Consider the following 116,671-nt stretch of genomic DNA (forward strand, 5'->3'; position numbering starts at 1 on the left):
AGAAAACAGGGAAGGGAAAACAATCTTGCAAGGAATATCATATTCATATTTGCTCGCCAACAAGGCAGTTTAGCATTTGAGGTGTCAGGAACCACTTTATGGGTTTTAAATCACAGACCATAATAACAGCATGTGGGCAGGAGGACACAATATCAGAGAACTTCAAGCACACTGCAAGAATTCTTCTATAATATGAAATTACTGCCTACTAGAACAGGAACTCCAGTGGTCCAGCTGGAGTTTGAGCAGAGCTAAATTCAGACAGATGGAATTATTTGTCAAAAGCTTCAGCATGTCCTCAAATACCTCTTGTTCATCCATATAAGACAGATGATCTCTCACTATGCATTTTTCCTTGCATCTAAGCCAAATGGCATCAGGATCTAAGCAGGAAAAGATGTCCTAATTGCCATTCCTGTGACCCTAAAAATATGTATGTTGAAAACATAGAGGGTCTACAGGACACTTTCTTTGGTGCTGATTATGAAATGACACCAATCTGCTCCTGTAAATTTCTTTTTAAGTCCAGTGGTAAAAGAGCATCCAACCCTGTATAGGAAGTACATAAGTGCTCTGTATGAGGGCTCTTTAACAAAACCCAAGGAAATAGTTCCATTATTGACCAATAGACTTAATTTAATGGGGCATCGGCTTTTTAGTTGTACTTCCTCCCACAAAAGGTAATTGCTCTTAGTAACCTCACCCTGCCACTAAACAGCAAATGACCTCATGCCAGTTGCTTCTTCGTGACTTTTCTTGTGTTTTATAGACCTGACTTGCTTCTTCATGACTTTTCTTGTGTTTTACAGACCTGACTTGCTTCTTCATGACTTTTCTTGTGTTTTACAGACCTGACCCCAACACACATCAGCTGGCAGCCATCAGTGAATGCAGCCAACCACCACACTGACAGATATGCCAACACTGAGCTGACCGTGAGGCGAGGACAGCCCTTCAATATCACCCTGTACTTCAACAGGCCAAGGCAGAATGGGGAGAGCCTGGGCTTTGTCACTGAAATAGGTAACACTCCCATAGCTGATCCATGTTCTCAGAGAGCTGTGATCTTTACTCCTTGTAGTTCTGTCCTTATTTTATTTAGACATACGATTTTTCTGCCTGTATTTTTAGTGCTTCCTGGACCCCAATGTGCTCAATTTCAAGTGTGAGGTTAATGTTTGTCACAGACATATTTTATGAAAAATCCTTTTGTTAGTATATTTTCTCCTGAGAAGCTGGGAAGCTTCAGCTTCTTCATGTTTTGCTGCTTTGGAATTGTTTACCCAACAAGTGAAATTGTTTTTACTTGATGACCAATGACAGCCACCTGTGTTGAGGCTGTGAGCAGTCACAAGATTTTACTATTATTCCATTCTTTGCTAGCCTACTGATGAAATCCTTTCTTCTATTCTTTTAGTATAGTTTTAATATAAATTTTTCTTTTAATATAATATATATCATAAAATAATAAATCAGCCTTCTGAAACATGGAGTCAAGATTCTCATCTCTTCCCTCATCCCGGCACCCCTGCGAACACCACCACAAATGTTGAAACCACGCTCTGGGATGCAAACCAGTGACTCCTTCTCTCTGGCAGGGCCGTCCCCCTCGGAGTCCCATCGCACCAGGGCAGCATTCAGCCTCTCTGAGGCGGGGGCCAGTGGCTGGAGCGCTGCCCAGGGACCCAGTGACTCTGCAGCCATGAACTTCACCATTTCCAGCCCGGCCAACGCCGTCATCGGGCGCTACAACCTCACCCTCCGCGTCACCGCAGGCAACAAGATCTTCTCCAGATACCTGGGCCAGTTTGTGCTACTCTTCAACCCCTGGTGCCCAGGTAGGTGCCAATGCCTTCCCTCTTGGACAGAGCTGGCTGTGTTGCTTTCCTGCCTGCACAGAGCTGCTCCCTCAGGCTGTCTCTCTTTGGGTCACCAGAGGCTGCAATCGCAGCTCTGTGCTCAGAGGTCTGGTTTCACTGCATTAAAAATCTGCTGCCACCCCCTTGGTACCCTAACACAATGTGCTATATGGAGTTGTATCACAGGCTCTTCAGAACTGAGCAGATCACTTTTTCTGGAGACAAGGCCTTCTCTGGGCAAATTCTTCCAGTGCATCACTGCCCTCTGGTAAAGAATTTCTTCCTAACAGCTAATCTGAATTTCTCCCTTTTTCGGTTATAACAGCTCCCCCTTGTCCTATCACTCTCAGTCCATGTAAAGCATTGCTCTCCCTCCTTTTTATAAGCCCTTAAGGCACTGGAAGGCCACAATGAGCTCTTCCTGGAGCCTTCCCTTCCCCAGGATGAACACCCCCAGCTCTCCCAGCCCCGCTCCAGAGCAGAGGGCTCCAGACCTCAGAGCAGCTCTGTGGCCTCCTCTGGAGGCTCTAACAGCTCCACATCTCCCCTGTGCTGAGAAGCCCAGAACTGGATGCAGTGTTCCAGGTGGTGTCTCACAAAGGCAGAGTCAAGGGGGAGAATCCGCTCCCTCAGCCTGCTGCCCACCCCTGTTGGTGCAGCCCAGGATGTGGTTGGCATTGTGGGTGACAAGCACACACTGCTGCCTCCTGTCCAATTCCCATGCTCTTCTTTTGGGTTGAAAATGGACATCTCTTGTTTCTCCAGCTTTTCTTTTCTGCATTTCTCCTGCAACATGCTGAGGCTGCAAATTTCTCACCTCATATTTTGCAACTATGCAATACTCTAGAAACCTGGATTAGCCTGAAAATGTGACAACCTGGTGCTAAGAGAACTCCTAGCCCTCCCAGTGAGTAAACAGCTCATAAGAGAAAAGTAGCCACAATCATCCACTATTTTTTTCCATGACCATATGTTAGTCAAGAGCCACTAAGAAATGCGTCAATAGCCAAGATGAAAAAAGCTGCTAATTAGCTCAGCAAGTCCTGGAAGACAGAAATAATTACACAAATATGTTCAGGAAACTCAGACCATCTCTGCACAGTCCTGAGGGGAAAAAACCTCCCCAGAAACCTCTGAAAAATAATTTGTGTGTGAGTTGTAATTAATGGAAACCACACTGCAGGGACAGCAATATGTGACAGCTCCTGAGCTGGAACACCAGCGTGGCTGTGGTGCACAAGAGACCAAAATCTTCTCAGATGAAAACAGACAAATTAAGCTGTGCCCATTGCAATTTTAAACTAATGATTTTGTGGAAGAGTCCTCCAGATTTACCAGATGATGCATGGGCTACTGACAGATAAAAGGGAGTATCCTTAATGCTGAATGAAGGATGCTGCTGAATAAGTTCTGCAGAGTGTGATAGCTCCCTGATCCTGAAAAACAGGAACAGGTTCAGTTTGAGGGTATGTTACCACTATTGTAAGTGCCATAGCAGAAGGGAAATGGGAAATTTATTTTCTTGGCAAAGGATAAATGGCAAATCTGGTCTCTAGATAATGTTCCAGGTGGGAGATTAGTCCTTAAGCTGAGGAATACAGAAATTAATTCATTAACTGTAATATCAATAAAAAACTACTTATAAGAAAACAGTCAGGACTAGAGATGAAAGAAAAAATATTGGATTGGAGCAAAGCTACTAGAGAATGGATCCTTAAGTGTCATCTGAAAAAACACACAGATGAAATAATTCATCACTGACTTTGGCACAGTGACATTAAAGAGCATTGCCCATGACCAGATGGGCTGGGGCAACACACAGAAATAACTGGCTGACCTTAGAGAGTGGAGAAGGTGAGAAGAAATAAGATATTATAATAGGAAATAAAAGACCACACCTCTAGGGAGAAATAACAATGATTTCAGTGACAGACTTATCACCTGGAAATCATGAAGAATGTGAAAGCCCTTGTTAATCAAAGAACAAAAAGTGAACACAGTGAACACATTTCAACAAAGTGAAATGGCCCTGAAAAAGGAAATGCAATCTTAAGCTGTATAAGAGAAAATAGTTGTACAGATTTAAATGTTAATGGCATTGGATGAGATGACAAGAATTAAACCATGTTCAGTGAAGGGTTACTAGGATAAATTAATACATGAAAAATCTTCTGGACAAAAAAAAATCTAGTTTAGTAAGCTATAAAGGTTTATTGAGAGCACATAAACTTTAGGAAAAAAAATGTTCTTCAAGTGATTATACAAGGACATTTAGATTGCTCAGAATAATTAAATCACAGAGGTAGAAGGATCTTAGAAAGTCATCTAGTCCCCCACCAGGTCTCTAAGAGAGGCTCAGTTCAGCACTTAGGTCATTCCTGAGAGGTCTTGAATTCCTTCTCAATGACCAGACATTAGGGAACCTCCAGCACCTCCCCTGGCAATTCCCTCCAATAAAGCACAAGCCTTTCTATTAGATCTTTATCCTATTAACTAACCAAATCTTTCTTGCTTTGACTTCAGTATATAATTTCTCATCCTACGTATGATAGACACCAAGAATAGATTTTATTTCCCCCTGCCCCATCCTCTTCACAAGAATTTCTGGAATTAATTACAATGTTTGCCCCATTCCTTGCCCCCATTTATATCCTACCTTAAATAATTCTGAGTTAATTCATACTTCAGATTTTCAGGAATGCTGAGCATTCTTAGTGCTCCTCCCACTTTTTCCAACTGGTCCACACCTGGAAGTGCAGCACCTGAAACTGCACACAGGTCTCCATGTCCATGCTACCCCAAAACTTCAGGAATCAACAGTGATGATATAACTTTTAAAAAGTGTGGACAACAACCACAAAAATAGATTTCTATCACATGATACAATTTTTAAAATAAACTGCAATTTTTTTATTTGCAGGAAGGGAAGGATGGGAGTTCCTATAGGAAGGTAAAGAAGTTGATTCAATAAAATAGAAAAGCTGATCTCTTTGTATGTATTTCCTGCAATCCTGAACCTTTCAGAAAATATCTTTAGACATTATGGAATTAAAAGCAGAGCTAAGCAGATATTGCTACCTAAAGAGTAACCAAAACAAACTAAACCTCTGTGGGAACCAATGCTGTCATAGCAGCTAAATACTGTGCCATAAACTTGGAAAAACAATGAGGAACAATGAAGTCAAAATGAATGGCTGAGCAGGTTATCCTAACAACATTCATGACAGGACTTTGGATCAGGCAAGCAAAGGTCTTCATTTAAGAATCTTAAAACAAGAAAAATGCGTCTGGAAAAAAGAGAAAAATATCATTTGTGTGGTTCTTTTCAAATCTTTTTCAATCTGTTCCATTTCTAACTACCTTCAGAAGACAGAAAAATGTGGTGAGCTAGCATGGACTTTTGTCTATCTTCCTCACAAAAACACAATGTGCAGACAGGGGACATTTAGGTAATATACAAGGCTACACTAAAAGTAAGGGAAAAAAGTTAAGTAATATAATATGGATCCTTCTTTCACCTCCCACACCTTCCCTGACCATATATAATAACAGACATTACCACTGAATTGCACCTCTTTATGGAGCTGTAACAATTCTATTTTGCAAATAGAGGTTTTCTCCCTGCTAAATCAGGACAGAAATGTTTCTGAAAGGTTGCTGGTATTCTCAGCTTTAAGCCTGCCCAACTTGGTTTTCAGGTGATGATGTCTACATGTCCAATGAAAACGAGAGACAAGAATATGTTCTAAATGAAAATGGAATAATCTTTGTGGGCAATGCAAGGTACATTGAAGCAAGAGGGTGGTATTATGGACAGGTAAGTCACAAGGAATTTGTTTGAACTCTCATTCTGTCTCCAACAGCATTTATCTTATCATTATTTGCTGTTTATATAATAATAACTGCACCAACTGGGTAGCCTTACTTGTGGTTTGCTCACAGTGTGCCACACTGTCCCTATCACCTTTGGGCTGGGATATCTCAGAAGGGAGGAACTGCAATAAAATCTCCTTTCATTCTGCTTGTGAAACCTTCCATTTTCTTAAAAATGCATCTTATCTGATCACAGTTTCAAGACCTCCTAAACATCTGTCTCACCATGCTTGATCTGAGCCTGTACTACCGTCAGGACCCAGCCATGGATGTGTCCCGAAGAGGAGATCCCAAATACTTGGGCAGAGTCATCAGTTCCATGGTAAGGAATGGAAAATTAACCCCAACCCCACAGGAGTGAGCAGAAAGCACCACTGAGGCTCAGCCATGCGCAGTAAATGAGCTAGATACAGTGCAGTGCAGACAATTCACTTTGTGCATTCTGCCCACTGTTAGATCAATGGAAATGATAATGACAATGGAGTTCTCCTGGGGAAGTGGCAAGGGAGTTTCCACTCGCATGAGAACCCGTCCAGGTGGGATGGCAGCGTGGTGATCCTCAAGAAATGGCGCCAGGACAATTACAGACCTGTGCAGTACGGCCAGTGCTGGGTCTTTGCAGGTGTCATGTGCACAGGTAAGCTGTCAGGATAGAGGGCTGGCCTGAAATGTTGGGACCTCTGGTTTTATCAAAACTACAAAGCAATAATTTCTACAAAAGGAGCAACACTGTGAAGACCATGAATGCTGAAGAATCACAAATGATTTAGATACTTCGTTTCTCAGATATTTGTAATCATTGAAGTTTGTAATTTGTAATCACAAAGCTGTGTGGGTTCTGTTGCATTTCTTGCTCGTTTGTTTTTTTTATAAAATGTATTTCAGTTTTGAGGTGCTTGGGGATTCCAACTCGCTTGGTTTCAAATTTTAACTCTGCCCATGACGTGGATAGAAACCTGAGTATCGATAAGTACTATGACAGCTCTGGAAGGAATCTTAATATCAGCAAGGATTCCACATGGTAAATATAATTTCTTCCATCTCATCAACAACAATAGAGAGAATCTAGGAAAACTAAAAACACTAGTAGTACAAAAGCAACTGAGTGAGCAAAATGTAATATAACCATCTACATTAATACTGCAGACATCCATTTGGAAAACAAACAAACAACAGACTTTATTATTTTCTCCCTCCCTGCCCTGAGGTCTATACCTCAAAAGCAGGCAGTAAATCTGTCCTTTGAAAGAGGTACTGTAACTTGACACTTTGTGCCTCAGTTCAGAGTTTAGAATTTTTTAAAAAGAATTCACTACTCATCTCCAATTGGAAGTTTGCATGACTACTCTATATTACTGTTCTTTTTAGACATTGTTCTTTGTCTCCAGGGATTATCATGTCTGGAATGAAAGCTGGTTCATTCGCCCAGACCTGGGAAGGGCATACAATGGGTGGCAGGTTTTAGACGCAACTCCACAAGAACAAAGCAGAGGTAACAGCCTAAGCTCCCAACCTGACTTAAGAGTCCTTCTCCAAACTGAGCACAACTAATAGAGTTTAACCTAATTTTTTTTTTTTTTTTTACATTTTAGGAATTTTTCAGTGTGGCCCCGCATCTGTGTTAGCCATCAAAGAGGGTGAAGTCAACCTGGATTACGACACCTTGTTTGTGTACTCAGAGGTGAACGCCGACTGCAACAGATGGATTGTGTACAATGATGGAAGCAAGAAAAGAGTTTATTGTGATACTGAAATCATTGGCAGGTCCATCAGCACCAAAGCTGTGGGCAGCAATGGCCGTGTGGATGTCACTGCTAACTACAAATATCCAGAAGGTAGAGGAATTAGCACAAATTATCTCCTTTTATTGCCTTCTGAATCCTTGGTGCTGGGAAGCTGCCATAGATAAATAACCTGCTTGCTTTAAACATCTCTCCCCTGCCATCAGAAAATATTTCTGCCAGTGTGCTCAGATTACTTTCTTAATACAATGGGTGTTATATTTCTGGGTTTGTGCATTCAGTAGCTTCCTTATTATGGGACAATACAAAATATACTTAAGTCCCTGCCACAGAAGTGAAAAATTTAGTGCATACACAAAACAGGGCTATAAAATACCTTTTACTACCCAAGGCAAACAAACCCTCAGGGTTTCACTCCTCAGCGTTTTAATGCAACCATATTAATACAGAGGCTGGCTGCCGTCAGATCAGCAGAGTATCCCTTACCACATTACTGCATGTTCTGACCAGAGAAAAAAAAATCTCACTTCTAAATAAATACAAATGCATCATATTTCATTTTAGTGATTTATTCACCTTGTCATGGTATATCCCCTGTGAAAAACCTGAATGGAGGCTTAATGAAGATACAGGGAGCTTCTAGGTATTGCATATTTCTGAGTGATGCTGATACCCTGTATTGGTCTGAAAACCTTTACAGAGAGGAAGTGCATTTGCAACAAAAGTAGAATTTTACTTTGCTCTCTGCTTCCACCAGGTTCTTCTGAGGAAAGACGAGTCTATCGAAAGGCCTTGAGTAAGATATTGGGAATAAGTGTCACAGAAGGACACACAGACTCTCCGGGGGGAAGATCTTCAGAGACAATGAGAAACCCTGGCATTGCTGGGAAATTCAAGCTGGCTGAACCTCCAGTTTTTGGCAAGGACATTAACCTGGTCCTGGTCCTCAACAACCTCTCCTCCGACCGCAAGAGCATCAGGGTGGACATGAGCGCCTCCACCATCCTGTACACAAGGAGAGCAGTGGCAGAGATCCTGAAGGCAGCCACTGCTGTGGAGCTTGGTCCTAAACAAGGTAACTTTTCATGTCCCTAAAGAGCCAGTATCGCTCTGCTTCCAGCCACAGGAAGGCAACTAGAAGGAAGAAGCATCCTTACCATACCAGTATCAGCTTTTAGTGCAGCTACTCATTGTTTATGAGTACTTTTTACATTATTTTTTTTCCTCTGAAAATTTTCACTACTTCAAGCATTAAGTGGATGTCTCGTGAAATGTTACATAGGAGGCTACACTTATGTTATAGCTCCAGAAGCAGCACTATGTGTGTGTGTCATGGTTTCTGTATGTATATATACGTGCATGTGTGTGTGTGCTGATTATTACATAGGAATACATCTTACTCTTAACCAGTAAAAAAAGCCTGATGTGTGCCTTCTGGCACCCAACAGGCAACACATGAAAAGAGATCAACTAGGAAAGAGATTAAAAGTTACAGTGAAACTCTGTCTCTCCTTTGAAGAGTAAAGACTATTGGAATTATTATAGAGATCTTTTTCATCCCCAGGAGCTACAAAGATAAACATTTTTCCCATACACAGCAGAAAAGTTGTAGGACTACAGTGAGCAGCTGACCAGGTCACTTGAAAAGGATCTCTGTGAAACTTGACCCAAACTTTCTTCTTGACTGAGGTAAAATAAAAAGGATTTAAGGAGGGAATAGATTAAAATAGTTATACCTCTAATCATAAGCAATACAAAGGGTCAGGAATCCAGTGAAATGCAGATAAGAAGACTCCCTCAGTTTCAGGCCAATATCCTCTATTCAAAAGTGTAAGGGTCAAATGAGTTAAAGTAGGCAAGGATCACCAGAAGAGGGAAATACACAATCAGTCTCACAAGAAGGAAATATAAACAAACTCCACTGCCATATTTTTTCTCTTCAGTAATTAAGAAAACCCCTCACTATCTCTTTTCTCTTTAGCTTGCTTTGAAAATGTAATGGTTCCTAAATATATGTCTGAATTCTAGGGAAGCATATCCGGGTAAAGATCCCTTATACTCATTATGGAAAATATCTGACCACTGACAAAAGGATCCAAGTGACTGCTTTGTGTGAAGTCCTGCGCTCGCAAGGGCTGAAGCTGCTAGTGGAGAAGACAATCATTTTGGAGGACACAAACATCATCATTAAGGTGAACAATTTTCTCCCTGATGTTCTGAACAGATGCTAAAAGGTCTTTCTGGAGCTCAGATCTTAAGATGAGAATCTGGGGATAAATGTATTGCATTTAGGCTGCCATTTCAAATGTTGTTCCAAAATTCTGCCTGCTTGAATTGAGAATGCAAGGATGTGAGAGGCCAGTTCTGAACCTTGGCCAGAATCTGCCTTGTTTTTCAGAACAGTTCTGTTACCTTCTTTTTTCCCAGTCACAAGCCACTGCCTTATGTTCCACAGTCCTTGTCTTCATTCCATGTATTGGCAAGTGCTTGTATTGTCCTTGAAGAACATTGCCAAAATTCAGATTTAAACCCTAAGTTCTAACCAGTGCTAGAGCCAGTTCATTTTGTTTTAGCACTTTAATCCTAATCAATTATGAGCCAAAAAAGAAAAAAAGCCATTCAGCAACCAAAATATCAGACAGGTTTCATGGGACACGTCTGTGTAGAGCCAGGGCTCTATTTCACTGAAATGATGAACAAAATATTGCAGACAGCTGGACAGCCCTGTTGAGCTGAGCCACATCCAGCTTCAAACGTGAGGAAAGATAATGTTTGTCACATCCAGCTTCAAACATGAGGAAAGATAATGTTTGTCACATCCAGCTTCAAACGTGAGGAAAGATAATGTTTGTCACATCCAGCTTCAAACGTGAGGAAAGATAATGTTTGTCACCTAAGTGCCACTTGCAGCTCCCCTGAACCCTGACTCCAGGCAGCAGAAACATAACCCAGGGAGTGACCAGAAAGGTGTTCTGTGCTTCAGGTGCCCCGCAGGGTTGTGGTGAACAGAGCTGTGTCCCTGGAGATCTCCTACGCCAACCCCCTCCCGGAGCCCGTCAGCCGCTGCGTGCTGCTCGTCACCCTGATGAACCAGCAGGTCAAGATCAAGTAAGTGCAACCTGCAGCAATCCCTCACTGCCCCCAGCATCACCCACAGCACATCTGACTTCTCAAACAGAAGGGAAAAAAACACACTTGATTTGTCTTTTTTATATTTTCTATTTCTGAAAACAAAAGTGACACCATATAATTTCTTGATCATGTGATGTTTTTCCCACATAGAGCTTCCTTAACAACTCAAACCTGCTAACATTATTTTTTCCTGGAAAAGCAAATGCACATGTCAAATTCTTTTGTCTCTCTGCAGCTTATTCTACAGTTTGGCATTCTGTTTTTATTTTCATATACAATACCCTGATACTACAAAGATAATTAGGCTAAAGCAAACAAGTCAGATGCTCCCCTTGGTACAGCCCAAACAAAAAGTAGCTCTGGTCTCCTTTAAAGCAAGAAAAAACTTGCCTTTTCAAAACATAAAAGCAATTGGTGCTTGTTTTTTATTTTCTTTTCCTCTGGACTCTGCTGCTTTATGGATCAGCTCAGTGTTGAGTAATAGTTTGTATTTCTCAAAGCTTCTTCTATTGTAAAACAGCCTGACTTGCTTTGGCTGTGGAACTATTTGGACTTAATAATCCATTAAAAAAAGGAAAACATTGTTCCAGTAAAAGACTAAGCCAATTTAGGCCAAAAGGAGATACAAACCAAAGCACAGTGGCCATTAGAAAAATCATTATTGCCAAAATGGATATGAACCAAGCAGGCATTGAACAGAGCACTGACCTTTGACATCAAAGTTTTTCTATTCTGAGTTTGTGCTGACTATCCAAATTTGCATCCAGCCCTAAGATGAAGCTGTGACATTGCACCTCTCTCTTCCATAATTCCATTTGATAGTAAGATAGTACCATCCTTTCTCATTTCTTAGTCTACACAAAGCCTCAAACCCTAAGTAATTCTCAAAATCCAAGGCTGATTGCAGAACTGCAGTTCTGTTTCTTGGAAATCTCATAAAAGACAATGCAAGCCTGAACTAATTTCTTTTTTCTTTTTCTGTTCTTTTTTTGTTTTGTTTTTTTCAGTTTGGCACGACTGGCACCGAGGGAGAGATCAAAAATTTATTTTGAGTTCACACCTCGGAGGGCTGGGCCCTTACAGCTGCAAGTAGACTTCTCTTGTGACAAATTTTCACACGTTAAGGGATTTGTAACAATTGCAGTAGCCCCTGCATAATGTGATGGAATCAACCTTCCATTTCAGCATTAACACAGCAAGACACTCTCCTCCGTATAGGTACAGTGGTGACAGAAAAGAACTTTGCACAAAAATTGATGACCTCTTACATTGCAATAGAATCAAGTCTGCTTTCATGGTGCTTAACTATTTAGTCTCCAATTGTATTTCTCTTCCCTCCCACCCCTTGAAAAAAGAAAAAAATTCAGCCCCTTCTTTATAGAAATAGTTTCACTATTTTCAAATCTCATTCTGTTAAGCTCCCAGTTTTGACTCTTCCCTCAAATAATTAATACAATCTCTTTTTGACTACATTCTAATTGTCAGCAATAAATAAAAATCATTCTCAACTGTATTGTTTTGTAATGATTTATACATTCTATGGGGGCATTAAAAGAAATCACAAGACTGAGGAAAAGGAATTTTTTTTTCATTTCACAAGCCACTAACCTAGAATAATGGAACATTTTCTCCATTGTTCACCTAATATCTAACATGTATTTTTGACACCTATAGCTCCATGAATGGGGAGGAAAAAAGCCTGGGAAGGATGGGAAAAGTGATGCTTGGCAGTATTTGTGTAGCCTGTGGGCACGGGCCCGTCACAGAGTGGAGAACTCATGTACATATTCATATTCATATACAGTAACTCAATTCTTATGCAGCCTGACAGAGTCCCAGGCTCCACAGAGCACGGGGAGGGTTTGCAATAGTGTGGCAGCCCAGCAGAACCAGGTGAATAACCCCTCCTGCCCACCAGTGTAAGGTCACTGAGGACAAGGAACACATCTGGCTTCAAACCTTCCCTGACCCCACACTTGCCAGTGTCTGCAGACAGAAGCCTCTTTTGTGGGCCCCCAATCCCAGCATCTCCAGGTACCAGGTCTGCCCTGAAAGCCCCCCTTAAGTGGCTGTAAGGATTCCCTGCTCCTGCAGCCTCTCCAGGTAATGACTGAGCAGGTTCAGGAGCTGCCAGGTCACCCTGAGAGCAGGATGTGAGGCAATGGTGGTGTGCAAACAGCTCTGCCAAGCCTGAAGAGTTATATTTGCTGTGTGACTTACAAAAAGTTTAAATCAGAATTAATAAACTGGAAGAGAGCTGTTGGGAGTTATGGGCATGGGCATTTTTGTCTGACAGTTCAGAGTTTGAGGTTTCAGAGTCTGAAGGATCCAGATACAATCACAGATTTTTACAGAAAAAAACCAAAACACACAAGAAACCATAAAAAAAACCCCTTAGATTTCCTTTCTTAAAAATGTGTTTTAACTGCAGGCAATTACTTCACCATTTTTGGTTCCTGGCAATTTGATATGAAAGTGGAAACAAAAGAGAAAGCAGAACTGAAGAAAAGACACAAGGCAGGATGCAGAGGTGAGGAAAACAAGAGCTCACCCCTGCTCCTGACACCCCTTACTCCTCATTACAGTTCACTGGAAGTCCAGAGCAGTCTGCAGCCTACTCTTGGGACAAATTGTCAGGGCATGTGTTCAGATAAGCTGTTCCACAGGAGGAGGGAGGAGAGGGCAGGAGGGAGCTGCAGGAGCAGAGTGCTGTAATTACAGAGGGCAGGGCTCACACCAGAAGAGCAGCTCTGCAGCTTCCTCCAGGGCCCAACCAACCTTGCCATGCCAAACAGCTACAGAGAAACTATGTGCGTGTGTGATGAGCACCAAATTACAAAGAAAAATTATTAGAAGCAGAGGCAGCCATTAAAGACTTCTCTTTACTTAACCAAGTCCCCAGTCCCAGCTGACTGCACAACAATGCCCCCTCCCTGGGAAGTGTTTCTCCTTACAGAAGAAATGCAGATTATATTATGCAGATTATAATCGTGTCAGAAACAGGTAATGAGAAGGAAGCATTATTACAATAATGTGGCAAAGACAGAATGAATTATATGCAGTAATATGGAAGATTTTCAGATTCATGTCTTTTTAAAAAAAAGTGGGGGAAGAAAAGCCATTGGCAGTAACACTAATTATTATAAATCTACTGGATCACTCCATGTCCCACACAGCTGTGCTGTACCATAGGTGTATTAGTCTACACTTGCCCTCTGTACATGCAGTCTCCAAAACCCTAAAATTACACAAAACAAACCATTTAAAATTAAGTTGCTTCTGTCTACTTAAGATAGCATTTCCTTCATTATACCCAATTTTGGATGCTTTCCTCTCTAAAATGCCAGAATACTGATTCTCATCTTTCCTCAGTCCTTCACCAGTTTTACATAAGGATAATTGGATTCAAGATTGTGCAATTAAAGCAGTCATCAGTGGATGCTCACGTAGGATATCACAAAAAAAACAATAGCTACCAACCACAGGTCACACCCAGCTTGTATAAACTCCAGCCTAGGTAGCCAAGTCCAGTCCTGAGCCTTTCATTACTGGTGCTGCTGGAAGAGGATTTAGCATGTTCTTGCACACTGTTGTAACTGTACCCTGAGCTACGCACGAGGCTGGAAAGGAAGAAGGAATCCTTATGGCAGGTAAGTTCATCCAGCCTGATGGCTCCAGACATCCTCTTCCAATCCAGATGAGCAATATTTGCTGAGGAAACAAGATCAATTACATCTTGCTGCTCTCTCAGAAACTTTGCTTTTTTAGGTTAAGTGTATTGGTTTTTCTACTAGAACTGATTTTCTTTTTTCTTTTATTATCATGAGTCTTGAACCTTTTTTTTTCCCAGTAACACAGAAAAGTAGAGTAAGAAAATATTTTTCTATCATATCAATTAACTGCTCTACTCAGTGCTTTTGCAGCCACCTAATTAACTATTGGCTAGTGATTGGGGCATCAAACTGCTACATGGAAGTCCCAGGCTCTAAGATCAAATGGAGTCTGGCCTCAGCCAGGTCCCTTGGGGGTCTCTGGGCTCCCAAGAGGGGCTCTGCCAGCTGAGTGCTGTTTGTCTGTCTGCGATTGCACTCTCTGTGCTCACTCTCATGCTGACTGTAAAGATCTCGAGTCAGACACGTGCACCATGGAATACTCACACACAGACTCCACAGTTTAGCCTAAACATGTTTTCCTGTTAGAGCTTCAGCTTCCAGTCAAAGAGAACCCTGTGTGCACCATGGTCAGCAGCTTCAGCAGTGACCACCAGGCTTTTCCTCCTGAGCACGCTCCCAGTGTCTGTCCATTACAGCATGGACACTCAAACACATTTTTGGCCAATTGTACACTGACAGAATTACAGAAAATAAGTTTTCCTCACAGGCACTGAAAGAAGAAAAAGAAATTATAAGATTGAAATTGACACTGTGAAGATCAAAACAAGGATAAATTTGAGATTCACGTAGAGAAAAGACTGGCATCAAGCTTTACTGTGCTCTTGCCACATATATGGAACTCTTCTTTCTGATCTCTTGCACAAATTGTCTGGAAATGCCTGTGTAGCCATGAACTTCACAAGGCAAATCAAACTATTGATGTAGCAACTTGTTAAAGCCAACCAATGCTAGCCACTGCCGCTTTTATCTTTCCTGCTTCTGTTCACTTCCCCTCTTCCTCTGATGGACATCTTGTCCTTGCCTGTGACATTCCATTGTGACAGTCTTTAGCAGCACTGTTAGGTCCTTTAACATCAGAGCCTCACTAATATCATGGGTTGCCATTAAATCTTCTATGCATGACATTTTTATTTACAAATGTGCAAAATGCTCTGTTTCCTGCATCCCTGCCCAGCCCAACCCGTGGTGCTCCCTGCCCTGCAGAGCCTGGGCACTCAGGACACAAATGGACAAAGTGCAGCAAGGCAAACTGACCCCTTTTCAAACCCTGACTCCAAGTGCCCTTCAGAAACACCTTCTAAGTCACCCTTAAATTAGAGGACTTGATATTAGGAATGATGCTTTCCATAGGTCCCATTCAATTAAACACATTTAAGGCAGGAAAATGAAGTGATGATGCAAGCAACATGCTTTCCAGGCATTTCACACCATGTGACTCAAACATCAGACTCCTGCCAATGGAATTTTTGTCTCCAGGTGATAGATCTGAAGCAAGACCCTTAACTGAAAACAGTCACACACGCTTATGCACACAGACTACAGGAAAGTCACTTGCTCCAGGCCTTTACTGCCTGGAGAATGCCTCAGAAATGCACATTTCTTACAAACAGCAGAAAAATGAGCACAATTGCGCCTTTATCAAGCCTTCACAGAATATAACTCCGTGCTGCAAACACTGGAGAAAACTGAAATCTCACCCTATTATTATAGTAGAAGCCTACAGATTCTCTCAGACATGAGCCCCTTTCTTGGTTGAGTGAAATGATGGAAATGCTCACAGCAGCATTCTTCTGCACAGGGTTAACAGGCTCTACTCAGAGCAGGAGGTTTTCTTCACCTGAAACTCCTCTGGAATATCATACTGGGAAAGGGCACTTTCCAAACACCTATTTTCATAGGGAAATCTGCATTCTTCTGCTTTGTTCTGGTTTGTTGTTGTGGGAATTTTTTAATTTATCGAGGAAAGGGAAAGCTTGAAGCTTTTGTACTCTGAGCTTCAGTGCCCCATTTTCAACATTGGGCAACCTATCATGATACAATAGAGCAACCCATAGCACTGCCTCGAGATATGCCACTCCTCTGCTTGTAATCTTTCTCCAACAGAGTGTGAAATAACACCCAGCTTCAAGCTACAAGACTGTAAATTAATTTAGATACAAGATACGTGAGAAGATAAGAAGCAAGTTCCACACTGAAGATACCAACCTCCTAGCCATCATTGTCAGGCAGTGTTTCAGAACCAGCCTTGCATTTCCTGATGAGAGTTTTAATACTTCTTTCTGTAAATCTGTAAAACATTATGGGAACTAGCTATCACCACAGATAAAGGACAGGAGCATGAGGAATAGAACAGTCTCTTCAGACTTTAACAAAGTCTTATCAAAACACGAAAGATTTTGAGTCTTTATTTAAATCAAAGATGAATTCTCTGAATTTTGGATTTTGGAATGTTTTTTATCTTTCTGAAAGAACCCTACAGAAAAGGGTTCATTTTTTAGCTGTTTGGCTGACTCCCTGGTATTTTTTCAATTTTTAATAACAATGGATTTTTCTTTGTTCCTATAGCACATAATGCCAGCTATATATAAATATAATAAAATTAGTACATTAGACACAATGAAAAAGTGTGCAAGTCTGAAGGAAAATGTTTTTAATTAACATGTCTTGTGTCTTTCCAGCCCTAAAAATAGGAAAAGTCAACTGGCAATCCAAACTAAATAAAGCTGCACACCACACCTCTGATTACAGCAGCACAGAACTCATCTTGAGGAGAGGGCAGCCCTTCAACATCTCTCTGAACCTCAAAACAACAGCACAATCTTGGGACAATTTCACCTTTATTGCAAGCACAGGTAATCTCCCCATGGCAGTCATCTCATATCCAGGTTATTCCAGCTCCAAAATACTTGTGCCTTACAGGTCTACACGGCCCATTCTTGAAACATTAAGGTTTGCTGTTCCACTCAGGATTCTTTGCCCTTTTAGGCTCAGGAGTTCCCATTTTAAAGTTTGACCTACTCCTTAAGGCAAGAGACAGTTAATAATTCAAAGGAAGGCAGGAGCCATCCTCATTTCCACACCAAGGCTGTATCTCTGCTCCTAAGGACATGCCTGCAGCACTGCATGTTATCTTCATAACATAATTCACCTCTACCTCCCACAAACCACCATTCCCTCTGGCAGGACCATCTCCAGAAGAATCCCAGCGGACCAAGGCCATATTTAGCCTTTCTGAGGAGGGTGCCAGCGGCTGGAGTGCAACCCAAGAGTCCAGTGAGCCTCGCTGCCTGAACCTCACCCTCCTCAGCCCAGCCGACGCCGTCATCGGGCGATACAAGCTCCAGCTCCAGGTCCTTGCTGGGAACAAGCTCTCCTCCAAAGTCCTGGGCCAGTTTGTGCTACTCTTCAATCCCTGGTGCCCAGGTATGCTCTGAACCTTCAAATAACTCATTGTCCCAGCCAGGAAACCTGGGTGTCACAGTAAAGTCTGTGCCTGGCAGTCACAGCTACAGAAAGTTGGTTTTTTGCTTAACATCAAGGATTGAGTTTTTGTCCCTTCTTCAGTGTTGAAAGGCATCAAAGACACAGACTCTTGCTTGTAGCATAAGAAATCAAAGGGAGTAAATATTCCAAATATTCATTCTAGAATTTTTTTCCTCCGTTTCTTGCATTCGTTTGTAAAACAAGTAACAAGCACCAGTAAGATACATACTGTGCTTACTGCAGGGACAGGAACACAGTCAGTTAAAGTAATTTTATGCTTATTTTACTCTCTAAATGGTTACAGAGGTGTAGGAGAGAGTCCTAAGCCTGAATGCATGGGCAGTCTCACCTGATCCCTAGAACTGCCCTCTATCTGAGATTTTCAGTTAGAGCAAAGCAATTTCCTTCCAGCCACCATGTCTCATTCTGCTTGCAGATGATGATGTCTACATGGCTAATGAAAAGGAGAGGCAGGAGTATGTCCTGAATGACAGTGGGATCATATTTCAGGGAGTGGAGAAAGATATTCAAGAAGAAGCTTGGAACTATGGACAGGTAAATAGCATCACCTCTTTCAGAACTGTCAAAATAAGAGTAGTGGGTAAATAGGGTCTTGAGGAGAAAAAAATCATTCTCTCATAGTATAAGAGTTCAATATTCCTCACTCACTTATCATTTCCCCTGTGTGGCATGTGCTCATACACAAATAAAAGAAACAAAGCATAATTTTAGTTTTCTTTTGCCTGTTACACAAAGTGGTAAAACTGTACTTGGTTTTTTTGACCCTTGTAGAGAGAAAAAAAAGCCACTGGGTATTGCAAAGCCAGTGCATGTAACTATTTATGCAATGTGTTCAGTAACGGGCAGATACAGCAGAGGTGGCCTTTGAGTCCTAGCAAAATGCATGTATTGTATTTGAATATCTGTACAGAGGCTTTGCTCCAGAGGCCCCGGTTGCCCTTGATGGGCTGCAGCTGCCATGTCCTTAATTGGGCTGCAGCTGTGACCAATGAAGCTAACTGGGATAAAAGGGGGTGGGTTAGCCACTCAGGGAGAGCCTTGGAGGAGCCCTGAACTGGGAGAGAACCGCATGCAGAAGAAGGAGTCTGTGCTGGGAAGATCTGCAGCCATGAGAATGCACCAAGGAGGTATGGACATTAGAAATCTGATAACAACAGTAGTATAGGACTCTAGAAAAGTAGAACAATAGGCAGAAGACCCTAAAAGACACCCCAAACGTACTCAACTGAAACTCATGTTGGAGTTTTTGAAAAGCAGTTTGGCCCTCCAAGTGTAACCACTGCAAACACAGTCAGAACTACAGCCCATCTCCAGTGCTGCAGCCGTCCTGCCACTGCCCAGGCCAGCCAGGACCATCCCTGGCCACTTCATGCCCTCCAACTGCACCAGCATGTGCAGACTGCATTTCTATTGATCCTCCTGACCCCATGGCTGCTTTTGCACTGATAAATGAAACAAGGCTAGAGTTCCTTTCTGTCTCAGAGGCCAAGGGCCATCCTTGCCTGGCCACATCCATCCAGCCAAGCACTGGGGCATTCTCTGGGCCCAAGCAGTGTCTTGGTGGCCCTAATCCACAATAATTATTTTTGTGGGTTTCTTTCAGATCAGATCACCTGATATGAGGTGGAGGCAGCCCCTGAGAGTAAAGCTTTCATAACAGGCAGGTGCCTGGAGGGGCAGGGCAGGATGTGGGAGGGTGTGACCCCTGCTGAGCCCAACCTGCAGTGATCTTGTCTGTGCCACCAGGTACACAATGTCCTTGTGAATGCCAGTGGCCATGGACCCACACTGTGCTCAGACATCTTTAAAATACTATGGGGAGTTGGCAGCTTCATGGTTATGTTTTCTTCTTGCCCCAATTTTCTTTAACAGTACAGAAAACTCTGCTATTCCCATCTTCCTCCCATGCTTGGAGAAGGAAACTAAGTGGGGAGTTTATCCTTGGATTTTCTCATGAAATCAGCCTCAATATATTGCTTGTTTTGATTCCAGTTTGAAGAGGACATCCTGGATATCTCTCTGGCTGTTCTGGACCGGAGCCTGAACCACCGTGAGGACCCAGCTCTGGATGTGTCCAAGAGGAACAGCCCTGTCTACGTGAGCAGGGTCATCAGTGCCACGGTAAAGTCATCCAGCACTTACAGCTACCAACAAAACCCCAACCCACACCGTTCAGCATGAATTCCTCAATGTTTTATAGGTGTAGCCAAGCAAAAAATAGCTACAAAATAGGTAAAATGGAGATTTATTCTTCTGCCCAAAAGTTTGCTCTCAACTGAAGGAATATTTCCAAGAACTTCTGAGGAACATCAAACGCCACATGTATTTTCCTGACAGATTTTCAGCCATTAGATCTTTTGACTAATTTGGAAAGAATTTGTCTATTCTAAAATCACTTGCTAAGTTTTTCAAACACCAAGAGAAGCTCAAAATATTTTGGAAAACAAGTGCTGGTTCGGCTGCATTTAATGCCTGAATTTAGCATTCTTTACTTAAGAGATATTGTTCAGTGAGGTTTTTAACATTTCTTGCAACAAATACTTACAACTCCTCCTCACAAACACATAAATGCACAGCTAGGCAGCTGAAAAGTTTTCTATTTTATAAACAATACCTGCCTCACCACCTCTCTTAGCAAATTCCTCCTTTATAACTGATATTTTTCAGCCTTGTGTACAGCACTCACTTTAGGCATTCTCAGTTTCAACATAAAGTAAAGAACTCTACTCAGATGTACAAAATTACTATAACTACAAATAATTAAGGAAAAAATATTAAAAATAACTTGCTGCATCCTGTACCACCACACTTGATACTTAAACAAGGCTCTACAATGGAAGTGTACAAATATATGCAACCACATCTAACAAGTCTGGGCAAGCTGTAAGTACTATCTGCACATTTGCAACAAATGCACATTCAGAGAAAAGATGGATTTCTCAAGGCTTCCATAAATCACTTGAGAATGTGAAGCAGCATGAATGCACAGTCTAGCAGAGTAATGACATACAAGGAGGTGAGACCAATAGATGAAACAGAGAAAATGTAAACAGGTGACAGTCAGTACATTTGGGACCACTTGTGTTGAAAACAAGGCAGTTTTGAATCACCAGATTCTACAATCTGGTCTGGGTTTGGTCCAGTGGTGGCCTTTGAGCAGACAAAATTCTATCTAAAATTCAAATACTCTGTCCCACCACCCAGTCAACAAGAGCAGTGCTACCCACACAGGGTCACCTCTAACTATTTCCCTCTTTCTTTTCCTGTAAATACTTGAATTCTCTCACGAGGAGGACTCTTTCAGGTTAACAGCAACGATGAGAAGGGAGTGGTGGAAGGGAAGTGGAGCGGGAGGTTCCGCTCAGGGACGAACCCCCTGCGCTGGAGCGGCAGCGTGAGCATCCTGCGCCGCTGGCACCGCGCCCGCTACCGCCCCGTCCGCTACGGCCAGTGCTGGGTCTTTGCAGGAGTCACCTGCACAGGTACGCTGGCACAGCTGGGAGTGACGCCACAGAGGCGGCTGCTCGGGTTTTCTGTGCTTGAAACGGCTCCCGAGGTATTAAAAAGGTTTTTTTTCCCAGCCCCGCAACCGAAGAAGTTGAGATTCCTCGGCTCTGCTTTTCAAGGTTGTTCGTTTTCTCTTATCTATTACATTCTTTCTCTGACCTGCTGAGGTCTGTTGGCAGGTTGGTTTGTGGCACACTGACCGCCCTTGGGGTGGTGTTGGTTTTTTATACTAAGAACTATGTGTACTTTATTTACAAGAATTTTCCAATACCTATCACCTACATTAGACAGTTTGTCTCTACTCTAAACCAATCCAGAAGTGCCACCATCACAGCAGAAGATGGAGGACAAGAAGAAGAAGGAGGACAGGACATGCCCAGATTTCTCCTTGCCTCTTGAACCCCCATTCTAAATCCCCAAAATTCTACTTTTTCACCCTGTGACAAATTAACTATCATTCTACTCAAACTCTTGTGGTTTGTAAATCCTCACACAAAGATGGTATATTTTTTCCATGGGCTAAAACCAAAGGCACAGGTGTTTTTGACTCTGTGCCAAGGTCTCTGAGCCCCTTGCCAGGGTCTTCAGTCATCCAGGGCAGCGTGAGGAATGTCCTGGGTTCCAACAGCAGCTCGCTACGAGTTCTGCAGGCTGAACTTTGTGACAATTCTGTTCAAGCTGTTTCAGCTCTGGCAGGGAGAGTGAGGAAACTCTGCTCTCCATGTGTGAAGAGTTAATCCTTCAGTTTACAGGCTGTAATAATGCATGCCAGCTTTGTGGGTAAACACAAAACTTTGTGAGTAAGCAAAAACCAAAAGGGTTTTCCAGGCTGGGCTGGTGAAAAGAGCAAGGTTTCCTGTTTCAAAGCTAGGATTCAAAGAAAACCAGTACTCTTTTAAGTCCATTTTCTCACACTACCAGTTTTCTACTGCTGTATCTTACCTGCTGGTGACAGAAGAGCAAGTCACAATTCTGAGGACCTGTAAAGGGAGCTGCAAGTCAGGAAAATCATTTCATCCTAGCAGTGTCCAGTCAGAGCTGCTCTGAGACACAAGAATCTCTCTGGGGAAAATACAAAGGAAAATTGAGAGGTGTATCTCCAAAAGTGGAAAAAGAAACAAGGAACAAATGGAGGGAAAATGGGAGAGAGAACAGGATAAAGAATCAAAGATTAAAATAAATGGGTGAACCAAACTCTTATTAAAAAGGACATGACAGCTAAGAATGTCATGTCAGTCAAAGTGTCTTTTAAGCAATTTTGCACAATGAGTGTGGCTTGCATCATAGCTGGAGGGAAATTTTTGAGGGCTTGTTTCACCACTGAAAACATACACTAAACTGTGTGACCAAGAAAAAAAACTTTCTATATGTCTGCAAAATAGGCTTACAGAGCTTTTATGGTATTCTATATTGCAGTACTGAGATGCTTGGGAATACCTACTCGTGTTATTACAAACTTCAACTCTGCCCATGACAAGAACCTAAATCTGAGTATTGATAAGTACATTGATGTGTCTGGAAACAACCTGCACTTGAGTGAAGACAGTGTGTGGTAAATATACATATTTCTTTAATATTTCTTCCATTCTATTCCCCACTAATTAAAATACCTAGAATCATGCTCCTAGTGATATAAAACTCCACTCCAGACCTTTGGCTTTTTGTTCGGGAATGTCCAATATTGAATTATTGACTCTGAAATGAAGTATTTTCCTTTTAATATTTCTTTTTCATAACATCCCAACATTTCTCAGAGGTATAACACAAAAAGCTGGCAAAAAGGGCAAGGAGGTACTAATGTAAGGAGTACAGCAGCTGCTCTCTCCACAAAGTCTTCATTCACTCAATTAGTATTATTTCTTGCATTGTACAAATCTGATATTCTGCATTCTACCTCCCTTGCAGGAATTTCCATGTCTGGAATGAAAGCTGGTTTGTTAGAAGAGACCTCGGCTCTTTTTATGACGGATGGCAGGTTCTGGATGCAACACCCCAGGAAAGAAGCAAAGGTAACACTGTTGTAAATATAAAAACCTGTAGATAATGTTACTCCTAAAGATTACCAGGAGTAAAAAATTGAAATTTGAAATTACCAAAAGGTTCAGGACAATTCTCTTCTATATATTCCCTGTAGATGGAGCATTAATTTGGGTGCACAAGAAAAGCAATACCCACATTAATCTCCAGTAAGGAGCTTTTCTGTCAGCCTCTGGATTGCTGACCAGCATAACAATTTTCTTTTTCATTTCAATTCTCTGCCTCCACAAAAGCCAGCACATCTTAAGTTCACTTATCTCACCCTGGCTTGTCTTAGCTGCTCACATCACACAATCCCATTCCTCACTACCAGGTTTAACAAATTCAGTTTCCTGCCTCTTCTCAATGCACACCCAGCACTATTGATTCCCATCTCTTAAGTCTGACTGTACTTCTGACTCCTCTCCTTTCACCCGACAGCTTTGCATGCAGCCTTTGGTGGGTGAGACCATTTCTCATGGCACCCATCACCAGAAGCTGCAGCTCTCCCCACCAGCCTCCTCTGCAGCCCCACCTTTTGATACAAAGTGCACCTGGAATCTCTGGGGACGCTGTTACCACATCACACAGACATTAAAACAGTGTACTTGACCCAAATGTGTCTTTGGAGTGGCTGCCTCTCCCTCCTGCTGTCAGCATGAGGATTCAGGTTGTTTTACTTCTCCCAAATGTGTCTTTGGAGTGGCTGCCTCTCCCTCCTGCTGTCAGCACGAGGATTTATGTTGTTCAACTTCTCCCTCTGTAATACAGGCATCTATCAATGTGGTCCTGCCTCCACCAGAGCCATTAAGGAAGGGGATGTGGACCTGGATTATGACAGCCCATTTGTGTTTGCAGCAGTGAATGCTGACTGTGTTACTTGGATTCGCTACAGCAAGAAAAGAAAAGAGAGAATTTATTCTGATACCAGGAAGATTGGGAAATTTATCAGCACCAAAGCAGTGGGCACTAATGCCCGTGTGGATGTCACTGCTAATTACAAATATCCAGAAGGTAAATTCTTTATTACAGTAGTTTTGCCACTGATGATCAGATGTGAAAAGAATTAAGGCCTTTGTTGGACTGAGTACTGACTACATTTCTTTACTTCTAGAGCCAAGGAATTGTGAATTTTCAAGGTCTTAGGGCTCCTTACCTGCTAATATTGATTCAATTGAAACAATAGCCATTCTGGAGAGCTGTTTGGGGAGAATTTCTGCAAAAGGGTTTTTTCATCCTTCTCAGTTTCAGAGGAGGTGGCAACTGCTCCACCTTATGCAGAACTGAGCTCTCCCAGAATTACCTTTCTACTGCCCACAGCTTCTAAGGCGTGCCCATGAACAGCCACCTGCAGCTGGTGGGCAGGTTTTACTTTCCAGCCTTCATGGCCACGTACATTCATTTGTTTTTGTGCCAAAATTCACATTAGGGTCAGACCTCACTTTCTCCTCTTGAGTGTCTTTGCCCTTCTCAGCTTCCCTAAAAGTCTGAGATCAGCCATGGCAAAATTACACCACACCCTGTACATGCACGAGATCTCTGACCATCGTACCTTTCAATGCAGGATCCTTGAAAGAAAGGCAGGTGTACAAGAAAGCACTGAAGCTGCTGGGTGTGAAAAGACCTGGCAAAAGAAGCAAAATTCCAAGGTCCAGAAGAGGATTTTCAAGGGCACAGCCTGAACAAACCCCCAGCATCTCAGGGAAGCTGCTCCTTGATGCATCTCCTGTGGTTGGCCAGGACATCCTCCTTACCTTGACACTCAAAAACTTGATCTCAGATTTTAAGACCATAAAGGTTAAACTGAAGGCTTCAGCCATCCTCTACACCAGAAAACCCAAGGCAGAGATTTTGCAGCTGCATAGGTCTGTTAAACTTGGATCTGAAGAAGGTAATTTTGATTTTATTACAGCTTTTATTACTGGACAAGATACAGTTTTGGGTTATGGTCAGATCACATGAAAATAAAGAATGGCTTATGAAGTGTATGACCTGCAAACAGTTGTAGGTCAAGGCTATTCAGGGGAAAAGAAAGACACATATTTTCCCTGTCTTAAGCATTTGCTTCCAGGCACTGACATAAAGGAGACTGAGCAGGGTGACCTTTTCTCTGACCCAGCACAGCCACTGTTGGTGCTACATGATGACCTTTTTTGCTAAGAGAGAACAATTAAGAGACATAGACTGGAGAATAGTGAGATGCTGGCTCCCCCAAGCAAAGCAAAAAGACAGATTAAAGGGGGGAAAACAAGCCTACAACTTTCACAGCATCACAACAGAAAGCACCAACTGCAGGAAGAGCTGTGCCACTTGCAGAGAGGGGTCTCTGCCCTGCTTTTAGAGGGACAGTGCTGAAAAATGAGAGGCAGCACAGATGGACAGAGCTACCCTCTCAAGCTAATACATAACACGTTAGAACTCATTCCAGAGTTCCAACAGGATTCTTTTTCTCACTATACTGAGTTCCATTGCCTTCCTCACTGGCACAGCAACTCTGACTGAGCAAGGCAGAGGCTGAACTGCTGCATCTGCAAGGGCACTTCAACCAAGCCACCTTCTGACCTCTGCCCTCTTTGCAAGGAAGGAGCAATAAACCCCAGCTTCAGAGTAATGAAAAAAACACCAGCAGGTATTGCCACATCCATCCATCCTCAGATCTGCCCAGGTACCAAACTGTACCTGATCATTTAGTGCTTTATGTAAATGTAAGTAGAAGTCACCCATGAGCATCATTCCTGTCTCTTGGTGTCAACACTCACAAATGTGCAGCCCCAGGGTGATAAGAGAATTACTCCTTAAAACACAGGTATCTTACAGATAGCTGATACTCAGAAAAAGAAAAGAGGGAAATTTTGTTTCTGTTTCCATTACAGTGAAAGAGATTTCTTTCAAGATCTCCTACTCCCAGTACAAAAACTCTCTGAGGGATGACAGGAAGATCCTGGTGACTGCTGTGTGCCAGATGAAAGGGGGAGCCTCACTTCTAGTTGAAAAGGATATTGTGCTCCAGGATCCTTTTCTCACCATCAAGGTAAAATCTAATCCCCTCTGTGACCCTTGAGAGAGGTTCTGAGAAGCAGCAACTGGAATTCTTACTCCATCTATTCCTCATGGGAAGGAGTATGGGAAGTGAAATCATGCCTGATCTTGGATCTTGTTGCTGTAGTAATAGGCCATATGATACAAATGAAAGTAAATACACTAAAAAAAAGAAAAATATTTCCATGGCATAGCTGTGCTGGGATATTCTTGCCAGTGTTTTTTAATGTGGCACTGATGAAGTTCTCAGTGTTACAACAGTTACAAGGTAAGTCTACCTAAGGATGGACAGGCAGAATGCAGAGAAAGAAATCTCATCCATATTTAGACCTCCCCTTCTGTTAGAAAAGTCTGATCAGTATCTTCCAGTTTATTTAGGAAGATTTTTTACCAAAGACACCTTCACTGACCAGCTGATAACACCTGGGGCTGTGAGTCTCTCTATTACCAATATTCAAAGAAAGTTCTTTAACTGTATCATGGTAAATGTCACTTTTCACCTTCTGCAACACTTCCCAAGTGATTAATTAGAACTGGAGGCTTTCTCTTTTTTCCACTTTTAACTGACTTTTGACAAATGCAGTACAATGAATAAAAAGCAGTTCTTAGCCTACAGGAAAGATCCTGCACTGTGTTTGCCCAGGGACAGTCCTGCCTTTGCAAGGCCCATCACATCCACATAAACGAGCTGAACTGGTTTTGGACAGCAGCTTTAAATGCTGCATAACTCATGGGATCAAATGTTATCTGCTCATCTTACTGTAAATAATACAGAGGGAATATGGTAATGTGCAGAGCCCTTCAGGGCCTCCAGACTGGATTAGTTGTCCCAAGCCACTGTCAGTAGCATACAAGAAAAGCAAGGTCACACACAGGAGTAAAAAGTGTGGTTTTTTTGCAGGTCTGGCAATATCTAAATACCAAGTTCTAGTGAGACTTTGTAAAAAGTCTCTGTGCTGTGTCATGCAAATAACAAAGCAAATTTATGTAGGGCAGGCACCTGGATTAAATTACTTCAATTCAGTGATTAAGTGTTAGGAAGCATTTATGTTTCTGTTGATTGAAACTTCCCTATAAACTTGCCTATAAAGTAATAAAGAAATGCAATTGGTACCTCTCAGTGATGTTACCTAATATTACATTATTTACAAATATATACCAATTCCACATTATCTCAGCCAAAATAAGGTAATGAATATGCTTACTTGCTAATTTCTTTTTTGCATTCTTTTCCCTGAGACACCACAATTCACCTCTGTCTCACACCTCTCATGTTCTCCAATCCCAAACCTTTCATTTAGCCTAGTTAAAGCTAATTTAAGGTGCCTCCAGTAGTTAACCATGTATGCTAATACTTGTATTCTCACTCTGATGAGTATCATGTTATACATGAAACCATGCACTGACCTAGTTAAAAAAGGGACTAAATGGTAGATTCTACAGCAGTTTGCTGATGCTCAGCCACACTCACTCAAGGCTGAAATCTGTTGCCCAAAACTATGCACATGAGCTAATGCCTGGCTCCTTCCTGCCCAGGTGATCCTGAGGAGAAGTGGTTTGCAAAGGGAATGAAAGGAGAAAAGCATTAGGAAGATAAGAGACTGGTGCAGAATGTTTTCTCTCTGTAGGTCCTTGGTCCAGCTATGGTGCACAGGCCTGTCAGTGTGGAGGTCACATTTACCAACCCTCTGTCTGAGGAGGTGACAGACTGTGTCCTGAGAGCTGAGGGCAGTGGCCTGCTCAAAGAGCAGCTCCGAATCTGGTACGTAAACGCTTCTGGATGGTCATTGTTCACTCTGGTGGGAAATCTGGAGAAAATCTGGGAAATCTGGAGTACCAGTGGGGTTTTTAAAAAGATTCTGTCAACCTCATGACTCATTTGCACCAGCCTTGGACAAACTGCCACCATGTCAGTACTCTCCATACAGCAGATGGAGTTTTTGCACCGCTTTTGCCGATATTTGAATTACAGAATGCTCAGGGAGTGGAGAGATGGCATACAGCCTTATATTTGGGTGCTCAGAAGAATACATAGCAAGAAATTTTCAGCTGCTTTAACTTACAAAGGCATTCTCTCGTTTAGTGTGGAAAGAATGGCCCCCATGGAGACTTCAACAGTGGAATTTGAAATCATTCCCTACAGGAGCGGCACCAGGCAGCTTCAGGTGGACTTGGTTTGCACCCACTTTTCAGACATTAAGGGATTTATGATGCTTCACGTGGCTCCTACTCAGTGATATAACCTGCACAGCAGTTCAGTTTTGCCTGTTTATGAGGCTGGTGCAGTGTTCATGCATTCTTATGACTGGAAGCACAGAAATGCAGATTACTCAGCCAAAATAAAGTGATGCAATGTGAACGGAAACGAATAAAAAGGTACCAGGGACTATACTGTAAAGACAGTGTCACCTTTCTCATTCTCTAGCCTGTTTTATGGGCCTTCACACATACAATTACTAGTGGGAACCATTATATAATTAAACTTGAAGGAGAAGATCAAGTGTGATGGTTTGCAGCATTACAGCCTGTAGCAATAATAGCAGCTGGATTTCCAAGGAACATCATTTAAAATCACTGGTTTTATAAGCTTCATAGAATGCAATTTAATTATCACAGAATAATAAAATGGTCTGAGTTGGAAGGAGTCTTAGAGCTCATCTTGTTCCAGCTGCCTGCCATTGGCAGGGACACCTTCCACTATCCCAGACTGCTCAGAGCCCATAGAACCTGGCCTTGGACACTTCCAGGGATGGAGCAGCCACAGCTTCTCTGGGCACCCTGTGCCAGGGCCTCAGCACCCTCTCAGGGAAGGATTTCTTCCTAATATCCAATCTAAACCTGCCCTTCTCCAGCTTAAGGCCAGTCCCTTGTGTCCAATCTCCCTACACCCTTGTGAAGTCCCTCTCCAGCCTCCTTGTGAGTCCCTTTTAGGCACTGGAAGGAACTACAAGGTGTCCCTGAAACCTTCACTTCTCCAGGCTTACATCCACTAAATATACTTTATTCAGTACTAGCCAAAGTACTATCCAAGCAGCTGACATAATTAAATTCTAGAATTAAATTTATCATTTAATCTTATTGCGAGAAGGAAAATACAGCAATAAGATATGGCAGTGATACAACAGAACTCTCTTCTTATGGCTGGAAAAATGAGAAAATAGAAAAGTAGAAAAAGAAGGACATCAGAAAGGTGTACAAAAATTCACAATTAACAGTCACTCTTCCTCATCCCACAAAGCTGCTTAAAGCAGATCATCATTCATGAGGGAGGCATTGTGCCACCCATCCCTAATGTGTCCATTCACTCCTTGCAAAGTTAACAAACCAATCTAGCAAAGCTCTGAATGTTCCTAAGAGACAATTTGACTTTTTCCTCCTGTCAGTCAGTACTGCCCAGCAATGAAGGACCAGCCTCCCCCATGCACACAAACTGACCCTGGGACACAGATTAAACTGAGAACTCATTTAAATATTTCTTTAATTTAAAGCCAACAAAATCTTCAAAACATGCAAAGTCCTATTTTATTACGTCAATTACAATATTTTGTCACCCACACATAAACTTACAGTGGATGTGGAAGCTTGGTAAAACTAGTCAGCCCAGAGAGACTGGAATGAAGGTTGAAAAGGACACACACACATACACACAGGAATTCAGATTTCTCCAGGCCAGGGAGAGGGGAATTGGTAGCTTTGCACCTATCAATTAAGTCTTGCAGGATCTTGGAGAGTCAGGGTAGACAATCCTCCACTAGCCTCAGAAAAGCCCTTGAGGTAGTGATGGTATTTCAGAAAATCTCATTAAATCTTACAAGAATGCAGACTGATATTATATTTTACGCACAGTACAGCCAAAACATTCAAATTCCTTCAGTATTCCTTCTTAAACACAATCCAGGCAATTATTTCAGACCGTGTTTGTCACAGGAGCTTGGGATGACCTCATCCTAATTAACCACCTGTAAAGGAAGGCTGCAGTTCAAAGGGAAGCCAGGCTGCAGAGCCTGAGCCAAGTTCCAGGCTTCGCAACACTCGCTGGGTTTGCACAGTGTCAGCATTTTCGTCTGCCCTCAGCAACCACACCCAGCTCAGTTTGGGTGTGAAAATGCAGATCCGGCCAGTGCCATGCAGGAGAAACACATTCCTCCTGCATGAGACATCAGACAACTGGTCAATTATGCTAATGATTATTACAGAGAAAAACATGTAAGTGCCCGAGGAAGGATTTAAATTGCTTTTGTTAAACCTGCAATCTTTACACAGCCCTTGGTCAGAAGTCAGTGGGAGTCGGGGGAGTGCAATGGCTAATTGTCAGTATTTTTCTTTATAAATATGCAGTTTAAATAAGAGCATGCCCAAGAGGCTGACCCCAGCCAGCCCTCATTCCAGTCCGACCACTCCAAAAAAAATCCAAGGAGCACTCACCGATATGACACCTTCATAACCATGAATTGGTCTTGAAGCACACTGAAATCAGCCTCCAGGGTAGTGAATGTTTCTCCCCATCATTCTGTTCTTCTAAGTTTCTAGATTCAAATTAAAAAATAAAAAATCAGCCAGAAATAGCTGAAGTTTCTGGTTTGAAATCACATTGTTCTGCCACCAAAGCCTCACTGCTTTACCTCTTGGTCTGTCCCTCTCCTGTACTACATGTGGAGGGCACTGAAAAAGATAAAACCAAAGGCACAGTGTAACTGTTTCTGGTTGCTCTAAAGCAACAAAAAATTCCCCTCAAAATAAAAATTCCTATCTAATTCATGGATATGCCACATCAAAGCTGGAAATGTAGACACAATAAAAGGGTGTATATAATTGTTGATCACTATATTCAGAGAGAGATCCAATTATTAAAGATGCTCACTCAGGAAAGAGTTTAAGCTTCTATTTTTAAAGGTAATAAAGTTTTTATGGATTTATGTTTGGACCTGTAAAACAAGTATTCCTACACACCATAAGATAATAAAGTAATACCCAGGCAGGATGGACACTTTCAAGGATCTTTTGGATTACTTTTCCTCGAGATTTCTAGGAGCACGTCAGGGATGCAGTGGATAGAGAAGTGACAAAACCAACTGAGTTAACAAAGGCAAGTGCTGGATTCTGCACCTGGGATGGGGCAGCCCTGGATGTAGGGACAGCCTGGGGACAGGGGTCATTCTCACCAGATGGAATGCCAGTACAAACACTTCAGTACTACGTGCAGAAGTCTCTTTTGGGTGTTAACCTTCTCCGTGGGCTTTTTTTGCCCATTTTAGTGTCAAGAAAGACACGAAGGGATGATAAGTAGGTCTCTTTTCAGAGTTGAAGTGCAGGAAATGCTACTTGCAGTTGCCAATTTGACCAAGAGATGGTACTGTGTGTATGCACAGTCATTACAAGCCAGTGATGATGGGATAAATACCTCCCTGTATCTAAACCACTGATTTAGAGGTTCAAAACTCATACATTTACTGTAAAGGTGCATTTAAGAACACTGAGCATGCAAAGAAAGTCAGAACTTTGAGCACAGTCGGTTTACAATTTGCATAGACTGAAAGAGCACAAATCAGCCATTGCACACTGTGTTTAGCTCCTTATGTAAGAAACAAGTTCAGGACCTACACAAAAATCATATATAATTGACATTGAGCAGTATAAGCTGACAATAAATAAAGACTTTTCCGGAAGATTTTCCCAATATTCTTCTTAGTGTTCCCAACTTCTGCAAATCTGGTGAGCTCCAGGCTTTGTAATGAAAGTCAGAGCAGTCAAAGCTCACATGAGGCAGGAGCATTCCCTTGTTACAAAGAAGGGAACAATCTCCTGGGCTGCCTCAGGTAAAGAATTGCCAGCAGGTCCAGGGAGCTGATTCCGGCCTTAGGCAGCGCTGCTGAGGCCACACCTGCAGTGCAGTGCCCAGAGCTGGGCTCATCACTGCAAGAGGGGAGCAGCAGCCCTTGGTGACCCTGCTGGAGCAGGAGCTGGGACAAGATGACCTCTGAGGTCCCCTCCAGCCTCAACCACTCTGCAGTTATCCTGTGAATCTATACAGATAAGGCCATGCTGTAAAAAACTAAAACTCAAGAGAGTTTGTTTCTAGCTTAAATGACACATGTAAGCAAACAATTGTAAAATTTAATAAAGGAATACTAGAAAACCACCAAACTCACTGGACTATATTATTGTAATCAACTTCTCAATTTATTTTTGAGTTTGTTGGAGATGATAGGTTTCTGCAAAACTATTGATGACTCACTCCAGAGTGAAAGCTTTTCATTTCTGATATCTTATTTCTTGTCCTTTGACCAATTATTATCAATCCAGTGACATTCTTTTTATATTACAGCAACTTTAGGAACCTATTTAGTCCAAGTCTCCTGCTCAATATTTTTAAATAATCTCCATTAAGCTACACAAATTCAGTTGTTTCTTGTAACATATTTTCTCATTTTAAGTGGTTTCACTTTTCTGAATTAGGCACAAGAGCAATGGATGCACTGAGTGTATTTTTTAACTCCTTGAAGGGTTTAGGATCTAAGTAGCTTGGGGTCAATGTTGGACAGCAGTTGTCCAAAACTGCCATTGGAAGTGCATCTGTGCATTGTTCAGAGCCATATTAAGACCTGCATTTCCTACTCTGGGCTCCTCAGTGCACAGCTCCTTGAAGGAATTGTCACTGGCTGTCTCTAAATGCTTCACAGCCTGCTGTGGAACTTCACCTCATCTGTAGCCTGTCTTCAGTGTGGTCTGAGAGATAAAAGAGTCCTCAACATCTGCACACCAGATAAGCTGGAAAGGTGGCAACACCACGTCCCACCCTGTGCAAAGAAATCAAGCAAACAGCTTTGCAAGAGGACAGTTTTTAACACAGCTGGAGGAAGGAGCCACTGCCCACCAGAGCAAGGAGAAGCTGAATATTTTCATGGTTCCCAGAACCAGCCATGGGACAAGGTAAGCAAAAATCATTTTTGTTAGCTCCAAGCATTTGCCAGCTGTGTGTCAGGAAGAACAACAGTTCGAGCTCCAAGACAGAGTTCATGAGGCTTGGGGAAGGGCTGAGCTTGCAGGGCAGGAGCCAAGTGCTCTAAAGGCTTAGGGAGCTCAGTCTGCATGGCAGACTGCACAAAAAGGCTCAGCAATCAAAAGCCTCTCCTCCTGAGAGGAGGCTGAGGAGCAGTAAGAAGCAGCTAAGGCAGACAGGTGAGGGTTTGGAAGCAAAGGTGATGAATCCTCAGCACAGGGAATGAGGGGGTGGGAGGAATTAAGGAGACAACACGACTGAAACAGAGAGATGCCCAAGTGTTTGAGCCTCTGGAGCAGGGAAACAAGGCTCCAGACAACCTTGAAGAAAGTGACACTAAGATCCATGAAAAGCCGTATGAGGGAGAGGGAGCCAGACTCCACTCACTGATCTACAAGACAGACAGAACAGACATCTTCATCACAGAGAAGAAAACAGATGAGGTCAGAGCTGGCTCCATAAGGCCTGAACTGGTGCAGGGCTCTGGACTGGGACAGCCATGAGGGGATTTGAAAGCCAGACCAGAATCTTTCACTGAAAACATCACATGGGAAAAAAAATTATGTGGGGAAAAGAGAAACAGAGCACACAATCCAGTAAGAGTCCCCAACAAACACAGAAGGGACAACCACAATGGGGGAAGGTATCAATGCAGAGGACGAGACAGGACAAGACATCAGGAGAAAGCAGAGCAGTGAAATCTGCAGAGAGCAGTTATGGCTTCAGCACAGGAGCAATCAGTTTAGACAGCAGAGAAATTATTTATGGACTTAAAAGTTTTTAGCTGCAAGAGAGAGACGAGCATGTGTCACATAAGGGGCAGCAGTTACAACCCACAGGGCCAAGGATCTTAGTGATGGGCTACAAGCCAAAGAGGTAAATAAGGTCAGGATGATCCCAAAGCTGAGACAAAACAGGGAGTAACTGGGTGCTTGAAATTGTGACAATTTTTTTTCTGTCTTCTGGCGCTGGACAGGAGCACATATGATGTGTATAAAGCTTGTGTAGGAGACAGGAGGAGGATCTTTCCTGTCTCCTGCATGGCATTGTCAGCTGATGTGGTACAAAGTAGGAAAACTGGTGTTTGATCCAGGTGTGCATTTGAACCAGCAGTGAAGGTTGCACTTAATGATGTCAGGTGTAAGCAAAGGCAGCTCAACAGTCGCTCAACCCCAGACCAGCCAAGCTCAGAGTGAAGTCCCCACCATTACTGGATAGAAAGTCTCAAAGGCAGGGGGAGAATGGGTGTTTCTCCACTCAATCAGCTGTTTGTCATCCCCAGAATGTGGCTCAGGGCCTGACTACAGCCAGCTCACAGCCCCAAACTCATTCTGTACCTTCTCACACTACAGGTCTGAGCATCCAAAAATGTGATTTCATGATCCCAGAGAATAACAAAAGCCACCACACAGAAGAAATCAGCACTAAAAGGCTCATAGTGAGGCGGGGACAGCCATTCACCATCACTGTGAGCTTCTCAGCTCCAGTACACAACTACCTGAAGCAGATGAAGAGGACCTTCCTCATCGTACAGACAGGTAATGCCAGTACAAACCTACCAGAGCTCTGCTCCTCCGCCCACCTGAGGAACAGAGCTGGGGGCAAAAGCCATCTCCAGAGCTGGGCAGGGGTGCCAAATTTAGATGTGGGGCCAGTGAACTGTTTATGTGAGGCAAAGCAGAGTCTCCTGCAGGATCACAACCAGATCCCTTCCAGAAGAGACACTGCACACAACAACCAACACAGCTTCACTATTCCATGGTTACAAAATGCTCATGGGATCTCTTCTGGCTTTTGGGGTTAGGAATGTTCAAACCTAGCTGGCCTGTCACAGGTTTTTCTGTTAGAGTGTTTTCTAGTGAGAGCCCTGAGAAGGGCAGCAGCTTTCAGCCCCAGCTTGTTTCACCATATTGTGAGCACTGGGCTCTGACTTCTGTTACAAGACACCAAATTCCACAGGAACAGCAGGGCTGCACCATTCTGGCCATTCCTGGTTGCTACAAATCTAGGGAAAGCACATCTTACTGTCAAGCAGGGAGGCCTGAGTGCATTCCTGACCTTAGCAAGGTTCAGTGGGCATTGAGCTGCTAAAGGGTCACGGCCCTCTCACAAGGAGAGCTGTGGCTCCAGAGATAGACAAGGTCCCTGCAGGCTGCACACGTGAGGAATAAACAATGTTTGGAATAAACACAACCAGATTTCTTTGTCTGCAGGACCACATTCTTCCAAAGCAGATGAAATCCAGGCTGAATTTCCCATCTCCAGCCTGGGAGACCAGAAGCAGTGGAGTGCAGCAGTGGAAGAACAGGACCCAAACTTCTGGACCCTGCGTGTGAACACACCTGCCAATGCCCCCATTGGCCAGTACACTCTGCTTTTCCGTGCCTCCAAATCCCCTCAGCTCCTGGGCAACTTCACCCTCCTCTTTAATCCCTGGTGCAGAGGTAGGTGGTCAGAAACAGAAAGGCAGGCTGGGATCAGCCACTTCACAAAAAACACTTTGGAGCTGTGGCACTGCCTCCATGGAGGGAGGCTGGGGCTGACTCACCCAGTGCTCCTTCCACTCCTGCCCTGCTCCCCACAGCACCTCAGGAGAGAGGTAGGGGTTCATAGAGCCCAAATTTTCCTGCCTCAGCACTTCTGCCTCTTCCTGGAGTACTGCACTGCAAGAGCCCTGTCCTTCTGCTAAGGGAAAAAATGTGTTTCCTATAATAGAGATTTTAGGATGAGTCAAGATTATAATTGGTTTGGTTAAGGCCACTGTATCCTTCTTAGTATTAGACCTCATCAGCCAGGAGAGTAGAAGAGCCAGCCAGTGCAACAGCCTGGGTCCAGAGGAGCTTTTTGGACAAGGCAATGGAGATGACAATGAAATTCTTCTTTCCTGTCTGATTTACAGTCTGAGGTATTTTTCAGGGCAGAATGCCAGGGACTGCCAAACCACAGTGGAATCTGCTGATGCATGAGAGATGCTAGTGCATCTGAGACCAGCAATGCTTTCTTCCTGATGCTTTTTTCCTCTAATCCAGATGATGAGGTGTTCCTGGCTAATGAGGCACAGCGGCAGGAGTACATCTTAAACCAAGATGGCATCATCTACCAGGGGACTGAAAATGCAATCCTAGCCCAACCCTGGGACTTCAGTCAGGTAAGCAAGAGGTCCAATATGTCTGTGCTCTCTTCCAATCACCAGCAGAGAAAAGGTGCATAAACCTGGTGTGTACAGGAAACTCTGATGAAAGAGCTCTATTCATCTCCATGTTCTCTGCACCCACTTCCTCCTGTGCAGGAGAACAAGGACCTGTCTATGAAGTCCTATAACCCAGCACATGAAATTTTAGCTTCCCTCTCAGGCTATCCTCTATAAAGGAATGCATTGCTCTGTATCTGAGCTTTGTGTGCCTTCCTTTCATCAACAGGTATAAAAGCATTTAACAGAGCTCAATAATACTGTCTCTATCTTACAGGTAAAGTGAGGACAAGAAGATCTTTCTGTTTGTCTGAGGCCATCTGACATAGCCAGTGATTATTTCACTTTTGTGCCAGCAGATCATAAAAGTGTCTCTGTGCCAGAAAAGTGTTGTCACCTTATCACAGGGGTTCCATACTGTTATCTCCTTATCACAAAAGTTTCATACCTGCTTGGTGTTTCTCATGGGCAGCTCCTCAGAGCACTGACTCTTTCTCCTTCACAAAGCAGCCAACTGACTCCAGTTCCCTTCTCAACCAGCCACCCCCACTCTTTTATAGCATCTTCTTCTCATTGGTCACAGCTGTGGCCTGTTAAAGTCAGGCCTGTTCCTAATCTTTGATAATTGACCCAGCTGCAACTCCTTAGGGGTGAGATTACTTTCTACACCATCTTTATTTTCTTATATTCTATCCCCTTACAGAAAAGCATCAATTTCCCTCAATCAGGGAACACAGTTTCATGCTGATGCATTCCCCACCTTCAATAAAGTTGGAGGTCTGTCCTCAGCTCCCCCTGCAGATCTCTGCCCTCCTTCACAGCCCACTTACCTAAAACCATCAGCAGAAAGGGAGAAACAATCTGCACAGTCACAAACCCTCGTAGGGACTCAAGAGAACAAAAGTTCACGGAGAATTTCCTGCAGTGATGTGCTCTTGTTTCAGTTTGAGGAGGATATGCTTGACATCTGCTTCATCCTGCTGGCTCTGGGGGAGCACTCCCAAAGAGAAAAGGATCCTGCCCAGCGCAGAAGCCCTGTCCATGTCTGCAGAGCAGCTGCTGCCATGGTAAGGAGGGCACAGAGCAGCCCTGACCCGAGCTGGGGGCACCTTCTTACCCCCAAACCATTGACCAAAGAGGAAGCCTGTTCCAAACAACACCTCCTGCCCATCTCCAGCCTGTCCTGATACTCCCTCAGCAGACACGTAGTGCTGCAGGAGGTTCTTAGCAGTGAAAATGCACTTACTGAATAAATCTCAGAGGAGACTGCTGCCCCTGTTCTGCTCAACTATGACACACAAAAAAGTCCTTCTGGTTTCATCTGCTTTGGGAGCAGCTTCCACAAACAGGATCAGGTGGACCTACCAAAGAGAGGCAATTCCTTCCTATATCTTTCTCTCCTCCTTCTCTGCAGCTGAACTGCAGTGAGTTTAGAAGCCTGACAGAATATGAGCCTGGGCAACACCATAATGGGACACCCCCTTCCAAGTGGCTGGGAAGCAGCCCCATCCTCCAGCAGTGGATTGCATCCCAATTCCAGCCCGTGCGCTCCGGGAGGTGCTGGGTGTTTGCTGCAGTCCTGTGCTCAGGTACAGGGGTGCTGGGTGTTTGCTGCAGTCCTGTGCTCAGGTACAGGGGTGCTGGGTGTTTGCTGCAGTCCTGTGCTCAGGTACAGGGGTGCTGGGTGTTTGCTGCAGTCCTGTGCTCAGGTACAGGGGTGCTGGGTGTTTGCTGCAGTCCTGTGCTCAGGTACAGGGGTGCTGGGTGTTTGCTGCAGTCCTGTGCTCAGGTACAGGGGTGCTGGGTGTTTGCTGCAGCCCTGTGCTCAGGTACAGGGGTGCTGGGTGTTTGCTGCAGTCCTGTGCTCAGGTACAGGGGTGCTGGGTGTTTGCTGCAGCCCTGTGCTCAGGTACAGGGGTGCTGGGTGTTTGCTGCAGTCCTGTGCTCAGGTACAGGTGTGTTTGCTGCAGCCCTGTGCTCAGGCCTTTCATCCTCGGGGCTGCTGCAGCCTTTCATCCTCGGGGGAGAGGCACATCTTTAGTGTCCACCACACCCAGCATCACTGCCTTTGAGATGAGAGGATCAGTACATCCATTCACTGAATGCACATGTGAATTTTATTTCCTGAGGGAGGGATGCCTTTTGCAAAGTCCAAACAGCAATCCTGGTGCCATTCCTAACAGGCCTAGCACCAGAAGAGGCTCTACATCTATCAGCAGAGGCACCCTTGGGGCAGGGTGCACAACTGATTCACAGCTCTCTCTTCTGCACAGTTTTGAGGTGCCTGGGAATTCCCACCAGGGTGGTCACTGGCTTTACCTGGGCTCACAACACCAAGAGCAGCCTGAGTGTGGATGAGTACTATGATGAGGATGGGACACTGCTGACACAGGACAAGAGTGCTCGTGTCTGGTAAGAACACATGGCAGGGCCCCAGCAAGAATTTGAGCCAATACTTGGACGTGGGAAATGAAACCCAGGGGAAAGGAAAGAGGTAAAACAGCTGCAAGGAGGTGACAGGAGACAGCTCAGCTGAAATCCTGTCTACAAGACTTGTTCTTGATAAACTGCTGCAACCCAAACTCAAGAGTGCCTTGTTTCTAGAGCCCACAAAGGAAGAATGATAGCCCAGTCCTGCTGCAGAAACTCCACTTGTTTCTCCACACACAACTCTTGCTCTTCTCAATATGAACTGAACTCCTTCAAGGGAGCACTAACAAGCTGTGGTTTGGCAAAAGCTTTACTGTACCTCAGGGCTCAGTCCCTGGATATAAGCTCATGCTGTTGGCTCTTGCAGGACCTTCCACGTTTGGAATGAATGCTGGATGGATCGTTCAGACTTGCTACCAGAGTACAGTGGGTGGCAGGCGCTGGATGCCACCTGCCAGGAAAAAAGCAAGGGTAAGATATCAGAGCAAGGGTAAGATATCAGAGCAAGGGTGGGGGGAAGTGAAGCAGGGGCAAATAAAGCTGTTCAATATTCCTCCTTTCCCATCTTCCAGGGGAAAGATGCAAAAAGACAGGAACTTACCCTGTTGACTTAGGCACAAAACTATCATTTATCTGTTTGGTTTGTGCAGCTCATGTGGTTCTAAGAGCTCTATCACTGCTTCCTAATGGCCTCCTAAACTAGATATTTCACCAGTATAGGTGTAAACTAAGGATGGGTTTAGTTGGGAAGTACATCCATTGGATGTACTTAGTTGGGAAAGCATCTGAATTCTTAACTGGACCACATTTTCTCTTCAGGTCTATCCTTCTGTGGGCCAGCCCCTGTTCATGCCATCAAGGAAGGGGACACACAGGTTGATTATGATGTCTGCTACTTCTTTGCTGCCATCAATGCCAAGTGTCACGTGTGGATACACAAAGCAGATGACACCCTCAAGCCAGCTTTTGGTGGCACAAAATACACTGGTAACAACATCAGCACCAAGAGTGTGGGCAGTGAGCGCTGTGAGGACATCACACAAAACTACAAATATCCTGAAGGTATGGGCAGGCACAGGCTGAGCACATTCCCTGTCACTATCACAAATCAGGAGTAAAAGACCAGAGCAGAGCCAAACCAGAGCACCAGGGTCATCCACTTCTCACTACCTCCCCTTCTTCAGTGGCACTAGAACACCTCATTCTCTCTGTCTACAGAGCCAAAGGAGAGGTCATCACCCAAACTTCACCCTGCTTAATGGCATTAAGGTCTGTGGAACACCAGGTGTTTGTTCACCAAGCACTTTCATGTCTGGAATACCTTTCTGATTTCTGTTATCTCTACACTCTGTACATCCACCTCCCATCACCTCTGTAATATAAATATGGATAGATGTATTTCAGACTCCAGCTTTCTGAAAAGGACTGTTGTGCTCTCAGATACTGCCTAAATCTCTCCCCCAACAAGCAGCTCCCCCCTTCAGAATCTGAGTGCTGTTTCCCTGGCTCAACCATTACACCCCATCTTGACCTGTGGCTTGTCTCCATGGCTCCAGGAGACAACTGCACCTTCTCCACACATGAGAGCAGGAACTGTGCCTTAGCTACAGCAACAAAAAATCAGCTGCTTCCTCTACTCTGAAATGTTTTTTAAAACCAAGGTGTTTTTAAAACTATGACAACTATTGCCAAGTAGAATCTGTCAGGCACATCCATTGAATATCCTGACAGCTGAAGCTGTCCAACTCATCCAACCAGAAGCACAAAAGGCTATCTCTCTATGTTCTTAGAAACAGTTACCTTCAGTACTACCAGGAGAAATCAATGCCATTCTCCTGCTGCTTCTCACTAGTAAACAGGAAACAGAACCAAAGTATGGGCTTCCTTTTTTTTTGTGACAGGTTCTCTCCAGGAAAAAAAAGTACTTGACAAAGCCTGCAGAAACATGAAGGAACTTGAGACAACCACCAGCAGCACACAGTTTATATTCATTCCTACTGCTCTGGAAGAGCCAGTCAACCTTTTCATCCACTTCCAGTCAAGTTCTTTGCAACTGGGACAAGATATGACACTTTCCATTGAAGTGTTTAACCACACTGATAGAGAAAAGGCTACTCATCTGGTAGTTGGGATCCAGGCTCTGCATTATAATGGTGTGCCCATTGCCCAGCTTTGGAAGGAGGAGTTTCATTTTAACCTCCACGGCAATTCAGGTAAGGACTCTCCTGGGTGCATGGCTAGAAAAGTCCTCTAGTGCTCTCATTTCAGAAAAGTTCTCCTAGCCCTAGGTTTACAAAAGGTTGGCTGAATAGTTGATTCTAGGTGATTTCCCAGAGAGATTGTGAAGTCTCCCTAATGGGAGATATTCCAGAATCGACTGGACACAATCCTGTGCCCCGGGGTGATCCTGCTTGGGCAGGGAGGTTGGACCAGATAATCCACTATTGTCCATTCCAACCTCACCCATTCTGTGAAGTAAAACACTTTGGCAACATCACCTTAGAGATTTTCAATCTGCAAATCCACTTGAGGTCACTTTAGCATTTAAATGCTGCAGCTTTTAGTTCAATGTTGGGCACTGAACACCCCTAGGTGTCATGCAGGGAAAGACCAGGCTGCATTCATCACTTCTTGCTTCACCACTCTGTTCCAGTCAATAACTTGAAGGTCTCTGTGCCTTACACATGGTTTGGAAAAGAGCTGGGAGAGAACCAACTGCTCAGGCTGACTGCTGTGCTCAGAGACGAGGACTCCTCCTTCATGTACCTGGCACAGGAAGAAATCAGCATTGGTGATTCCCCTCTCACCATTGAGGTAAGATTGGGCTGCCATTCTGCCACCGCAGTGGGGAGAAAACAGCTTTTACAGTCATAAGCAGCAAAACAATTCTGCTGAGTTCTGGGACTCTCTGAGAAAGCAGAGCAGAAGAAATTAAGCTGGACTTTGCCTCTTCTGGCAAATGGTACCTCAGGCACGGAAAAATCATACAGCTCCCTTTAATCATAGAAGAATATATTTTCTTCTCTCAGTTTCAGCCCATTTGCTTCTTTCAACAGTTCCCAGAAAACATGGTCCAGTATGAGCCCAGCACAGCAAAGATCAGCCTCCAAAACCCCCTCATGGAGCCCCTGGAGCAGTGTGTGATAGCAGTCACAGGGCGAGGGCTCATTTACAGACAAAGGAATTACAGGTAAGGGCAAAGTGATGATCCAAGAACAGCAAATGGAAAAAGAGACACAATACAAGCAAGAGAAACCCTCGCACAGGAAAGGCTGTCCCCAAAAATAACCAGGCAACAACATGGCAGGAAGATATCACTATGGCGTAAAGCCCCGAGCATCCCATCCTTTATTTACAGATAATACAGATGATTTTCATGCTGAAAAGGAGAAAACCCAGCTAAGAGAACTTTCAACAGATGTGCAATACCCAAGTTGAAGCCAATACAGCATCTGTAAAAGCTTCAACATCAAAGACATAGACAGCAAAAGGAAAACCTCCTGCCAACAAAAAGGATAACCAAAGAAATGCCACAAGACTTAGTCAGAAACACACATGAAATAAGACAAAGTTAGAGGGCACTGAAATGAGCTATGAAATTTTGAAATTATTTGCTCTTGAGAAATCAATTACTTTCCAGTGAGCAAGTTGAACATCCTTAAGTGGAGTAAAACTGTACTGTTTATGGCATCTTTCCATCCATTACCCACTGTAAAAAATAAAGACAGTGGTATCTTCCTCTTCTCTGCTGAAGAACCAGGCAAATGTGACTTAGCCAAGAGCCACCAAAGGGGCTGGTACCTTTTTTTCCTTTTGCTGTCTATGCTCCCCTTCACATGACAAACACCCCACATTTGTCTCAAGAAGCTGCATTAGGAGAAAGTCCCCTTAGATATCTCCATGGAGGGCTTCAACTCTCCTGTCCTATCTCCCTCCCAAACTACTGTTAGATGACGATTTCACTGTGGTAGTTCAAGATTTCTTCTATTTCTTTTCATTCCTTTCCTTCTTTTTGGCACCACATTCCTGTCTAGCTAATGCATATCCCAGACACAGGAAACTAAGAACACAAAGAGGGTCATTCCTGTATGATCCTTTCTCTCCTTTCAGGTTGGGCTCTGTGCAAGCTAAAAGCACTCAAGAGCTGGAAATCCCATTCACCCCCACCCGAGCAGGGCCCAGCAGACTCACTGCATGTCTTACCTGCCTCCAGCTCCACAACCTGAAGAGCTACAGAACAACCAACATTGCAGCTGCCTGAGGCCAGCTCAGAACAGGTCCTTACCAAAGAGTGGCTGTGATCTGTGCCCTGATCATGGGCAAACACAGATGTTAACAGTTTAATAAAAGTTATATTTAAAACCATATCTGATTTTGATTATTTGCACAAACTCGACTCTCTCCCATCTGCCACTATGTCCGCTCTGCAGTTTTAGAAGCTGAGCCTCACTGTGACAAACATGGGCTGAATGCTGAAGCAGACAGGGCAGTTCTCACCACACCTGTGCTGAGTCCACCAGTGCTTAAGTCTTCTGCCCTACCTGTGATAAAGTAAAGGGTATCCTGGAATTTTAAAGTGATGATAGACATAGCATGTCTCAAGGGATATATATTTTTATATATATATATATAGGGGGTATCTCCCCCTGTAGATCCTTGACATTGGTAAGGTAGTAAACAATATTTTCTGCTGCTTTCTGAGAAAATAAGAGAAAGCTCATTCACTGGTCTCTAAGACAGTGAACAGGAAATAGAGAGGAAATAGTAGCAGTGCAGAACATTTTATAATTATTCACTGGGCTGCTTGCAAAAGAAGCAAGACCCTTTCATTCTGTATATATCCTTTGCCCTCTGAAGACAGATAAAGCAACTAATGTAAATCTAGCAATGTTTTATTTTTCTCTGAACTCCACAGTAGCTGTAATGTCCAAAGAATGGGGCACGTTCAGAAGCAGAACTGCATCATCCCAAGAATCCAAGCAAAATGACACCTTTGCCATGGCAAAGGGCAACTTCCTGGAGAAGTTCTTCCAAGTAGCAGTGAATTTCTCTCCTCCACTGTTCTCATCATTTTCCAAACAGCCAAAGAACAGCAAAGTTCACTGGAAGTGCAGATGCCAGAGCCAGTGGCAGCAACACGCGGAGGCACAGAAGAGTTAAAGCTGACCCTGTGTGAAGTTCTTGACTTTGTTCATGTTGTGATCTACTGCACCAGTTAGAAACTGCACCCAGCCTTCCTCTGATGGTGGACATACATGGCTTGTCCTGCAAAAGGGGAGGAAATTCATTAGAGAAGCCTCCTGGTGTGTTATGCATCCAAACACGGGGGTATTGTGAAGTTCTGAATAACCACAGCAGTAAAACAGGGCTGCTCTAGCCCCAGAGGGCTTTGAGCAAGAACCCACACTCATGTCTGCAGTCCCAAACCCAAAATAAGGAACCACCATCATCCCTAGCATCTTTTTCCCATCCCTTTGTGACCAGATAACATCATCATTGCTCTGAAATGCCAGCATCTGCTGTCTAGAAATGAGTCATCTTTGACATGAGGCAGAAAGGAATCAACCTTCATAGCAGGGAACACACACTTACAAAACTGTAGCTCATACTCACTTGGCAATCTCTAAGACTTTCGTTAATACTGAGGCCAATTTAGCAGCCTAGAAAGAAACAAAAGGGAAATAAGGTAAGCCAAATGAGAGGAAAAGGAGGGTCTGAACAGTACTGGAAAATAAAAGAGGACTATAGGGATGCACAAAAGCCTAGAATGAATAAAACTGCCATGGATCCTGATGCAGAATGAAGTTATCCATCACTGCCATGCTGGAAGGGCCTCCCAACCTACTCCTGACTGTGACAGGTAAAAAAAAACACCTGTTTTTTAAAGCATACATTATTTTTTTTTTAATAAGCCTATTAGAAATTAGTAACTGATATTAAAGTACAAAGTTGCAAGTGATTGATTTTAATGCAATTTGATATTAAAAATGTTTTTAAATTTCTTTTTTATTAAAAAAAAAAATCAAGCCACTGGCCAAAGGCATGAAACACGATTAAGAATAAAAGAAATCCCAGATACAAGGAGATTTGTACTTGATTTATGATGCTAGGGATGTTTCAAAGTTCAGTCAGGTTGCCAGAGGGTTGCCTAGTCAAGTTTTCAGTGTTGCCAAAGATGCAGACTCCATTGCTTCTCAAACAGCTTGTTTCAGTGCTTAAATACACTCACTGTAAGAGTTTTTCATTTAATGGATAGCTTTATTTGAGCAAGACTGCACTACCCAAGAAAGGAAGTACATCTGCAGTACCTAGGCAGCCTTAGACATCACTTTCCTGAGGCTCTATCACTGCAAATCTCGGTGGATTATAGTTCAGAGCTGAAGCTTTAAGTACCTTGAAGAGGTACAGATGCAGAATGTGTGTCCACCTGAAGGAAGTTAAGTGTGCAAGAATAAATGGCACTCTTCATCCCTAAGAAATTATTACTGGGGCAGTCACTAGTACCCATCTCTCCCTGAAGTCACAGAACCCCTCCAATCTGATTTCTTCCCATTCCCTAGAGCCAGGCCACTGTCCCAGGTGCAGGTGCTCAGACACTGAGCTATCAGGACTGCAGACACTCAGACACTGAGCTATCAGGACTGCAGACACGCAGACACTGAGCTATCAGGACTGCAGATACTCACATTAAGTCGCACAGCCAATGGGTTCACAGGTGGGTACATGCTCAGTGCCAGCTCATCAACACTGGAACACAAAAGAGGGGAGCAAGGAAGGAATGTTCTGATAGCACAACTCACACACCCTGGTCAAAGCCTGCCCCAATCCTGAATTGGTCAGGAACAACAGAGAGATGTCAGCTGTACCTATGGGATGCTTCCCACTGCCTTCTCAGTCATCTGTGTGTCCCTCTCACCATGGAGTGAGACGTGGTCACAGCTCCATCCCCTATGCTTCTCTCCTGACCTACACAACCCTCAACAGCTTAACAGCCTTCCCACCACATCTGTGTCCACCACCTCCTCACAGCTCCAGTATCATAAAGCTTGTTCCTAACTCCTCACTCAAGACCTCAAAGAAAGACGAGGACTGCTCTAGAGGGAAAAGCAGCAAGGGGAGAACCCTGCTTACCTTGGGCTGATCTCATTAGCAATGTCTGCCAGGTCATCCAGCTGTGCAATGTGCTCTGGAGAATCAGCTTTGCCATGGGCCTTCACTGCAGCCAAGACCTTCTTCAGGCAGGCTTTAGAAGCTTTCATCAGTCCCATGCAGGAGCTGAGCAGCTGCCTGTCAGCCTCTGACCAGTACGTGTCCCTGTTGCCCCGAAAGCCCAGCTCTTCATCTTCCATGATGTCCCCATAGGGATCCTGCCCTTCCACCAGTGCCTGAGAACACAGAGGCACTGAAAATCCAGAGCCTAGCATCAATTCCAGTAACACCCAGGAGCAAAGGGAAAGCATAAGCTAGACATTATAAAAACAATTAATGGAGAAATCTCAGTTGGTTAATGCTAAAATGACTGGATTAAGAAAAACCATCAGTCTAACAGTGCAAACAGCAAGAACCTGGTGAACTCTTACATGATTCTAAATTGCCTCCCTCATTCCCAATTCAGGACATGGCTTTATGAAAATCTTATACAACGTAAACCAGGCTTGAGAATAAAAACTCATTAAAATCCATGCATAAAACAATAATCTATGTCATGTCAGAGCAAATTGATATTAAAGCCTGTAAATAAAATAATTGCTGTGTTCCATCACTGAACCACCCTAGAGGGTGGCTGGGCACTGGAACAGGCTCCCCAGAGAAGTGGTCACAGCCCCAAACCTCCCAGAGTTCAAGGAGCATTTGGACAACTCTCAGGCACACGGTGGGATTGTTTGGGTGGTCCTGTGCAGGACCAAGAGCTGGACTTGATGATCCTCGTGTATCCCTTCCAATTCAGAATATTCTGAGTCTATGAACCCACCACTGCATGTCCCTCTAAGGCTTAGGGGCTTCCTTACATGTTCCATCTCCTCCACAGCATCCTTGACCACACCTAGAGATGCAGCCAGAGCCGACACAACTGCTGCCTGGTTATCTGCAAAAGCAAAAGGATGAAAACTGTGGCACCCCACTGTTTCAAATCAGTTTGCAACAACCTCCATCCAGGCTTGCAATCACTGTAGGATCAAACTTCCTGCAGAGCTCAGAGCTGCACTGTTGTCAGACAAAGAATCTGACCTGGTTTCCAAGCTTATACATTTCAAAACCAGTCAAGTTTTTGAGTTATTCTCTATTCAGCTTTTATTGTACCAGCTGGAATGCCCTTGCAAAAGCTGTTGATATTCCAAGACAATGCATCCTGGAGCTGTTGCTCTGCATTTACACCACTCACCTCGTGGCAGGTTAGACACTTGCTCACAGGCCTCCCACACACCTCCAGTTGATATCAGCTGTTCCTGAGACAAGCTGAAACAAAACAAAACCCTCAAGGTCAGAGTCAATAACAGCACTGTGCTAGACTGTGGTTTGTTTCATTTTCTGCAACAACAAAGATGATAAACACCAGCAAAAGTTCTGCTGCAAAGATGTCACCAACCAGCTTGTCACTAGGATGCCAAGTCTGTGTAAAGCCCTCACTGCCTCCTGACAAGTATACTTGTAACATTTTCTTGCCTTTTTTCCCAAAAATTATCACAAAAATCACAGAACTGTGCAATTGAAAATGACAACCTCTCCACTGGGGCATTGAGAATTGTGTCTGTGAGCTGGATCATCCCTTCCACTACTTCAGTGGTAGCATCTCGAACCATCTTCCGAAGGGTAGTACCTGGGTGAGACAGAGAAAGAGCAAGAAAGTTGGCACAAAGACAGCACTGACAGAAAGCAAGTGCCAAAGATGAACACACAGACTGCTCTGTTTGTGTGGATACACTGTATAAATGAAGCTACATGTATTCTGAAGAAAGGAAAACCCTTCCCAGTTCCAAAAGAACTCTGGACAAGGATTTCAACACTTCATAAATTTCAATGCTCAATCAACTACGCAACTTCCTACATCATCACTCTCCCACAGATGGAAACCTGCAGCAGCAGACAGACAAGTATCTCACTCATAAACACGTTCAAAGTCTACAGAACAGCTGATAATGGGATACCATGCTAATAAAAACTTGCTGATACCAGACCTCACTAGGCTCTGAAACACTGGGTTTCTCTATATAGTGGTGGTGAAAGAACCCTCATCCTATACAGTGGTGACTGCCTTGCTTCACTAGCTCACCTTGGCCCTTGGGTAGCCAGTAGTACACTGTGGCAACTGCAAGAATGGCATTTTGGACATCCTCACTCAGCTTCCGGCAGTTCTGAAAACAGAGAGGCAAAAGGATCACCCATGAGTAACACACAGCTGCACCACAGTTAGAAATCCTCCCAAGCAATCACTGGCTTTCAGACTGCTCTGAGTAAACAAATACAGCACAAGAAGAAGTCACCGTAAGCAAGCTGTATGCATCTTAGCCTGCCTCATGATTTAGTAACAAAACACTCCCTGGTGTGGTGGTCATGCATCAGAAAAGAAAAAGTAACTTAGATCATTATTCTGAAATGAAGGTCTTTTTTTTTCCTCTCCTCTGAACACCTGTATGATAAACTTCTCCCAACTGATAGCAAAAATATTGCATATTCTTTGTTAAACCTAAGGTCTGTATTCTCCAAAAATCTGTCTATTAGCAACAAGTTGTAGCTGTAAAAGAATATAAGAACATTTTTATTTAGTATATCTCCCTACCTTAGAGAAATTTGTTCTCTGGGCAGTTTTTGGATTATATTAATACACTCTACAGTACACAGCCCATTTAGTCAAATGACCTGAATCTTGCAAACACACTGCAATTTCATGGTCTGTCAAGGCTTTCTCTCACCTCTGCAGAAGGTAGTGGAGGCCTTGAGAATGCCAGACTCAGCTTTGTAGCTTCCTGTGATGTTACTTGGAATGTCTGACCTAAAAAATAATCCAACAGGAGCAAAAGAAGAGAAAGTAACTCAGGTAAAAGATAAAAGAACAGAGGAGCAGCTCTGATTCTACTGCTTGTTTACCATTTCACCCAAGCCATACAAACATATACACTAAACCCCACTACAAAGAAAAACTCCCTGCTGCATTTGTGCCATGCATTGCTTCTGTCTGCTTTTTCTCACTTGGCTGGTAGTGTACCCCAGTCTGCATCCTGGTTCATGACCTGTTCACCAGGATGTGCCAGGAGGCTTTAACAGGGACCTTTATAAACCTTGTGTGAACGGTTCTATATCGGCCTTTGCTTTGCCACACCTTGGAGCGTTTGGTGACCAGTTAGGGTGGTCAGGCACAGGAACGGGCGGTGGAGGAGCCACTAACCCTGGGGATGTTCAGGAGGCTGGATCTGGCACTGACGTGCTTTATGGTTTACAGCTGAGCAAACGATTAGCGGCTGAACTTGATGATCTTCAAGATCTCTCTCTTCCAAGCTTGCCCATTCCGTGACTCCGTGAGTCCCTCAGCCGGAGACCCGCGGGGATGGCAGCCCTGCCCCGGACAGGCCCTGGCACCCCCGAATCCCGGCCCGGCCCGGCCGCTCCCCGCCCGTACCTAGCGCGTCCCAGAAGCGCGGCAGCTCGAACGGCTCTCGGCCCTCGCTCGGCTCTCCCTCTGCAACGGCACAGACACAGCTCAGCCCGCGGGGAGCCGGCCCGGCTCGGCCCGACCCCCGCCCGGCCCCGGCCCCGGCCCCGGTCCGCACCTCGCAGCCGCGCCAGCACCGCCCGCAGCGCCCCGCGCACGTCCCGCAGCGGCTCCCGCGCCTCCATCGCTGCGGGGCGGCCCCGGAGCGCCTCAGAGGCGCGTCACGTCCGCTCCGAGAGCGGCCCCGCCCCATGGACACGGCCCCGTAAAGACAGCCCCACCCCATAGAGACAGCCCCATAGAGACAGCCCCGCCCCATAGAGACAGCCCCGCCCCATAGAGACAGCCCCGCCCGGTTGGAAGCAATACACACTTTATTAGTATAGAGTAAGCAAAGGGGGAAATCAGTGGGGCTGTGCCCCTGCGTGCGTGCCTGTGGGAAGGAGCGAGGTTCACACACCCTACATCAGCCGGCGCAGCTCCTCGAAGTTGAGCATGTTGTTGGCCACGTCGGACCAGGCCGCGTGGGTTGCTCCGTCCATCTCCGGGGCCAGGCGGTTGCTGCTCTCCAGGGTGTGGTTGGTGCCGCCGATGACTTCGTGGCACTCAGGGCATGTACTCTTCTCCATTGCCCCCCCACACTCCCCAATTACGTAGATGTGCCCATTTTTGCACTTGAACCAGTGGCCACGGGGACAGCCAATGGCACTGACAATCTGCACCCGCTCAGCTTCAGAAATCCCCAGCCCTGACGTGGGCAAGCTAGCATTGATCTTCTTCAGGTGAGCCTTCACTGCAGCCTCATCCTCCTCTGTGAATTTCTTTGTCCCTTCCAGGATCTCACGTGCACTGTTAATCTCTGCTGCGATGTCTGCGGGCATCACCCTACTTGTTGCTTTGCACCTTGCCAAGAGGCTCAGCAAGTAAGTCAGCCTCTGGATCTCAGACTGCAGGTCAGTGAGCTCCTGTTCTGTAAAACTGATGCGTGGCTTATCCAACCACTGCTGCACTTCATCCAGCCTCTTCATCAGCCCCTTCTTTTCTTTCTCATCAATTTTGTTCACAGAATTATTTAGGTCTGCTATACGTTTGTAGAAATTAAGCAGGTTCTCAATTAGTCCGATACTCTTTGTGGAGAGAGGAGAAGCTTCTAGTTTCCTTTCCAGCATGGCATACTTAGAGGATAGATCATGCCTCAGAAAAAGATTCCGTGCCAGTACAGCCTGCAGTCTCTTTCTGTTAGACTCAATTTCCTCTGCCGGGCCTTGGATTTTCTGTTTCACCTGTTCTATCTCCTCCACCTGCCTTTTCACACTGCTGCCATATCTCAGGTTCTTTCTGATGGGTGTCTGACACAGAGGGCACACCTTCAGCTTGACAACATCATCATCTTCATCCATATAGTGGTCAAGGCCTTGTGACTCAAAGACATGGCCACAGTCTTCAAGCTGTACAAATCGAGCATCTGGGTCATCCTCAAAGCCAAAGAAGATCTGAGTAAGTTCCTCATGGTCACAAACAAGGCACTTCTTTGGGCAGGGCTCTCCACACAATCCAATACAGGGATGACCACAGGGCAGCATCTTAGCACAGGGAACATTGCAGCGAGGCCTGTTGCACGGCTCAGAGCAAAGCTTGGTACACTGGTAGTGCTGGCACTGCCACTCACATGGCTCAGCACAAGGAACACAGCTTTCCCAACATTTCTTTTTGCACTTACTGTGAATACAGTAGTTCTGACATTCCTTCTGACATGGAGGACATTCTGTAGTACAAGGCTCTTGACACTTGTGGGAACAGATCAAGACACGCTTGCATGGGCTGCCACATGCCTTATGAAATCTTCCTCCAAAGCAAGTATGACAGGAACCTGAACACACATGACCACATGCCAGTGTGACAGAACACTTACTCTCACATCTCACAGCCTCCTCATGTCCCACCCTAGTCATCCAGCAAGAAACTTTCTGCTCGTGGCCACATTTCAGTGTGGCTGTAACCCGTTGAGGACACTTCATTGTGCACTGCTCCCCACAGGAACGCATGCATGTGTGTCCACAGTTTAACTTCTTCTGGCAAGGTTCTAGGCACTGAAATTTACATTCTGGAATATGGCATGGCACCATCTGTATGTGGCCACACTTAGAAATAGTTTTCTTTACCTTCACCATACAGTTTCCACAGGGCTCATAACATGACTTTTGGCAGTGGTGCCCATCTTCACAAAGTACCTTTTGACAAGGCTTCAGGCACTGGTACTCTTTGTGCTCAGGGTCATACGGGTGACATGCCCTTGCGCAAGCATGTCCACAACTCAACCTAAACTCACAGGGACGAGTACAGCCTCCCTCCGGGACACTGTTGAAGTCTTCACCTGCAGATACCTTCGTCTTGGTTCCAGGGTGATTTTGACAGCAAAGCTCTAATGACTGGCCAATGTGACCATTTTTCCCAAGGGTTTCAATGATCTTGTTCCAGAGAGGAACCTTGCCAAGCATTCTCATGTTTCCAATACAATAGAGGCCTTTCTTAGCTCTGGATAATGCCACACATATCCGATTAGGGATCTGCAAGAACCCAGGTCTCCCCTCTTTGTTGCTCCTCACCAATGACAGCAGAATAATATCATTCTCCTCTCCCTGGTACTTATCCACCACATGAACCTTCACACCTTCAAAGATCTTTGCCGGCATGAGCCTACGCAGACAGAAGAGCTGTCCAGTGTAAGTAGTGAGAATGGTGATCTGAGAAGGTTCATAGCCCTGACACAAGAAATATTTGCACAGTTCCACTACAAAGTGGGCCTCGTGTGGGTTCTGGTGGCTTTTCCCTTCCTGGATCTCTTGTTCAGGAACCTCATGTTCCACAAAGAAGACATTAGTTGAGACACCCTGAAACAAGAGGAAGGATGTCAGAGAGATAATTCTAGTTTCTGTCACCCCACAGTGTTTCCATGCTCCTGATTATCCACTGACAGGAGGACTTTTAAGGAGTTGACTACAGTATGCAGTTACTGTGTACTTCGGTGATTTTGTCTTAGATTTCCATAGGTTATTAATCAAATTCCCATTTCAGCTTATTGGTAATATTTTAGTACCCTAACATGAAATCAGTTTCTGATTTTATTCCCTATCTTTGCAGAAATGTTTTTACTGTACATTTCCAGGTTATACAAAAGAAAACATGAAGTGTTAGTAACTTCTCAAAGCATACTCATGGTGTGAACAATGTCTTGTTTTGGCCCTGTAGAAGAAAGATACTAAGTTACCAGTGCACAGGGTTGAGCACTTGCCTAAAACACACTTCCTCTGTTGCTGCAAAAAAACAAAGCAGCAAGGAAAATTTCTTCTTCAACAGAAAAAACTAGGAATGCTAGGACTCCAGTAGTCACTCACCATCTCATGGTGTGCAGAGTTGACTGCTCACCTGTTCAAAAACTCTATTGGCCTTGAGTTAGCAGGGGCTTTTAATTTTTTAACTATTAACTGGAATTATTCTACCCATAAGAAATTATTGCTCTGCCTGCCAAAATCCAGAGACTGATTTTAACAGGAAAGAACAGCTTTTGTAGGTCAAACACAGATCTCTGGTTGTCCAAGGTAAGATTACAGAGAGATGACTGTTAATAGTTCAAAGATGCAAGAAAAGCACCAACCTAGAGATACATGAAGCCCTGGTTCAGGCTTCCTCATTTGTATTTCCTCATTTCATTGAGGAAATTTAAATCAGAAAAGAGGGAGTGAGTGTTAAGATGGAACCTCTCAGTACCATTAAGGAAGAAGCAAAGACTGACACTTCTGACTGATACCCAAGGCAAGCATTCTAATCACTTACTAAATTCTGGCTGTTTATTGAGCGTGTTAGATAAAAAAATGATGATTTTATACTTGTAAGCTGCATAGATCTTCCTTGCAATGTTGTGCATTGGTAGAATGCCCAAACGGAGAGACTAAGGAAAGAGTTCCAGTAATCCTGTCACCTATTTTATGTTGGAGTTTCAATATTATGCTTTAAGTCTTTCATTTAAGATTTCTTCCTAGCTTTCAAACTCCTACAATTCATTTGTTCCCCCTCCTATTTTTTACTGTTCTTTTAAAGTCATTGGTATTGGATCTATTTCCACTGTCCACCATCACTAATGCCAGAACTACAAATTACTTATGTAATTCTATATTGCACAATTCCTTGATTCAAGTATAAATTTCAATAAGTGAATTTGACCTAAGAATTTGAAATCCTTGAACACTGTAGTTTACAGAAACTCATTTAGCCAGTAACAGGGCACAAAAGCAACCACTTGGACTGCTGAAAACTCACTTTTATATTCTCGTATTCCAGGACAGAGGGATGGTTCTCCAGCTTCTGGTATATATGAGGACTGATAAGCTGGGCAATTTCAGGGCGCATGCGGTGCTGAAACACAAAACAGTTTTATCAGTCTTGAGAAAGGAGCATCATATTTCCTGTCAATATTCTTTGCTCCACTGTACAGACAGTGGCTGAATACAAGACAAGGATGACTTTTCAATAAGAGACAAGAAGGAAGCACTTCCCAATCCCTGCTCTCCCTCACCCCATTGCTGACACCAGCAACAACTGCAGGAGTGAGAGTAGCAGAGCATCTTCAAGAAAATCTCTTGATAAGGTTGTTGCACAATAGTGCTGGTTTCGGTGCAAATTTAAGCACACTTATAGATAACAAAAGCCAGCACCTCACCCTAACTACTAAATGAGCTCTTTCAGGTACCTTTAACACAGGACTGCTGGTGGTAGAATTAACTTCCCCAGGACCCAAGATAGATGATTATAGCAATTTAGCAGGAAGCATCCTGAGAAGAATTGTGCTATCTCACTCTGCAAAGTTGTGGAAGTTTCAGTTGCCACAATAAACCGTGTTCTTCACAAAAAAACATGAGAACCACAGTGCTGTGGACAATATCACTAAAACTGAAAATATTTTGGAACTCCATATCAGTTTGACAGCTCCTACCATCCTACCACTCTTTTCAGAAGCTAGATAGAACATTCTTTTCTTCTAGGCTGCTCTTACAGTAGAAATATAAACTTAAGTGTATTACAAACTTAACCTAAATACAAATGCCATGAAGTTTTTTATAGCTCTTTCTTACTTGGTACTTCAGACAGACAAAGGGGAAATCCACTTTGATCAGACGTTCAAAGAGAGAGACTTCGAGGTTGAAGTTTTTGGCCAGGTCATATACATTTGCACTAGGCTGCAACTGAAAGAGAAGGGATAGGAGGTCCATGTTTTGGCACTTTTCCTATGTCTAAGTAGGATTTTTCACTCTCATTTTTTTGTGACTGGTCTCCCACTGAAAGGCCAGAGACTGGATTCTTGCAGAAGTGCTTAACATCAAAGCTAGATATAGTCACAATCAAAGCACATCTAAAATTGTATCAGTCAACTAAAACACCAGTCCCACAGGAGCTCTAAAACTACAGGACAGAGGACCTGTGGTGTCGCAGACACCTTTTTGTGAAAATCTTTTCTTTAGGATTTTCCTCCTGAAGCTGAGAACTTTCAGCAACAAATGTAAACAATTATTATCTGCTGCTGCGGAATGCAACAGGTCCACCTGTGATTGGCCCCTCTTGGATGTTTATAATTAATGGCCAATCAAGACAGAGCTATCTCGGACAGAGTCTGAGAGAGCTGCCTTTGTTATCATTCCTTTCTTTTCTATTCTTAGCTTAGCCTTCTGAGGAAACCTTTTCCTTTCTTTTCTTTTTAGTATAGTTATAGTGTAATATATATATATATATATCACAAAATAATAAATCAAGCCTTCTGATCATGGAGTCAACATTCTCGTCTCTTCCCTCATCCAAGAACCCCTGTGAACTCGGTCACACTGTGGTATCTGTAGAAGGTGGGGAGCAACAAGCCTTGGCAATTTTCCCACACAGTGCTGTGTTAGACAGTTCTTGTTCATTAACCCAGCAGATAGAGCTGTTAGCCATGAAAGTTACCTGCTGGTGATCTCCAATGAGGATGAGGTGCTGGCATTCTTTACTCAGAGTAGTAATGGTGTGAGCCTCAAGCACCTCTGCTGCCTCTTCTACAATGACAATTCGTGGCTCTATGTACTGCAAGATCCGTCGGTATTTTGCAGCACCTGAACAAGGACAGAAGATAAACCTTAGGATATAACTGCATTCAAGCAGTAAGGCAAGACTTTTCACAGAGGGGAGTAGGCTCTGTCTCAGAAAAAACTGAGGTTCTTCTCAAGATTCCCCATTTCAACACTTGGCTTTTTGAATTTTAAAACAGTACCATATCAGGGGCGGCTTCTATATGATGAGTTAAGGAAGACAGGTGGAGATTAGTCCTATGCCTGCCTTGGTCCTTTTTTCAATGCTCTCTTCAGACAGAAGAAACACTCAATACATTGGTCTACATGCATAAATAAGCCTAAATTATCTCTCCAAAGGGACATACTACAACAACCTTGACACTACCATCTCCAGAAGGTGCTGTGGGAATAGCAACACAGGTATTAGCTGGGCCTTACTAAGGCACAAGTGGTGCAGTTCCATTAGAAGAATGCTACTCAAGAGAGGGGGAGTGCAAAACAACAGAAGCTGCTCATGCCATTAATTAACAACACTCACAACAGCCCCATTTGCAAAGGGAGTCAAAGATTAAAAAGGCAGAATCTGACCCAGGCTGTGAAGCAATACATGATACTAATCTTTCAGCAAAAAGGTTCTTTAAACATGATTGTAAGCAATACAATCTGGTTTGTTTCCCAACTGCTCTGCACCTGTAGTTGTCATCCCCACAACTCTGGCTGTACTGAGAATGCAGAGATCTTGCTCCAGCTTCAGTTCTTTCAGTTTTCTGGCTGCTTCCTGATACTGCTCTTCATGGTCCCGAATGTTCTCTCGAATAGAACCCTGGTAAGTCTGCAGCCAAAACCTGGGAAGAAAGCACCATTATCACTCACTGCAAGGAAAACAGGATGGTGATCCACAGGTTCTGAGTGGATTCAGCTCAAAACTGCCATGCCTTTTGGGAAACAGATTATTACCATCTGTACTTAGTCCTGAACATGTACAAATGCAGGGCATGACATTGCTTCCCATGCGGTACAAGGAAGGTAAGAACAAGCATGTTCAAACAAGGAACTGAACATGTACAAACAGAAACATCATGGCTTGACACAGTTTGCACACTGGAATGATCTTAGGAAACACCTGCCTGACAAGCCCTGCAAAATAGCTTTGTCACCTGTAAAGCCTCCAGCGGGAGTCCAGGTCAAGTTGCCACACATCCTGAACAGCATTGGCCTCTAACTCTGTCATTGTGTTCACTTTACGGAGCTCAACCTTCATCTTCCGCATAAGTTTTCTCCTCTGGCCACGAGTTATCTGCAAAAAGAAAAAAAAAAGCACCCCAATAAGCAGTTACAGCACAGAGATTCTTTTGTGTTAGCATCCCCATGTTATTCTTTACACAGTCATGGTAATGCATGCAGTTACCTCCCACTGCATGTTCTCCTGCTGTGGTTGAGCTGTTCCTTCTTCCTGGTCCAGCTTCATAGCCAACATGGAACGGGCTATTTCATGAACACTGTCATCTTCCTTCTCCCTCCTCCAATAGTCTGCTATCTTTTCATCCTCAATCACTCTCTCATCTTCAATCAGGTCAGCCATCTCTGGGATCGCCAAAAGCTCCTCTTCTGCTTCATCTTCGCTCTCCTCCTCTCCCTCCTGCTGTCCATCTGTGAGAGTCACCAGTCACATGAAGTAAGCCACAGCCACTCTAGCAATGCAGCAGTCAGATCACTACATTGAAATGAGGGTTAATCTTCTTAATGCCCTCACAGTATCACACATCATTCAGTGCCTGTTAAGTAGTAGTGTCTCTTTTTTGGCACACATACACTGCTTAGGTATACACACTTGTAGAAAATGTGTGTGGAGTGGGTGTCTTTCTGGTGTCTGTTTTTTTTCTGTTTTGTTTGTTTTACCTGGATTTTCAGCCCATGTATTCTCTGCAGCATTCTGGGTGAAGGCAGATGCAGCAAGTCCCAGCCACTCCAGAATCAGTGAGCGTTGTGAAGAAATGTAGTAAAACTCAGTGTCCTCCTAATATAGAGAAAGTCAAATCAGCCAGGCCTATTGCACTTCAGAGTCTTAGCATGATGCCAAAGCAGCACCTTACAGCAGTGGCAACTAGGACAAGTCCCCCCCAAGACACCCTCCAGAACTAGAAAGTCCAAGCAGCCCTAGATCTTCAGAAAGGGTACCCCTCCTCCCTTCAGTTTAAGAGGCTTTCCTTTAGGTACTTGCATTTTTATGCTGTTAAAGATCACTTAGGATCTCTGCAGTTGAAAGGAGGAAAATTCAGAGCCCCTGCTTGCCTTGCCTGTCTAAACTACTGTCATTTGGCACAGCTTGCTGTTCACTCCTTTACTTTCTCAGTAACCAAATGATGCTAAAAAGATGTATGCTGGTGGAACCTCAGGCCCATTAGCAGAAAGGATGGTAAGCATGCACTGGGACTGCTTGACTCGGAAGAAAGGGACCTACCTCTATTACCAGAGCCTTTCTCAGGCTGGCCCAGTGCTGGGGTGCCATGTGTGGTTTCAAGTAGCGCTCGTGCAGAACTCCGTAGGCCGTGCACTCCAACCGCTTCGCTCCTTCAAGGAGACCCTCCTCAGCCCTCTTCATCTCCCTCGTTATCTACTCATAACAAAGACAAGGGAGGCAGTGTCACACTCAGAGAAACAAAGTTCACTAACAGCAGGACAAAAAACTGACAGAAGAATTAAGAGACCAAATTCAGCGTAAAACAAGGTGAAAGGCCAGGTGTGGGGGAGGTTTATTATCTCCTCCAATGCACAGGCAACCCAGTCCCAGCATCTCCCAGGAGGTCTGTACATACATGTTCAGAGTCTCTGAAGTGGTCCTCTGGGAAATCAAATCTGTTGGTCTGCTTCCTCAGCTCCTTCAAGGTGAATCTGTGCAGGGCTGCACTGCTACTCCTGCCCCCAATACGCACTATCCCATCCAATTCAAATGAGTATATTCCTGTGAATAAAAAAGAAATATTAGAACTAAAGGGCCAAGCTCAGTTTTCAGCAATAGGACAAGAGGATTTGACTGCAAATCCTACAGTGGTTTGCTCTGAGTGAAGTTTTTTTAATCTATGTCAATGGGGCTAGAGTCACTAAAAAGAATCAAACCAAAATGCAGGTTATCATGCCATACAATGAGCAGAGTAAGGGTTATAGTATAGTTTCTAATTACAGGTTCTAACAACAGGTTGACCAGAGAACTGGATGCACTATCACTTGAAGTGTTCAAGGCAGGCTGGACAGAGCTTGGAACAACCTGGTCTGGTGGAAGGTATCCCAGTCCATGGCAGGTGGGCTGGAACTAGATGATCTTTAAGGTCTTTCCAACCCAAACCATTCTATGATGCTATGATTATACCACCATCCTGTTTGCAGGTACTCTTACCTTCTAAGAACTGATCCAGTGCATGGTTGGTGTAGCAGACTATAAGGATGGGACGCCTCCAGTAAGGGTTTTGCCACACCTTATCATTAGTCAAGAGAGCCTGAACAATCTTCAAACCCACATAAGTCTTTCCTGCAAGACAAACTCAGAATCAGAAAAGGGTAATCCACTGTCTATGAGTGACTTGAAACATAGAAATCATCAAAAACAGATATAAGATTTCTTTTCAGGCTGCCAATCTGGTCTGTACCGAGAGAACTGACCCTAGGGGTAACTAACTTACAAAATGTAGACAAAGTAGAGTGACACTGACATTCCAGCCTGTAGCTGAGCAAGGCCACAGTCTGCAAGAATGTTATTTTTTAGATCATAGACCTGGACACAGGGTTTTCTCTCTCACTGCATCCTCCAGCCCACTCTGATACTGGCATCACAGATGACATTTGGCTGCACATGAAACATCCACATACTATTGAAATACAAGCACTGGTGCTTGTTAAATTCAGGTACCATTTAAAACAATTACAGTCCATCTTGTAATACTTTATTCACACAATGGTTCATGGCTGAAGTTCCCAAAGCCCTAACATGCTGTGAAGACAAGTAGGAGAGTGCTGCACAGCAAGAAGGACCAAGTTCTCAAAGGCCACTGTAAACTTCTTCACCCCAATATACAAGCACAGTCAACAGTGCAGTTGGTATCTATTTGCATGTAGGTGGGCAAAGATCAGATGTGGCTATTTGAGAATATTAACTGTCTCCACAGCTCACACTAAATGGGTGACTCAAGCATCAATTATGCACAGGACTAAAGCTTTGGAGACAGTACAGCTGGCTTTCTCTGAAGTTAATCTCCCTAGATGGGGAAGTCAACAAGAACTTCTTAAATTACAGAACTTTTAAGCAAATATGTCTCACCAGTGCCAGGAGGTCCTTGGATGATAGCCAGCTCCTTGGTGAGTGCAAGATTCAATGCCTGCATCTGAGACTCATCTAATTTCAAAGCTTCCATTGAAAGCCATTGACTGGGATCTAGAATGTTTACACTTTTCAAGCTATCAGGGCACTTCTCTTTACGTGAAGTCTTCACCAAGGGTGCCAGGTTGTAGGCAGTATCCCGTGTCAGGTATGCTGGCTCCTTCACCTGTGCATCACATTCCACAATGTACTTCTGGAATGGGATATCTTCATTCCGCATTTTCTGCAACCCTTCTAGCACATGCCTATAGGCCTCAAAGTAGGCAGTTGTCTCTACCATGAGGAAAGAGTCTGAGGGTTCAAACTCTCCCACCAGTGGCTGGCTGTCTGCATCAAAAGACAGCTCCACAATCCCATTGGCAAGTTCTGCAGCATTACGATTAGAAACGGTGGCAAAAAGGAATGTTTCAAAGTGATCTTGGGACATGCAGACTAGTGATCCATACAGCAATCGTTTAGAATTTTGCCATTGTACAAACCTCAGTGGTTTTGTGTCAAACTGGACCTTGTAAGCAATGCCAGTTGGGGTACAAGATGGGGCAATAATCCGTGCATCAAAGTAGATCCTGATGTCATCAAATTTTCTCTTTCTTAAATTTCTGTCCTGGAGGTTCTGCAAAACCTCCATGATACCTTCCCTTAAAGGCCTAACAAAGTCCTCTCTCAAAAGTCGGAAGTGGGTGTCAAGATAAATACTGGTGCTTTCATATTTTCCAGAAACAAAATTGGGCCGTAGAAAAGGTTTCTCATTACCATGTATCTCCTCATATGTCGGATAAATGCTTATGAAACGATAGTTTTCTGCTTGCCCATCTTGAGGCTGCATAAATGTACAATTATCAGCCCTCAGGGTGCCTTCACGTCTCTTCTCCTGCAGATGCTGCATGAGCATCTGGACTTGATTGAGATTCTTCTCTGCCTGTTCTGTGATGTCCACACCAAAACCTCTCAGGGCATCGATGGATGCTGTCAAGACTGTCAAGAGAATGGAGACTTTCTGCACAGAGCTGGCTGGGAAAGTACTTATCAGGTGCTGAAGAAGTAAAATGATGTTGCTGATATGCTCAGGGTACTCGTGGCGTACAGCAGGAACTACTTCTGTTACCATGTCAGACACATACTGTGGCAGACAGACCTTGAGAAAGTTGGACTCCTTCACAACCCCAAGAACGTGTTGGACACTCTGTCTATCCATTTGGGAACTGCACGCCTTCTGAAGCACCTGGCAAATGAGCTGAACAAAATTGCGGTTCATGGTTGTTTGGGAAAGAAGTTCCTTCAACCCTGAACTGGAAGCAAGTGTGTTGACAACTTCTGAGGGGTCTTTGTTGAGGAGACTTTCAAGGAATTTATAGCCAATCCTTCTGGCTTGCCGAGGCTGCTCACTGTGGTGGGCACCACCTGGGGTAGCATTCTGGTAGAAATGAGGATTCTCCCGAGGTTGCATCCTCCATGTGCTACCTTCATTTTCCCACCTACTCCTCAGCCCTCTCCCTCTAGCTCCTCCCTGAGCTTGTCCACCTTGATACCTCCTTCCCCTGCCTCCATTTTCTTGCTCATTCCAGGGTCCTCTGGTCCTCTCACGGGCTTGTCCAAGCGGACACCTTCCTCCTCTAAATGCATTTTCTTGCTCATTCCAGGGTCCTCTGCCCCTCTCATGTGTTTGTCCACCTTGATACCTCATTCTCCTTCCCTCATTCTCCTGTTTTGTCCAGAATCCTGTGGCTTCACTGTTGGGCTGTTCACCTTGGATTCTTGGATTTCTACTTGATTGAGGAACCTTTGAAATCCAGCCACCAAACCCCTCTTCTCTTTGCCCATGTGGAAGGGTATAATTACTGTCTTGGATCTTTTCCTCTAACTTAGGGGCTTGGCCTGGTACATTATTTGTTCTGTGTCTGCCTCTTCCTGTAAAGCCAGTGTCCAAACGAAGCACACGTCCTTTAAAAAGGCAGGAAAAATGACACTCCTTAATTATAAACCAACCAAATTAACATGCCTCCCAACAAAGACAAATGAGTATATTGACCTGACAGTCAGCATTGAACATTTGACATCAAATTAAAAAATTATTACATTTGCACATAGATTTTCAAATTAGTGTCTCATTTGTACCCTTCTATCCAACTGCTAAAGAGAGTGCTGTACTTAGAGTTCACTTGAGCTACGAAGACACCAAAAAAGAAAACCTCTTCCCACAGAACTGAAAGCAGAAGTAAGAAGGTGAAAGTTTAAGTTTTCTGCACAGGACAGCATTTCCTCGGGAGTTAATCATCAGTGAAATAATGATAGAGGGCGGCACAGCTGACTTGAACCGTACATAGCATGCACAAAACATGGAGTGTTTGCCTTTCGGAGTAGGAGGAAGCGCAGCCCACGGGGCCTTTGTCAGACTCCCCACAGCATGTTTAGCGAAAAATTGACTACTAGCAGGAACAAATAGCAAGAGGCTGCTGCAACACATCGCCGCATCATGGCCCCAAACAGACTCCAAGGGCAAATAACGAAGTGTTGAAACTCAGCCTTGAGAGAAAATTTCGCTGTACATAGGTGGGGGAGTAGCGGATCCCCCTGTACCAGCACCACACCCAGCCCTCCTGCCCTGCATTCCCCAGGGGACCCTCACCTCTCGCTCCACCTCGGGATGGTCGGGCGTGAGGCTCCTGCCCAGGACTCTCCATCGCCCGGCCGGGACTGCTCCGGCTCTGTTCCAGCTCTCCGGGCCGAGGGCAGCGCTGGGCGCTGGGGACCGTGGCTCTCCTGCGGCCGAACACGGGCGATGCTGCGCCGCGTCTGCCCCGAGACCCAGCAGCGCTTCCCTTTCCAATTCCCCCCAAAGTTTCACTTTCCAGTTCCCCGCAAGTCCCGCCCGGTGAGCAGAGCCCCCGCCCCTGTCAGCGGCAGGCAGCGCTCCCGAAACGGAGCTTCTCCTTCTCTCCCCGGCTCCCGCGGCAAGGGGAAGCGAAGAGAAGGAGAGGCGAAGCAGAGGGGAAGCTCAAAGGATGAGAAAACACCGCACGGCCACCTATCCGGCTACGGCACGGCCGCTTTCGGTTTCCTTTCCCGGCACTGCGGGGCGGAGGCAGCCGCGGCTCTGCCCACCCGGCCCGGCCCGGCCCCCGGCCCGGCCCCCGGCCCGGCCCAGCGCACGCGTGTCCCGCGGGGTTCCGGCTCACAGCCATGGCCACGCTGGAGAGCCTGGGCCTTGTGGGCACCATCGCCGAGGGGGACGTGGTGCCCGTGGACTCCGAATCCGGCGACTCCGAGGATGAGGAGGTGGGGCCGGGCGGGCGGGGGGGCGCGGGCCGGGCCGGTGCGGCGGGGCCCGGCCGCGGTCCGTGCTCACGGCTGTTTCCGCAGGAGCTGCCCCGGGCCCCGGGCCCCAGGCGGCGGGGACCCTCCCGCGGAGACTTCAGCGCCGACTTCGTGTTCGGGGAGGCGGAGGCCGGCGGGGACGATGCCTGGACGGCGGCGCTGCGGCAGCTCCGCGGCAAGGTGAGGCCTGAGGCCGGGATGGAGCTGCGGTGCCAGAGGCCACAGCGCCCACTGCTCCCCTGGGCTCCTCTTACAGCTCTCCTGTTGTGATTTTCTGTCTAGAAAGCAGCTACGACGCTGGATGAGAAGATTGAGAAAGTGAGACAGAAAAGGAAGCTCCAGGTCAGGATCTTTCTAATTGCTGAAAAGACTGGTATGTGTTTGGCCATTCCCTCAGCCACGGTGCTCTGGCTGCAGCTCATCACTTCAGCTCCCTTTGCTGCCACATGTGATGTGCTGCTGAATGGGTGAGGTTGCAGAATTATTAGTGTTTAAAGTTATGCAAAACCGTGGATTTGTGAATGAGCTCATAATAACAAACCTATACTCACAAAGGATTGAAGTTTCTTTTTCATCCTTTCTTTTTAAAACATTTTCTTTTTTTTTTTCTTTTTTTAGGAAAGGGAAGCTAAACAAGCCAAAGTGAAAGATGAGGATGCAGAGGCTGAAGATGATCAAATCAAAAAGGAGCATGAGGATTGCAGTAGGGATGAAGAAGATGTGGAGTCTGAGTATTCAGTGGATGATGAAAGTATCTTCACAAAAGCAGGTATCAGCAGTACACAATGAAATGGCCAAGAATCTGACACACAGTTGGCTCACTGGAGAAAAGTCTGAAGTGAAGCCTTGCTGGGAGTGGGCAAGGAGCACCTTTTATATTTTGTTTGCCTTCTGCAACATTCCTTCTGATTTTAATCAAGTTTATTTTGAATGGTAGCCATAATTGAACTCATCCCTGAACAAGGATGTTTACTGGGCAATTTTATTCCATTACATGCCTCTACTGGTTTCTGAGGTCTCTCACTCAACATCTGAATTGAGAGCAAAAAGTATGAGGTTACAAGGTGAAGATAGTTCATCTTGTTATAGGTTTAGCTGTGCTTCCTAATTCCAGTCACATTTCTCCTTCTCTGCAGATAAGGTCAAAGTGAAGGAAAAGAAGAGATCAAAAAAGGGAGAAGTGGTAAGTGTTAAAAACTAGTCAAATTCCTCCAGTATTTCTTATTGAGGAATTTGCTTTGGTTAGAAACCAGCCCAGAGCCCTTTGATAGCATGTTGTGTTGCTGCATGTGTTGTTCCAGTTTTGTTGTTCCTGTTTCTAGGAAGCAGAGAGCTTTTTTGAAGATGCCTCTCAATATGATGATAACTTGTCATTCCAGGACATGAATCTTTCACGACCTTTGCTGAAGGTATTTACCTAGCTGATTTATTACATGTTACTCTGAAGAATGTTGTACAGACTCCCTGCCACCAATTAGAACTGTCAAATTTCTCATTACTTTGCAACCTCTCTGACAAGGAAAACATTTGGGAGATAGTGTGATAGTCCTTTAGAAGCTGTTATTATACATTAATGGAAACTGTTCTTTGATTGTGTCAATCAAAGATTGAATGTGTTAACACCATCTTGAGCAAGACTTGTCACAGTATGGTTGGAAAGGACTTTGGAGGTCATTTTGTCCAACCCCTGCTCAAGAAGGACTACCTAGAGTTCCTGCCTAGGAATGTGTCCAGATGGCTTTGAATATCTCCAGGGCTGGAAACTGCAACCTCTGTGGGCCCCTTGTGCTGCTGCTTGGTCACCTTTGAGGTGACAAAGTGGTTCTTGGTGTTTAGAGGGAACTAAACACATACATCACTATGTTTCAGTCTGTGCCCATTGCCTCTGTCTCTGGGCACCACTGAAAAGAGCCTGGCTCCATCCACTTTCCACCCTTCCATCAGGTATTTATTGACATTGCCTTCTCCAGGCTCAGCAGTCCCAGTTCTGTCAGCCTTTCCCCAGACGTGAGGGCCTCCCAAGCCCTTCATAATCTTCGCAGTCCACTGCTTGTCCCTCTGCAGTATGTCTGTGTGTCTTGTAGTGATGAGCCCAGCTCTGGGCACTCCAGGTGTGGCCATACCAGAGACAGAGTTTAATTGCTCTCCCTCCTTTCTAGGCAATCACAGCTCTTGGCTTCAAGCAACCAACCCCAATTCAGAAAGCTTGTATCCCAGTGGGTCTTCTGGGAAAGGATATTTGTGCTTGTGCTGCCACTGGGACAGGTAGGAGGTTGAGCAGGGCACTAGAAACAGAGAATCAGCTATTCACAATAATTGGTAACCCTTCTTAATATTTTTTTTTTCAGGTAAAACAGCTGCCTTCATCTTGCCTGTCCTTGAGCGCCTGATTTACAAACCTCGTCAGGCTCCAATAACTCGTGTACTGGTTCTGGTGCCCACACGAGAGCTGGGTATTCAGGTGCACTCTGTCACAAAACAGCTGGCACAGTTCAGCAGTGTCACAACTTGCCTGGCAGTAGGTGAGTGTTCAGTCATTTATGTGAACTGTGCAGCTCATTGTAAATCACTATACAGAACTGGGAATTCTGTGTTGTAAAACTGGAGGCTGTGTGGTTATTATGCTTCTAGTAGATACATTGCGGTTTAAAATCTTGCTTTCCAAGGTCATGCTGTACTTGTTTACCTGTTCCTTAGAAAGAAAATATGGGATCATTTCTGTTTTTGAATGTGGTTTTATCTGAGCTGCTTCTTCTCAGGCAGTTTGCATCCTTGTACTGTGCTGCAGTGTGCTCTGGGGGTCAGCAGTCTGTATTCCCTCTCTTTCAGGTGGCCTGGATGTGAAGACTCAGGAAGCTGCTCTGCGCTCAGGGCCAGACATTCTTATTGCCACTCCTGGGCGACTGATAGATCATCTCCACAACTGCCCTTCTTTCCACCTGAGCAGCGTTGAGGTGCTGATTTTGGATGAAGCAGACAGGTAGGGTAAGCAGGACAGCAATGAAAAGCATGGCAGTTTTCTGCTTTCCTTTCTCCAGGCTATCAGGCTGTCCTTGTTGTCCTGCCTTATGTAATGTTTCTTGGCCAGACCCAAGTGAAGCTGCCATACCTTGTTCTTTTTCTCCTGTGTAGGATGCTGGATGAATACTTTGAGGAACAGATGAAGGAAATAATCAGGTTGTGTTCCCACCATCGTCAGACAATGCTTTTCTCTGCCACAATGACTGAGGAGGTGAGACAAGCTGCTGAGAAACATACCCAGGCAGGAAGTTGAATGAGAATTTGTCAGGTCTTTTACCAGAAATCATGTGGACTTTTTTTTTCTTAACCTGTTTCTGTAGGTGAAAGATTTGGCTTCCGTTTCCCTGAAAAATCCCGTCCGAATTTTCGTGAACAGCAACACAGATGTTGCGCCTTTCCTGCGGCAGGAATTTATCCGGATCAGACCCAACCGGGAGGGGGACCGGGAGGCCATTGTAACAGGTTAGTGATGAGCCAAGGCAGGCTGCAATCAGTGAGTGACTGTGGAGCAGCCTTCTGAGAGGACTTTCTTTTAGCTCTGCTGACACGGACGTTCCAGGACCACGTGATGCTTTTCACCCAGACCAAGAAGCAAGCTCACCGCATGCACATCCTGCTGGGACTGATGGGCCTGCGGGTTGGGGAGCTTCACGGGAACCTCTCTCAGACACAGCGGCTGGAATCACTCAGGTATTAGCAGGCTTAGTTAGCAAGCATAGGCTAAAAAGAAGTTCCAAGTTGGAAGTTTTAGGGTGGAAGTAGATGGATACATTCATTGCCAATGCATTTGCTTTCTCTGCTCAGGCGCTTTAAGGATGAGCAGATTGATATCCTGGTAGCTACAGATGTGGCTGCACGTGGACTCGATATTGAAGGAGTTAAAACAGTGAGTATTTGAAATGCTGAGCTTTTTAATGAGGCATTTAACGTTGATTTCCTACTAACACTGTTTCTGTTACAGGTAATCAATTTCACCATGCCCAACACCATCAAACACTACGTGCACCGTGTGGGTCGGACAGCCAGGGCAGGCAAGGCTGGTCGTTCAGTTTCACTGGTGGGTGAGGAAGAGCGCAAGATGCTGAAGGAGATTGTCAAGACTGCTAAAACACCAGTGAAAGCCAGAATCCTCCCCCAAGGTATGTGGTACTTTTACTGAGGTAAAAAGCTGGGGAGAGTACACAGGGAATATCGTGGTACAGAGGGACACTGAAGGAGGTGCTGAAAAACAAGATGGACTTCACATGAGCTGCCTCTGGTGTTCATATGGTATTGTTTTCAGATGTCATACTGAAATTTCGGGAGAAGATTGAGAATCTAGAGAAAGATATCTATGCAGTTCTCTGCTTGGAACGTGAGGAACGGGAGATGCAGCAGTCAGAGGCCCAGGTAAGCAATTTTTTAGTATCTGGTGTGATATAGTCCATTATATGAGGTTACCCTAAGTATACTTAACCTGCCTATTTTAGAAAGGGAAGAGAGGAATAATTTTTAGCTACCATGAGCTCACATCTTGCCTGAATTATCACAGATCAACAAGGCAAAGAAGCAGCTGGAGACAGGAAAAAAAGAAACTGGAAGTGAGAGTTTGGAGCGGAGCTGGTTCCAGACCCGTGAGGAGAGGAAGAAAGAGAAATGTGAGTCATGACACTGTGGCCATGTTAAATTCTATAGCCACAGCTGGACTCTGCTCTGTGCTTTAATAGGTTCTTTATTCTGTTTTTCTTTCTCTTTCCAGTGGCTAAAGCCCTGCAGGAATTTGACCTAGCATTACGAGGGAAAAAGAAAAGGAAGAAATTTGTACAGGACACACAGAAAAAAGGCCAAATGACAGTGAGTTTATTTGTTGACAAGTGGGAATCGGGCCAGACTATCAGTTTTCCCTTAGCAAAGCTTCACTTCACCAAAACTTGTGTTTTAACACCTTTCAGCCAGAGGAAAGGTCACAGTTTGAGATCTTGAAATCTCAAATGTATGCTGAGCGGCTGGCAAAGAGGAATCGCCGAGCAAAGAGAGCCAGAGCCTTGCCAGAAGAGGAACCAGCAGCAGCACCAGCAGGTAGACTTTTGTGTTACAGCTAACTTCCTCTTTATGTCACTTACTTTTCTAGAAATAGGTAAATTAATCTAGTTTGTATAGAGAAAGGCACTGATCTTTGAAGGAATGGCCACAAGTGCTGGCCCGTGGTCCATGTTCACAGGCATTTGCCTCGTGCTTAGGCTAATTGTTGTGTTCAAGAGTACTGTAATGATGCTGTGGCCTTCTGTTTACAACCACTGTTCTTATTATTTGTTAGGTCCCAAGAAGAAGAAAAAAGTGTCTGTGTTTGATGAAGAGCTGACCAACACAAGCAGGAAGGCTCTGAAGCAGTACCGTGCCGGGTAAGGGCTTAGCAGGTCTACATTAGCGCAGACTGCAATAGATGAGAATTTGTTTGCACCTCTGTACTTCCTCAGGGATACTTTGATATTGGGAGAAGAGGTTCTGAAATTGGGGCAGGGTTCTTTTGAGAAGTACATGTCCTGCTGATATAGTTCTGTGACATGGCTGACCTCTCCTCCCTCCCCTCTCTCTCTAAAGTCCATCATTTGAAGATCGAAAACGCTTGGGTATTGCCCAGCGCAGGAAAGGAGGGAACTTCAAATCCAAGTCCAGGTATAGTTCCCTTTACTTTCTTGTTCAATTCTGGGGGCTTTTTCCTTGTTTTCTTCTTCTTCTTCTTGTCATTGTTTAAAGGCCCTTGCTAAAAGTTGTGTTGGTTCTTCAGTACCCTCTTATTGCAGGTCTGATGCTGGGGGTAATCAAGGATAGTGCCTTTAATAACACATTCCTAGGCTTCTCCTTGGGAGACCATTTTGCTGCAAAAATGCTCAGTGGTGCTTCTCATCTGTCATTGAGAGTTGGGCTGATGGAGTAATATCATTTCTATTATCTTCTCTTGCAGGTATAAGAGAAAGTAAAGTAAGAACTGTTACAAAATTCAGACACACTGTACAGGCCCTCGATTTTGTAGTACTGCAAGGAGACAACCTCAGTAAAATTGAAGTTTTTCTTCAAGTTGTGGAATAGCTCTGGGATGGTTGTCAATTACCTAGTTGAAGACTGTGAAAACATCTGTAGCAACCCATGAAATAAAGGATTATTTTTCTTGTAAGATGTTGACTCTGTTCTATGGATGGCTAGAACAACTGAGAGCTGGAATACATTACATCTTTCTAGTTCATGTATGTAATAACTTTAAGGCAAAAACTGAACGAAGTTTTGCTCAAGTATTTCTGTGATCTCAAATAATTAAGAGCTGAAAAAATATTCTTGTCGTTTAGAACCCATTTCTATAATAGAAGTTTTTTAAACTACCTGTCAGAAAGATGGTTTCTTTATTTTTTTACCATCTCCACTCTCCTAATCTGTTCCTTTTCCATCAGCCTTGTTAAATTTCATTGCTATGCTATGCTTTAATTCCTATAAGGAACACATAACAACTGGTAATTTCTGTCAATACAAATTAAGCTTTTTTTCTTCAAGCTTGCTCTTCTGGGATGACCAACGTGGAGCAGTAAAAAGTAATGGCTGCACTCTTGACACAAACAGACCAGCACAACAGTGACTCCTAGTACTAGGTTTTCCATCTTTATTAAAAAGGTCAAACATCACCAGCAGTAGATATAAAATATACATAGCAGAGGTCTGACAGGTGGTACTGCTCAGTGTATCCCCTTCTTGGTCTTCTCCCATTTCAGAGGTACAACACAGAACTCTCACGGCCTTGGGGGGCGCATGCCAGGTGGAGGGGGTCCTGGGAATACAGGAAAGAGTTGAAGAGAAAAGAAGCAGCAACACTAAACCAAAAAAAAACCATTTCCCCATGCTCACAGTAGCCTAGGACCCCTTTTGGCACCAAAGCACTTTGACAACTAGCAGAGCTAGGGAGACACTGGAATGCATCACCCTTCAAACATTTTGTTACAGCTTCTCAGAGCCCCACGGCAGTTGGGATATCCTGTGCTCACCTCTCATCCCTGGGGGTGGTGGTCTCATGCCTGGGGGGGGCATTCCCATGGGAGCCCCTCGGCCAGGTGGCATTCCCATGGGGGGGCCCATTGGTGGTCTCATGCCTGGAGGAGGCCCCATCATTCCTTAAGCCAGAAAAAAAACAAGCATGTCAATCCAGTTGAATAGTCAAGGCATTGGCTGGGTATCAGGATACCTCCCACAATACCAGATCTTCATCAGAAAAATCTTATCACCAATTTTGCAACAAAACGTGAGCTCTACAGAGTAATTCCTACCTGGAGGAGGGGCTCCTCTGCTCATGGGTGGGGGAGGACCCCCACGCCCTGGGGTGTACTGAGTTGGGGCTCCTGCTATGCTGGCAGTGGCTGCTGCAGCAGCAGCTGCAACTGTTCCACGACCCTGGGGTGTCATCACCTGTACAGAAAACAAACAGACTCAGAAAAAATAGCACCTACTTTATCATAATAACTAAAAAGTAACATTGAAATTCCCCTTCAGAAATTACACCACTCTTCTCTTAACTTACTAAAGAACAATACAACCTGTAATACAATTCAATGGATACTACTTGAATTATGTGTGAAAAGCTACACTTTTCAACCCTCTTTTGTCATACAGGACAATACCTAGGGAGATAAAGTACCAAAAAAAAAGCCTCTCTAGGCTCAAACTTTGTGGTAACAGAAACTAAGGTTACAGTTCTTCCACTACACCAATTGCTTGCATCACACTGGTACCAAAAAATAAAAGCCACATGGGTCATAGTATCTCACCTGTTGGGATGGTCCTCCCACTCCTCTGACAGGGCCAGCTAATCCTGCTGGAGCTTGTGGCATGGGAGTACCAGCTGGAACTCCCCTCCCTGCTGCTCTCCCAACACCAGGTCCTCCAGCAGCTCCAGCGAGGGGCACCCGGGCAATTCCAGTCTGAAAACACAGCCCCAAAAACAAAAGATTTATCAGAAATCCTCAGAGCCTACAGATGCCCACAGCCTTCCTTTGTCCAATGAAATGTCCCAGCCCACAAAGGAATTAGAGCTTCCTGCAGAGAAGTTTGATGGACCTAGTCACAACAGCATCTGTAAGTCTACAATAATACAATAGCAGCATTCCCCTGCAAAGAAGCAAATTCATCAGATTTCCCTTCTTTTTTCTTTAGCTCTCTACTCATTCTTACATCTTTTGGAGGTGGTCCTTCAACTGTCATGGACACCAGGTTTTCCCCTCGCAGCAACACAAGACCAAGGACTCGTTTCTCTTCCCGCTCTGGCTGTTTTGAATTTTTAGGTCTGGGAAGGAAAAAAAATTGCAAAACAGAAGAAAAAACAGAATGAATGAATGCTGCTCTTTGAGCTTGCAACAGAATATATGACTAGGCTGCTTCTCCAGAGATGAGCACATTTTTATCTGCCACAAACCAAGTACAAAGAGAAATCTAAACTGCTACAAATGGCATCACATATATTGCTTATTTGAAACGAACCGAAACAAAGGATCCCATAAACTTTGGCAGTTTGGGGATTTGACAAAAGAGACTGAACCCGTGAGTGTTTTTGCAGGAGCCGGCAGCACACGCTGCCCCAGCGCTGTCCTGGCTCTCGCCCCGAGGCCCCCCGCGATGAGGAGCCGGGCTGGGGGCGCCCCCACCGCTCACTTGATCTTGCGGAACTCGTCGCAGTCGCAGAGGATGAGGTTCATGTGCTTATCGAAGGCCTTGAACGTGCCGATGAAGACGCGCCCGTCCTGCAGGATGCACCGCATGCGGTAGTCGATGTGCTGCAGCATCTTGCTGCTCTTCCCCACCGTCTGCAAGAGAGCGCCGCGTTACCCGCGGCCCGGCCCGGCCCGGAGCTCCCTGCACCGGCGGCTCGCTGCACCGGCGGATCCCCGCCCCGCGGGCCCGCCCGGCTCACCATGGTTGCGGCTTTCCGTGTTCCCCCTGCTGCCGCCGCTGCTGCTCCTGCCGGTCCCGCCGCGCTCCCTCGCTCCGCGCTCCCCGCCCGCCCCGGCGGAAGCTCCTACGCGCGGCCGCCGCGACTTCCGCCCGCGCTGCGCGGGCCCCGCCCGTTCCGGCGCGCCGTGGCCGCGCTTCCCGGGGCGGGGCGCGCCCGGGGGCGGGGGCTGCGCAGAGCTCCGCGGCCCCGCGCTCGCTGCCGGGGCGGAGGGAGCCGAGCGCGGCCGCCGCAGAGCCCCGCGCCAGCCCGAGCGGCTGCCCTGCATGAGCTCCCGCACGCCCGGCCCCTGGCGCTCGCAGCCGCTCCCGGAGGCGGGGCACCGTGGGCACGGGGAACTGACGTGAGCCCCGCCGCGGCGGCCCCGGAGGCGAGGAGGGGCGCGGGGACGAGGGACGCTCGGTTAGCGGCATTGACTCGGCTGCGCAGGGGGTGCGCTGGGGCGGCGGGGCCGGCGGGTCGGGTCGGGTCAGGTCGGGTCGGGTTGGGTCTCCATGGTCCCCGCGGTCTCCATGGCAGCGCGGCGGGCGCATGACGCGCCCAGGGGCGGTGCCAGCGCCGGCAGCGCCTTGGCGGGGCCGCGGGAACGCGGGGCGGCCGCGGTGGGGCCGGGGGAGCGCGGGCGGGCGAGAGCGTGGGTAGGGACAGGGACAGGGACAGGGATAGGGACAGGGACAGGGAGCGCAGCCGTCGGCGGAGCGCCTCGGGTCTGCCGCCTCCTCGGGCGCGCTGCGGCGCCGCGCCCACCGTGCCCGCGGCCCTGACTCCGGCCTGGCTCCTCCGCCCGCCCCCGGCCCGGCCCGGCCCGGCCCGGCCGCCGCAGCAGCTCCCGTAGCTCCCGTTGTGCCCGGCGCGCCGCCCCCGCTGCTCCCGGATACACCGAGAGGGGCGAGGCCGGTGCTCCCTCGGGAGCCGAGGCACAGCGCGGACAGGGCTTAGCTGAAAAATTCTTGTTTAATTCCTTTAGCTGGGTTTTGGGCCAAGCTTCAGCGGTTGGCGCCTAGCTGGCGGCTTTGAAGTCACTTGACTGATTGAAAATAATAAAGCAGTTCTCTTTTTGCTCCTTGCTATCAGTTTCTGTCTTTGCCAAGAGACGGTCTCTGCTGTGCTGTGTTGAAATGTGCACTTCCAGGGCCCATAGGCGTAAGCTTTACCACCAAAGTGCAGCCATGGAAGGCCTTTGGAGCAATGTAGGATTCCAGAGGCAGGGAATCTGAGCCATTTGCTTCTCTGGTTTATCTAGACAGGGATGTTTCTCGTTGCTTGGTGTGTGAGGTAGCATAGAAAACTGCATAGCCTTCAGGCTGGGCTCTGCTATTTCCTACCCTTTCATGCTGCTTGGCCAAGGAATGTCTTCTCTGCCCACCTGTCCCATTAGTCCTGTGCCAATGTCACTTCCAACTTTAGCTTGGCCAGTTGGTACCATCTGGGGACTTGCTGAGGACTGCCGAGGGTGTTTTGTTGCATCTACAGGTTTCAGAAGCTGCAGCTATTTGCTTGTTGACTGGGGGATTCTACCAGGCAGCTTTTCTTTTTCAGAGAATGTTCTTTCATCCTCCTCATTTTCATTCTGTGTGCAGCACACTTTGTTCTCTATCTGTAATGAAAAGAAGATTGAGTTTCTGAATAGGGAAATTCTGCTTAAAATACTGTAGTTGTTTTAGCTTGCAGCTTCTCAGAAGTCTTTTGAATAGTGTGTTTTTAGTGGCTCTGCTGATTTTTCCTTGCCCTGCAGCTACCCCTGCACCACTGCTTTACATGACAGATCTCACTCTGCAGAAGCAGACTGAATTAATTTTTGATGGATTTTAGCTTGGCTTCTGTCTCTCTGTACAAACTGTGAGGAATTGTTTACATGCTGTTGAGAAGAATGTGCTGTGAGAGCATGCACATAAGTGACTGACTGGTAAACACAATGATGCAACATCATGGTCTGCACTTCTTCACAAGAGCTTCTCAACAATTTTATCAGCTCTATCATTGTTGCACTGCAAAATATCCATTGTATAAGCAAACATCTTGACACCCCTCTTGTCTGCAGATGCACAGTGAAATCTTTTCAAAGCATGCTTTTGGCACACAACCTCACATTAAGAGGCTGACCTGAAGTACTCTTTGTATTCCATGGTCCAGTCATCCTCTTCTGGAAAGCTGCTTCTGCTGAACTATCGGTCTGTGTTGTCCTTCAAAGCATTGTTTGACCAAGACTGTTCTAAAAAGTTTCCTACTTTTTTAATTTTTAATTCCTGCTTCTCTGGGTTCTCCTTAGCCAAGTCACTTTGGTGTTCAAATCTCTGCCTTGGTAGAGATACCTGTGGTGTCTGCTCTGTGGTGCTGCTGTGCAAAAAAAAAAACAAACCTTGAAGATATTTTTCAGAGTCTTGAAGCTCTGTTTCTTTCACTCTGTATTTGCTGTGCCTTGAATACTGATTGGAAAGGGAGCATGGTTGCCCGTCAAGAGTGGGTGCTCATTTATGGAAGACATTTGGGGCAGAAATGAGTGTTAAATATCATGGTGAGTTACTTTGAATTTGTATGAAGCTGAGAACTTTTTTTTGGAGATACCAAGGGAGTGCAATACAACTTGGTTGGTCCCTGGTCCAACCAGGGGAGCTGCAGGTAGAGTGCATAACCTCTGGGTGCTGTGTACCTCTGCAGTACTTTTTTTGGGGAGGAAACAGGACATTTATATGGTTATTAAGGACATTATTTAGTAGTGGACTTGGCAGGGTTATGTTTATGGTTGGACTTCATGACCTAAAGGGTATTTTCCAACCTAAACGTTCTATAATTTCTCAGGATTTCCCCTCATATCAGCATTTCTGTTTTAATGGGCACTTCCCTATCTGAATGAGGCATGTTCTTTGAGTGGGAAAAGACAAGTTAGAGATTTGTAAAGGCTTCTACCTCTAATAATTTGGACATCTTTGTTTTGGCATATAAATTGCTGTATTTCCTTGTACTTTTCAGTAGCAACTTGTCACTTGCAATACAAATAAAAGACTATGACTGTACTGCAAGAGGCTGAAGGGAAAAGTGGTAATTAGATGCTAATTACTCATGCATAATTACTCATGGGTAAATTAGTTTAAAAAGTTGCAAATTCAGTTCTTAATACTCAGGGACTAATCTTTGAGCCCTGTCTCTACACTGTGTATTTGTTGTGTCTTGAACATTGAATAGATTTAGATGTTTTCTGGTTGTGACCTGCTTGCTCATGGGAGAGGTAATTACCTGTTCAGTTATTACAGGCTGGGTACTGGGATGTTGAGTGTGTGATTTCTGTACAGGACTGATGTTTCTCAGGCTTTCAGTTTAGGCCATCATAGCCTTTAATTGCTGGAGAACAGTGAGTGGAAATCACACAGCATTTGGGAACTGCCTGTCTGTTCCTAGATTTAATACATGGAAACCCTACAGGTCTAGGGGTGTCATACAAATTGGGCTTTTTGGGGAGTACTGGTTGGATACTGATAATTGCCCTGATTTGCTGCCCTGAGTCTGCTGCTTTTCCAAGGTCAGCTAATGTTTGCTGCTTATCTGGAAGGTTGGAGGTGTTATTTTGAACCTAACTTGACTGGCACTTTTCTGAATGAGATGTGTTTACTCTTACAGTTATTTAATGAGTTTTAAGAAAATAGAAGCCACTCTTGGGACTGGTGCTCAAACAGAAAGAGAAGGCCAGGAGTACTGACTTGTAGCCATCTCTGTGAATTGGGGTTGGCTTTCCAGAATATAATGAAATTCTGAATCTGGCTTGCCAGATACGTTCCAGGTGATGGGGGGTGGTAGAGTGGAGCAAGTCTGGCTGTCATAGGAGTTCAGGAGGTCACATAGTCCAATTTTTTGGGCACAAACCACTGTCTGACAACTGACTGGGACCAAACCCTGAACACAAGCTTATGCTCTGAAAGGCATATTAAAGAAGTGAAAGGTACACTTCCAGAGCAGATGCTGAGTTACCTAATTTTCTGTGATGGATGCTCATGTCTTGGATTTATGATATCACAGGAAGGGAATAGGATAAAGCTAGCTTTGCCTAAGAGCCTGTTTGGGTACCTGAGTAGATCAAGTTGTCTAAGAAATTTGAATGGGGCATGAGTAAACATGAGCCCATGGGAGGGAGGCTACCTGGACAGTCTGTTCCTGCTCTCACCTACAGCTGAGCCTAGGGAGCTGCTGCTTTAGTAGTCCTGCAGCCTGAGCTGCCAGTACAGACAGTGGGTGGCAGATGGGGCTTTGCTGGTCAATGCCCCCTCTTGTGAGTGCCCCAACAAGCCCTCAGTATTTCTCAAGTGATGAAGCTGGGCATGCAATTTCACAATATGCTGTTTATGTGAATCCTTGATCTCTGCTAATACTGGGTGCTTTGTCCCTGTCAGGCCCAGAAAACCGTAAGGCTGAGCTTAGGTGTTTCAAAGCTTGGTGTTAGATCCAGTGTAGCAAGTGAAATAGCTTTCAGAGAAGATGCTCACTATCCTTTCTCTTAACAGGTGTGGAGGTATATGCTGTTGTAAGGGCACCTGGAGGAGTCTGGAGCAATGCCACCACCTTCAGACATTGTGAAAGTGGCTGTTGAGTGGCCAGGTGCCAATGCCCAGCTGCTGGAAATAGATCAGGTGAGACCTGGTAACCAGGTGGGGGAGGAAAGGCACCCCAGCGTTGATACTGGAATGTGGGAAGCATAGAAATGGGCAGTATTCCTTTCTGGTTGAGAGGAACACGGCTACTGAGGACTCTCTTTCTGTTCTAGAAAAGGCCTCTTGCATCCATCATCAAGGAGGTCTGTGATGGGTGAGTAGTTCTCTGGGAATCCTTGTGGAGAAAGTCTGTCCTGCTGACAAATCTTGCTGGGTTACTGTGGAAGTCTGCTGCTTGTTCATGTGCTGCTAGCACAGTCCATGCTGCCTGCTGCTGGTTTTGGCCATGGAATGGGCTGGGGTTTAAATTGTGAAGAAAAGGATCTCCTGGAAAATGGGGGCCTTCCATTTTTATTCCAATTCTAAGTGTGTGCATTTGTATGATTTAGGGTCAGTTTCTCTGAGGATTGGCCCATCCTGCTGTTCTTGAAGTGTAGGCCTGTTCAGATGTTCCACAGAGTTGATTTAGAATAGGCTTAAGTCCCACATTGTCCTCAAGAGGAGTTTTCTCTCCTCTTTGGGAGACCTAATTTCCCCTGCTAAAGCTTTGCTTGGAAGTTCTTTTGCAACTTCCTGGGATCAAGCTCCATTTCCTAATGGACAGCTAGAAGAGGACAAAGATGCTTAATGTATCCTTCTTCTTCCTCTGCCAGGTGGTCGTTGCCAAACCCTGAGTACTACACGCTGCGTTATGCTGATGGTCCTCAGCTGTACATCACAGAGCAGGTCAGTGTGAGAGGCAGCAGTTTGTGATAACCCTGGGGGAGAGTCCAGAATGTCTTGGACTACAGTCATGAAACAATACTGCACTAATCCTTGAGGAGCAGCATCTCTGCTCTCAGAGAGATTCAGACTCAAGTGGTGCCATTCAGCAGAGGAGCTCTGCACTATTCCCTTTGCATGCCTGGCTGTGGGGACTCAGGCACTCAAATTCAGTGCCCTCAGTGGGGTTGTGTGGCATAGGAGCCCCTTTACTGTGCATACAGATGTGCACTGTAGATCCAGCTGGGTTATTTCCCCCCCACACACTTTTCCACAGTTAAAGTTTGGGTTTTCTTTCCAGACTCGCTGTGACATCAAGAATGGCACCATCCTCCAGCTGGCAGTGTCCCCGGTAAATGCTTCCTCCCTCTTTCTCAGTAACTCTCCATGGGTGGCAGGCTGTTTCTTACCTCTTGGCTTTTCTTTCTCCTTCTCCCCCAGATTGCAGGGGGTAATTGCAAATGACCTTTGTTGTGGGCCCTTCCACGCAGTGAGGCACACACTCTTTGTTTTCCCTCCTGGCTGTGGTGTGTGTCTTTCCTTTGGATGCTCTGCCCTTTTATAGGACTTCCTGTCAATAAATCCAGTCTACAGTTTTAGTGCCTCTCCTAGATTAGGATGCTGTGAAACACCTGACAAATGAATTTTCAATGTGAGTGCACTTAGCCTGGTTAGTTAGAAAGCAACAGTTCCAGTGACTGAATGCAAAAAATTTAAATGGAGACAAATTTGATGAAGAGGAGGTTGTTCTTGCTGAATTATTGCTATTGTGCCCTCAAAAATCACCTTTTTCAGCTTTCTTTTTATTTAACTTCTTAAACCTTTTTTTGTGCAAATTCTTGGCATAGAGCTGAAGGTGAGTAGGATTGGAAGAAGGTACTTGGGCAAAAGGGAGTTAAGAGGATATAATACTCTGTGTCTAAGAAATCTTACAGAATGTCTTGTGAATACACAAAATGAGATCATGCTTCTCTTTGAATCTGTGAGACTTTTTATCAATATTGTATTTCTTTAATGGTGTTGCTCCATATTTCTCACTCACCTCAGCGAGGAGAAAAACAGGCATTTGCTCTAACATGCAAACCAGCATTTTACTCACCTCCTGCTTGGCTGCAACTGTTGCTGAGAGAAGCCTTTTTTTAGTGTGTCTTAGACTTGCTGACTGCAGCTGATAGCAGCACTTGCTGAATGTGACTTTGCTGCTATCTCTAGCCTGGCTCTGCTCTCCCTGCCCACCCATGGGCTTCTGACAGAATGCTGATGCTGGCAGGACTCAGCCTGCAGGTGCCTGCTCTGTAACTGGCACCATCCCTCTTTCCTGCCAGTCCAGGGCAGCTCGCCAGCTGATGGAGAGGATCCAGTCCCACAGCATGGAGGCCAGGCTGGATGCCATGAAGGAATTGGCCAAACTTTCAGCAGACGTCACTTTTGCCACAGAGTTCATCAACATGGAAGGGATTACAGTGCTGACACGGCTTGTGGAGAGTGGGACCAAGCTTCTATCCCAGTAAGTTTCCTTTATTCCAGGACTCTGGGAGGAGGCCTTGAATAAGGGGCTCATTTTGCTTGCTGAAGTGGCATTAAGCAATTTCACAACCTTAGAGCAAATGCTGATCTGTGGAGACAAAATCTTTCCAGTCATTTGCTAAATCTCACGAAGCAGAAGAGGAGACAGTCATGATTTGCTCTGGAAGTTTCCTCAAGCACAGTCTCAGTGAACTATGGTACAAAGAATTCAGTTGGATTTTCTGTTGCAGTTGTTATATTTCATTGAAAGTACTTTTAAAGTCTTGATAACTTACTGTAATAACATTTATAGCTCTTCTTATATATTAGCAACTAATACATTTTTGGCATTTTTTGCAATCTTCCCTTCAGTCTCTTTTATCTTTCTGTCTTGTGGTTATGTATTAAATTTTCTACAATTCATGCTGTGCCTTCATTTTATTTCAAGTCAGGTCCCAATATTTAGAGGACAATTAACTTCCCTTTTTTTTTTCTGACGTGGAAATGTGTTTGCTCCTTTGAGTAGCCAAGTACTGATCCTGGTGATTGTGAGTCTCTGGTAGCAGGACTAGGGACTTACTGCTGCTCATTTTAATTTGTGCTTGTAACCAGGAAAAGTAAAATATCTTTTTAGAAAACAGTAAAATTATCTGCATGAATGCATACACCTTATTGCTTCCCCAGGTGCCACACTGTGTTATTAGGAGAACATGGTGACGTTTTTCTCTTATCCAGCTTGAGTGGACTATTTTTCTTGCCAGCAGATCTCTTGTAACTGAATTCTTCAATTTCTCAGTTATAGTGAGATGCTGGCTTTCACCCTGACTGCCTTCTTGGAGCTCATGGACCACGGTATTGTCTCCTGGGACATGGTCTCAATAACCTTCATCAAACAGGTGAGTTTGGGCAGAGGGGGTGAGTGGATATTATTTCTTTTCATGCTTTAAAGCCTCTCCCAGGAAGAGCTCAAGACTCTGAGAAGCTGACTACTGTCTGAGAGCACAGTGCACCCCCTTTGTGAGCTCTCACTCCCCACAAGGTGTCCTGGCTGGCAGCAGCTGACTTGGTGTGTGCTCAGATTGCAGGGTACGTGAGCCAGCCCATGGTGGATGTGTCCATCCTGCAGCGCTCCCTGGCCATCCTGGAGAGCATGGTGCTCAACAGCCAGACTCTGTACCAGAAAATTGCAGAGGAGATCACTGTGGGGCAGCTCATTTCCCACCTGCAAGTGTGAGTGTCCACCCAGCAATGGGGGGATTTATGCCAATTTTATGACTACTTGTTTATTTAAAAATACATCCTCTTACATTTGCAGCACTTAAATATTATATTTTTTAAGCATTACCAATATGACAATTACTTGAACTTCAGGATTTCTAATGGATTTTTTTGAAAAGTGAGATCCTAGAAAAATATGTTCTTTGTTCTGGAAGAACTTAGGCACATGAGTGTTGAACAAAGATATTTCGCTTTAAATAACTGCCCAAGTGTGTTCAGTGCTAGGACCAAACCTGCATTTCACTACAACAACTTCCCAAAGGTTTTGCATCCAGCTGTCTGTCACTTTTACCCCTCTTTAAATTGTCTCCACTAGAATCTAAGAGCTCATCATCTTCTGGGTTTTGTCCTGCATACTAAGGAAGAAAACAATTGCTTTTCTTGCTTGAAGGGATTAAAAATTCCCTTCATTTTCTTCCTCCCTTTCCAAACAAACTGGCAAATTAATTTCTGTCTCTTAGGGCTGTTTGTCTAGGTCAGTTCTACTCTTCATTATAAAAAAGCTGCATGTAGTTGTTAGAGCTTTGAACAGGTTGGGTTTTTTCTCAAGCCTTTTAATTCTGACTGTATGGAAAAGCACTATTTGTGAATGTGATTGATGCTCTTTAATCAGGGATCAGTAGTTTAACCAAATTATAGTGCAAACAAAGTGTTGCATCAATGTCACTACGTGCTTGGAATGTTTATACATTTGAATTTGGTTAATAGAAAAGCTAAACAAGTTCTCCTGAACACCTCAGCAGCTTTGTTCTGCAAAGAGTATATGTTCTTTCAGCTTTATGATTTCTGGTTTACTCAAACACAGATTTGGTCCTTACATTGAACACACTTGTGCAGGTTTTTGAAGCAAATTATCTTTGTTCAAGACATAAACTTGTGTGCTTAAGTGCTTCCAGAACACAAATGGTCACTTAAGAAAGCATCCGTGCAGGGAATATTTTGGAAGGGGAGGGGGAGGGTGAGTCAGGATTTTCTGGTGGTTTTCTTGGCAAGGCCATCAGGAGGGAACAGTTCATAACAGAGGATATGTTCTGGAAGAACATGACCATGGAAACAAGTCCAAAGGAGATGAGTTAGAAGAGGAGAAACTAACCTAAAAATTGTTCTGCTTTTTCAAAAAGCAAGCAGTGTGGTGAAAAGAGCAACAAACCCTGAAAAGGAGAGCAAAAGTGAATGACAGACTTCAGAGACCTGTGCAGCTTGGAGGCCCAAGGAGAACCTAGGATGGTGCATGGAGATTTGCATGTTGGAAGTACAGCAGATTGACCAAAATGAAAAAGATTTGGAAGGGAGCAATAGAAGAAAGAATATGGTTGTTATCCAGAGATATGTCAAAGTGAGGAACATAGGTATTTAAGCTAAAAGAAGTATTGGCTTTAGATCTTTTATAAAAAGATCTTTTATGTCTACATGTATAGTTAAATAAATAAAAAATATATTTTTAAAGATAAGTATATTCATGCACACCTACCCATTTAGGAGGTACACTGGACTTCTTCTTCATCAGAAGAGCTTGATGCAGGAGTGCTCTGGGTCGGGCTGAGGGATAGAGTGACTTGACAGCCAAGGTCTGCCCCCAGGAAGAGTCAGAGTATTACAGGAAACAAACCCGCATTTGACAGAATATCAGGAGGAGGACAGAAGAATAACATTGGCATTTAGAAGCTTAGTTTTGTGCAGTTTTGAATGTGACAAGTATAAGCACATGCTCTGTGTCACCTAGGAAGGGGCTAAGCGCCTGAAGAAGTTCTGCAGTGAAGCATTCTTTCCCCTTAGTTCCATTTGATTTTGGTGGCTTCCGCTGGCATAGGGAAGAAAAATAACTTGCTCCATGCAAGTTCCAAGCTGTGTCCATGTAGCAGACTGTACCATAACCAGGTTTTACAGAGATAGTTTCAGCACTGGAAACAAACTGTGGTGGTGCTGGGCTGCAGTTTGCTGGGCCTCCTGGATAATGGACCTGTCAGTCAGAAATCTCTGTCAGGTTTTTGCAAGCCTTTTGAAGAGTTGGACATCATAAGCATGGGTTAGATGAGTCCTGCATGTCTGTTGAAAATGCACAACTGCTGTAGTCAGTGTTCTCATGGTGCAGGTAAAGCAGCAAGCTGTAATGTTCTGTACTGCCTGTTGCCTTACAAGCCTCCCTTTTTTGTTTCTGCAGCTCAAACCAAGAGATTCAGACATATGCCATTGCCTTGATCAATGCCCTCTTCCTGAAGGCACCTGAGGACAAGAGACAGGTTTGTTCTTGCCTTTTGACTTTAAACCTGAGTGATGGTTGCTGCCTGGCTTTTTATGCCTCAGAAATCATATTGTCTGGGCGAGGTAGACCTCAGACCTTGCCAAGAACTTAAGTGCCTGTTTCAGTATGGCAACAGAGGAGAAAAACCATCCCATTAATATTGTGTCCTGGAGCACACATCTATATTTAGGACATGCTCAGAAAGGATTCTGAAAGACCTTCAGAGACAGAAAGTAATCCTGCAGACAGCATGGGAAGTTTTTTAAAGTTAATTGTGTATGGAAGAGGTAGGCTGAGTAAACTACTTGGGGCTGTATGTACTTAATAAAGAAACACTCACCTCCCTCTCCCCCAAAAAGGGACCTTTCTTAAGTCATAGAGGGATATTCCTGCTGACAAACATGAGAAATGAAACACTGCCCTGCTCTGAGGAAGCTCCCAAGATCTCAGCTACCTGCAAGACGTGCATATGTGTGTATTGTGTAGCTTTGCTGTGTTAAGCCTTTCTTCTCTAGTGCCCTGTTTGTGCCTTATTCCTGGACTCCAAGCTAAATCCTGTCTGCTTCTCTTTGTGCCTTTTTTTGCTTTCTGCCAGCAGGACAAGCTGCTTAACCCACTAGACCTGCCCATCACTGTAAGTAACTCAAGCCTGGGGGCTGGTCATGTAGGGGACTGTAGGCATGTTAGCTCTTCTCTAGCTGTGCCTCCTTGTATCCCAGGGATGATGCCCACAGCCTCAGAGAGTGGATGAACCTAGGGAGAAGGGTGGGAGGACTCCTGGGGATGCACTCAGATTGTGGAGGGGAGAAGAATCAGTAGCAGGAGAATCCCTGAATGGCTTTCTGTGCACACAAGGTCATACAGATGGTCATAAAAGGAAACTGATTCTGCAAGACTGACCAGGTGAACCAATTGTAAAACTGGAAACAAGTCCTTTAGCAATCTGAATCTCCTTAAACTTACTGCAGCATGAGTTTATAGCCCAAATCTCACTTGTGCTAATGACAGTTTCATATCCAGCTGCATCCTTCTAAAGATAGAGCTGTTTGTCTGTGAAGAGCAGTCACGAAATTTGATGCTGACTGGGGACTAGACCATAAATTCTGCCTACTTTGTGACTTCTCCCTTATGGTAATTGTAGTTCAAGAATGTTTTTTGGCCTCTGCTCACTCCAGGGAAATCACCATTTTTGTTAATTGGTTGATTTGGAACCTTCTCTATTGAGATACTGGTAGGTTTTTTGCTTTTCTGCATGGCACAGAGAATGTTCCACTTTTTTCAAGGATGCAGCACCTTCAGAGAGTGGAAATTGCCATCTCAATAAATGTTACATAATTTCTAAAATTAATGGATATGCTTAATACATGAAAATAAGAAAAATCATACTCCTGTATTGGTAATTCAGCAGAGATAGTAGACTTCATAGCAAACAAAATTCCAAGGGATTTTTCACTACTTTCCTCCTCCCTTGAATACAATTCAAATGACCACAAAGAGCCATGGAGTTGTCTAAGGGACTTGGAGTATCTTCATATGAATAGAGCCTAAGAGATTTAGGATTGCTCAGCCTTAAGAAGAGAAGACTCAGGGAGATGTTATGTGTTTAAATATCTGATGGAAGGGAATAAAAAAGAGGGAGCCTGACTCCTCTCAGTTGTGGCTACTGACAGCGCAAGAGGCAGTGGGCACTGCTTAAAACCCAGGAAATTCCACATGAAATGTGCACACCCACACAACATAAATATGATAGGGGTCAAACACTGGAACAGGTTACCCAGAGAGATTATGGAGTCTCCATCAGTGGAGATATTAAAAGCCTGACTGGACACAGTCCTGGGCAACCGAATCTGTTTGATGTTGCTTGAAACAGCAGAGTTGGACTAGGTGATCTCAAGGCATCCCTTTCAGCATAAATCATTCTGTGTTTCTGTGACCATCAAGCAGCAAAGTGGGCCTTACTGAGCTCAGCAGAGCATAGATCCCTTAGCAGTGGTTAGACTGTATGTGTGTTGATGCTTCTTTCTATGCTGTTTAGAATTGTTTAATTGTCTTTGTCCTTCCCACTTTTTATCTGCTTCAGTCACCTGTTAGCTCCATCCCACATACAAACCAGTTCCTTCAGAGAAAGGATTCTTTGTGTGGCATGCATGAGCAAATCCTAACAACAGACCCTTGTCCTATTCTCAGTACTACATCTCACAAATAGTAGTAGAAAATAATGACTCAGAGGGCAGTGTGCTCTCTCTGAAAGCACCTCCTACTTCATCTAGATGCTCCTTAGATACTTTCTACTCAAGCACTGACTCACTTTGGTTGTAAGATGAGCCCTGCTGAACTTGCAGCCATTACAGCTTGGCTGTCAGTCACTGTCTTGGTTCAGGAGCTTTCTGTCTGGATCAAAAGTGGTAATGGGAATTCTGAGCAAGGTTAATGCATACATTTTAGCAGACTTCTTGCTCTGTCAAGAGTGATGTTAATAGGAGCAGTTGGAAAGTCTTGGATTGCTCAGAATGTACAGCTGATTGAGTGCAATTGTCTGAGACTCCACATCTGCTCCTAATTCTCAATCTGCACTGCACAGGAATGTGAAGAGAGATCTCAGACTGTCATTTCTTTTGGACTTCTTCCAGATGATAAAATGCCCAACAGATTTTTCTTACCCAAAAGATTTTGCTTGTAGCAGCAAACTCATTATATTCACCTTGACATTAGCACTTGTGCCATTCTCCTAGCAGGGGTGATGAGGTCACTGATATGTTAGAAAGTGCATCTTCACAATTTCCAAGGAAAGCACAGATGAGGTTTTTTGCAGATGAATGTGTAACTGTAACTGTTGCTGGAACTAAAGGCATCTTGCATCTGCCGGGACTGTTTGTCATCATGACTTGATGTTTGGGAAACCCTCCTCATCTAGAGAAAGGAGCCATGCAGTCAAGAGGGAAACTGGAAGCTTTCTTCTAAGCATGAAAATTACTAGCCTGTATTTTTGTAAATTCAAATGCTTCTGTAAAGTGTCCTCAAGCTGACTTCTGATCATCTCTTTAGAAACTAGACAAAGGAAATAAATTTCAGAGGGAGAGTTTTTGAAAGGGAGGAGACCTGAAACCTGCATCCCATAGCTCTTGTTATCTTGGGTGTTTACCTTGGGGTAAGAAGCTGTGAAATGCTAATTGGAGGAAGCTCTTGGAGATTTTTCCTGGGCGATGCACAGTGTGCTCCCTGCTGCCATATCTCCTAACAGTGAAGTACCATTTGATGTCCAGCATTAAGCTAAATTTGCTTCTGTGCTTTGACTCTGCTAGTGACTTTCTCCACACTAGTGATGTTCTGTAGGGGAGCCATCCATGAGTTGTGGTGAGATGCTAAATTGACAGTCTGTAGAAAAGCACTTTGTTGTGTGCCAATGCTATCTCCAATTCATAGGCTTCTTCCATTTTCTCCTCTCTGTACAGTGTGGGCTTTTTGTTTCTATTTCACTCATGTTATTTCATCTTTAAATTCCACAACAGGAAATGGCTAATGCATTTGCCCAGAAGCACCTGAGGTCTATAATCCTAAATGTAAGTATGTCTGGAATGACAGTGCTTCCTAATGTCCTCTCAGTGGAGGTTTCACTAGTGTATAGTGTAAATTCTACTGCCCTCAGGGCACTTGCAGAAAAGTGACTCTTTCAAAGTAAAAGCTTATTCAAAAGGGAGTTACCAGGATGCTGCTCTCTGCTCTTACAGAGCATTTTAATTATGCTTCTGGTGGGATATGGAGGTTCAACAACTGAATGTTTATATAGAGAGATGCACATGCAGCCTGGCATATGCCTAGGGTTAATACTTCAGCTTTTATTTGCATTCTCTTAATTTCTACCCTCTCCTTTGTTTTGCAGCATGTGATCAGAGGAAACCGCCCCATTAAAACAGAAATGGCACATCAGCTCTACGTCCTGCAGGTCCTGACCTTTAATCTCCTGGAAGAGAGAATGATGACCAAGATGGATCCCAATGATCAGGTCACTATTAGAGCTGAGTAAGATCTGATATAATAGGATGTGCAAAGGGCCTTATTCCTGGGCTCCCTAGTGCTATGGAATTTGCAGTGCATGGTACATAAAGTTTCAAACTCGCCCTTCATATTGTCAACCTTGAGATTAGGGTATGCTCATGACCATCCTGCTACATTCTGTGGGACTTTGAGATGTAAGTGGGCACTGAAAGTCATATACTCCTTTCTTGACCAGCTGTCAAACTGGTTATCTTACCTCTATGGCAGGCACATCATTTTATCTATTTGCTTGCAGTATAGGAGGAAAACTGGGCATTTTTCAGGTGTCTGTTACTCAGCTCTATTACAGTTTTTAAGGAGAAATGCCATAGCATTACCTAAATGCCTAGAAATTGCCTGTAACTTAACTTGCAGTTAGAGAAAAGTGCAAACAAATATTTTGCATTACCCACTGTACTGAAACTTGCCATTTTGAAATGGATTGCCTCTTTGTGCAAAGTGCTCATGACCCTTGGCATCTCTCTGTGTTCATTGTGTGAGCTCTGAGGAGAGATGCAGGAGTGCGCAATATGTGAAAATACTGCTGTAGTGATTGATCACGTCACCATTTCCCTGCCTTCTGTCCTTCAGGCACAGAGAGACATCATATTTGAGTTGAGAAGAATTGCATTTGATGCAGAGTCTGACAGCAACACCGTCCCTGGCAGCGGAACAGAGAAACGCAAAGCCATGTACACCAAGGACTACAAGATGCTGGGATTCACTGTATGCATCTAGACTGTCAAGGCAATCTGAGCAATCTCCACAGGAGTTGTGGGGAAATAAGGAACAGAAATAGCTGTTTCCTTTACCTTACTTTGGTATCTGAGTTTAGAGATTCAGTTTCACTCACGCTCCTGGGGAAGATCGTTATGAATTTGCTGATGGGTTAAATGCAGGGGTTCATTAGGCACTCTCTGGAGGTATTTCCTTACCAAATGCACCAGTGCTATGAAGAATTTGGAACCAGCCTCTCCTCTAGAAAGTTCAGATAGCATTGTCAGCAGGTATTCAGATGTGAGAGAGTGCTTGATGGACAGGTGGTTTAAAATTCATTCAGAAAAGGTTCTCACACAATTCCTTTGAGCTAATTTGTTTGGATTCTTTCTACACACTCTTTTCACAGAATCACATCAATCCAGCCATGGATTTTACACAGACTCCCCCTGGGATGCTGGCATTGGACAACATGCTTTACTTGGCCAAATTTCATCAGGACACCTATATCAGGGTACGTGAAGCTGCTGATTTTTACAGATGCCAACACCTCAGCAGAAGCCCTTCTTAGTGTGTGTGGCATCCTGTTCTTGTAGATTGTTCTGGAGAACAGCAGCCGAGAAGATAAACATGAGTGTCCCTTTGGACGCAGTGCCATTGAGCTCACCAGGATGCTTTGTGAGATCCTGCAAGTTGGGGAACTCCGTAAGTACCATTTACTACCCAGCTTCACAGGCTGCTGAGCTGATGCTTCTAGAACCTAATATTCACAAGCATTTGTACCTTGATCTCATTTCTGCCATGTAAGGAAAGGACAAGCTTGGAGTTAGCACAGTTAATGTCTGAGTGATAACATCATTATCAAAATAAAGTAAGAAATTTTGGTGTGTGCACTCTGGTTCTCCTGACAAACTGATACAAGCAGAAAGCTTCGACTTCCCAGAGCTTCAGAAGGGTGCTCTATTAAAAAAAATAATCTTGAAACCACCATGAACTTGGGAAAAGTTTGTTAGCTCTGACAGTTGGAAAACAGCATTCTGAGAAAATTAACCACTGTAAGAAATTCCACCAGAGGAAGGTGGGAAACACTGCAAGCAGTTATTTTGGGGGACCAGGATGAAAAGGGCATGAGTCACAGAGGTTTGCATGGTGAAGTGTGGGGAGAATTGCTGTTATCAATAAACTATCTATGGGGTGACAAAGTATTGAAATGTCTTAATCTCTTGGAGTAAATACTATTGCACACCATCAGTTGTCTGTCACTGTAGTGGACTTTAGTTACTCCTAGTACCTTGTGTCCAATATGCTCACATGGCTGTGGTTTGTTTCTTTCTGAAGCCAATGAAGGCAGGAATGACTATCACCCCATGTTTTTCACCCATGACCGTGCATTTGAGGAACTGTTTGCCATCTGTATCCAGCTGTTGAACAAGACCTGGAAAGAAATGAGGGCGACAGCAGAAGATTTTAATAAGGTCAGGGTGGAGAAGAGATATTTTTGTAAAATCTTTGGCAGATCAGCACATGTTCACTCAGTCTGTATATTTGGTTAAGGAGTAGGGCACAGATTATGTGACAGGGCATTGGTATGGGCTGTAAAAGAGGATGACTCAACTTTTATTTGAATGCCCTGAGGTCCTTCTTGGTTCTTGTGGATCTTCAAAGTCACAAGTATCCCGATACTCCTGGCCCTGGTTATCCCATGTCAGATCCTTGCTGCCACTGAGCTGTGCACTGATACTCTGCTGCCAACAAGAACGTGACTTGCTTTTCTTCCTGTCCCACCTCTTTAGGTTATGCAGGTTGTTAGGGAACAGATCACAAGGGCTCTGCCCTCTAAACCAAACTCCTTGGACCAGTTCAAGAGTAAACTGCGCAGCCTGAGCTATTCTGAGATTCTGCGGCTACGCCAGTCTGAGAGAATGAGCCAAGATGACTTCCAGTCCCCACCTATTGTGTACGTGCCTAACAAAAACAGTTGCCTTCTATCCCTGCCATTATCTCCATTTTCTGCTTACTCTTCCATATTTGATTGCCAGGGAGCTGAGAGAGAAAATCCAACCCGAGATCTTGGAGCTGATAAAGCAGCAGCGCCTGAACAGGCTTTGTGAGGGAAGTAGCTTTAGGAAGATTGGAAATCGCAGAAGACAAGGTAAGGGGACAGTGTCTACTGTATTTTTTCATGTGAAGAACTGTAGCAAAAAAGATCTAATTAATTAATCTGTCAGCAGGCATGTTGCCAGAAAGAAAAGCTGGTTACTTGGCTGTCCATATCAGCCAGTAGTTTGGATGGCACAAATGTGCATTTCTAAGAATACAGCCATCCCCTCATGAATAAGAAGCTGTGCTGAGGAGCTGGGCGAGCAGATGGATTGGGTGGAGAGGCTCATAGTGGCTGTGAGACCTTGTGTGAATGATCTTGCTCAGCTTACCCTTGGTGTGTGTTCCAGAAAGATTCTGGTATTGTCGCCTGGCTCTGAATCACAAGGTGCTACACTATGGAGACCTGGAAGATAATGCCCAGGGGGAAGTGACCTTTGAATCTTTACAGGAAAAAAGTAAGTCCTGATTACAGGCTGTGCACTCTTCTGTGCTCTGCTGTCTAGAGGCTGAATGTAATCCTAGCTAAAGATGAAAGGCACCAGGCTGAAGCCCTGACTAAGGAGATACCAACTTTTGGTCCTTGCCCAAATTCTTAAAATCTTGGAATTACTTGATAGTTCTTTTTTAAAAGCCAGCTGCAGGGATGTCTTCCTGGTAATGTGTTTTGGAAAACTGCACTAATGAGCTAAAAAACAAACAGTGTCCAGTTGCAAAGACAAAACAAAGTTCTGTATTTTCCTGGATAGGATTGCTTGTTTGGGAGTTTTACTTTTTCACTGTTAGTTCCAGTTGCAGACATCAAAGCCATTGTCACAGGGAAGGATTGTCCACACATGAAGGAGAAAAGTGCACTGAAACAGAATAAGGCAAGTGCTCCCTTTTCACTCTCATTAACATCTGATGCTGTTGTGTTTGAGATTGAAAGCAAGCAAGAGGAGTGAATGATCTCCCCCACTGCAGGTGTGCTGTGTACAAACCCCAACTCTTGTCTGAGCCCTTTCCTAGTGTTCCTTTGTGACTGCGAGGGGCTGTAAGCATGATTGTGCTGTAGTCTCTTCAGAATTGCTCACAATACCAGTGTGAGAAAGTGTACTGAGCTGCAGCAAGGCAGCTCTCTCGAGGTGGCAGGCAGAAGGTGCTATAATGTTCTGTTCAGCTGGTGAGTGAAGGATTCTTTTCCATTTAGGAAGTGTTAGAATTGGCCTTCTCCATATTATACGATCCCGATGAGACCTTGAACTTCATTGCACCTAATAAATATGAGGTAAGAAATGTAGTGGTTAAATAGTAGAATATATAGCAATTAATTTCAGAGATTAAGAAGGATCAGTTGCTTCTCATTAGAGACTCGAGCAGGCTGTCTCTCACCAGGTTCATTCCTAGAATATGTTGCTGATGCTTTATATGAACCATCTTTTTTCCCCTTAGTTATCTTTTCATTTAAAAAGAAAAAAAAATCCACACTAATTTCCCCTAGCCTGCACTGCTTGTTTTTCCCCCTATGAGGCCTAGAATAGGTTTACTTTTTTCATTTGTTGTGCCACAGTAGAAACTCTTGTCTTTCTAGTACAACCATGGGCTCAGACTTTGCTCTAGGCTTTTAATTTCCATTGGAAATGGAAGTGGGCACTGTTTTAGAGCTGGCGGTGGGATTTTTTCCCTACATATTAACTCACTCCAGTATTTCCTGTCCTAAAGTTCTCTAATTTTTGCATGGACAGAAAGAATCGACACAAGGTGTCATTTATACCTGGAGTCGTGAATGACCCCTTCTTTTCCACAGTACTGTATCTGGATTGATGGGCTTAACGCCCTCTTGGGGAAGGACATGTCCAGTGAGCTGACCAAGAGCGACCTGGACACGCTGCTGAGCATGGAAATGAAGCTGAGGCTCCTGGACTTGGAGAACATCCAGATCCCCGAAGCGCCGCCGCCGATCCCCAAGGAGCCGAGCAGCTACGACTTCGTGTACCACTACGGCTGAGGGCCCCGGGCCCGCCGGGCCGTGCGGCCGGGGCCGCCGCTCGCTGCCGTGCCGCGGGCTCGGCCCGGGGGTCCCGGCGCCGCCCGCCTTTTGTATCGGTTCCAATAATAACCAGTAGCGCTCCTGGCCGCCGCCGCCTCCGCCTCTTTCCGCCCTGCGCGGAGCGTCACCGCTGCGCGCCCGCCCCGCTCCGCCAGCGCCGCTCGTTCCCCCGCCCCGCCGGCCAACGTCACCGCCGGCCCCGCTTCCCCCGCCGCCACGGCCCGCTCAGCATCGCGGCCCCCGTGCCCTGCCCTGTCCTGTCCTGCCGCGGCCCCGTCACCGCGTCCCCCGTGCCCACCCCCGGTCCCTCCTGGCTCCCCAGGCGCTGCCGGGCGCATGGCGGCGGGGGCGGGCGGCGCGGCCCTGGGGCGGGCGGCGCTGGCGGCGCCGCTGGTGCTGCTCTACTACGGCTTCTCCATCGGCATCACCTTCTACAACAAGTGGCTGATGAAGGTGCGGGGTGGCGGGGCGGTGCGGGGCGGCGGCGGCGGGAGGGCGGCGGCGGTGACAGCGGCTGTCGGTCCCGCAGAGCTTCCCGTTCCCGCTGCTGGTCACGCTGCTGCACCTGCTGCTCATCTTCGCTCTCGCGGCGCTCGCCCGCGCCCTGGAGCGCTGCCGCTCCGGGCGGCCGCGGGCAGCGCTGTCCTGGGCCGACTGCCTCCGCCGGGCCGCCCCCGCAGGTACGGCCGGGCACGGGAGAGGGGCGGCGGAGCGGGAGCGGGACACAGGACTGGGGCACGACAATATATGAAAGATGTTGGAGAGCATCCAGAGGAGAGCCACGAGGATGATGATGGAGTGGAGGGGAAGCCTTGTGAGGAGCGGCTGAGGTCACTTAGGTGTGTTCGGTATGGAGAAGTGGAGACTTAGGGGAAACCTTATTGTGGTCTTCAGCATCCTCACGAGAGGAAGCAGAGGGGCAGGCACTGATCTCCTCTTCATTCTCATAACCAGTGACAGGATACAAGAAAACATAAAGGTGAATCAGGGGAGGTTTAGGTTGGATATTAGGGAAAGGTTTTCACCCAGAAGGTGGTTGAGCACTAGAACAGGCTCCCCCACAGGGGAGTGGTCACGGCACCAAGACTGACTGAGTCCGAGACTTATTTGGACTACACTCTCAGGCACAGGGTGGGATTCTTGGGGTGTCCTGTGCAGGGCCAGGAGTTGGACTCAATAATCCTGGTGGGTCCCTTCCAACTCAGCATATTCAGTGACTCTGTGAGAATGCTCAGAGGTGCCTGTGGCACTCTGGCTGCTTCCAGAGCCCTTTGCCCTTTGCCTAGGGTGGTTGGGGCCAATCCCCTGGGACAGGGTGAGTTGTGGGCTCCAGCCATTGCTCCGGCCCCTGTGTTTCCCTACCAGGTGTAGGGCAGGTGTAGATGCTACCTGAAGGTTCAGCCTGAGACATGCCACCTTCACTGCTCATCACAGAGATGTATAAGGATAGGGAGAGGCCACACAGAATGGATCTTTCTGAAGGAGTCACCCGCACAGAACCTTCTGCAGTGCCTTGATGAGTTGTGTCTGCAAGTAACATTTTCTCTTCAACGCTGGTATCAAGCCGTGTGTTGCATCTTTCTCAGGGTGGAGCTTGGTAGAGAATTCATCATTCATGGCACACAGAACTATCTGAGACCAAGAAGTGAAGCTCCTGCTTGGAGCACAGAACTGTAACTACTTCTGCAGTTCTTTGGCTGTGTTATATTGGCTCCCACAGAACAGCATCTGGTCTATGATCTCTGGCAAGGTTTGCAGTACCTTACATAATGTGCCCCATGGTTTCTTGAAAAAAGCTTTCTCCACATCTGCAGCAATTTGACCTTTCAGCATGGCCTGCCCTTGGATCAGTAACACTGTTTCCTGTGGTAGGAAACGTAGACAGAAGGGAGAATAGACTGTACCAAAAGCTGCACCAGGGTTAAAGTTGTGTGCAGATAATTGTTGCTTTTTCAGGTTTCTTGCAGTGGCCATCAGACTTACAAGTTATCATGTTCTGACACAGTCAAGAAAGACTTTATGCAAATCTGCAATCACTTTCAGTCACAGGGAGGGCAAAAGTTATTTCTGGCTTTTTTGTAATGCATGTTGAGCGAGTGCAATGCTGAGCCCAACGTGAGTCACAGGGAACAGGACAGAAACATGAAGAGCTGAGAATATCTGAGTTATGTTGGTTCTGAAGAACCAACTTGAGGAAAGCTTATTTTTTCCCCTGGGTCTGCTCTGCTGTCTGTGGCCATGAAGCAGGGTTTTGTGGTGGGTTTGTTTCATGTCACAGGGTTTGGTTAATTTCAGGACTTTTTCATTGATTCTTTAGCTCTGTCAACTTCCTTGGATATTGGGCTGAGTAACTGGAGCTTCCTGTATGTCACTGTCTCCCTGTGAGTACAAACACCTCGTTCCCAGGGAGCCTCTGGTGGGGTTTGGAGAGTGCTTTGCCAGGGTCTGTTCCTTGGACAGGTGTTTGGTTAGTGGGGTCAGCATGCAGGGTCTGTGATAGCTTGCTGGTGGCAGTGTAGGAATGGGTGATGGTTCCTAATAGTGCTTTGATGGGAAGAGCTACATTGAAGGAGTCTGACAGTGTATTTTGGTCCTTACAGCTACACGATGACCAAATCCTCTGCCATTCTCTTCATCCTGCTTTTTTCACTGCTCTTCAAGCTGGAGGAAATGGTAAGAGTCCCACACAATGCTTTAGGGAGGGAGGTCAGACCCAGGGAAACAGGCAGTGCATGCACAAGAAACATGTGAGCAGAGGAATGATGCACTTATGTGGGTGAATCTGGAAGGAAGGGAGGTGCCTGTCCCTGTTGTGTTTGCTCTCCTGCAGAGGGTGACGTTGCTGCTGGTGGTTCTGCTCATTGCTGGGGGACTCTTCATGTTCACCTACAAGTCCACACAGTTCAATGCACAGGGGTTTGTGCTGGTGCTCTGTGCCTCTTTCCTGGGGGGCATTCGCTGGACTCTCACACAGATCCTGATGCAGAAGGCTGAACTGGGTATGTGGGGTGCCAGAAGGGGGTGGTGGTGCTGGTGACAGGGAGGGGAATAAGGGGAATAAGAATTGCTGCAGAAACAAAACATCTCATGGGAGGTGTTTGAAACCTTGGGCACAGAATATCTGTAGGTGGGTAATGAAGGTGGCTGGGTGTCTTCAGCAGCACAGGTGTGGGCATCACGAATAAGGTGTATGTCTAGGAATGGTGCTAATAAAAGCTCTGGGACCTTTGTTATTCCCTGGCATGTTGCTGCCTGCTCTATTATTGATTCTCCTCTTTCAGGTCTCCAGAATCCCATTGATATCATGTTTCACCTGCAGCCGCTCATGTTCCTGGGGCTCCTCCCACTGTTTGCGGTGTTTGAGGGTGCGTGAGTTCATTAGAGAAAGCAGGGAGAGCTTTGTAAAGTGGTTGGGAGATTGCTTAGCAGTTTGTTGTTGGAGATAATTCACTTAGATAACAACTCTGCAAAGTAGTTAGAGACCTGGATTTACCTTATGTTGGCAGAACGTTAAAGAGTGCATAGGAGTAGTAGCCTGCCACACTTGTGGAAGTAAGGGCTGGGAAGAACTGGCTCCACATCCTCCTCATACTGGAATGTGAGCAGCCCACCCCATCAGTCTTATTAAGAGGAATCCTGGGAGCTGGGAATGGTATTCTGCTACTCATTGTCTTCTTCCTAGGCCTTCCTTTGTCCATATCAGAGAAGCTCTTCCATTTCCATGAAGCAGGAATGCTGTTCTCTCTAGTAGGGAAGCTGTTCTTGGGTGGAATTCTTGCCTTTGGTCTAGGCTTTTCTGAGTTCCTCTTGGTTTCCAGAACATCTAGCCTCACCCTTTCCATTGCTGGCATTTTTAAGGTAAGGCATGATTCCTGTGAATAAGGTGAAGGCCAAGTACTGAGTCATCCCTGTTGGGCTTTATGTGCTGGGAGCTTGCTTAGATACTTAGAAATTTTTGCTTGTTATTTTTTTTCTCCTTGCACAGGAGCTTGATTCTTTACCTTGCAGTGAAGTCTCTTGGTCCCTGACAGCAAAGGGCCAGAGATTAGTGGCTGTTCTATAAAAAATACCATTAATGATCAGAGTTTATTGGAATGTGGGCTAGACTTAAACCCAGTGCCCTTGTGAAAAGCAGATGGTGTGGAAGAGAGGAGGGCAAGCTCTTGCATCAGACCTGCATATGACCAAACCACTGGCTTGAGCTATCTCTGTAGCCTAGTTTGGCACATCCTCCCCAGAGGAGTGCAGCACACATACTTTTGAGCTGAACTGTGATATATGAAATCTCTCTGATCCAGAAGTTGAAGAATTCCTCTGTAACTGAGCCGTGCAGTCAGATGACTTAAAATCCCACATCCTGGTTTGACAGGTTGTTTGTTTCTAGAAACTGTTTTTAGAACTCTGCGCGCATGAAAGAATGTGCTGATAGAAATTTAGCAGCCTGACATCTTGATCTAGGCTTCAGCTGAAAAATGTATCATGCATATCTCCTCAGGTCCTGCCCTGCCACTTGTCATGTTTTTTTATTTCCACAGGAAATCTGCATTTTATTCCTGGCCACACATTTACTGGGAGACCGCCTCAGTCTCTTGAACTGGCTGGGCTTTGCTGTCTGCCTGTTGGGAATCTCCCTCCACATTGTTCTCAAAGCCATGAATTCCAAAGGTGATTGTTTTAAATCCCTTTCTCTTTCTCTGTAAGCTTTCTCATTGCTTCACTAGGAGCTGTGTCTGGTTCCAGCACCTTGGCAGCACCAGGTTTGGTGGGAATCCAGCAGGTTTGTCACTAAATGGGCTGTGTGCATGCAGGTGACAAAGCACTGGAGCCACACAAAGAGGCCAGCTCTGACCCTGACCTGCAGCTGCTGCTGCGCCACCCCGAGCAGGCTGAGGAAGAGGAGGAGGTTGTTGAAACCCCACAGCAGCACTGACTGAACATGAAGCACAAAGCCACCTGCTCTGTTCTTACCTAACCTGCCTGACAGCTATCCAGGAGGAAGGTCCAGAAGTCTCTGTGACCTCCCAAAGCAGAGCCAGGGCCCCGTGAGAGAATTCTGCTGCTTTGCTACAGTGTGGATCTGTAGATGCTGCACAAGAAAAGGCAACATCCCTTCCACAGGAGCTTGGAAGACAAGCCCTGGTTCAGTGGGTGTAGAATGGCCAGGTGAGACAGGGAAAAGCTGTAAAAAGTCCATCAGGGGATCCTGAAGGCTGTTTACTGAGAATGTAGACCATGAGCTGTAGAATGAACATGGAAATGTCTGGACTGCAGGCTGAGTGGTTCAGGGATGATTTTACTGCTGTTTAGGTTTTGACTTCAAAGGGAGAAGGTAGATACACCTTCCCCTTTTTTTTTATGTTTCTGCAAGTTTGGAACTCCCATCCTGGTGGGATCACATGACTGAATAAATCCCTGGAGTTGTCCCAGCGAGGACCTTTTGTGCCTGGGGACCTCCATGTTCTGTGTGCATAGTAAGGAGAGAATTAAATGCTGGTATTTGGGACCAGTTGAAAATTATGAACATTTCCAGATGATGTAGGTTGGAGTGAAGACAGGGATGCAAGAGTACTTCTGGTGCTACAGGCCAAGAGGAGAATGAGCAGTGTCACAGCAGATCTAACTTGAGCAATAAGCTTATGAGCAAGTATGTGTGGTTTTGAGGGGGGGATTTTTTGTTTTTTAAATAAACTCTTTTTCTGATTTGCTTTTGTCTGTACATTCTGTACCTATGCTTCATCAAGCAGAGGTCATTTGTCTTCTCAGCTCCTTTCCTTTTAGTCCTCCACTGACCTTGCTACTGCATATCCATAAGGCCTGGCACACAAAACACTTGCCCAGCTATCACCGATCTCTAGAATTAGGGAGATGTTCTGCAGCCTCTCATATTTATGCCAGCCAAGAGAACTTACTGACTGCTCTGCCTTAATGCACCATATCCTAAGAGAACTTCTAGCAGTGTGGCTTTTTGTAAGAATCTTATCTCTTTGCCCAATTTGATTGGATAAAGTAGTGCTGCAGTCCAGGAAGGGGGAATAGCAGGATTTAAGATGTCATTTTCCTTGCTGCTAAGCCTCAAGTGGTGTTGGGCAGGTGGCTGGTTTTTTGCATGGCAGAATTTCCACATCTTTCAAAGTTTTGTTCAGTGCTAGCTTTTGTAGTTTTTAGAGTAGAAATACCTTGACAGAGTTTCCCAAAGGGATAACAGTACAGTCTTTCTCCTGGCAGGAGCTGGGTATTAAAGTGAACTTCTCATATTCTGTTTGAGAGCCTGAGCCATTTTGACTAAACAGTTCTTTTGTTATCTTGCTTCTTAGTTTTCAGATATGAAGTCTTTCTTGATGACTTTAATCAAGAGCATGTCCTGTAAAAAACTGGTTCTGAAGAAAGTTTTAGTTATTAGTGATCATCTTTGATCACGTTCTGGTAACTGGCTTCACAGCAGACAGCAGGTGGTGCAGCTTCCTCATGTAAAGCTGCTGAACCAGCACGTCCACACAGCCTGGCAGACCAAGGGATTCTGTGCATCAAGGAGAATGTCTGGAGCTGAGAATGACTTGCTCTGGCCCTAGCTGTACTTCCCAATAACTGGGGATGCTTCCAGCAGGATTCACCCTGTTTGCCCTGCCAATAGCTATGAGCTCCAAGCCCCAAATACTCTGTGCTTGATGTGGGGCAGTGGCACTTCCTGCCCATGAACTTGGTTCAACAGTGTCACAGCTGCTCCTTCATTTCACTTTCCACTCTCCTACAACTGAACCTTGGGAATTCTTCTGCTATGTAACTCCCAGACTGAGATTTCATGTCCCTGTAAATCCAAGGTAAAGGCAATTTCATTCTCAGGCCAGGATTTGCACCAGATATGGTGCTTGAAGATGAAATCCAGTTGTGCTTGGTTGTGAACCATGTAGTCTGTTGCTTCCAGCCTTGTTTCCTTTTAAAGTCAGAGGTGATGCCCCTCAACTCCAGCTCTATCTTGGAGCTCCTGGAACATGGCAGAGTTGTGGGCAAGCTTGGGAGGGGTGGGGTGGGACTGTGCTGGTGTAGGGCAGTGCAGCAGAGTGTTAAAGCAGCACCACAGCTCTGCTGAACACTGTCCATCGTGCTTGAATGGGCACTAATATTTAATGAAAGGAGAAAGAACCTTTGCCCACCCTCTCATATAAGAAAAAACCCTACTGTGCATTGAAAATGCTGGAAATGGAAAAAGGCACAAAGATGAAGGACTTGGAGGAGGGAGCCAGGAGTGCTGCAGCAATGGCACAAAATAAATGAGAATGCACAATCCTGTAGTGAGTGTTGAAGTACAGACTGTAGGCATGGAGAAGACGAGTCTATTGAGGAGGCAGGATGGAGGCATGGACAGGATGGTATTGGAAGCTGGGAGTGCCAGTAAATCCTGTTTGCCTCTGGAAATAGCCCTGTGTGGCTTTGCAGTGCCTTGGCCAGAGGTAGCCAAGGCCTCTTGGTGCTGCTGAAGCTGTTTGAGGCTTGGATTGAGGCAGTGGGCTTGGGGTGGGAAACCTGGGAGCCCCCAGCCGTGTGTGCAGGCACAGAGCTTTGTCTCCTGCCTTTAGGAGGTCTCTTGGTGCCACAGTGTGGTCCCTGTGGCTGTCTGACAGGAGTGGTGCAGCTCACTGCTTGTGCAGACCATTTTCTGACAAGCCCCAAGCCAGGGGCCACTTTAGGGGACAGGGGAAGCAGCTTTCAGCACAGACAAACATTGTGTGGCACAGTTTGGCTCTGCCCCCTTCCTCAGAGGAAGTGTGTGAAGGCTGAATGTCCTGCAAGAGCTCTGGAGCAGGGCAGTGCCAGGGCCACGTGTGCTGCAGCAGCACAGGAGGATGAGCCCTGCTGTGGGGAGGGCTCAGGGCTGTGTTTGTGCTGCCCAGGCTGCCCTGCCTGTGCCAGCCCCTCACCACCACAGCCACCCTGGCAAGGGAGGGCTGCCACTGAATATTGATGGTGTTTGAACTCATTAAGCAGCGGAAGCAAAGCTGAATGAGTCTCAGAAGTGCTGCACTCCTTCCTCAAACTCTGTTCCTGCCTGTAAGACCAGGTGTTTACATGTGTGATGATTCTGCCTCCCCACACATCCCCCTGGGAGACCTCTTTATTTGAAGAACAGATGCTTGGCTTCCTGCTAAAATTTCAGTACCGTAAACATCCTGAGGGCAAGGAGAAAGTGTCCCTGCAGACCCCCCTGCACTCCTCTGGTCCTGTGCCCAGCAAACAAGGTCTCTAACACCAGTGGGCTTGCTGTGGGGAGGCAAGCCTGTCTCCAAAACACGCAGGAGTGGCAAGGCAGAGCAGCAACGTGGGGCCTGGTGCCAGCAGTAGGGATGCCTCAGGATGTGCTTCGTTTCTCATTGCAGCTGAATATCTCTGTAGGATTAATTACATGGTTTGTGGTTGGTGCCTTGTGAGGTGGGGAAGGGGGAGCTCAGGGTGTAGATGGGAGGAATGCTGGTTACTGCCAGCCTGGGGCTTTAAAGGGCTCACATTCTTCTGCAGTCTCTGCAGTGGTAAATAACTGCCTCTGACTCTGGTACCCCTGCTGCTGCACTGAGGCTCTCTTGGTTTTTCTCCTTGCTGGGGTATGCAGATTTTGATGTTCACAGCCATGGATCTCCACAGGATTTTTCAGGGAATTCCACTTTCCTTTGTCCTCTTGCCATCATTGGCACAGTACATCTGCATCAGCCTCCTTCCTCACAGCCACATCACCCCCAGGAAGGCAAAGAAGAGCAGAGAGGTGGGGGAAAGGCAACTGGGCAAGAGAAGTGTAGAGATGGCAAAGAATATGAATGGTTGGAGATCACCATCACAGCACAGTTCAGGTTGGAAAGGACATTGGGGGTCGTCTTGCCCGAGCTCTTGCTCAAGCAGAGCCAGCCAGAGCTGCTGCCCAGGAGTGTGTCCTGATGGCTTTGAGTATCTCCAAAGATGGACACTCCACAACCTTTCTGAGCACCCTGTGCCAGTGTTCATCCACCCTCAGGGAAAAAAGTGGCTCCTGGTGTTCAGGGGGAACCTCCTGTTTCAGTCTGTGCCCATTGCCTCTGTCTCTGGGCACCACTGAACAGAGCCTGGCTCCATTCATTTTCCACCCTTCCATCAGGTATTTATTAACATTGACAGATTTTCCCCCAAGCCTTCTCCAGGCTCAGCAGTCCCAGTTCTGTCAGCCTTTCCCCAGATGTGAGGGGCTCCCAAGCCCTTCATAATCTTTGTAGCCCTTTGCTTGTCTCTGCAGTGTGTCTGTGTGTCTTGTAGTGATGAGCCCAGCTCTGGGCACAGCACTCCAGGTGTGGCCTCAGCAGTGCTGGCTAAAGGCAGGAATCGGCTCCCTTGATCTGCTGGCAATTCTTTCCTAACCTGGCCCAGAATATTGTTCCCTTCTTTGTGGCAAGGGCAGGCTCTTCACTCGGGTGAAGATGCAGGTGTGCAAGAACCTGCCCAGTCTAACACTGCAAGAGGTTTGCTGGGGCAGAGGGCTGTCCTACAACACCTACAGTGGCATAAGAAACCCCTTTCATCTCATTTTGTGCTCTCCAGCCTTGCAGAGCTGTGTAATTGCTGTATCTATCAGTGCTCCTTGCTTTAACAGGCAGTAATTGGCACCTGTGTTAAAGAGCCTGGTTTCAATTACTGCTGAATGCAGCTCAAACTCCAGAGCTGGGAGATTACAGGGGGGAGGAGCTGTCCTGCTCACGTTTACACTCTGTTTTTCCACCAGGTGCTCCTCTTTCCCCAGGGATGGAGCTTTTTTCCGTTTCTTGCTGGTGCCTTGAATCTGCAAAGCTGCCAGCAAAGGCAGCCTGGGCAGAGCGAGGCTGTGCCTCCTCAGGAGCACAGAGCCCAGCTCTGTTCTTCCTCATGTGGATGTTTCTTGCAGAAGCCTCTGCTGCACATCCTGCCCTGAATGGTGGGGAGGAAATCAAATCAGTGTTTTAGGTGGTGGCGTTCCCCCAGCCCCATGCAGCAGCAATCCTGGGGCTTTCCCATTCCCTGGCCTCTGCTACACCTCTCTCTGTCTGCTTTCCAGTGCATCAGCACTCCCCCGTGTGCTGGCCCTGCCCCCTCCTGCTGCCATTCATCATTTCTGATCCAATAAATTACAGCGCCGTAAAAACGCACAGGGAATTGTTTTCTGTGTTATAGAGCCATGAGCCCTTAAATTTCCATTTGTGCAGTGCTTGATGAATGGACAGCTGTGGCTGGTGCTGGAGCCATGGGGAGTGATGGGAGAGCGCTGACTACAGTCAGGGCTCCTCCTGCAGCCTCAGCACAGAGACCTCATGGGTCATGAGGCAATACCTGTCTGGGTATTCCAGCAAAACTGCTCAGCTCATAGCTGGGGTCAAAGGAGGGCTTTGGAGAGGCTAAGTCAGAACATTCAGGCTTTGTTCCCACCCTGTGGTGGGAGTTTTATCATGGCTGGGAGGGAGCTGCTGGGTGGGATGCCAGGGTAAAAAGCTGTGCTGTAGAAGCAGGACTGGGAGCCTGGGGCCCATCAGCTCCCTGAAGGACACATCAGAGAGTGGGTAGGAGCCTGAACTCAGGAAATGGGGATAAATGGAGAAACCTGGCACAGTGTGTGGGCAGTGGGACAAGGAGGAGGACTGGGATAGCTGGTACAGATGCAGATCTGGCTACAGGCACATGGGGAAAGGCTGTGCTGGCATCCTAGGAATGCTGTGGATTAGTGGCTCCCCAGTGACAGAAGAAGTTCTGCTTGATGCTGGAAGTCAGCATCTGTGCTGCTGTTGTCTTTCTACTCTCCAGTAACCTGGAGCCTGCACCTGGACCACAATGCTGAAACTGTGAAAATGGCATGTGAGGGACATGGCCACCACTGCATAGTTTGCTTCCCTTTTTCTCTAAGTGGCCATTCTCCTCCAAATGTGCTTTTAAGTCAGTCTTGCAGCACTTTGGACCTGTCTAATGGTTTTGACACTGGATGTAAACTTAGCTGCATGACTCGTGCCTCAGTTGAGTCTGAGTCCTGCCTTAAGCAATAATAAATTCCTGATCTGAGCTGCTCTGCCTGCACTGCTGATGCATGTCATGTTCTTCTCCTCTTCCCTGTCTCCTCAGACTGCAGGCCTCTGGGAAGAGCCTGGAGAGGCCTCCAGCTCTGTGCAACTGCTCCAGGGCCACAGCACAGCAGCCATTCCACTGCCCTGTGATCCAGCACTTGCATAAGTGGCAGGAGAAGGCAAAGAAGGAGTTAATCAGTGTTGGAAAAATTGGTATTTAATCCATTGCTGTCCCTTCTAGCAAACCTAGATGTGAAAATGCCTCCCTGTTGGAAACAGCGCCTCTCAAAAATGGAAATGCAGGATGGCTGGGGATTAGGGTGCCTATCACTGGAAATGGGTTTCTTATCATCTCTCTGAGCTGAATTGGTGGGACAGCCTCTGCAAATTGAATTGCCTTCCCTGTTTTGGTCTGTGCCATTGCATCCCTCCTGTGCTCCAGCTTTGCACCCACCTTCCCAGCCTCTGGCCTGCCTTGTCCCCATGCCCAGCAGAGCAGGGGCTGCCCCTGAGGGGCTCTGTGGCTGTGGAGAGGGATGCCCCAGCTGCAAGGTGGGCAGGACTGGCAAGAGTCACCCTTTGGATTCTCAGGGCCAGGAGGATGTAGTCCCTCTTTCCAAGCTTCCCTCTGACCATGCAAGGGCAGGGGTGGCCTGGCTGAGCCTGGTTTGGGTCAGCCTGGGAAGGCTGCGAAATGATCAGAGGACATCAGGCTCTGCTGGAAATAAGAGCTGGTGCTGAGGAGCTGGGTCCAGGATGGATGAGAGGCAGAGAAGATGAGGGAACTATAAGAAATCCTGGAGGGATCATGTTGAACACATCAGAGCAGGAATGAGTGTGATTTTAAGACTGTGGGCAGCCTGAGCCCTGGTCTGTGCCATGCCAGGAGGAGGCATCTCTCCCACCAGCACTCAGGCTCTGTTCTGGGATGGCCAAGGAGGCTCTTCCAGCTCCTCCTCACAGTCTCTGCACACCACAGCCACCAGCCAGCCTGTCCCCAGCTCTGTCCCCACAAAACCTTGGGGGCTCAGTGCTCCTCTGGCCCACGATGGGTGAGACTGAAAGCTGATCAAACCTTTTCTCATGGGGCAAACTGCAGGCCCCAGCCCAGGGTGCCAGTGGTGATGTCCAGGCACAGTGCAGGGACTCCTTAAAAGGTTTTTTCCACTGTTTGGTTTGGGAATAATTATCTCTTGCTGAGCTGTATTTTACCATGGGTTGCCAGTGCCTAATTTCATCCTTGTCTCTGTCATAATATGTTGGGTTTTTTTGAGGAATTTCCCATCCTCTGTAAGAATTAAATGTGAGCCATAGGCACAAGAGCTGCTGAGTGTCCACCTGTCTATGGCTTTTCAATTCACCAAGCTGCAATCATGTTGCTCCAACACACAGTTGGTGCCCTTGATTCTTTGTCTGCCAGAACACATTGAGTTTGAAAGTAAAAATTATTTAGAACTAATTGGGGATTTTTTTTTGTACTCTAACACAGCTACCATCCACAGTTAATGGAATCTGCAGCAGATCTCTGTCTCAGAACAGCCCCTCTGCACTGAGCTGGAACACACAAAGCAGTGCTTTTCTCAGGGCAAAGCACTCACCACAGGCCTGGCTCCTTTTGGAAGAAAAGGTTGTGCTCAGGTTGCAGAGTCTTGCTATCTGCCCTGAGAAAGAGGAGAAGTCCTCTCTTCTTGCTAAGGTGCTGTTCTCACCCTCTGCTGAAGGACTCACTCAAACTGCTGACAAATAATGGAGAAAAGGTTGCCTTTAATCATACAAGTGCCTCCTTTGTGCTGAGGGATGTAGCCCCACATTTCTCTTCACGGAGAAAAGCAAGGCACAATTCTTCCCAAGAATATTCTTATCTCATTTGCTGTGCCTGTGTTTATGCCAAAGCAGAATGCAACATGGAGATTGTTTACCCACAGTGATGGTGATTTGTTTCCTTGGCCTGTCAGGGCCAGGTGTGTGTGTGAGTGTCAGGACTGTTGGGTGACAGTCGCAGATTCTGGGCAGTTGTGTGCAGGGTTAAGTGCTTGGCAGGTTCACTTTAGATGTAGAGAATAATACAGTATAATAAAGTCATTAATTAGCCTTCTGATATCAATGGAGTCCTCCTCATCATTCCTCCTTCATCAGGGCCTTCTCAGCACAGCCACAGAGGCACAGCTGGGGTCAGGTCCAGCATCAGGAGAGGGGTGGGAGCCTTTATCCCTGCAGCAGGGAAATCATGGCCAAAGGCTTTAAGCAGTTGGAGGGCCCTGTTCCAGAGCCCATTCCTGGAGGGGAATGCAGCTCTGCTTGTTGGTCCCTAGCTGCAGCCACCCCTGTGTGGGAGAACACACTGGTCTGTTAGTGTGACACAGGCCCAGCCTGCAGTGGTGGCCTGCAAAGGAGGGACAGGGATGGGGACAGACCAGGATGGGACAGCCACAGGACAGCCCTTAATGCAATTTTGCAAAGTTTCCTTGCTGCCAGCCCCATGTGCACTGGAAGGGGCTGCCCAGGGAAGTGATGGAGTCTCCATCCCTGGAAGCACTCAGGCAGTGACTCAATGTGGGTATGGTTTAGTTGATGTGGTGGTTTTTGGCCAAAGGTTGGACTTGATGGTGTTGGAGGTTTTTTCCAACCTTGTTGATTTTATGATTCTGTACTTCTTCACAGCCTCAGCCCTGCCCCAGGGCCTGTCCCTGGGCAATGGACCCATGGAGTCATCCCAGGTGTATTCTGCAAGGGGGTTGTTTCCCCAGCTCTTGGTCCAGGTCCACTCAGTGGGGGCCAGCACAGAGCTCCCCCTGTGTCACCTGCCCATGTGAAGGCTCTCCAGATGGGCACAGGTGCCCTGTGGGGCCACCACAGACTCCTGGCCACGTGTCATGAGTGGTCATGTGTGACCATGTTTTTAACAGTTTGTCCAAAGCAACTTACTATTTCATTTTGGGTTAAAACTGATAAATCAAGGTGACTTTGGGGAGAGAAATAATTCCTTTTGCAGGATTTGCATAATCCTGGCTGGTGATATGATAATGGTGTTTGTTAAAGACAGAACACAATGAATTAATACTGTTAAGTTGCTGCTGCAAAATGCAAAGCAGGTAATTTACAGTGGGTGCAAGCAGGAGTGTGAGCACAGCAGTGGAAGCATCAAGCCCAGAGGGCTCCTTGCCTCAGGTACTGCAGGGCCTGGCACAGAGTCAGCAACAGGTACCCCCTGCACGCTGCTTGGCCCTGGCTAAAGGCTGTGCTTGGCTTCCCCAGGGAAGGATTTGCTCTTTCAGTCCCTTTTCCCACTGTCTCTGTGGGACTGGGACCTGCTTTGCCCCCTGGATCATTCTGGAGAGCCAGGCATGCAGGGCCACTCTCTGCTGGAGCACTGCCAGCTCTGGCCTGAGCCCTCAGCTCCCACCTTGCTCAGGTGCTGCAGGCTGAGGGAGGCTGAGGAGCTGCTGTGAGGCACAGGAGGAGGGAGGTGTTTGGGAAGGGTGCAGGGGTCTCTCACTGGTGCTGCACTTCCAGAGCCATCCTTGCTGCCAGACCCCACTGGAATCCTAATGCACTGTTTATCTCTGCAGCTCCACAGCTCTGAGAGAGGGAGGGAGATGCTGTGCAGGAGCCAGAGCAGGATTTCAGGCTAATTGGATTCTGTGTCTCCATGCCTTCCCAGGTAGGCAGGACTGGGATTAGTGCAGTGTTTCTGAGGGATGGAGGGGAGCAAGGATGACCTGTATGGAGATTTCCTCCTGCACAGCTTCTGCTGCTACCTGCAGCAAAGGTTTTGAACAGGCCATTCAAAACCTGGGTGGAAGGGCCCAAAGCAGCGTGTCCCCATCATCCAAATCACTTCTGCTCTTCCTAAACCTTTGAGCAAGGTGACAGTTCCCTTCCCCGAGAAGGAAACAGCACAAATACCCCCTGAGCCTGAGCCAGCCCAACATGGGATTGGTCTTTCCTGCTGACTCCTTGTCAGAAATGGAAATCAAAGCACCAGTGGCTGCTTTGCCCCACCAGCACCTGCCTGGCTTAGCTTCCCTTTCCCTGCCCACCTCCATCCCCAGGCCTGGCTGCTGCCTGGGGCAGAGCACACTTGAACCTTCTCCCGTGTTGCTTGCTGTGTTTCAGAGGCTGTCAGGGCAGGATGCACTCATTAGCACAGATTTATTCCTGTATAAACATTTCATTCCTTTAATTGCACGGCAGTGACGCCACTGGCAGCAGCGGGAGCAGCCCCGATTGCGCCAGGTGTGAGCCCAAAGTCAGGACAGGTGTGAGTGACACTGTTACCCTGGGACACTGCCACCCCTGGGACACTGCCACCCCGGGGACATTGTCACCTCTGGGACACTGCCACCCCGGGGACATTGTCACCCCTGGGACACTGCCACCCCAGGGACATTGTCACCCCTGGGACACTGTTACCCTGGGACACTGCCACCCCTGGGACACTGCCACCCCGGGGACATTGTCACCCCAGGGACACTGCCACCCCTGGGACATTGTCACCCCAGGGACACTGCCACCCCTGGGACACTGCCACCCCTGGGACATTGTCACCCCGGGGACACTGCCATCCTGGGGACATTGTCACCCCTGGGACACTGCAATCCCTGGCACATTGCCACCCCTGGGACATTGTCACCCTTGGGACACTGCCACCCCAGGGACATTGTCACCCCTGGGACACTGCCACCCCGAGGACACTGCCACCCCTGGGACACTGCCACCCCGGGGACACTGCCACCCCTGGGACATTGTCACCCCTGGGACACTGCCACCCCTGGGACACTGCCACCCCGGGGACACTGCCACCCCTGGGACATTGCCACCCCTGGGACACTGCCACCCCAGGGACATTGTCACCCCTGGGACACTGCCACCCCGGGGACACTGCCACCCCTGGGACATTGTCACCCCTGGGACACTGCCACCCCTGGGACACTGCCACCCCGGGGACACTGCCACCCTGGGGACATTGTCACCCCTGGGACACTGTTACCCTGGGACACTGCCACCCCTGGGACACTGTCACCCCTGGGACACTGTTACCCTGGGACACTGCCACCCCTGGGACACTGTCACCCCTGGGACACTGTTACCCTGGGACACTGCCACCCTGGGGACATTGTCACCCCTGGGACACTGTTACCCGGGGACACTGCCACCCCTGGGACACTGCCACCCCTGGGACACACACCAAGGTGCCCCGGGCAGGAATCTGAGCTGTGCAATGTGGGATGGGCCAGTCTGGGTGAGTGTGTGGCCCCAAGTCTTGTATTTGCAGGGTTCCCAGACAAAGGGAGGAATGATGAATCTGACTCCATGTTCTTAGAAGGCTAATTTATTATTTTGTGATACTGTATTATATTAAACTATACTAAGGGATACAGACAGGATACAGACAGAAGGCTAGAAAGATACTAATCAAAACTCCTGACTCCTTCCAGAGTCCTGACACAGCTTGGCCCTGATTTGTCATTAAGTCAAAACAATTCACATGTAACCAATTGAAGAATCACCTGTTGGATAAACAATCTCCAAACACATTCCAAAGCAGCAAAACACAGGAGAAGCAAATGAGATAATATTGTTTTCCTTTTCCTCTGAGGCTTCTCAGCTTCCCAGGAGAAGTATCCCGGGCAAGGGGATTTTTCCAGAAAATATGACTGCCCCATCCAAGCACTGTCTTATGGGATGATAGCAGGTCTATGGGGTCATAGAATCACAGAATCCTAAAATGGCTTGGGTTGGAAGGGATCTTAAAGATGATCTTGTTCCAGCACCCTGTCATGGGCAGGGACACCTTCCACTGTCCCAGGTTTCTCCAAGCCCTGTCCACCCTGGCTTTGAGCACTCCCAGGGAGGGGCAGTCACAGCTTCTCTAAACAGCCTGTCCCAGAGCCTCACCTCCCTCACAGGGAAAAATTTCTTCCTAATATCCCATCCAACCCTGCTCTCTGTCACTGGGAAGCCATTACCCTTTATTCCATCACTTCATTCCCTTATACAAAGTTATTTTCATCTCTCTTAGAGCCCCTTTAGGCACTGGAAGGGGCTCTAAGGCTTCCTCAGAAGCTTCTCTTGTCCAGGCTGAACAACCTCAACTCTCAGTCTGTTTCCTGAGCAGAGGTGCTCCAGCTTCTCCCTGGCCACAGTTCTGTGACAGGACTGGAGTATTTTCCTTGCTGTGCAGAGGAAGGGCAGGAAGAGGTGCCCAGCCCCTGGCTCTACAGACAGTGTAGCAGAAATATTGAATGAGCCCCTGTGTCAGCAGCTGTGCACCCCAAAAGCTGCTGGGATGCTGGGTGTCTGTGTCTGCTGTGCCAAGGGACACCTGGGCAGTGGGATGGAGCCTTGGCAGGGTGCCTGTCCCCACACTGAGCCATGGAAGCTGAGGGGGGAGAGAGGGCCTGAGCCTCTGTGAGTGCCAGGAAGGGGTTCCCCAAGGAGATCCAGGATGGGGCTGGTTCCTGCCCTTTGCCACTTACTCCCCATGGCACTATCAACATGCTGCCATCTCCAAAAGCTTCCTGGCAATCCCTTTCTGGCAATGGGGCCCCTCTGGGGCAGGAGGGTGCAGTCAGCAGTGCCTGCTGGGCTCTGAATGCAGGGGTGGCAGGGACTTGCAGACCTGATGCTGCAGCTCATGGTCTCTTCTCCCACATCCTCATTCAAATGTTAATTTTATGGATGCTTTTATAAATCTTGTGGCTTTCCCCTATCCACAGGCTATATAGATTTCATCTTGTTGAGAGGTGACACTTCTGGCCTTTGGTACCAGGCGATCAATTTAATATTCTGAGAGTAGTAAAAAACATGGGACCATATTAACTCACCATTACTCTGCTGCTCCTTCCTGTAACTCTTCCTGTGCCATCCAAAATGCCAGCATGATGGATAGGTGCCTCAGCTGCTGGCAGAGCCACAGGCATGGGGCAGCACCAGCCAGAGCCAACCTCCTAGCTGGAACAGCTGCATGATGTCCAAATTGTGAGCTGCTCTTCTTCTGCTTGGCAAGAGGACAGAGGCTTGTGCCATCCCTTTGTTAGACGTGGCAGGGTGGAGAAATGCTTGTACCTTACCTTTGAGGCCCTTCCATGTGTTCTGAGCAGGGGACACCTGCAAGTCTGCCAGGCACCCAGCACACTGATTTGCCAGGCTGAAAGGAAAATCATCCCTCTGCTCACTGTGAGGCAGCCTCACTGCTGGCCAGCCTGGAAAAACATGTTTGGGTCATTCCATCTATGTAAAGGTTAAATGTTTAACTGCAGCTATTGAAAACAAAGCAACAGCAGCAACAACAACAGCAGCAGAGGAACTGGTTGCCTTATCAATGTCTGGAATTAAGATCTGCATCCCAGCACCTACCAGGTACAGTGCACTGAGGTCCTGCCCTGTGTTTAGAGTGCTGCCTCTCAGCACTTTGCAGAGCTGCCCATAGGTGACAACAACCCCCATTTACCCCAGCTGACAGCTTTGCAAAATGGATTTTTAGACTCTTATTTTTGCCTGGGAATTTTGAAGGAGCACCTGATGTGCTCTCTCTGCTGATAAAGAGGGCTTCTTTATATTGTATCCTTATTTTCAGCCACTCAACCTCTGCGAGTTTGCCAGTGAGAGTTACTTGAATACAGGTCCTTTGTTAAGTAAATATGGACCTGGAGGTGTCATTGTCTTCCTACCCTGCACATCTCCTATTTCAGTAAATCAGTTCATTTCTCATATATAAAGCTCTTGCTGTTTTACAAAAAAACACTTTATATTTTAGCATCGTAGAGCAGGTTGTCATTTGGAAAACGTGGCTCACAGCTTTCATGGCTCCGTTACAAGTTGCAATGTGCATATTAGTGAAAGAAAAACTAAAACCTCATCATGACACAATATATCCAAGAGTCCCACAATCCCAAATTCCCTCTTCCTGTCACACTTGTGGGCATGTCCCAGCAACTGTCCTGCTGCCAGGCTGTTGTCCCTGGAGCCTGGGCTCACCCTTTGCAGTCTCTCCTGCAAGAGAGCAGGAGACACAGGCAGAGGTCCTGCTCCATGTGTACTCCTCCCCGTGCTCCCTCTCTCTCTGTGCCTGTTCCTGTCACCCTGTGTCCCCGGGATTGATGTTCCTCCAAGCTCCTGCTGCCACAGTCACCCTGTGATGGGTCCCTTTGGGCTTGAGCTGTGACCCACTGCAATCCACCACCAGCTGGCCCTGCTGACCAGCAGCCTGATCCTCTGGGGGATCCAAAGGCTGTGTGGGAGCAGCTCTGTGGCTCTGCTGGCTCCTGAGCAGGGCTCTGGTGGGATGCCCTGGCCCCACATGCTGCTGGGCATCAGCCCAGCCACAGCCAAATGAGGCAGTTCTGGGGTGCAGGGGCCCAGTGAGCACCCAGATCTTTGCTGGTCTGTCACCTGAGGAACAGCAGCAGATGGATGTGGAAAGCCTTTAAATTCAGCACATGATCAATACTAAACTGATCTTCTGGAGTCTCTTATAAGATTACCCCAGCCTCATGCATCCAATTGCAAAAAAATCACTCAGCACACTAGGGAGATGTGAGAAACGCTGCAGCCCCCATTTAGAATGCATAGAGCCAGAGTAAGTGACTTCACAATTGTTTATTGCAGTAAATAATTCATCCACTTTACATTTGGTTTTGTTGCTACCCCCATGCCCCTGCCTCAGCTCCTTTCTCTTAATCCTAAAATTCCCTTGCTGGGTCGTTTCTGTGGTCGTGATTCCCAAACACACACAAACACAAATCTGTCTCAGTCCAACTTTTCCTGACTGCCATACCAGGGAGAGCAGAGCTGAGGGAGGGACAATCCTGGTTCACTGCTCAGCTCAGCCCCTGCCCAGGCCTGGCTTTGCTGCCTTGGTCTCTGCCCCAGTTCTGCTTTCACACGGTGCCAATGCACAGAACTGTTTGGAATACATTAACATTGCTAATAGTGTTTTTATACTAATTAATAATGACATTTGAACAAACTAACACAAATTATCAGCTGGCTGGGTGTGCAGTGAAGGTTGTAGCTGAGACAGAGCAGTGGTGAAGGGGTGGGTGCTGCTCTGCAGTGAGACCTGGCTGGGGCAGGTGCACCTCACCTGGCACCTGACTGGAAGGCTGGGCTGGGGTGCCTGCAGGGCTCTGCCCATCCTGATCTCACACCCTTGCCAGGGTAGACTCTGGTGGGCTTGCTGAACCTGACAGCTCCTCTGTCAGAGCAGGTTGTTTCAGCAGCTAAAACCAGATTGATGAGAGTCTCTGCCACGGGATGAAGCTTTTGGAGTCCTGTCAGCTGAGACAAGACTGTTATATCCATCTCTGAAGGCCTTGGCAGCATGCTAGCTTCTGCTTCTGGATAGTTTTGTCAAAAAGACCCAGTACAAATTGGCACGTGTCTCTTTGAATTGAAAACTGCCTGGAAGGGTGTTAGGGAGAGCATCACACTGGTGTGCTCCAGGCAGCTGCTCCTGGCCACTCTGGAGACACCACGCAGCCTGGAGAACTCCTGGGGCAGATTTTGCTCCTCCCAGTGGAAACCATCTTGGGTGTCTGTGCCTTGGAGCCTGCAGACACTGACCTGGGAGTGCTCTCATTGGCACAGGTGGGTGCCGAGGCTCTGGTCCCACCTCTGGTTCTGTCCAGCCCTGATCACTGTGAAGGGTTGGAGAGTTGAGATCGTGGTGACAATGCTCTGACCTGAACCGCATCTTCAGGGATGGATCCTCCTTTACAGGCATTGCCAGCCATCTCCACTGGCTCTTTTAACACTTCATCCAGCAAGGCAGCAGGTGACCTTTTGGAGCAAAATGATCCCAGCATCCATATGGTATTTTGCATGCTGTCCCCTTGGGATCTGCAGGTGGAGGCCAAATCAGTGTTATTCTCATCCATTGCTTTCAGAGGAGCCAGTGAGATTTCACCATCTGGGATACAGTCACTGCTCTGGGGGAATTTTTTCTCCAGGACAGAATCTCTGAAACACCTCAGGGTCATTACTTGATTTGGTTTTTGGAGCCTTTCCTGGGCCCTGGTTTTTGGGGGGCTGGAGCACCTCAGGCATGAGCTGTTTTTCCAGTTTGTGATTCCTGCTGCTCCTTGCACCAGAATCTGGCTGCAAAGGGCTTTTACCCCTCCTCAAGGTGTCAGACCAAGGCCCCCAGAGCCTTGGGCATGCAGAGCATTACATTCCCAGCAGCTCAGGTAGGCACCTGCACATGGTGGGTGATGTCCTTGGGAGTGAGCTCTGAGCTGTGCAAAGGGTTCTCCACCTGACCTTGGAGGCCTGGCTGTCCACTATGTCCCATCAGGAGAGCCTGATCCTGGAACTGTAGCCAGGGTGGGGTGTGTAAGGAGGTGTGTGCACAGCCCTGCCAGACCCTCAGCTCCTGCAGGCTGCCAGCAAGTGGAGGGGCTGGAGGAGCACAAGGTGAGTGCCCAGCATCTCTGCTGTCCCTGGAGCACAGCACTCTGGACACTCCTGCAGATGGCAGCTGCTGGCACTCAGCACCTCTGGAGCCATTCTTAAGGCTCTGAGCTTGTTTCCATTAAAGGTGTGTGCCTTGGCTGAAGGCCAGGGGCTCCCCATGGGTTTTGGCAGGCTGTGCCCATGGGGCTGGCTGTGAGAACCCTCTGTGCCAGCAGACAGCAGCTGGGCCTGGGGCTGCACTGGGCCACGTCAGCCTGAGCTGACAGGCCTGGTGTGAAACAAGATGAATGAGCTGAAGTTGGTGAAAATTATTCTAATTTATAATCTGCTGCTTTGTGGAGCTCCCCAATTAATTCTTTCTAGATACATAAGTAGGCCACATGTTTGCTTTGTTTCAAATGTAATAAACATTACACTCTGTCCCCTGCTTTTGGTGCTGGTTCCTGTCAGAGCATTAGCCCCTGTAGCTAATTCCTCACACCTGTCTCTGAGGCTCCTGGGACCTGGGCTGAGCGCGGGGCGGAAACGCCAGGCTCCAGGAAACTTGTGGCACGGAGAGATAAATTGCTGATCAAAGGGCTGGAGCACAGTGCATGTGAATGTTTAGTTGTAGGCAAGGCAGCCCAGCCTGCTCAGGAGAGGGCTTTGTTCCTGGCACCAGGGCAGGATTGGGGTGCTGGGGTCTGTGCAGCCCCAGGCACAGAGGGCTGGGGAGGAGCGGGGTGCAGTGTCTGTGGGGAGCTGCTCTGCACAGCTCTGCTGGGCTCTGCGTGTCAGCACCGGCCCTGGGCAGCAGCATCAGCAGAGGTGACCCTGCACCCGCCCCTGGGGAAGGGCACTGACGTTCTGCTCTCCTCGGTGCTGCAGAGCAGGAGCTGAGCACAGCCGTGGCTGTGGGGTCAGACCAGGAGCTGCAGGCTTGTGCCCAGAAATCCTGGAAAAGCCAGGAAGAGCTGGGGAGGATCCAGCAAGTAAAAACCAGTAGCTCCAGAATGTCCCTGGGATATTCACAGCCCTAAAGCGCCAGGATGCCCAAGGAAAGGCCCCTGCTGCCTCTGCAGCCAAGGAGAGTAAAAACCAAAGGTTTGGGCACTGCTGGCCCAGGCAGGGCTGGTCCTGCTGTCAGGGGGAAACAGAGGTGATGGGCAGTCCTTGTTCCTTCTGTGCATGTAAAAATAGAACCAATTTTACAATGCCTTGCTGATCCCTGTCACCTTCCCCACGTGCAGGGGATGGAGGCTGATTCTGGATTTGCTGATTACAAGGGTGCAGGAGCAGAAGCCAAGTGCTGGGTGTTGGGCTTTATTTTCTGTTTTGATTGTCACATGACTGATGACAGACATCACTCTCTGCCTGGATTTCTGCCCTCTCTCCTGGCACCATCATTGTGATCTCTTCACCTGCCTAAGTCAAGCCCACCTCACAGGCCCTGAGCGTGAAAATGGGTTGAAAAGCCCAGGTTTTATCATTGCCATCACATCCATCCTCCACCTAAATTCCAAGCATTTCCAGCACTGAGGCAGCAAGCTGTGATGCAGAAGCATACACTGAGCTTCTAGTTTTGCTGAACTAGAAGTGACCCTGATGTTTTCCCTGTTGCCAGTGGTTTCCACGGTCCCAGGGAATGTGGAGACTTTTCTCAAACCTTCCTCTCCCTTCCACCCACAGAGAACTCCTCCATCCTTGCCCACTTTCCCCCAGGCTGTTCAGCACCCTGGCCTTGCTCTGGGGCTGTGCTCTTTTCACAGCTGAAGCAGGGTAGAGCTGCTTGGCCTGCTGAGATGCCTTTGGTGCAGGGTGAATGAGCTGGGGCTGGTGCCTGCTGGTGAAGGTGCCCACCTCCCTCCACCTCTTGGATACAGTGATGTCTTCTTGCTTGCTGTGCAGAAAAGTGGGGGCAGATTACTTGGCACTTTGTTTGCACCATCTGCAGAGGAAAGAGAATTTTAAAAATAAATTTAAAGCGTAGAATAATAGTGGATTTCAGCACTCTTGCCACAAGCACTGCCTTGTTCTTTTCTGTTTCCTGGCCTACCCCTCACATGCCAGCTTCTCTGCTGGCATCCAAGTGCAAGAAAGCAGCTGCCTGGCCTTTAGCTCCTGTCCTGCCCAGAGCCAGCAGCTCCATGTCCTTCAGTGAGTTTTGGGACAGGGATTAATTCCTTGAGCCCTGCTAGGGAAGAGGTGCTGGTTTTGCACCCTGCACCTTGTCCTGTGGAGCCTGGCTCAGCATCTGCCAAGTGTCTGAGCCCACCCAGGGGATGCACCTGCCCTTCACCATGGGGTGAGCATTCACTCTGCACTCCCTGGGGGTGTTCCAGCAGGAGAAGCTGTGCTGGGGGCTCTAAAGGGCAGAGATGCCAGCCTGGCCCCTCTGTTCCTGCAGGGCCAGACAGAGGCACTTGTGTGCCCTGTGCAGGCCTGCCAGGGAGGGAAGCCAAGCAGCCACGTTATCAGACTCACACAGACCTTTCCCATCTGGCTGCTTTTCTGAGGAGGGATCCAGAGTCCCTGCAGGTGCTGGCAGCCATGCCAGGAGGTGCAGCTGATCTGCTTGCAGGGTCTCAAGCTGCCTCCCCCAGCCCAGGCTGGTGCAGCCCCTGCAGCACCTGCAGCCCCTTTCCTCACCTCAGTTACAAAGGTGGAGCTGACAGGCAGTGCTGAGATTTGGGTTGGCTCAGGCAGCTTGAGCTGTGTTGCAAAAGGCTGGAGACACAAAGCTCAGCCTGGGTCTGGATCTGAGTCCTGGTCTGAGCCCAGAGCACAGAGGATGGAGAGCTGGTGTGCAGTGACAGAAGGATGCACAAGATCCTTGATGCTCTAAAACCACCAGTTCTCTCAACTGCTGTGAGGGCCAGTCCTCTCTGAGTCCTCCCCCCAGCCCTGCTGAGCTCTGCCAGGGATGTCCTGGCAGACATGGGCTGTGCCAGCGCTGATGCTCTTTGTCCTCCCCACAGCCATTGTCCGTGTGCCCCTGGCAGCACAGGGAGGTGAAGGGGGAGCTGCCCACCAGCCTGGGTGGAGCTCAGAGTGAGCCCCTTCCCGTGGTGGGGTCAAGCTCTGTCTGCAGAGCCACTGAGGCTGGGCCAGCACATTCTCACATCCCCTGTGTCTCCCAGTCTCAGGATCTTTTCTGGTCGCTGTGACCCCAAGAAATGTTAAAAGTCTCTTTTCCCAGCCTGAGTGCTTGAAGAATGAGTCGGAGCTCTTCAGTTCTCGGTCTCAAGGTTGTTTATTGTTTCTTATCTATAACAAATTTTTTCCTGCCCTGATGAGGTCCATCCAGCAGGGCAGCTCCAGGTACTCTGCCTGCCCCCAGGGCAGGGTTATGTCTTTATACGAAAAATTACCTGTACAATGTTTACAATTGCTTTCCAATGCCTATCACCTGTGTTAGACAGTGAGCTTCTACTCTAAACCAATCTGTAAGTGCCACCATCACAGCAGAAGATGGAGGCCAAGAAGAAGAAGCAGAAAGGCTGGACACACCCAGTTCCCTCCATCTTGCTCCCTGAACCCCCATAC

The 116,671-nt window shown here is 46.4% G+C and overlaps 9 protein-coding genes across 14 annotated transcripts in view; 6 read left to right on the forward strand and 3 right to left on the reverse strand.

Moving 5' to 3' along the window:
* The window catches only part of LOC136564086 (protein-glutamine gamma-glutamyltransferase 6-like), a 12,917-nt gene extending 1,153 nt beyond the window's left edge, over positions 1–11,764 (forward strand). The window contains exons 2-13 of the mRNA XM_066561856.1: positions 850–1,023; positions 1,599–1,838; positions 5,558–5,676; positions 5,929–6,054; positions 6,189–6,369; positions 6,618–6,753; positions 7,121–7,224; positions 7,325–7,567; positions 8,232–8,549; positions 9,503–9,666; positions 10,458–10,582; positions 11,614–11,764. Coding sequence (XP_066417953.1) covers positions 850–1,023; positions 1,599–1,838; positions 5,558–5,676; positions 5,929–6,054; positions 6,189–6,369; positions 6,618–6,753; positions 7,121–7,224; positions 7,325–7,567; positions 8,232–8,549; positions 9,503–9,666; positions 10,458–10,582; positions 11,614–11,764 — 2,081 coding nt within the window. The remainder of the gene's footprint in view (positions 1–849; positions 1,024–1,598; positions 1,839–5,557; positions 5,677–5,928; positions 6,055–6,188; positions 6,370–6,617; positions 6,754–7,120; positions 7,225–7,324; positions 7,568–8,231; positions 8,550–9,502; positions 9,667–10,457; positions 10,583–11,613) is intronic.
* A 5,175-nt stretch (positions 11,765–16,939) lies between these two features.
* On the forward strand, positions 16,940–28,583 carry LOC136563891 (protein-glutamine gamma-glutamyltransferase 6-like). Its single transcript, XM_066561570.1, has 12 exons — positions 16,940–17,132; positions 17,464–17,703; positions 18,200–18,318; positions 19,777–19,905; positions 21,089–21,266; positions 22,708–22,843; positions 23,197–23,300; positions 24,079–24,321; positions 24,872–25,198; positions 26,181–26,338; positions 27,975–28,108; positions 28,430–28,583. Exons 1-12 carry the CDS (start codon positions 16,940–16,942, stop codon positions 28,581–28,583), a joined length of 2,115 nt encoding a protein of 704 aa, XP_066417667.1.
* Positions 28,584–33,173: 4,590 nt separating this feature from the next.
* EPB42 (erythrocyte membrane protein band 4.2) lies at positions 33,174–43,331 on the forward strand. The gene is made up of 13 exons (XM_066561638.1): positions 33,174–33,276; positions 34,699–34,884; positions 35,560–35,790; positions 36,376–36,494; positions 37,481–37,603; positions 37,951–38,125; positions 38,810–38,948; positions 39,334–39,437; positions 39,786–40,028; positions 40,868–41,179; positions 41,620–41,780; positions 42,023–42,156; positions 43,077–43,331. Exons 1-13 carry the CDS (start codon positions 33,267–33,269, stop codon positions 43,225–43,227), a joined length of 2,088 nt encoding a protein of 695 aa, XP_066417735.1. The 5' UTR covers positions 33,174–33,266; the 3' UTR covers positions 43,228–43,331.
* On the reverse strand, positions 42,274–49,846 carry CCNDBP1 (cyclin D1 binding protein 1). Of its 2 annotated transcripts, none has more exons than XM_066561640.1 (11): positions 49,733–49,846; positions 49,582–49,641; positions 48,878–48,957; positions 48,238–48,319; positions 47,688–47,784; positions 47,350–47,423; positions 46,976–47,052; positions 46,098–46,351; positions 45,653–45,713; positions 44,580–44,626; positions 42,274–44,231 (listed from the first exon to the last, which is right to left on the reverse strand). In XM_066561640.1, the coding sequence occupies exons 1-11, from the start codon at positions 49,797–49,799 to the stop codon at positions 44,123–44,125; spliced, it is 1,008 nt and encodes a 335-aa protein (XP_066417737.1). In that variant the 5' UTR covers positions 49,800–49,846; the 3' UTR covers positions 42,274–44,122. The 2 variants fall into 2 exon arrangements, with proteins under 2 accessions (XP_066417737.1, XP_066417736.1); XM_066561639.1 differs by having other exon boundaries at positions 46,098–46,368; positions 46,939–47,052.
* Positions 49,847–49,970: 124 nt separating this feature from the next.
* On the reverse strand, positions 49,971–62,833 carry ZNFX1 (zinc finger NFX1-type containing 1). Its single transcript, XM_066561436.1, has 13 exons — positions 62,708–62,833; positions 60,022–62,022; positions 59,104–59,235; positions 58,526–58,671; positions 58,171–58,323; positions 57,609–57,726; positions 57,118–57,359; positions 56,867–57,006; positions 56,400–56,554; positions 55,606–55,751; positions 54,744–54,854; positions 53,932–54,027; positions 49,971–52,505 (listed from the first exon to the last, which is right to left on the reverse strand). Exons 1-13 carry the CDS (start codon positions 62,760–62,762, stop codon positions 50,076–50,078), a joined length of 5,925 nt encoding a protein of 1,974 aa, XP_066417533.1. The 5' UTR covers positions 62,763–62,833; the 3' UTR covers positions 49,971–50,075.
* A 412-nt stretch (positions 62,834–63,245) lies between these two features.
* DDX27 (DEAD-box helicase 27) lies at positions 63,246–69,571 on the forward strand. Its single transcript, XM_066561437.1, has 21 exons — positions 63,246–63,357; positions 63,442–63,576; positions 63,679–63,738; positions 64,015–64,165; positions 64,533–64,579; positions 64,719–64,805; positions 65,556–65,661; positions 65,745–65,918; positions 66,226–66,376; positions 66,529–66,628; positions 66,738–66,879; positions 66,954–67,107; positions 67,222–67,303; positions 67,379–67,556; positions 67,700–67,806; positions 67,949–68,054; positions 68,156–68,250; positions 68,349–68,475; positions 68,714–68,798; positions 68,998–69,072; positions 69,362–69,571. The coding sequence occupies exons 1-21, from the start codon at positions 63,262–63,264 to the stop codon at positions 69,375–69,377; spliced, it is 2,274 nt and encodes a 757-aa protein (XP_066417534.1). The 5' UTR covers positions 63,246–63,261; the 3' UTR covers positions 69,378–69,571.
* A 454-nt stretch (positions 69,572–70,025) lies between these two features.
* On the reverse strand, positions 70,026–72,462 carry SNRPB (small nuclear ribonucleoprotein polypeptides B and B1). Its single transcript, XM_066561547.1, has 7 exons — positions 72,344–72,462; positions 72,085–72,236; positions 71,608–71,719; positions 71,205–71,357; positions 70,707–70,845; positions 70,428–70,553; positions 70,026–70,213 (listed from the first exon to the last, which is right to left on the reverse strand). Exons 1-7 carry the CDS (start codon positions 72,344–72,346, stop codon positions 70,176–70,178), a joined length of 723 nt encoding a protein of 240 aa, XP_066417644.1. The 5' UTR covers positions 72,347–72,462; the 3' UTR covers positions 70,026–70,175.
* Positions 72,463–72,598: 136 nt separating this feature from the next.
* Positions 72,599–91,778, forward strand: ELMO2 (engulfment and cell motility 2). 5 transcript variants are annotated; one of them, XM_066561499.1, is made up of 22 exons: positions 72,599–72,814; positions 76,876–77,001; positions 77,136–77,176; positions 77,676–77,748; positions 78,086–78,136; positions 79,110–79,291; positions 80,087–80,186; positions 80,369–80,520; positions 82,730–82,808; positions 83,406–83,444; positions 86,320–86,370; positions 86,691–86,813; positions 87,437–87,571; positions 87,972–88,076; positions 88,159–88,267; positions 88,901–89,037; positions 89,356–89,519; positions 89,602–89,714; positions 90,013–90,120; positions 90,455–90,535; positions 90,856–90,929; positions 91,449–91,778. In XM_066561499.1, the coding sequence occupies exons 2-22, from the start codon at positions 76,924–76,926 to the stop codon at positions 91,647–91,649; spliced, it is 2,196 nt and encodes a 731-aa protein (XP_066417596.1). In that variant the 5' UTR covers positions 72,599–72,814; positions 76,876–76,923; the 3' UTR covers positions 91,650–91,778. The 5 variants fall into 5 exon arrangements, with proteins under 5 accessions (XP_066417596.1, XP_066417593.1, XP_066417594.1 ...); XM_066561496.1 differs by having other exon boundaries at positions 72,602–72,814; positions 90,449–90,535; XM_066561497.1 differs by having other exon boundaries at positions 72,602–72,784; positions 90,449–90,535.
* Positions 91,779–92,027: 249 nt separating this feature from the next.
* Positions 92,028–97,391, forward strand: SLC35C2 (solute carrier family 35 member C2). Its single transcript, XM_066561660.1, has 9 exons — positions 92,028–92,144; positions 92,221–92,371; positions 94,009–94,072; positions 94,292–94,364; positions 94,522–94,690; positions 94,973–95,056; positions 95,374–95,549; positions 96,227–96,356; positions 96,500–97,391. The coding sequence occupies exons 1-9, from the start codon at positions 92,028–92,030 to the stop codon at positions 96,619–96,621; spliced, it is 1,086 nt and encodes a 361-aa protein (XP_066417757.1). The 3' UTR covers positions 96,622–97,391.
* The last annotated feature ends 19,280 nt before the right edge of the window (positions 97,392–116,671 follow it).

The sequence above is a fragment of the Molothrus aeneus genome, chromosome 17 (assembly GCF_037042795.1).
Source record: "Molothrus aeneus isolate 106 chromosome 17, BPBGC_Maene_1.0, whole genome shotgun sequence".
In the NCBI taxonomy this organism is placed as follows: Eukaryota; Metazoa; Chordata; class Aves; order Passeriformes; family Icteridae; genus Molothrus; species Molothrus aeneus.

Coding starts and splice junctions, on each gene's coding strand:
- DDX27 (XM_066561437.1), top strand. CDS start 63,262: ATGGCCACGCTGGAGAGCCTGGGCCTTGTGGGCACCATCGCCGAGGGG. Junction 63,358..63,441: donor GCGACTCCGAGGATGAGGAG/GTGGGGCCGGGC, acceptor CTGTTTCCGCAG/GAGCTGCCCCGGGCCCCGGG. Junction 66,880..66,953: donor CCGGGAGGCCATTGTAACAG/GTTAGTGATGAG, acceptor ACTTTCTTTTAG/CTCTGCTGACACGGACGTTC.
- LOC136563891 (XM_066561570.1), top strand. CDS start 16,940: ATGTCTTGTGTCTTTCCAGCCCTAAAAATAGGAAAAGTCAACTGGCAA. Junction 17,704..18,199: donor CTTCAATCCCTGGTGCCCAG/GTATGCTCTGAA, acceptor TTCTGCTTGCAG/ATGATGATGTCTACATGGCT. Junction 21,267..22,707: donor TGCAGGAGTCACCTGCACAG/GTACGCTGGCAC, acceptor TCTATATTGCAG/TACTGAGATGCTTGGGAATA.
- ELMO2 (XM_066561496.1), top strand. CDS start 76,924: ATGCCACCACCTTCAGACATTGTGAAAGTGGCTGTTGAGTGGCCAGGT. Junction 86,814..87,436: donor AGATGGATCCCAATGATCAG/GTCACTATTAGA, acceptor TCTGTCCTTCAG/GCACAGAGAGACATCATATT. Junction 89,038..89,355: donor CAGCAGAAGATTTTAATAAG/GTCAGGGTGGAG, acceptor CCACCTCTTTAG/GTTATGCAGGTTGTTAGGGA.
- CCNDBP1 (XM_066561639.1), bottom strand. CDS start 49,799: ATGGAGGCGCGGGAGCCGCTGCGGGACGTGCGCGGGGCGCTGCGGGCG. Junction 47,424..47,687: donor CTCAATGCCCCAGTGGAGAG/GTTGTCATTTTC, acceptor GTTTTGTTTCAG/CTTGTCTCAGGAACAGCTGA. Junction 44,232..44,579: donor AAAGTCTTAGAGATTGCCAA/GTGAGTATGAGC, acceptor CCCCTTTTGCAG/GACAAGCCATGTATGTCCAC.
- SLC35C2 (XM_066561660.1), top strand. CDS start 92,028: ATGGCGGCGGGGGCGGGCGGCGCGGCCCTGGGGCGGGCGGCGCTGGCG. Junction 94,073..94,291: donor CTGTATGTCACTGTCTCCCT/GTGAGTACAAAC, acceptor TGGTCCTTACAG/CTACACGATGACCAAATCCT. Junction 94,691..94,972: donor GATGCAGAAGGCTGAACTGG/GTATGTGGGGTG, acceptor CTCCTCTTTCAG/GTCTCCAGAATCCCATTGAT.
- EPB42 (XM_066561638.1), top strand. Junction 37,604..37,950: donor GCAGAGCAGCTGCTGCCATG/GTAAGGAGGGCA, acceptor CCTTCTCTGCAG/CTGAACTGCAGTGAGTTTAG. Junction 38,949..39,333: donor GACAAGAGTGCTCGTGTCTG/GTAAGAACACAT, acceptor TGGCTCTTGCAG/GACCTTCCACGTTTGGAATG.
- SNRPB (XM_066561547.1), bottom strand. Junction 70,554..70,706: donor CAGAGGAGCCCCTCCTCCAG/GTAGGAATTACT, acceptor TTCTGGCTTAAG/GAATGATGGGGCCTCCTCCA. Junction 70,214..70,427: donor ACCACCCCCAGGGATGAGAG/GTGAGCACAGGA, acceptor CTGTATTCCCAG/GACCCCCTCCACCTGGCATG.
- ZNFX1 (XM_066561436.1), bottom strand. CDS start 62,762: ATGGAGAGTCCTGGGCAGGAGCCTCACGCCCGACCATCCCGAGGTGGA. Junction 56,555..56,866: donor TCCCGCTGGAGGCTTTACAG/GTGACAAAGCTA, acceptor CTTTCTTCCCAG/GTTTTGGCTGCAGACTTACC. Junction 54,855..55,605: donor TCATTGGAGATCACCAGCAG/GTAACTTTCATG, acceptor CTTCTCTTTCAG/TTGCAGCCTAGTGCAAATGT.